A 143,269-nucleotide genomic window follows, 5' to 3' on the forward strand; every position below is an offset into this window, starting at 1 on the left:
ACCGGAAACATGACCGAATACAAACAGTGTAGCTATTCCCTCCGAAAGGCAATCAAACAAGCTAAGCATCAAGATAGAGACAAAGTAGAGTCACAATTCAACGGCTCAGACACGAGACGTAGGTGGCAGGGTCTACAGTCAATCACGGATTATAAAAAGAAAACCAGCCCCGTCGCGGACCAGGATGTCTTGCTCCCAAGCAGACTAAACACCTTCTTTGCTCGCTTTGAGGACAATACAGTGCCACTGACACGGCCCGCAACCACAACATGTGGACTCTCCTTCACTGTAGCTGACGTGAGTAATACATTTAAAGCAAGGCTGCCGGCCCAGACGGCATCCCTAACCATGTCCTCAGAACATGCGCAGACCAGCTGGCTGGTGTGTTTACGGACATATTCAATCAATCCCTATCCCAGTCTGCTGTTCCCACATGCTTCAAGAGGGCCACCATTGTTCCTGTTCCCAAGAAAGCTAAACGACTAACGCCCCGTAGCACTCACTTCCGTCATCATGAAGTGCTTTGAGAGACTAGTCAAGGACCATATCACCTCCACCCTACCTGACACCCTAGACCCACTCCAATTTGCTTACTGCCCCAATAGGTCCACAGACAACGCAATCGCAACCACACTGCACACTGCACTAACCCATCTGGACAAGAGGAATACCTAAGTGAGAATGCTGTTCATCGACTACAGCTCAGCATTTAACAACATAGTCCCCTCCAAACTCGTCATCAAGCTCGAGACCCTGGCTCTCGACCGCGCCCTATGCAACTGGGGCTTGGACTTTTTGACAGGCCTCCCCCAGGTGGTGAGGGTAGGTAACAACATCTCCACCCTGCTGATCCTCAACACTGGGGCCCCACAAGGGTGCATTCTCAGCCCTCTCCTGTACTCCCTATTCCCCCACGACTGCGTGGCCATGCACGCCTCCAACTCAATCATCAAGTTTGCAGACGACACAACAGTGGTAGGCTTGATTACCAACAACGACGAGATGGCCTACAGGGAGGAGGTGAGGGCCCTCGGAGTGTGTTGTCAGGAAAATAACCTCTCACTCCACGTCAACAAAACAAAGGACAAAGCACCCCCCTATCCACATCGACAGTAGTGGAGAAGGTGGAAAGTTTTAAGTTCCTCGGCGTACACATCACAGACAAACTGAATTGGTCCACTCACACAGACAGCATCGTGAAGAAGGCGCAGCAGCGCCTCTTCAACCTCAGGAGGCTGAAGAAATTTGACTTGTCACCAAAAACACTCACAAACTTTTACAGATGCACAATCGAGAGCATCCTGGCGGGCTGTATCACCGCCTGGTACGGCAACTGCACCGCCCTTAACCGGAAGGCTCTCCAGAGGGTAGTGAGGTGTGCACATCGCATCACTGGGGGCAAACTACCTGCCCTCCAGGACACCTACACCACCCGATGTCACAGGAAGGCCATAAAGATCATCAAGGACAACAACCACCCGAGCCACTGCCTGTTCACCCCGCTATCATCCAGAAGGCGAGGTCAGTACAGGTGCATCAAAGCTGGGACCGAGAGACTGAAAAACAGCTTCTATCTCAAGGCCATCAGACTGTTAAACAGCCACCACTAACATTGAGAGGCTGCTGCCAACATACTGACTCAACTCCAGCCACCTTAATAATGGAACAATCCCACTTAATATAATGATTACATACCCTACATTACTCATCTCATATGTATATACTGTACTCTATACCATCTACTGCATCTTGCCTATGCCGTTCGGCCATCGCTCATCCACATATTTATATGTACATATTCTTATTCATTCCTTTAACCTTGTGAGTATAAGGTAGTTGTTGGGGAAATGTTAGATTACTTGTTTGATATTACTGCATGGTCGGAACTAGAAGTACAAGCATTTCGCTACACTCACATTAACATCTGCTAACCATGTGACCAATAACATCTGCTAACCATGTGTATGTGACCAATACCATTTGATTTGATCTTGTCTTTATCCCTGTTTGTTCTTGTCCTCCTGGCCTCCTGTCCCCATCCATGTCCCAATCTCTTTCCCCTGTCTCTATCCCTCCTGTCCCTCTCTCTCTGCCCCCCTGTCCCCATCCCTCTCTCTCTATCCCTTTCCCTGTCCCAATCTCTTTCCCCTGTCTCTATCCCTCCTGTCCCTCTCTCTCTGTCCCTTTCCCTGTCCCCATCCATGTCCCAATCTCTTTCCCCTGTCTCTATCCCTCCTGTCCCTCCCTCTCTATCCCTTTCCCTGTCCCCTCCAGGCCTCCTGGCTTAGAGCACCAGATCCTACACCCCTAGATTGTGGTCGCCCTGGTGATATCCCTGTTAGTGGGCCTGGGCCTTCGTCTCAACACAACCAGACAGGGACTACACCGAGGGTGAGAGCTCAACTTCGTTATCATGTTAACTAATCACAACTAGGTATTGGCCTTTCTAGGGAGTTTTTCCTAGCCACCGTGCTTCTACACCTGCATTGCTTGCTGTTTGGGGTTTTAGGCTGGGTTTCTGTACAGCACTTTGAGATATCAGCTGATGTACGAAGGGCTATATAAATCAAATGTATTTAATTTGAACTAATCACTAATCACAACTGGTCCATTAAGCCAGACAAGCTCAATCAAGCACAGATTAAATCATTTGAAATGATTTCAAACAGATCTGATTATGTATTTGTATTTGTTGTGTTATGTATTTAGTGTTACCATTATAGAGATTTATATTCCATTATGTAATTCAAACATTAAAAAAAGGTGATGACTGCCGCAGTGAAAAAAAGGTGATGACTGCCGCAGTGAAGTACTGCGGCCCTCTAGTGGGATCATCTGATACTGCAGTGAAATACTGCTCCCCTCTAGTGGGATCATCTGATACTGCAGTGAAGTACTGCTGCCCTCTAGTGGGATCATCTGATACTGCAGTGAAGTACTGCTGCCCTCTAGTGGGATCATCTGATACTGCAGTGAAGTACTGCTGCCCTCTAGTGGGATCATCTGATACTGCAGTGAAGTACTGCTGCCCTCTAGTGGGATCATCTGATACTGCAGTGAAGTACTGCTGCCCTCTAGTGGGATCATCTGATACTGCAGTGAAGTACTGCTCCCCTCTAGTGGGATCATCTGATACTGCAGTGAAGTACTGCTGCCCTCTAGTGGGATCATCTGATACTGCAGTGAAGTACTGCTGCCCTCTAGTGGGATCATCTGATACTGCAGTGAAGTACTGCTGCCCTCTAGTGGGATTGCCTGATACTGCAGTGAAGTAATGTTTTGTGGGGTGTGTGTGTGTGCACGTGTGTATGTGTGTGTATCTCTCTCCCTGATGATGTGAAATTTCTGAGATTGTGAACATAACTTTCTATTGATCCAGAAGAAATAAACCGGTTTTGAGTCTGAACCAACTGTGCACAGACAGACTGAGACTCCAAATCAATAAATAGATATTTGAGCTGTTGATAAATCAATAAGAAGAGATCTTTGAGCTGTTCATCATACTACCAGCTGGGGCCCCTTAGGGATCCAAGGGTCACTGAAAGACATTTCATCAATGATTAAAAAGATAATTTGGGATGCTTGCACTTCTCCTTCTCACCTTTAAGTATAGGACAGCAATACAGAGCCTTCGAAAAGTATTCAGACCCCTTGATGTTTTCCATGTTACATGTTACATGTTATTTTATGTTACAGCCTTATTCTAAAATGGACTAAATATGTTTTTTTTCTCATCACTGCTGGCTTGCTTCTGAAGCTAAACAGGGTTGGTCCTGGTCGGTACCTGGATGGGAGACCAGATGCTGCTGGAAGTGGTGTTGGAGGGTCAGTAGGAGGCACTCTTTCCACTGGTCCCCAATAGTTTTTTTTATAACATCCCAATTTCCCCAGGGAAGTGATTGGGGACACTGCCCTGTGGGTGTCGTCTTTCGGATGGGAAGTTAAACGGGTATCCTGACTCTCTGTGGTCACTAAAGATCCCATGGCAATTATTGTAAGAGTAGGGGTGTTAACCCTGGTGTCCTGGCTAAATTCACAATCTGGTCCTCATACCATCACAGTTACCTAATAATCCCCAGTTTACAATTGGCTCATTCATCCGCCCTCCTCTCCCCTCTCTCCCCAGGTCGTAAAGGGTCAAATAAAAAATGTATAAATAAAAATCAATCTACACACAATACCCCATGATGACATCACAATGCCCCATAATGACATCACAATACCCCATAATGACATCACAATACCCCATAATGACAAAGAAAATTGGGTTTTAGAATTTTTTGCAAAATATCACATTTACGTAACTATTCAGACCCTTTACTCAGTACTTTGTTGAAGCACCTTTGGCAGTGATTACAGCCTCCAGTCTTCTTGGGTTTGATGCTACAAGCTTGGCACACCTGTATTTGGGGAGTTTCTCCCATTCTTCTCTGCAGACCCTCTCAAGCTCTGTCAGGTTGGATGGGGAGCGTCGGTGCACAGCTATTTTCAGGTCTCTCCAGAGATGTTCGATCGGGTTCAAGTCCAGGCTCTGGCTGGGCCAATCAAGGACATTCAGAGACTTGTCCCGAAGCCACTCCTGCGTTGTCTTGGCTGTGTGCTTAGTGTCGTTGTCCTGTTGGAAGGTGAACCTTCACTCCAGTCTGAGGTCCTGAGGCCTCTGGAGCGGTTTTCATCAAAGATCTCTCTGTAATTTGTTCTGTTCATCTTTCCCTCGATCCTGACTAGTCTCCCAGTCCCTGCTGCTGAAAAACATACCCACAGGATGATGCTGCTACCACCATGCTTCACCATCGGGATGATGCCAGGTTTCCTCCAGATGTGATGCTTGGCATTCAGGCCAAAGAGGTCGATCTTGGTTTCATCAGACCAGAGAATCTTGTTTCTCATGGTCTGAGTCCGTTAGGGTTGGGATTACCAGGTCCAGGTCCATTACCAGGTCCAATACAATGCAGCCTAGACCAGCTGAACCAGGACTAGAATAGAGTTGCAGCCTAGACCAGCTGAACCAGGACTAGAATACAATACAGCCTAGACCAGCTGAACCAGGACTAGAATACGATGCAGCTTAGACAAGCTGAACCAGGAATAGAATAGAGTGGCAGCCTAGACCAGCTGAACCAGGACTACAATATAGTGGCAGCCTAGACCAGCTGAACCAGGACTAGAATACGATGCAGCCTAGACCAGCTGAACCAGGACTAGAATAGAGTGGCAGCCTAAACCAGCTGGTCCAGGACTAGAATAGAGTGGCAGCCTAGACCAGCTGAACCAGGACTAGAATACGATGCAGCCTAGACCAGCTGAACCAGGACTAGAATACGATGCAGCCTAGACCAGCTGAACCAGGACTAGAATAGAGTGCAGCCTAGACCAGCTGAACCAGGACTAGAATAGAGTGGCAGCCTAGACCAGCTGAACCAGGACTAGAATACGATGCAGCCTAGACCAGCTGAACCAGGACTAGAATAGTGGCATCCTAGACCAGCTGAACCAGGACTAGAATAGAGTTGCAGCCTAGACAAGCTGAACCAGGACTAGAATACGATGCAGCCTAGACCAGCTGAACCAGGACTAGAATACGATGCAGCCTAGACCAGCTGAACCAGGACTAGAATAGAGTGCAGCCTAGACCAGCTGAACCAGGACTACAATATAGTGGCAGCCTAGACCAGCTGAACCAGGACTAGAATACGATGCAGCCTAGACCAGCTGAACCAGGACTAGAATAGAGTGGCAGCCTAGACCAGCTGAACCAGGACTAGAATATAGTGGCAGCCTAGACCAGCTGAACCAGGACTAGAATACGAAGCAGCCTAGACCAGCTGAACCAGGACTAGAATAGAGTGGCAGCTTAGACCAGCTGGTCCAGGACTAGAATAGAGTGGCAGCCTAGACCAGCTGAACCAGGACTAGAATAGAGTGGTAGCCTAAACCAGCTGAATCAGGACTAGAATAGAGTGGCAGCCTAGACCAGCTGGTCCAGGACTAGAATAGAGTGGCAGCCTAGACCAGCTGAACCAGGACTAGAATACGATGCAGCCTAGACCAGCTGGTCCAGGACTAGAATAGAGTGGCAGCCTAGACCAGCTGAAACAGGACTAGAATACGATGCAGCCTAGACCAGCTGAACCAGGACTAGAATACGATGCAGCCTAGACCAGCTGAACCAGGACTAGAATACGATGCAGCCTAGACCAGCTGAACCAGGACTAGAATAGAGTGCAGCCTAGACCAGCTGAACCAGGACTAGAATAGAGTGGCAGCCTAGACCAGCTGAACCAGGACTGGAATACGATGCAGCCTAGACCAGCTGAACCAGGACTAGAATACGATGCAGCCTAGACCAGCTGAACCAGGACTAGAATAGTGGCATCCTAGAACAGCTGAACCAGGACTAGAATAGAGTGGCAGCCTAGACCAGCTGAACCAGGACTAGAATACGATACAGCCTAGACCAGCTGAACCAGGACTAGAATAGTGGCATCCTAGACCAGCTGAACCAGGACTAGAATACGATGCAGCTTAGACCAGCTGAACCAGGACTAGAATAGAGTGGCAGCCTAGACCAGCTGAACCAGGACTAGAATAGTGGCACCTTAGACCAGCTGAACCAGGAGTAGAATACGATGCAGCCTAGACCAGCTGAACCAGGACTAGAATAGAGTGGCAGCCTAGACCAGCTGAACCAGGACTAGAATACGATACAGCCTAGACCAGCTGAACCAGGACTAGAATAGAGTGGCAGCCTAGACCAGCTGAACCAGGACTAGAATAGAGTGGCAGCCTAGACCAGCTGAACCAGGACTAGAATAGAGTGGCAGCCTAGACCAGCTGGTCCAGGACTAGAATACGATGCAGCCTAGACCAGCTGAACCAGGACTAGAATACGATGCAGCCTAGACCAGCTGAACCAGGACTAGAATTCGATGCAGCCTAGACCAGCTGAACCAGGACTAGAATACGATGCAGCCTAGACCAGCTGAACCAGGACTAGAATAGAGTTGCAGCCTAGACCAGCTGAACCAGGACTAGAATAGAGTGGCAGATAGACCAGCTGAACCAGGACTAGAATACGATCCAGCCTAGACCAGCTGGATCAAGACTCAGGAGGGCAAATGACAAACGAGTAAATTGTTTTGGTGTCTGTAGCTAGCTAGAAATATAACCTCTCTTTTTACACAAGGCAGTGTTGTTCAGTACAGTACAGTGATTAATTCAGCCATAACGGGACTTGCTAGTACCAATACAAGCCAAGCTAGCCTTTGCCCCTACCTACAGTATACTGCTGTTACTGTCTATTATCTATCCTTTTCCCCTACCTACAGTATACTGCTGTTACTGTCTATTATCTATCCTTTACCCCTACCTACAGTATACTGCTGCTACTGTCTATTATCTATCCTTTACCCCTACCTACAGTATACTGTTACTGTCTATTATCTATCCTTTTCCCCTACCTACAGTATACTGCTGCTACTGTCTATTATCTATCCTTTACCCCTACCTACAGTATACTGCTGCTACTGTCTATTATCTATCCTTTACCCCTACCTACAGTATACTGCTGTTACTGTCTATTATCTATCCTGTACCCCTACCTACAGTATACTGCTGTTACTGTCTATTATCTATCCTTTACCCCTACCTACAGTATACTGCTGTTACTGTCTATTATCTATCCTTTACCCCTACCTACAGTATACTGCTGTTACTGTCTATTATCTATCCTTTACCCCTACCTACAGTATACTGCTGTTACTGTCTATTATCTATCCTTTACCCCTACCTACAGTATACTGCTGTTACTGTCTATTATCTATCCTTTACCCCTACCCACAGTATACTGCTGTTACTATCTATTATCTATCCTTTACCCCTACCTACAGTATACGGCTGTTACTGTCTATTATCTATCCTTTACCCCTACCTACAGTATACTGCTGTTACTGTCTATTATCTATCCTTTACCCCTACCTACAGTATACTGCTGTTACTGTCTATTATCTATCCTTTACCCCTACCTACAGTATACTGCTGTTACTGTCTATTATCTATCCTTTACCCCTACCTACAGTATACTGCTGTTACTGTCTATTATCTATCCTTTACCCCTACCTACAGTATACTGCTGTTACTGTCTATTATCTATCCTTTACCCCTACCTACAGTATACTGCTGTTACTGTCTATTATCTATCCTTTACCCCTACCTACAGTATACTGCTGTTACTGTCTATTATCTATCCTTTACCCCTACCTACAGTATACTGCTGTTACTGTCTATTATCTATCCTTTACCCCTACCTACAGTATACTGCTGTTACTGTCTATTATCTATCCTTTACCCCTACCTACAGTATACTGCTGTTACTGTCTATTATCTATCCTTTACCCCTACCTACAGTATACTGCTGTTACTGTCTATTATCTATCCTTTACCCCTACCTACAGTATACTGCTGTTACTGTCTATTATCTATCCTTTACCCCTACCTACAGTATACTGCTGCTACTGTCTATTATCTATCCTTTACCCCTACCTACAGTATACTGCTGTTACTGTCTATTATCTATCCTTTACCCCTACCTACAGTATACTGCTGTTACTGTCTTTCTATCCTTTACCCCTACCTACAGTATACTGCTGTTACTGTCTATTATCTATCCTTTACCCCTACCTACAGTATACGGCTGTTACTGTCTATTATCTATCCTTTACCCCTACCTACAGTATACTGCTGTTACTGTCTATTATCTATCCTTTACCCCTACCTACAGTATACTGCTGTTACTGTCTATTATCTATCCTTTACCCCTACCTACAGTATACTGCTGTTACTGTCTATTATCTATCCTTTACCCCTACCTACAGTATACTGCTGTTACTGTCTATTATCTATCCTTTACCCCTACCTACAGTATACTGCTGTTACTGTCTATTATCTATCCTTTACCCCTACCTACAGTATACGGCTGTTACTGTCTATTATCTATCCTTTACCCCTACCTACAGTATACTGCTGTTACTGTCTATTATCTATCCTTTACCCCTACCTACAGTATACTGCTGTTACTGTCTATTATCTATCCTTTACCCCTACCTACAGTATACTGCTGTTACTGTCTATTATCTATCCTTTACCCCTACCTACAGTATACTGCTGTTACTGTCTATTGTCTATCCTTTACCCCTACCTACAGTATACTGCTGTTACTGTCTATTATCTATCCTTTACCCCTACCTACAGTATACTGCTGCTACTGTCTATTATCTATCCTTTACCCCTACCTACAGTATACTGCTGTTACTGTCTATTATCTATCCTTTATCCCTACCTACAGTATACTGCTGTTACTGTCTATGATCTATCCTTTACCCCTACCTACAGTATACGGCTGTTACTGTCTATTATCTATCCTTTACCCCTACCTACAGTATACTGCTGTTACTGTCTATTATCTATCCTTTACCCCTACCTACAGTATACTGCTGTTACTGTCTATTATCTATCCTTTACCCCTACCTACAGTATACTGCTGTTACTGTCTATTATCTATCCTTTACCCCTACCTACAGTATACTGCTGTTACTGTCTATTATCTATCCTTTACCCCTACCTACAGTATACTGCTGTTACTGTCTATTATCTATCCTTTACCCCTACCTACAGTATACTGCTGTTACTGTCTATTATCTATCCTTTACCCCTACCTACAGTATACTGCTGTTACTGTCTATTATCTATCCTTTACCCCTACCTACAGTATACTGCTGTTACTGTCTATTATCTATCCTTTACCCCTACCCACAGTATACTGCTGTTACTGTCTATTATCTATCCTTTACCCCTACCTACAGTATACTGTTACTGTCTATTATCTATCCTTTACCCCTACCCACAGTATACTGCTGTTACTATCTATTATCTATCCTTTATCCCTACCTACAGTATACTGCTGTTACTGTCTATTATCTATCCTTTACCCCTACCTACAGTATACTGCTGTTACTGTCTATTATCTATCCTTTACCCCTACCTACAGTATACTGCTGTTACTGTCTATTATCTATCCTTTACCCCTACCTACAGTATACTGCTGTTACTGTCTATTGTCTATCCTTTACCCCTACCTACAGTATACTGCTGTTACTGTCTATTATCTATCCTTTACCCCTACCTACAGTATACTGCTGTTACTGTCTATTATCTATCCTTTACCCCTACCTACAGTATACTGCTGTTACTGTCTATTATCTATCCTTTACCCCTACCTACAGTATACTGTTACTGTCTATTATCTATCCTTTACCCCTACCTACAGTATACTGCTGTTACTATCTATTATCTATCCTTTACCCCTACCTACAGTATACTGCTGTTACTGTCTATTATCTATCCTTTACCCCTACCTACAGTATACTGCTGTTACTGTCTATTATCTATCCTTTACCCCTACCTACAGTATACTGCTGTTACTGTCTATTATCTATCCTGTTGTCTAGTCACTTTACCCCTGACATGGTGCAGGAGCAGACAGGGTCAAGGTAGTGGAATGTGGTAGTGGGTTTTTTAATGAGTGTAGGGTTCGTTGGAAGGGTGTTTTATATATTTTTTAATCGTTTTTTTTGTTGTTGTAGTTTTCCATTCTTTTGTATCACAAATGTTTATATATTTATATTCTAGTCCAGCTGGAGGCGATAATGGCCCATATTGGATGCCAACCGCCGTTACACTCCAAAGAAGAAGAAGAAGAAGAAGAAGAAGAAGAAGAAGAAGAAGAAGAAGCGCAACTCAGGGTGCCCAAAACTTTTGGAGAAACGTCAGAATCTGAAGAGAACTCGGTCAAGTCGTGAGATCTTGTGTCCAGGACCGCATCAGTGTAGAATAATGATGTAAAGATGGCGGAGCTACAAATGCTTTTGGAAGAAGAAATCCCAGCCGGTCGGAGATCGTTACTGGATAGTTTTACGAATCTCGAAAGAGTTGCTGATTACTGCGAAAGCAACTATGTGCAGGTAAATATATGATTTATAATAATGATTTATATAACTATCGGTTATGTGCGCTGTTTAACTCAGAGAATGACAAGCTAAACGGGGTTTACTGTAGCGGACCTCTTTCCTCTTTACCGCAGACAGCCGCACTGTTTCGACCAGGCTCGTTTACCACACCAGTTTGCTTGTTTATTGTGTTACTGTAGTCGCTTTTTACCTAAGACTACTCTTGGCTAATAATTGCAGTATGTTAGTTATGTGTACTACCAATAACGTGTGTATTGTCAGCATTGCTTACACGTTGACGTGGGTAGCGAGTCCAATAGAAAGTATTTGTGAATGGACCGTATTGGAGGTTGGTGCCGGCAGAGACCACTCCACTCACAGATACAACAGTAACCAGATCATTTCCGACAGAGATTTAATCCTGTCTAGTTACTTTGATTATCTTGTCCGCCAATGCGAGATATTTGGCCGCAGAATAAACTGCATTCGGGTGATGTATGATCAAATCGGTCATATTGCACACAGTCTATGGACATTCCTCTCACATCACACCGTTGTATGGAAGCATTACACACACACACACACACACACACACACACACACACACACACACACACACACACACACACACACACACACACACACACACACACACACACACACACACACACACACAGAGGGAGGATCTCAATTGCAGACTCCTTGCGTCCTCTCTCCTCTTAATTCAATGCAAAGGGTTTTATTTGCTTGGGAAACGTGTTGCATTGCCAAAGCAAGTGAAATAAGCAAAAGTGAAATGACGAAACCTCAACAAAAAAAAACATTAGAATTTAACAGTAAATATTGTCCTCAAAAAGCAAAAAATATATATAGACATTTCAAGTGTTATTATGTACAGTGTTTTAGCAATGTGCAAATAGTCGTAGTATGAATAGTACGGAAGATAAATTAACAGATAAATATTTGTGGTATTTACAATGTTGTTTATGCTCCTCTGGTTGCCCTGTTTTCATGGCAACAGGCACCACATTTTGTATTCTGCCACTGTGTGCTCTCTGTTTAGGGCCAAATAGCATTCTAGTTGGCTGATTCTTTCCAACGTGTCAAGTAGTATTTACTTTTTCATAATGTGGTTGGGTCTAGTTGTGTTGCTGTCCTGGGGCTCTGTGGGGTCTAGTTGTGTTGCTGTCCTGGGGCTCTGTGGGGTCTAGTTGTGTTGCTGTCCTGGGGCTCTGTGGGGTCTAGTTGTGTTGCTGTCCTGGGGCTCTGTGGGGTCTAGTTGTGTTGCTGTCCTGGGGCTCTGTGGGGTCTAGTTGTGTTGCTGTCCTGGGGCTCTGTGGGGTCTAGTTGTGTTGCTGTCCTGGGGCTCTGTGGGGTCTAGTTGTGTTCCTGTCCTGGGGCTCTGTGGGGTCTAGTTGTGTTGCTGTCCTGGGGCTCTGTGGGGTCTAGTTGTGTTGCTGTCCTGGGGCTCTGTGGGGTCTAGTTGTGTTGCTGTCCTGGGGCTCTGTGGGGTCTAGTTGTGTTGCTGTCCTGGGGCTCTGTGGGTCTAGTTGTGTTGCTGTCCTGGGGCTCTGTGGGGTCTAGTTGTGTTGCTGTCCTGGGGCTCTGTGGGGTCTAGTTGTGTTGCTGTCCTGGGGCTCTGTGGGGTCTAGTTGTGTTGCTGTCCTGGGGCTCTGTGGGGTCTAGTTGTGTTGCTGTCCTGGGGCTCTGTGGGGTCTAGTTGTGTTGCTGTCCTGGGGCTCTGTGGGGTCTAGTTGTGTTGCTGTCCTGGGGCTCTGTGGGGTCTAGTTGTGTTGCTGTCCTGGGGCACTGTGGGGTCTAGTTGTGTTGCTGTCCTGGGGCTCTGTGGGGTCTAGTTGTGTTGCTGTCCTGGGGCTCTGTGGGGTCTAGTTGTGTTGCTGTCCTGGGGCTCTGTGGGGTCTAGTTGTGTTGCTGTCCTGGGGCTCTGTGGGGTCTAGTTGTGTTGCTGTCCTGGGGCACTGTGGGGTCTAGTTGTGTTGCTGTCCTGGGGCTCTGTGGGGTCTAGTTGTGTTGCTGTCCTGGGGCTCTGTGGGGTCTAGTTGTGTTGCTGTCCTGGGGCACTGTGGGGTCTAGTTGTGTTGCTGTCCTGGGGCTCTGTGGGGTCTAGTTGTGTTGCTGTCCTGGGGCACTGTGGGGTCTAGTTGTGTTGCTGTCCTGGGGCTCTGTGGGGTCTAGTTGTGTTGCTGTCCTGGGGGTCTGTGGGGTCTAGTTGTGTTGCTGTCCTGGGGCTCTGTGGGGTCTAGTTGTGTTGCTGTCCTGGGGCTCTGTGGGGTCTAGTTGTGTTGCTGTCCTGGGGCTCTGTGGGGTCTAGTTGTGTTGCTGTCCTGGGGGTCTGTGGGGTCTAGTTGTGTTCCTGTCCTGGGGCTCTGTGGGGTCTAGTTGTGTTCCTGTCCTGGGGCTCTGTGGGGTCTAGTTGTGTTGCTGTCCTGGGGCACTGTGGGGTCTAGTTGTGTTGCTGTCCTGGGGCTCTGTGGGGTCTAGTTGTGTTGCTGTCCTGGGGGTCTGTGGGGTCTAGTTGTGTTGCTGTCCTGGGGCTCTGTGGGGTCTAGTTGTGTTGCTGTCCTGGGGCTCTGTGGGGTCTAGTTGTGTTGCTGTCCTGGGGCTCTGTGGGGTCTAGTTGTGTTGCTGTCCTGGGGCTCTGTGGGGTCTAGTTGTGTTCCTGTCCTGGGGCTCTGTGGGGTCTAGTTGTGTTGCTGTCCTGGGGCTCTGTGGGGTCTAGTTGTGTTGCTGTCCTGGGGCTCTGTGGGGTCTAGTTGTGTTGCTGTCCTGGGGCTCTGTGGGGTCTGTTTGTGTTGCTGTCCTGGGGCTCTGTGGGGTCTAGTTGTGTTGCTGTCCTGGGGCTCTGTGGGGTCTAGTTGTGTTGCTGTCCTGGGGCTCTGTGGGGTCTAGTTGTGTTGCTGTCCTGGGGCTCTGTGGGGTCTAGTTGTGTTGCTGTCCTGGGGGTCTGTGGGGTCTAGTTGTGTTGCTGTCCTGGGGGTCTGTGGGGTCTAGTTGTGTTGCTGTCCTGGGGCTCTGTGGGGTCTAGTTGTGTTGCTGTCCTGGGGCTCTGTGGGGTCTAGTTGTGTTGCTGTCCTGGGGCTCTGTGGGGTCTAGTTGTGTTGCTGTCCTGGGGCTCTGTGGGGTCTAGTTGTGTTGCTGTCCTGGGGCTCTGTGGGGTCTAGTTGTGTTGCTGTCCTGGGGCTCTGTGGGGTCTAGTTGTGTTGCTGTCCTGGGGCTCTGTGGGGTCTAGTTGTGTTGCTGTCCTGGGGCTCTGTGGGGTCTAGTTGTGTTGCTGTCCTGGGGCTCTGTGGGGTCTAGTTGTGTTGCTGTCCTGGGGCTCTGTGGGGTCTAGTTGTGTTGCTGTCATGGGGCTCTGTGGGGTCTGTTTGTGAACAGAGCCCCAGGACCAGCTGGCTGAGGGGCATCTTCTTTAGGTTCATCTCCGAGTAGTTGAGGGGTTCAGTGGTGGAATATTGGAATCGAGGTGGTTGTAGAATTTAACAGCTCTTTTTTTGGATTTTGATAACTAGCGGGTAAAGTCCTAATTCTGCTCGGTATGGATTGTTTGGGGTTTTGTGTTGTATACAAAGCATTTATATATAGTTTTTATTTAACTAGGCAAGTCTGTTAAGAAGAAATTCTTATTTACAGTGACGGCCTACACCGGCCAAACCCGGACGTCGCCGGGCCAATTGTGCGCCGCCCTATGGGACCCCCAATCACAGTGGGTTGTGATACAGCCTGGAATCGAACCAGGGTGTCTCTAGTGATGCCTCTAGCACTGAGATGCAGTGCCTTAGACCATTGTGCCACTCAGGAGCCCAAGTATATTTTTTGCAGAATTCTGCATGCAATCTCAATTGGGTGTTTGTCCCATTTTATGAATTCTTGGTTGGTGAGTGGGCCCCAGACTAGAGGTCGACCGATTAATCGCAATGACTGATTAATTAGGGCCGATTTCAAGTTTTCATAACAATCGGTATTTTTGGACCGATTTGCCGATCATTTTTTAAAATAAACAATAATAATTTTTTATTAAAAAAAAAAATATATATATATTTTACACCTTTATTTAAGTAGGAAAGTTAGTTAAGAACACATTCTTATTTTCATTCAGGGGCAGAACGACAGAATTTGACCTTGTCAACTCGGGGATTCGTTTTTGCAACTGTCCAGTTACTAGTCCAACTCTCTAACCACCTGCCTTACATTGCACTCCACGAGGAGCATGCGTGGCAGGCTGACTACCTGTTTCGCGAGGGCAGCAAGAAGCCAAGGTAAGTTGCTAGCTAGCATTAAACTTATCTTATAAAAACAATCAATCTTAACATGATCACTAGTTAACTACACATGGTTGATGATATTACTAGTTTATCTAGCGTGTCCTGCTTTGCATATAATCGATGCGGTGCCTGTTAATTTCTCATCGAATCACAGCCTACTTCGCCAAACGGGTGATGATTTACACTGTCATTGCACCAATGTACCTAACCATAAACATCAACTCCTTTCTTTAAAATCAATACACAAGTATATATGTTTAAACCTGCATATTTAGTTAATATTGCCTGCTGCCATGAATTTCTTATAATTAGGGAAATTGTGTCACTTCTCTTGCGTTCCGTGCAAGCAGTCAGGGTATATGCAGCAGTTTGGGCCGCCTGGCTCGTTGCGAACTGTGTGAAGACCATTTATTCCTAACAAAGGCCGTAATTAATTTGCCAGAATTTTACATAATTATGACATAACATTGAAGGTTGTGAAATTAGACTGGGATGCCACCCGTTAGATAAAATACGGAACGGTTTTGTTTTCGAAATGATAGTTTCCGGATTCTACCATATTAATGACCAAAGGCTCGTATTTCTGTGTGTTATCATGTTATAATTAAGTCTATGATTTGATATTTGATAGAGCAGTCTGACTGAACGATGGTAGGCAGCAGCAGGCTCGTAAGCATGAATTCAAACAGCACTTTCGTGTGTTTGCCAGCAGCTCTTTGCAATTCTTCAAGCATTGCGCTGTTTATGACTTCAAGCCTATCAACTCCCGAGATTAGGCTGGTGTAACCGATGTGAAATGGCTAGCTAGCTAGTTAGCGTTTCAAACGTCACTCGCTCTATTGTTCCCCTTGCTCTGCATGTGTAACGCTGCTTTGAGGGTGGCTGTTGTCGTTGTGTTCCTGGTTCGAGCCCAGGTAGGAGCGAGGAGAGGGACGAAAGCTATACTGTTACACTGGCAATACTAATGTGCCTATAAGAACATCCAATAGTCAAAGGTATATGAAATACAAATCGTATAGAGAGAAATAATCCTATAATAACTACAACCTAAAACTTCTTACCTGAGAATATTGAAGACTCATGTTAAAAGGAACCACCAGCTTTCATATGTTCTAATTTTCTGAGCAAGGAACTGAAACGTTAGCTTTTTTATGGCACATATTACACATACTATACATACACTATACATATTATACATACTTCACGAACCCTGGCCAACAACTTGAATCAGTAATACAAAATTTGGTTTAATTATTTATTTACTAAATACCTAAATAATTACACATACACAGGATGGATCATACATTGATTACTAATTTTGTTATAAAAGAAAACGTCCCTGGCCGACGAAGCCGATATGACGGCTGGTTACACAAAGAAAGGGGGTTGGGTTTGAATAAAAACGCGGGAAGACTGAGGAACAAAAGGATTGGGTCTCTATCGGACCATATGAAGCTATCGTAAATACAGAATCTCATGCATTCTAAATAACCGCCCATTCGGAAAAGGAAAATGCAAGAAATATATTTACTCTGAGCTGCGCTTCGATAGATTGGGTTGCCCAGCAGAGCTCTCCCTTGTCCTTTAACTTCTTGACGCTACCCATCCCTTTAGCGGTTGTCATCAACAGCCGCTGAATTGCATAGAGCCACATTCTGATAATATTCCTACAAATATTTATAGTCATAAAATCACAAGTGCAATATAGCAAAACACAGTTTAGCCTTTTGTTAATCCACCTGTCGTGTCAGATTTTGAAAATATGCTTTACCGCGAAAGCAATCCAAGTTTTTGTGTAAATTTTAGCGATCGCTTGACAAAACATTCTGTATACCTAGCATCAAGTAGCTTGGTCACGAAAATCAGAAAAGCAATCAAATTAATCATTTAACTTTAATGATCTTCGGATGTTTTCACTCACGAGACTCCCAGTTACACAACAAATGTTCCTTTTGTTCCATAAAGATTATTTTTATATCCAAAATACCTCTGTTTGTTTGGCGCGTTATGTTCGGAAATCCACAGGTGCTTTCTTGAAATCAACAAAACTTGAAGACTTTGCTTTTGTTTGTTTGTCTATGTAACGGTATAGCTTCCGTCCCTCTCCTCACCCCTACCTAGGCTCGAACCAGGGACCCTCTCCTCACCCCTACCTGGGCTCGAACCAGGGACCCTCTCCTCACCCCTACCTGGGCTCGAACCAGGGACCCTCTGCACACATCAACAACTGACACCCACGAAGCATCCGTTACCCATCGCTCCACAAAACCCGGAGAACAACTACTTCAAGGTCTCACAGCGAGTGACGTCACCAATTGAAACACTATTAGCTCGCACCCCGCTAACTAGCTAGCCATTTCACATTGGTTGCATCTGTAAGGGTGTGCAGATTGTATACATGGTCTGTCGTACGTTATTTTCATAAGAATTAAATTTGACATTTGCTCAGGACATTGTTTTCACTGAGGAAATGTTGGAGTCTGCTGTTGATACTGCAGAGGATTTTTCTGAAATTGCTGTTGACTCAGATTCCACTGTAATTATTAGGGACAAATTTCTCAAAACCCATTGGCTGAAAAAGCCAAATGTCCCTCCCCTCTGAGGGGAGAGTACACGAGGATTGAGATTCTATTAGGAGCATCAATCACAACTGAGGTAACTTTAGTTTTGTATTGGATTTTCCTCCCTTGATCCAGTATATATAATTGTCATAGTCATGACACACTGCTAAGAGACTCCATGAGTAAGTAACCCTGTACTGATAGTGCAGTCTGGTAGACTTTAGCCTGGTTTGGGCTGATAACTGAAAAACACAGTCTGGTAGACTTTAGCCTGGTTTGGGCTGATAACTGATAAACACAGTCTGGTAGACTTTAGCCTGGTTTGAGCTGATAGCTGAAAAACACAGTCTGGTAGACTTTAGCCTGGTTTGAGCTGATATCTGAAAAACACAGTCTGGTAGACTTTAGCCTGGTTTGAGCTGATAGCTGAAAAACACAGTCTGGTAGACTTTAGCCTGGTTTGGGCTGATAACTGAAAAACACAGTTTGTTTGGTTTGTGATTGTCTGTCCTAACTCCCCAGTTCTCTAAGCTGACTGCTTCAACCTTGTCTGCGTCCCAAATGTCACCCTATTCCCATTAGTGCTGTTGTTAAAAGCAGTGCTGTATAACAGGAATAAGGAGTCATTTGGGACTAAAACCTCTCCAGATCCACCCCAACTCCCTCTTAAATGTTTAGGCTGCAGGCTTTTAACCTCAGACCTTCAACAGTTGGATGTATTTTTTGAATGTGGTTTAAGAATCTAGGATAGCGTTGTCTTAGTTTTTCCTGATAATGCTCTCCACTGCATTCAGAAAGTATTCAGACACCTTGACTTTTCCCAATGTTGTTACGTTACAGCCTTATTCTAACATTGATAATTGTTTTGTTTTAATCCATCTACACACAATACCCCATAATGACATCACAATACCCCATAATGACATCACAATACCCCATAATGACATCACAATACCCCATAATGACATCACAATACCCCATAATGACATCACAATACCCCATAATGACATCACAATACCCCATAATCACATCACAATACCCCATAATCACATCACAATACCCCATAATCACATCACAATACCCCATAATCACATCACAATACCCCATAATCACATCACAATACCCCATAATCACATCACAATACCCCATAATGACAAAGCACATTCTTATTTTTTATTTTATTTATTGAAATTTATAAAACAAAAAAACGGATCACATTTACATAATTATTCAGACTCAGTACTTTGTTGAAGCACCTTTGGCAGCGATTACAGCCTCCAGTCTTCTTGGGTATGACACTACAAGCTTGGTACACCTGTATTTGGGGAGTTTCTCCCATTCTTCTCTGCAGATCCGCTCAAGCCCTGTCAGGTTGGATGGGAAGGTTTGCTGCACAGCTAATTTCGACATCTCTGGAGAGACCTGATCGGGTTCAAGTCCGGGCTCTGGCTGGGCCACTCAAGGACATTCAGACTTGTTCCCATGCCACTCCTGTGTTGTCTACTGTAGTGTAGTGAGTCAATGGCCTAGTGTAGTGTAGTGAGTCGATGGTCTACTGTAGTGTAGTGAGTCGATGGTCTAGTGTAGTGTAGTGAGTCGATGGTCTAGTGTAGTGAGTCGATGGTCTACTGTAGTGTAGTGAGTCGATGGTCTACTGTAGTGTAGTGACTCGAGTCGATGGTCTACTGTAGTGTAGTGACTCGAGTCAATGGGTCTACTGTAGTGTAGTGAGTCAATGGTCTACTGTAGTGTAGTGAGTCAATGGTCTACTGTAGTGTAGTGAGCCAATGGTCTACTGTAGTGTAGTGGGTCGATGGTCTACTGTAGTGTAGTGAGCCAATGGTCTACTGTAGTGTAGTGGGTCGATGGTCTACTGTAGTGTAGTGGGTCGATGGTCTACTGTAGTGTAGTGAGTCGATGGTCTACTGTAGTGTAGTGGGTCGATGGTCTACTGTAGTGTAGTGGGTCGATGGTCTACTGTAGTGTAGTGGGTCGATGGTCTACTGTAGTGTAGTGGGTCGGTGGTCTACTGTAGTGTAGTGGGTCGGTGGTCTACTGTAGTGTAGTGGGTCGATGATCTACTGTAGTGTAGTGGGTCGATGGTCTACTGTAGTGTAGTGAGTCGATGGTCTACTGTAGTGTAGTGAGTCAATGGTCTACTGTAGTGTAGTGAGTCAATGGTCTACTGTAGTGTAGTGAGTCAATGGTCTACTGTAGTGTAGTGAGCCAATGGTCTACTGTAGTGTAGTGGGTCGATGGTCTACTGTAGTGTAGTGGGTCGATGGTCTACTGTAGTGTAGTGGGTCGATGGTCTACTGTAGTGTAGTGGGTCGATGGTCTACTGTAGTGTAGTGAGCCAATGGTCTACTGTAGTGTAGTGGGTCGATGGTCTACTGTAGTGTAGTGAGCCAATGGTCTACTGTAGTGTAGTGGGTCGATGGTCTACTGTAGTGTAGTGGGTCGATGGTCTACTGTAGTGTAGTGAGTCGATGGTCTACTGTAGTGTAGTGGGTCGATGGTCTACTGTAGTGTAGTGGGTCGATGGTCTACTGTAGTGTAGTGGGTCGGTGGTCTACTGTAGTGTAGTGGGTCGGTGGTCTACTGTAGTGTAGTGGGTCGATGATCTACTGTAGTGTAGTGGGTCGATGGTCTACTGTAGTGTAGTGAGTCGATGGTGTACTGTAGTGTAGTGAGTCAATGGTCTACTGTAGTGTAGTGAGTCAATGGTCTACTGTAGTGTAGTGAGTCAATGGTCTAGTGTAGTGAGTCGATGGTCTAGTGTAGTGAGTCGATGGTCTACTGTAGTGTAGTGACTCGAGTCGATGGTCTACTGTAGTGTAGTGACTCGAGTCAATGGGTCTACTGTAGTGTAGTGAGTCAATGGTCTACTGTAGTGTAGTGAGTCAATGGTCTACTGTAGTGTAGTGAGTCAATGGTCTACTGTAGTGTAGTGAGCCAATGGTCTACTGTAGTGTAGTGGGTCGATGGTCTACTGTAGTGTAGTGAGCCAATGGTCTACTGTAGTGTAGTGGGTCGATGGTCTACTGTAGTGTAGTGGGTCGATGGTCTACTGTAGTGTAGTGAGTCGATGGTCTACTGTAGTGTAGTGGGTCGATGGTCTACTGTAGTGTAGTGACTCGAGTCAATGGGTCTACTGTAGTGTAGTGAGTCAATGGTCTACTGTAGTGTAGTGAGTCAATGGTCTACTGTAGTGTAGTGAGCCAATGGTCTACTGTAGTGTAGTGGGTCGATGGTCTACTGTAGTGTAGTGAGCCAATGGTCTACTGTAGTGTAGTGGGTCGATGGTCTACTGTAGTGTAGTGGGTGGATGGTCTACTGTAGTGTAGTGAGTCGATGGTCTACTGTAGTGTAGTGGGTCGATGGTCTACTGTAGTGTAGTGGGTCGATGGTCTACTGTAGTGTAGTGGGTCGATGGTCTACTGTAGTGTAGTGGGTCGGTGGTCTACTGTAGTGTAGTGGGTCGGTGGTCTACTGTAGTGTAGTGGGTCGATGATCTACTGTAGTGTAGTGAGTCAATGGTCTACTGTAGTGTAGTGAGTCAATGGTCTAGTGTAGTGTAGTGAGTCAATGGTCTACTGTAGTGTAGTGAGTCAATGGTCTACTGTAGTGTAGTGAGTCAATGGTCTACTGTAGTGTAGTGAGTCAATGGTCTACTGTAGTGTAGTGGGTCGATGATCTACTGTAGTGTAGTGAGTCAATGGTCTACTGTACTGTAGTGAGTCAATGGTCTACTGTAGTGTAGTGAGTCAATGGTCTACTGTAGTGTAGTGAGTCAATGGTCTACTGTACTGTAGTGAGTCAATGGTCTAGTGTAGTCATACCGTGTACCGGGGTATTTGGAAATAGCCACATGATGATTTTTCAATACATTTTAATATGTAGTAAATACCTGCAGCCGACTTGTGCAATACATTTGGAGATAAAACAGATCACATTCTTTATTTCACCTGTCACTTTATTTTACAGGTATCCTAGTGGTTAGAGTGTAGAGGAGGCAGGTAGCCTAGTGGTTAGAGTGTAGAGGCAGGTAGCCTAGTGGTTAGAGTGTAGAGGCAGGTAACCTAGTGGTTAGAGTGTAGAGGTGGCTGGTAGCCTAGTGGTTAGAGTGTAGAGGTGGCAGGTAGCCTAGTGGTTAGAGTGTAGGGGAGGCAGGTAGTCTAGTGGTTAGAGTGTAGAGGAGGCAGGTAGCCTAGTGGTTAGAGTGTAGAGGCAGGTAACCTAGTGGTTAGAGTGTAGAGGTGGCTGGTAGCCTAGTGGTTAGAGTGTAGAGGCAGGTAACCTAGTGGTTAGAGTGTAGAGGTGGCTGGTAGCCTAGTGGTTAGAGTGTAGAGGAGGCAGGTAGCCTAGTGGTTAGAGTGTAGAGGCAGGTAACCTAGTGGTTAGAGTGTAGAGGTGGCAGGTAGCCTAGTGGTTAGAGTGTAGAGGCGGCAGGGTAACCTAGTGGTTAGAGTGTAGAGGTGGCAGGTAGCCTAGTGGTTAGAGTGTAGAGGTGGCAGGTAGCCTCATGGTTAGAGTGTAGAGGTGGCAGGTAGCCTAGTGGTTAGAGTGTAGAGGTGGCAGGTAGCCTAGTGGTTAGAGTGTAGAGGAGGCAGGTAGCCTAGTGGTTAGAGTGTAGAGGAGGCAGGTAGCCTAGTGGTTAGAGTGTAGAGGAGGCAGGTAGCCTAGTGGTTAGAGTGTAGAGGTGGCTGGTAGCCTAGTGGTTAGAGTGTAGAGGCGGAAGGTAACCTAGTGGTTAGAGTGTAGAGGTGGCAGGTAGCCTAGTGGTTAGAGTGTAGAGGCGGAAGGTAACCTAGTGGTTAGAGTGTAGAGGTGGCAGGTAGCCTAGTGGTTAGAGTGTAGAGGTGGCAGGTAGCCTAGTGGTTAGAGTGTAGAGGAGGCAGGTAGCCTAGTGGTTAGAGTGTAGAGGCGGAAGGTAGCCTAGTGGTTAGAGTGTAGAGGTGGCTGGTAGCCTAGTGGTTAGAGTGTAGAGGTGGCAGGTAGCCTAGTGGTTAGAGTGTAGAGGCGGAAGGTAGCCTAGTGGTTAGAGTGTAGAGGTGGCAGGTAGCCTAAAATCAAATCAAATCAAATCAAATTTATTTGTCACATACACATGGTTAGCAGATGTTAATGCGAGTGTAGCGAAATGCTTGTGCTTCTAGTTCCGACAATGCAGTAATAACGAACAAGTAATCTAACTAACAATTCCAAAAAAACTACTGTCTTATACACAGTGTAAGGGGATAAAGAATATGTACATAAGGATATATGAATGAGTGATGGTACAGAGCAGCATAGGCAAGATACAGTAGATGATATCGAGTACAGTATATACATATGAGATGAGTATGTAAACCAAGTGGCATAGTTAAAGTGGCTAGTGATACATGTATTACATAAGGATGCAGTCGATGATATAGAGTACAGTATCTACGTATGCATATGAGATGAATAATGTAGGGTAAGTAACATTATATAAGGTAGCATTGTTTAAAGTGGCTAGTGATATATTTACATCATTTCCCATCAATTCCCATGATTAAAGTGGCTGGAGTAGAGTCAGTGGCATTGACAGTGTGTTGGCAGTAGCCACTCAATGTTAGTGGTGGCTGTTTAACAGTCTGATGGCCTTGAGATAGAAGCTGTTTTTCAGTCTCTCGGTCCCAGCTTTGATGCACCTGTACTGACCTCGCCTTCTGGATGACAGCGGGGTGAACAGGCAGTGGCTCGGGTAGTTGATGTCCTTGATGATCTTTATGGCCTTCCTGTAGCATCGGGTGGTGTAGGTGTCCTGGAGGGCAGGTAGTTTGCCCCCGGTGATGCGTTGTGCAGACCTCACTACCCTCTGGAGAGCCTTACGGTTGAGGGCGGTGCAGTTGCCATACCAGGCGGTGATACAGCCCGCCAGGATGCTCTCGATTGTGCATCTGTAGAAGTTTGTGAGTGCTTTTGGTGACAAGCCGAATTTCTTCAGCCTCCTGAGGTTGAAGAGGCGCTGCTGCGCCTTCTTCACGATGCTGTCTGTGTGAGTGGACCAATTCAGTTTGTCTGTGATGTGTATGCCGAGGAACTTAACTTGCTACCCTCTCCACTACTGTTCCATCGATGTGGATGGGGGGTGTTCCCTCTGCTGTTTCCTGAAGTCCACAATCATCTCCTTAGTTTTGTTGACGTTGAGTGTGAGGTTATTTTCCTGACACCACACTCCGAGGGCCCTCACCTCCTCCCTGTAGGCCGTCTCGTCGTTGTTGGTAATCAAGCCTACCACTGTTGTGTCGTCCGCAAACTTGATGATTGAGTTGGAGGCGTGCGTGGCCACGCAGTCGTGGGTGAACAGGGAGTACAGGAGAGGGCTCAGAACGCACCCTTGTGGGGCCCCAGTGTTGAGGATCAGCGGGGAGGAGATGTTGTTGCCTACCCTCACCACCTGGGGGCGGCCCGTCAGGAAGTCCAGTACCCAGTTGCACAGGGCGGGGTCGAGACCCAGGGTCTCGAGCTTGATGACGAGCTTGGAGGGTACAATGGTGTTTAATGCCGAGCTGTAGTCGATGAACAGCATTCTCACATAGGTATTCCTCTTGTCCAGATGGGTTAGGGCAGTGTGCAGTGTGGTTGAGATTGCATCGTCTGTGGACCTATTTGGGCGGTAAGCAAATTGGAGTGGGTCAAGGGTGTCAGGTAGGGTGGAGGTGATATGGTCCTTGACTAGTCTCTCAAAGCACTTCATGATGACGGATGTGAGTGCTACGGGGCGGTAGTCGTTTAGCTCAGTTACCTTAGCTTTCTTGGGAACAGGAACAATGGTGGCCCTCTTGAAGCATGTGGGAACAGCAGACTGGTATAGGGATTGGTTGAATATGTCTGTAAACACACCGGCCAGCTGGTCTGCGCATGCTCTGAGGGCGCGGCTGGGGATGCCGTCTGGGCCTGCAGCCTTGCGAGGGTTAACACGTTTAAATGTCTTACTCACTTCGGCTGCAGTGAAGGAGAGACCGCATTTTTTCGTTGCAGGCCGTGTCAGTGGCACTGTATTGTCCTCAAAGCGGGCAAAAAAGTTGTTTAGTCTGCCTGGGAGCAAGACATCCTGGTCCGTGACTGGGCTGGGTTTCTTCCTGTAGTCCGTGATTGACTGTAGACCCTGCCACATGCCTCTTGTGTCTGAGCCGTTGAATTGAGATTCTACTTTGTCTCTGTACTGGCGCTTAGCTTGTTTGATAGCCTTGCGGAGGGAATAGCTGCACTGTTTGTATTCAGTCATGTTACCAGACACCTTGCCCTGATTAAAAGCAGTGGTTCGCGCCTTCAGTTCCACACGAATGCTGCCATCAATCCACGGTTTCTGGTTGGGGAATGTTTTAATCGTTGCTATGGGAACGACATCTTCAACGCACGTTCTAATGAACTCGCACACCGAATCAGCGTATTCGTCAATGTTGTTGGCTGACGCAATACGAAACATCTCCCAGTCCACGTGATGGAAGCAGTCTTGGAGTGTGGAGTCAGCTTGGTCGGACCAGCGTTGGACAGACCTCAGCGTGGGAGCTTCTTGTTTTAGTTTCTGTCTGTAGGCAGGGATCAACAAAATGGAGTCGTGGTCAGCTTTTCCGAAAGGGGGGCGGGGCAGGGCCTTATATGCGTCGCGGAAGTTAGAGTAACAATGATCCAGGGTCTTTCCACCCCTGGTTGCGCAATCGATATGCTGATAAAATTTAGGGAGTCTTGTTTTCAGATTAGCCTTGTTAAAATCCCCAGCTACAATGAATGCAGCCTCCGGATAAATCGTTTCCAGTTTGCAGAGAGTTAAATAAAGTTCGTTCAGAGCCATCGATGTGTCTGCTTGGGGGGGGATATATACGGCTGTGATTATAATCGAAGAGAATTCTCTTGGTAGATAATGCGGTCTACATTTGATTGTGAGGAATTCTAAATCAGGTGAACAGAAGGATTTGAGTTCCTGTATGTTTCTTTCATCACACCATGTCACGTTGGCCATAAGGCATACGCCCCCGCCCCTCTTCTTACCAGAAAGATGTTCGTTTCTGTCCGCGCGATGCGTGGAGAAACCCGCTGGCTGCACCGCTTTGGATTGCGTCCCTCCAGTGAGCCACGTTTCCGTGAAACAGAGAACGTTATAGTCTCTGATGTCCCTCTGGAATGCTACCCTTGCTCGGATTTCATCAACCTTGTTGTCAAGAGACTGGACATTGGCAAGAAGAATGCTAGGGAGTGGTGCACGATGTGCCCGTCTCCGGAGTCTGACCAGAAGACCGCTTCGTTTCCCTCTTTTTCTGAGTCGTTTTTTGGGGTCGCTGCATGGGAACCATCCCGTGGCGCTGGTTGTAAGGCAGAACACAGGATCCGCATCGCGAAAAACATATTCTTGGTCGTACTGGTGGTGAGTTGACGCTGATCTTATATTCAGTAGTTCTTCTCGGCTGTATGTGATGAAACCTAAGATGACCTGGGGTACTAGTGTAAGAAATAACCCGTAAAAAAACAAAACTGCATAGTTTCCTAGGAACGCGAAGCGAGGCGGCCATCTCTGTCGGCGCCGGAAGTTACCACCTCTACACTCTACACTCTACACGCCTAGTGGTTAGAGTGGAGAGGAGGCAGGTAGCCTAGTGGTTAGAGTGTAGAGGTGGCAGGTAGCCTAGTGGTTAGAGTGGAGAGGAGGCAGGTAGCCTAGTGGTTAGAGTGTAGAGGCGGAAGGTAGCCTAGTGGTTAGAGAGGAGGCAGGTAGCCTAGTGGTTAGAGAGGAGGCAGGTAGCCTAGTGGTTAGAGAGGAGGCAGGTAGCCTAGTGGTTAGAGAGGAGGCAGGTAGCCTAGTGGTTAGAGAGGAGGCAGGTAGCCTAGTGGTTAGAGAGGAGGCAGGTAGCCTAGTGGTTAGAGAGGAGGCAGGTAGCCTAGTGGTTAGAGTGTAGAGGTGGCAGGTAGCCTAGTGGTTAGAGTGGAGAGGAGGCAGGTAGCCTAGTGGTTAGAGGCGGCTGGTAGCCTAGTGGTTAGAGTGTAGAGGTGGCAGGTAGCCTAGTGGTTAGAGTGTAGAGGTGGCAGGTAGCCTAGTGGTTAGAGTGTAGAGGTGGCAGGTAGCCTAGTGGTTAGAGTGTAGAGGTGGCAGGTAGCCTAGTGGTTAGAGTGTAGAGGTGGCAGGTAGCCTAGTGGTTAGAGTGTAGAGGTGGCAGGTAGCCTAGTGGTTAGAGTGTAGAGGTGGCAGGTAGCCTAGTGGTTAGAGGCGGCAGGTAGCCTCGTGGTTAGAGTGTAGAGGTGGCAGGTAGCCTCGTGGTTAGAGTGTAGAGGTGGCAGGTAGCCTCGTGGTTAGAGTGTAGAGGCGGCAGGTAGCCTCGTGGTTAGAGTGTAGAGGCGGCAGGTAGCCTCGTGGTTAGAGGCGGCTGGTAGCCTCGTGGTTAGAGGCGGCTGGTAGCCTAGTGGTTAGAGGCGGCTGGTAGCCTAGTGGTTAGAGGCGGCTGGTAGCCTAGTGGTTAGAGGCGGCTGGTAGCCTAGTGGTTAGAGGCGGCTGGTAGCCTAGTGGTTAGAGGCGGCTGGTAGCCTAGTGGTTAGAGGCGGCTGGTAGCCTAGTGGTTAGAGGCGGCTGGTAGCCTAGTGGTTAGAGTGTAGAGGTGGCAGGTAGCCTCGTGGTTAGAGTGTAGAGGCGGCAGGTAGCCTCGTGGTTAGAGTGTAGAGGCGGCAGGTAGCCTCGTGGTTAGAGTGTAGAGGCGGCAGGTAGCCTCGTGGTTAGAGTGTAGAGGCGGCAGGTAGCCTCGTGGTTAGAGTGTAGAGGTGGCAGGTAGCCTCGTGGTTAGAGTGTAGGTGCGGCAGGTAGCCTCGTGGTTAGAGGCGGCTGGTAGCCTCGTGGTTAGAGGCGGCTGGTAGCCTCGTGGTTAGAGGCGGCTGGTAGCCTCGTGGTTAGAGGCGGCTGGTAGCCTAGTGGTTAGAGGCGGCTGGTAGCCTAGTGGTTAGAGGCGGCTGGTAGCCTAGTGGTTAGAGGCGGCTGGTAGCCTAGTGGTTAGAGGCGGCTGGTAGCCTAGTGGTTAGAGGCGGCTGGTAGCCTAGTGGTTAGAGGCGGCTGGTAGCCTAGTGGTTAGAGGCGGCTGGTAGCCTAGTGGTTAGAGGCGGCTGGTAGCCTAGTGGTTAGAGGCGGCTGGTAGCCTAGTGGTTAGAGGCGGCTGGTAGCCTAGTGGTTAGAGGCGGCTGGTAGCCTAGTGGTTAGAGGCGGCTGGTAGCCTAGTGGTTAGAGGCGGCTGGTAGCCTAGTGGTTAGAGGCGGCTGGTAGCCTAGTGGTTAGAGGCGGCTGGTAGCCTAGTGGTTAGAGGCGGCTGGTAGCCTAGTGGTTAGAGGCGGCTGGTAGCCTAGTGGTTAGAGGCGGCTGGTAGCCTAGTGGTTAGAGGCGGCTGGTAGCCTAGTGGTTAGAGGCGGCTGGTAGCCTAGTGGTTAGAGGCGGCTGGTAGCCTAGTGGTTAGAGGCGGCTGGTAGCCTAGTGGTTAGAGGCGGCTGGTAGCCTAGTGGTTAGAGGCGGCTGGTAGCCTAGTGGTTAGAGGCGGCTGGTAGCCTAGTGGTTAGAGGCGGCTGGTAGCCTAGTGGTTAGAGGCGGCTGGTAGCCTAGTGGTTAGAGGCGGCTGGTAGCCTAGTGGTTAGAGGCGGCTGGTAGCCTAGTGGTTAGAGTGTAGAGGTGGCAGGTAGCCTAGTGGTTAGAGTGTAGAGGCGGAAGGTAGCCTAGTGGTTAGAGTGTAGAGGCGGCAGGTAGCCTCATGGTTAGAGTGTAGAGGCGGCAGGTAGCCTCATGGTTAGAGTGTAGGTGCGGCAGGTAGCCTAGTGGTTAGAGGCGGCAGGTAGCCTAGTGGTTAGAGTGTAGGGGTGGCAGGTAGCCTAGTGGTTAGAGTGTTGGGCCAGTAACTGAAAGGTTGCTGGATCGAATCCCTGAGCTGACAAGGTAAAAATCTGTCGTTCTGCCCCGGTAGGCCGTCAATGTTAAATAAAGATAACCATTATAGAGCTTCTGTAGTTCCCCAGAACAGTTGATCCAGTCACGTGTTTGTAAACACAGGAGTGGGGATCAGAGATGCACTACTATAGACCAGAGCCCTATTCCAGTGTCACATGAAATACATCAGTGCACATTGGCAGAAAATAAATATGTTTTCATCAGACGACAACAGAAATGTCACTTGGCTGCCAGCCACACAATTAAATAAACTTACAATTAAAAAGCAAGGTATTTTTTTCAGCTACATTTCCTAATGTTTAGCTTAAAGTTAATCTTGCATTTTACCAGAGAATAGTAGGTTGGCTACACCAGAGAACAGTAGGCTGGCTACACCAGAGAACAGTAGGCTGGCTACACCAGAGAACAGTAGGCTGGCTACACCAGAGAACAGTAGGCTGGCTACACCAGAGAACAGTAGGCTGGCTACACCAGAGAACAGTAGGCTGGCTACACCAGAGAACAGTAGGCTGGCTACACCAGAGAACAGTAGGCTGGCTACACCAGAGAACAGTAGGCTGGCTACACCAGAGAACAGTAGGCTGGCTACACCAGAGAACAGTAGGCTGGCTACACCAGAGAACAGTAGGCTGGCTACACCAGAGAACAGTAGGCTGGCTACACCAGAGAACAGTAGGCTGGCTACACCAGAGAACAGGAGGCTGGCTACACCAGAGAACAGGAGGCTGGCTACACCAGAGAACAGGAGGCTGGCTACACCAGAGAACAGGAGGCTGGCTACACCAGAGAACAGGAGGCTGGCTACACCAGAGAACAGTAGGCTGGCTACACCAGAGAACAGTAGGCTGGCTACACCAGAGAACAGTAGGCTGGCTACACCAGAGAACAGTAGGCTGGCTACACCAGAGAACAGTAGGCTGGCTACACCAGAGAACAGTAGGCTGGCTACACCAGAGAACAGTAGGCTGGCTACACCAGAGAACAGTAGGCTGGCTACACCAGAGAACAGTAGGCTGGCTACACCAGAGAACAGTTGGCTGGCTACACCAGAGAACAGTTGGCTGGCTACACCAGAGAACAGTTGGCTGGCTACACCAGAGAACAGTAGGCTGGCTACACCAGAGAACAGTAGGCTGGCTACACCAGAGAACAGTAGGCTGGCTACACCAGAGAACAGTAGGCTGGCTACACCAGAGAACAGTAGGCTGGCTACACCAGAGAACAGTAGGCTGGCTACACCAGAGAACAGTAGGCTGGCTACACCAGAGAACAGTAGGCTGGCTACACCAGAGAACAGTAGGCTGGCTACACCAGAGAACAGTAGGCTGGCTACACCAGAGAACAGGAGGCTGGCTACACCAGAGAACAGGAGGCTGGCTACACCAGAGAACAGGAGGCTGGCTACACCAGAGAACAGGAGGCTGGCTACACCAGAGAACAGGAGGCTGGCTACACCAGAGAACAGTAGGCTGGCTACACCAGAGAACAGTAGGCTGGCTACACCAGAGAACAGTAGGCTGGCTACACCAGAGAACAGTAAGCTGGCTACACCAGAGAACAGTAGGCTGGCTACACCAGAGAACAGTAGGCTGGCTACACCAGAGAACAGTAGGCTGGCTACACCAGAGAACAGTAGGCTGGCTACACCAGAGAACAGTAGGCTGGCTACACCAGAGAACAGTTGGCTGGCTACACCAGAGAACAGTTGGCTGGCTACACCAGAGAACAGTTGGCTGGCTACACCAGAGAACAGTTGGCTGGCTACACCAGAGAACAGTTGGCTGGCTACACCAGAGAACAGTTGGCTGGCTACACCAGAGAACAGTTGGCTGGCTACACCAGAGAACAGTTGGCTGGCTACACCAGAGAACAGTTGGCTGGCTACACCAGAGAACAGTTGGCTGGCTACACCAGAGAACAGTTGGCTGGCTACACCAGAGAACAGTTGGCTGGCTACACCAGAGAACAGTTGGCTGGCTACACCAGAGAACAGTTGGCTGGCTACACCAGAGAACAGTTGGCTGGCTACACCAGAGAACAGTTGGCTGGCTACGCTACACCAGAGAACAGTAGGCTGGCTACACCAGAGAACAGTTGGCTGGCTACACCAGAGAACAGTTGGCTGGCTACACCAGAGAACAGTTGGCTGGCTACACCAGAGAATAGTTGGCTGGCTACACCGGAGAAAAGTAGCTCCACATCATTCTGAACCTCCTCATGAATTGTCATTTCAGTGGAGAAGTGCAACTGAAGCACAAAATTAGTCTGATGCTGAGCAGTAATTACAATAAGAAACATTAGTCTGATGCTGAGCAGTAATTACAATAAGAAACATTAGTCTGATGCTGAGCAGTAATTACAATAAGAAACATTAGTCTGATGCTGAGCAGTAATTACAATAAGAAACATTAGTCTGATGCTGAGCAGTAATTACAATAAGAAACATTAGTCTGATGCTGAGCAGTAATTACAATAAGAAACATTAGTCTGATGCTGAGCAGTAATTACAATAAGAAACATTAGTCTGATGCTGAGCAGTAATTACAATAAGAAACATTAGTCTGATGCTGAGCAGTAATTACAATAAGAAACATTAGTCTGATGCTGAGCAGTAATTACAATAAGAAACATTAGTCTGATGCTGAGCAGTAATTACAATAAGAAACATTAGTCTGATGCTGAGCAGTAATTACAATAAGAAACATTAGTCTGATGCTGAGCAGTAATTACAATAAGAAACATTAGTCTGATGCTGAGCAGTAATTACAATAAGAAACATTAGTCTGATGCTGAGCAGTAATTACAATAAGAAACATTAGTCTGATGCTGAGCAGTAATTACAATAAGAAACATTAGTCTGATGCTGAGCAGTAATTACAATAAGAAACATTAGTCTGATGCTGAGCAGTAATTACAATAAGAAACATTAGTCTGATGCTGAGCAGTAATTACAATAAGAAACATTAGTCTGATGCTGAGCAGTAATTACAATAAGAAACATTAGTCTGATGCTGAGCAGTAGTTACAATAAGAAACATTAGTCTGATGCTGAGCAGTAATTACAATAAGAAACATTAGTCTGATGCTGAGCAGTAATTACAATTAGAAACATTAGTCTGATGCTGAGCAGTAATTACAATAAGAAACAGTCTGATGCTGAGCAGTAATTACAATAAGAAACAGTCTGATGCTGAGCAGTAATTACAATAAGAAACATTAGTCTGATGCTGAGCAGTAATTACAATAAGAAACATTAGTCTGATGCTGAGCAGTAATTACAATAAGAAACATTAGTCTGATGCTGAGCAGTAATTACAATAAGAAACATTAGTCTGATGCTGAGCAGTAATTGCATATTTGTTATGCGTTTCATAATTATTATTTTTTGCTGTGTGAAAAACGCAGAATTCTTCATTTTAGGCAACCCCAAAGGTTAACTTTCTAGTTACCTTAGTAAGTGGCCGAATGAAGAAGGTGACAGGGGGAATCATCATGTTGGCTTCCTGCCATGTTTGAGAAGTCAAAGCCCATTGGATGAGTTATCTGTACAGCTGCCACTGCTATCTTGATTTTCAGTTTTTCTTTTTGTTAGTTCTCGGCATGTCTGCTCCTCCCCCCTCTTCTCCGAGCAGGAAGGCCCGTTGCCCTAGCGACTCTAGACTCCACACAGACACTGTTCTTCCTTCAGACAAGCATGAGTCAACTCTGTTTGTTTGCACAATGTCTCTTGTTTATATTCTTGTTGTAAATGTGTACGCACCAAAAATGACATTAGGTAGCTCCTAACTATATATGTTTAACTTTAGGCTGGATTGCCTGTCTGTCGGGACACCGAGTGGCCCAGCGGTCTAAGGCCCCGGTTCTAAGGCCCGGGTTCCACTCCAGGCTGCATCACAGTGGTCTAAGGCCCCGGTTCCATTCCAGGCTGTATCCCAGCGGTCTAAGGCCCCGGTTCTAAAACCCGGGTTCCACTCCAGGCTGCATCACAGCGGTCTAAGGCCCCAGGTCCATTCTTAGGATGTATCCCAGCGGTCTAAGGCCCCGGTTCCACTCCAGGCTGTATCCCAGCGGTCTAAGGCCCCGGTTCTAAGGCCCGGGTTCCACTCCAGGCTGCATCACAGCGGTCTAAGGCCCCGGTTCCATTCCTAGGATGTATCACAGCGGTCTAAGACCCTGGTTCTAAGGCCACGGTTCCATTCCAGGCTGTATCACAGCGGTCTAAGGCGAGGGGAGGCAGGGACAATTCCAGGGGGGCTCTGAAGGGCAGAAGAGGACTGAGACAGGACTAGGTTCTATCATGGTGCTCTAGAGGACAGGAAGTGGGAGCAGAGGAGAGAGAGAGGCAGGCAGCCCTGTTGGTCCATAAAGACACACTTCCAGGAAGTTGTTGTTTCCTGTCTTCCTGGTCTTATCCTGGCCATATATCACTGTCACCAGAGTAGTCTGGTGGGGTCCTGTCTTCCTGGTCTTATCCTGTCCATATCACTGTCACCCGAGTAGTCTGGTGGGGTCCTGTCTTCCTGGTCTTATCCTGTCCATATCACCAGAGTAGTCTGGTGGGGTCCTGTCTTCCTGGTCATATCACCAGAGTAGTCTGGTGGGGTCCTGTCTTCCTGGTCATATCACCAGAGTAGTCTGGTGGGGGTCCTGTCTTCCTGGTCATATCACCAGAGTAGTCTGGTGGGGGTCCTGTCTTCCTGGTCATATCACCAGAGTAGTCTGGTGGGGTCCTGTCTTCCTGGTCTTATCCTGTCCATATCACCAGAGTAGTCTGGTGGGGTCCTGTCTTCCTGGTCTTATCACCAGAGTAGTCTGGTGGGGTCCTGTCTTCCTGGTCTTATCCTGTCCATATCACCAGAGTAGTCTGGTGGGGTCCTGTCTTCCAGGTCTTATCCTGCCCATATCACCAGAGTAGTCTGGTGGGGTCCTGTCTTCCTGGTCTTATCAATGCATTCCTCACTCTTATCTGCAGAACTGACTGTTGATTACTGCACCAGTCTTGGATAGGAGAACCTCTGATCCTGACTAGGTGTCTTGAAACTTTCCCCAATTTCTCGCCCACATAGGCCTAAATGCTCCACATTTCCAGTAAACCCCCTCTCTCCATAGCCCTGGCGTCTGGTCAGGGAGGGAGGTGGGAAGGCTTTGCTTCCCCTCCAGCTTGGGGGGCAAAGGGGGGGGTCTCCACGTTTCTTCTTTACGCCTACTCTCCATTGCCATGGCGTCTGGTTTGGGGGTTTCCTCTCCAGCTCACTTAGAACGGGGGCTCCTCTCAACCTCTACATCTGTTTTAGGTTACCTCCCACTGGAGACTCCCACAGGTAATTGAAACCGGGCTGACTTGTTGTTGGGATGCTGGGAAAGAGGGACGGGGGTGTGGGGTTGAGATTGGAGAGGAGCTGTGTAGGTGTGGTACTCAGTGTTTGTGTGGTTGGTAACCAGGGAAACCACAGTGCAACAGAACACTTGATAGTTAGGCAGGGCTCTGGTCTATAGTAGTGCACTATATAGGGAATATGGCTCTGGTCTAAAGTAGTGTATGATATAGGGAATAGGGTGCCATAGGGCCCTGATCTATAGTAGTGCACTATATAGGGTTCTGGTCTATAGTAGTGCACTATATAGGGAATAGGGCTCTGGTCTATAGTAGTGCACTGTATAGGGAATAGGGCTCTGGTCTAAAGTAGTGCACTATATAGGGAATAGGGTTCTGGTCTAAAGTAGGGCACTATATAGGGCTCTGGTCTATAGTAGTGCACTATATAGGGAATAGGGCTCTGGTCTATAGTAGTGCACCATATAGGGAATAGGGCTCTGGTCTATAGTAGTGCACTATATAGGGAATAGGGTTCTGGTCTATAGTAGTGCACTATATAGGGAATAGGGCTCTGGTCTATAGTAGCGCACTACATAGGGAATAGGGCTCTGGTCTATAGTAGTGCACTATATAGGTCTCTGGTCTAAAGTAGTGCACTATATAGTGAATAGGGTTCTGGTATATAGTAGTGCATTATATAGGGAATAGTGCTCTGGTCTATAGTAGTGTACGATATAGGGAATAGGGTGCCATTTGGGATGCTGTGTTTGATGTGTATCTGAAACACTAGTGGGGATCTAAATGACAGAAATATACAGCACACTAAAGGTGTCACTAACTTTAGTCACTTCCTCCTGTCTAACCTTAATCACTTCCTCCTGTCTAACCTTAATCACTTCCTCCTGTCTAACCTTAATCACTTCCTCCTGTCTAACCTTAATCACTTCCTCCTGTCTAACCTTAATCACTTCCTCCTGTCTACCCTGAATCACTTCCTCCTGTCTACCCTGAGTCACTTCCTCCTGTCTACCCTGAATCACTTCCTCCTGTCTACCCTGAGTCACTTCCTCCTGTCTACCCTGAGTCACTTCCTCCTGTCTACCCTGAATCACTTCCTCCTGTCTACCCTGAATCACTTCCTCCTGTCTAACCTTAGTCACTTCCTCCTGTCTAACCTTAGTCACTTCCTCCTGTCTAACCTTAGTCACTTCCTCCTGTCTAACCTTAGTCACTTCTTCCTGTCTAACCTTAGTCACTTCTTCCTGTCTAACCTTAGTCACTTCCTCCTGTCTACCCTTAGTCACTTCCTCCTGTCTAACCTTAGTCACTTCCTCCTGTCTAACCTTAGTCACTTCCTCCTGTCTACCCTTAGTCACTTCCTCCTTGTATTTTAAGTAGGCTCTGAGACATGTTTTGTCTTGTAAACCAAGTCCTCAGTAAAGCCCCTTTTTCCCCACAAAAGGGCTTTATTGCAGACAGAAATACTCCGTTTGATCAGCTGTCTGGGTGGCTGGTCTCAGACGATCCTGCAGGTGAAGAAGCCGGATGTGGACATACGTCCTGGCTTGGCGTGGTTACACGTGGTCTTTTGAGGCCGGTTGGACTTACTGCCAAATTATGTTGGAGGCGGCTTATGGTAGAGAAATAAACATTAAATTATCTGGTAACAGTTCTGGTGGACTTTCCTGCAGCCGGCATGCCAGTCGTACGCCCCCTCAAAACCTGAGACATCTGTGGCATTGTGTTGTGACAAAACTGCACATTTTACTGGCATTTTTATTGTCCCCAGCACAAGGTACACCTGTGTAATGATCATGCTGTTTAATCAGCTTTTTGATATACCACACCTGTCAGGTGGATGAATTATCTTGGCAAAGGAGAAATGACTAACAGGAAGCACATTTTTTTTAGCACAATATTTTTATGGGAATTGAACATTTCTGGGACTTATTTATTTTATTTCATGAAAAAAACGGGATCAACACTTTTTACATGTTGCGTTTGAATATTTTTGTTGATTTATATTGAACTATTTAGTAGTCGTATGACTTGGTATGAATGTGCCGCTCCCTCTCTCCCTCCAGACAAGTATTCTTGGTTAAAAAAATAACTTATGAGTAGCATAATACTGTATATTGATTGAACTGTAAATAACATTTGCCCTGGTGTCTTCAGTGTTGATACCTTATCAGGTGTAAAGGGTTGAGGTTGTTATACTTACCCAGCACATTGTCCAGCTCATTACTCAACCATGCTGATTCATTGGTCTGTGTGTTGACTTAATGAGGGGGGGTAGGGGAGATGGCGAAAGAGGGAGAGCTGGAGAGGAGAGAGCCTTGCAGGTCACTCTAAAACTGGATTCTTTGGTCCCAAAAGGTGAATTTAGGGCTCTGATAAACAATGTGGCCGATGAAAAGTGCACTTGTAAAAGTGCACAAATCTTGTAGATTTGTTTCTAAATGCAAAGTCATTTATTTAAAGTGTTGTAACTGAAATTATTGCTCACATGGCTTGAACTGTTCTCAGGACACCATTTGGAAATGGCATCAATGGGTTTCCCTTATTAAAGAGAAGATAACAAAAATAATGAACAGAAGCTTAACGTGTTTCTTTATAGGAAGTTAAGATTTTAATGATCACGTGTTAAAGAATGGAGGGTTTATTGTAAAGCTTTTGCTGCTTGGTACAATTGTCACAATGGATCTAATATGGAGTTGATTAATGAGAGGTTTGTACTGTTTAGATTACAGCTGTGGAGTGTTAGAGACAGAGAAGAGGACCAGGAAACTGTCTCCATTTACCTCTTTTCACTGACTGACACTGTTCTCCCTCTCTCTCAATTCAATGGGCTTTATTGGCATGCCAAACATACATGTTTATCCAAAACAAGTTAAATAGATCATTTGTTGTTTGTTTACACTCACGAGTTCCAAAGGAATAGAGACATTTTAAATGGTGTGTGTGTATTAATACAGTGTTGAAATGCTGTGCAATGATGGGCCGACTCTCTTCTCTGAAATACATCAATGATGTTGATCTCGCTGCTGGTGATTCTCTGATCCACCTCTACGCAGACGACACCATTCTGTATACATCTGGCCCTTCTTTGGACACTGTTAGCTAACTTCCAAACGAGCTTCAATGCCATACAGTACTCCTTCCGTGGCCTCCAACTGCTCTTAAATGCAAGTAAAACGAAATGCATGGTATTCAACCAATCGCTGCCCACACCTGCCCGCCCGTCTAGCATCACTACTCTGGACGGTTCTGACTTAGAATATGTGGACAACTACAAACACCTAGGTGTCTGGTTAGACTGTAAACTCTCCTTCCAGACTCACATCAAACATCTCCAATCCAAAATTAAATCTATAATCGGCTTCCTATTTCGCAACAAAGCCTCCTTCACTCATGCTGCCAAACATACCCTCGAAAAACTGACCATCCTACCGATCCTCGACTTCGGTGATGTCATTTACAAAATAACCTCCAACACTCTACTCAACAAACTGGATGTAGTCTTCACAGTGCCATCCGTTTTGTCACCAAAGCCCCATACACTACCCACCACTGCGACCTGTATGCTCTCGTTGGCTGGCCCTCGCTACATATTCATCGCCAAACCCACTGGCTCCAGGTCATCTACAAGTCTCTGCTAGGTAAAGCCCCACTTTATCTCAGCTCACTTGTTACCATAGCAACACCCACCCGTAGCACGCGCTCCAGCAGGTATATTTCACTGGTCATCCCCAAAGACAACTCATACTTTGGCCGCCTTTCCTTCCAGTTCTCTGCTGCCAATGACTGGAACGAACTGCAAAAATCACTGAAGCTGGAGACTCATATCTCCCTCACTAACTTTAAGCAGCTTACCGATCACTGCACCTGTACACAGCCTCTCTGTAAATAGCACACCCAACTACCTCATCCCCATATTATTACTTGCCCTCTTGCTCTTTTGCACCCCAGTATCTCTACTTGCACATCATCATCTGCACATCCATCACTCCAGTATTAATGCTACATTGTAATTAAATAGGCCTCTCTCTCTCACAATGTACATACATTTTTTTCTATTGTGTTATTGACTGTACGTCTCTCGGTTTTTGGTTGGACAGGTTTCTCAATTTCTTTCTTAGGGTTTTACATTCTTCTTCAAACCATTTGTCATTGTTGTTCATTTTCTTAGGTTGTCTGCTTGACATTTTTAGATTTGATAGGGAAGCTGAGAGGTCAAATATACTGTTTAGATTTTCTACTGCCAAGTTTACACCTTCACTATTACAGTGGAATGTTTTGTCCAGGAAGTTGTCTAAAAGGGATTGAATTTGTTGTTGCCATTTCTTAATATTACTCAGTTCTTTTGGCTTTGATGCCTCGTGATATTATTGCTCTGTTCAAGTAGACTGTTCAAGTAGTTTGCTGTGGTCTGATAGGGGTGTCAGTGGGCTGACTGTGAACGCTCTGAGACACTCTGGGTTGAGGTCAGTGATAAAGTAGTCTACAGTACTACTGCCAAGAGATGAGATGTGTACCTACCATAGTAGTCCCCCCAAAGCCTACCATTGACTATGTACATACCCAGCGTGCGACAGAGCTGCAGGAGTTGTGACCCATTTTTGTTGATTATGTTGTCGTAGTTATGCCTAGGGGGGCATATGTGGGAGGGAATGCGGCATATGTGGGAGGGAATGCTGTCACCTCCAGGCAGGTGTTTGTCCCCCTGTGTGCTGAGGGTGTCAGGTTCTTGTCCGGTTCTGGCATTTAGGTCACCACTGACTAGTACATGTCTCTGGACCTGGAAATGATTGATTTCCCCCTCCAGGATGGAGAAGCTGTCTTCATTAAAGTATGGGGATTCTAGTGGGGGGATATAGGTAGCACACAGGAAGACATTTTTCTCTGAGACAATTTCCTTATGAATTTCTAGTCAGATGTAAAATGTTCCTGTTTTGACTAATTTAACAGAGTGAGTTAGGTCTGATATATACCAAATTAGCAAACCCCCTGAGTCTCTTCCCTGTCTCACACCTGGTAGTGTGGTGGATGGGACTACCAGCTCTCTGTAACATAGAGGGTAACCAGTGGGTCCATCTCCTCTATACCACCCACCTGGTAGTGTGGTGGATGGGACTACCAGCTCTCTGTAATCTAGAGGGCAACCAGTGGTCCATCTCCTCTATACCACCCACCTGGTAGTGTGGTGGATGGGACTACCAGCTCTCTGTAACCTAGAGGGCAACCAGTGGGTCCATCTCCTCTATACCACCCACCTGGTAGTGTGGTGGATGGGACTACCAGCTCTCTGTAACCTAGAGGGCAACCAGTGGGTCCGTCTCCTCTATACCATGTTTCACACCTGGTAGTGTGGTGGATGGGACTACCAGCTCTCTGTAACCTAGAGGGCAACCAGTGGGTCCATCTCCTCTATACCACCCACCTGGTAGTGTGGTGGATGGGACTACCAGCTCTCTGTAACCTAGAGGGCAACCAGTGGGTCCATCTCCTCTATACCACCCACCTGGTAGTGTGGTGGATGGGACTACCAGCTCTCTGTAACCTAGAGGGCAACCAGTGGGTCCATCTCCTCTATACCACCCACCTGGTAGTGTGGTGGATGGGACTACCAGCTCTCTGTAACCTAGAAGACAACCAGTGGGCCCGTCTCCTCTATACCATGTGTATTATAGGATGACAATGTCTATATTTCCAATTTCTTTGAAGTCTGGGTTCTTGCTCTTTAGACCAAAGGCAGATGACCTCTGACCTTGTATATTCCAGGATGAGACAGTAAAAGCTTTGTGTTCCATAGTGTCTAGTGTTGTTTTTGTGTGGTTTAGGGCCTGACCATTACAGTAGGTATGAGCAGAGCATGTTGAGCATCTGATACGCCCTCTTCCCCCTGCTCCCCCCCGCTAACATAACCTCTCTGTCTCTCTCTCTCTCTGTCTGTCTTAGTCCCCAGATAAGCACCGAGCCCTGGAGGAGACGAAGGACTATACGTCCCAGTCCCTGGCCAGTGTAGCCTATCTGATCAACACCTTGGCTAATAATGTCCTCCAAATGCTTGATATCCAGGCGTCGCAGCTCCAACGCATGGAGTCTTCCATCAACCATATCTCTCAGGTAAGATCTTCAATCATCTAACAAATCAGTCAAATGGATTTATAAATCTGTTTTCTACACTATCAGTGGTCTTAGTGTGTTTTACAGTAATATGGCTTAGACCCGAAACAAGCAAGCAGAAACACAGTGATGAGGATAACATTTATTTGACTAAAACAGTTGGAGCGACCAAAGCGATTTTGACACTCTTGCATGTCGAACACATCCACAACTCTGACGTCATAGGTAGATGTCCTGATCTTTCCATTCCTCTGTTATGTGTTCTAGTCAGGGACGGATGAAAGAGACAAGTCGGGCAGTGTTTCAGATGAACTTTGATCTATTCTCCTGTTGTCAATCCGCCTCCCCTTTCTCCCTCACTCTGAGAACGACACCCCATGGCCACACATCTGAGCACACAGGCTACTGCTCCTCCTCTGAGCTGTGACACAGGCTATACAGTAGTCTGGGGATATCCCACTCTCACAGAGCAGCTGGACCAGGGTTATAAAGTGACTAGCTACTCTACAGTAGCCTGGGGATATCCCACTCTCACAGAGCAGCTGGACAGGGTTATAAAGTGACTAGCTACTCTACAGTAGTCTGGGGATATCCCACTCTCACAGAGCAGCTGGACAGGGTTATAAAGTGACTAGCTACTCTACAGTAGCCTGGGGATATCCCACTCTCACAGAGCAGCTGGCCAGGGTTATAAAGTGACTAGCTACTCTACAGTAGTCTGGGGATATCCCACTCTCACAGAGCAGCTGGACAGGGTTATAAAGTGACTAGCTACTCTACAGTAGCCTGGGGATATCCCACTCTCACAGGGCAGCTGGACCACTGTGACATCATTACCGTCTCCCTAGCCTGGTTAAACCACACTGACATCATTACCATCTCCCTAGCCTGGTTAAACCACACTGACATCATGACCATCTCCCTAGCCTGGTTAAACCACACTGTGACATCATCACCATCTCTCCTCCCTAGCCTGGTTAAACCACACTGACATCATTACCGTCTCCCTAGCCTGGTTAAACCACACTGACATCATTACTGTCTCCCTAGCCTGGTTAAACCACACTGACATCCTTACCGTCTCCCTAGCCTGGTTAAACCACACTGTGACATCATTACCATCTCCCTAGCCTGGTTAAACCACACTGTGACATCATGACCATCTCTCTAGCCTGGTTAAACCACACTGTGTCATCATGACCATCTCCCTAGCCTGGTTAAACCACACTGACATCATTACCATCTCCCTAGCCTGGTTAAACCACACTGACATCATTACCATCTCCCTAGCCTGGTTAAACCACACTGACATCATTACCATCTCCCTAGCCTGGTTAAACCACACTGACATCATTACCATCTCCCTAGCCTGGTTAAACCACACTGACATCATTACCATCTCCCTAGCCTGGTTAAACCACACTGACATCATTACCATCTCCCTAGCCTGGTTAAACCACACTGACATCATTACCATCTCCCTAGCCTGGTTAAACCACACTGACATCATTACCATCTCCCTAGCCTGGTTAAACCACACTGACATCATTACCATCTCCCTAGCCTGGTTAAACCACACTGACATCATTACCATCTCCCTAGCCTGGTTAAACCACACTGACATCATTACCATCTCCCTAGCCTGGTTAAACCACACTGTGACATCATTACCATCTCCCTAGCCTGGTTAAACCACACTGACATCATTACCGTCTCCCTAGCCTGGTTAAACCACACTGTGACATCATTACCATCTCCCTAGCCTGGTTAAACCACACTGTGACATCATTACCATCTCCCTAGCCTGGTTAAACCACACTGACATCATTACCATCTCCCTAGCCTGGTTAAACCACACTGACATCATTACCATCTCCCTAGCCTGGTTAAACCACACTGACATCATTACCATCTCCCTAGCCTGGTTAAACCACACTGACATCATTACCATCTCCCTAGCCTGGTTAAACCACACTGTGACATCATTACCATCTCCCTAGCCTGGTTAAACCACACTGACATCATTACCATCTCCCTAGCCTGGTTAAACCACACTGACATCATTACCATCTCCCTAATTGTTAGTTAGTCATCCTATTTCCTGTGAATAAAAAAATAAAATAATAATTGGTGTGAAATTAAAGTGAGCTGCTTATCCTGTCGGGTTGACACCGCTCGGTGGGCCCAGTTATTACACCGCTCGATGGGCCCAGTTATTACACCGCTCGGTGGGCCCAGTTATTACACCGCTCGGTGGGCCCAGTTATTTCACCGCTCGGTGGGCCCAGTTATTGCACAGCTCGGTGGGCCAAGTTATTGCACAGCTCGGTGGGCCCAGTTGCTACACCGCTCGGTGGGCCCAGTTTTTACACAGGGTGTTAATGACGCCGCTCGGTGGGCCCAGTTATTACACAGCACGGTGGTCCCAGTTATTATACTGCTCGGTGGGCCCAGTTATTACACAGCTCGGTGGGCCCAGTTATTATACTGCTCGGTGGGCCCAGTTATTACACAGGATGTTGATGACCATTTAACTCATTCACCTTTTTCTCTCTCTACCTCTTTCTCTCTGCCTCTTTCTCTCTCGATCTCTCTACCTTTCTCTCTCTCTCTCGTTCTCTCCCTCTCTACCTCTCTTTCACTCTCTCTACCTCTCGTTCTCTCTCTCCACCGCTCTCTGTCTGTCTCTCTCCATACAGACGGTGGACATCCACAAGGAGAAGGTGGCAAGGAGAGAGATTGGAATCCTGACTACCAATAAGAACACATCTCGCACCCACAAAATCGTTGCTCCAGCCAATCCGGAGAGGCCAGTACGCTACATCCGTAAACCTATAGAGTACAATGTGCTGGATGACATCGGCCATGGAGTCAAGGTAGGTTGAAAGAACACAATATAATTGATTATTACTCATGTAATGCTTTGGGTGTGAATATGATGCCGTGGTATATTTCTCAATAGTTGCATGCTTAGAGCTCTTCTTAGAGATGGACAATAAGTCATCATTTTCACTGCTTATCTAACTGCTAATGTTGCATACTCTCATAACTAGATATTGTTATTTCTTTATAATGGCTTCCTTCTCCTCGCTAACCTCCTCACTGCTCTCCCTTTTCTCGCTCTTCTCTTGTTTTCATTCCCGCTTTAAGTGGTTGCTAAGGTTCAAGGTAAGGATGTGTCTGTTGCTAAGGTTCAAGGTAAGGATGTTCTGACAGCAATGTGTCTGTTGCTAAGGTTCAAGGTAAGGATGTTCTGACAGCAATGTGTCTGTTGCTATGGTTCAAGGTAAGGATGTGTCTGTTGCTAAGGTTCAAGGAAAGGATATTCTGATAGCGATGTGTCTGTGGTAGCAAGGTTTCTGATGTCATAACTGACTCCTGTGTGGGCGCTGAATGATTCCTATATGACTCTCCTCACAGGTCAACAGCCAGAATATGAAGATGGGTGGAGGTCTCCCTCGAACCAACCCCCCGACCCAGAAACCGCCCAGCCCCCCCATGCCAGGGATGGGAACCATTGGGTATGTGATGTCCCTATCCATGATGGTGGCATAACCATAGCAATAACAATAATCCTATTTCTATTGGAAATTGTGGAAGGGCCAACTGTCCTGTTGTTTTCTCTACTGTGTTTCCTCATCTGTGACTTAATGTTGGGCGGGAAGAGGAACATCTCAACATGTACAACCTGAAGTGATATTCTGTGTTGTGATCTGATTGGCTAAAGGGATGACGGAACATCTCAACATGTACATCCTGAAGGTATATTCTGTGTTGTGATCTCTGATTGGCTAAAGGGATGACGGAACATCTCAACATGTACATCCTGAAGTGATATTCTGTGTTGTGATCTCTGATTGGCTAAAGGGATGACGGAGCGTCTCAAAAGGCTGTGCTATTACAGCTATACTCTAGGAGGAATAACATCACAGTCTGACGGCTTATTACATGACCTTTCTCAGCCCTCTAATCAAATGTAGGTCGTTGATGTGAGGTACTGTAGATTACATTTAAAGGTTGTTGTGAGGTACTGTAGATTACATTTAGGTTGTTGTGAGGTACTGTAGATTACATTTAGATCGTTGATGTGAGGTACTGTAGAATACATTTAGGTTGTTGTGAGGTACTGTAGATTACATTTAAAGGTTGTTGATGTGAGGTACTGGAGATTACATTTAAAGGTTGTTGATGTGAGGTGTGAGACAGCTCCAGTCAGCTACACTGGAGCTGCTTTCTAGCAGTCAGCTACACTGGAGCTGCTTTCTAGCAGTCAGCTACACTGGAGCTGCTTTCTAGCAGTCAGCTACACTGGAGCTGCTTTCTAGCAGTCAGCTACACTGGAGCTGCTATCTAGCAGTCAGCTACACTGGAGCTGCTTTCTAGCAGTCAGCTACACTGGAGCTGCTTTCTAGCAGTCAGATACACTGGAGCTGCTATCTAGCAGTCAGCTACACTGGAGCTGCTATCTAGCAGTCAGCTACACTGGAGCTGCTATCTAGCAGTCAGCTACACTGGAGCTGCTATCTAGCAGTCAGATACACTGGAGCTGCTATCTAGCAGTCAGATACACTGGAGCTGCTATCTAGCAGTCAGATACACTGGAGCTGCTATCTAGCAGTCAGATACACTGGAGCTGCTATCTAGCAGTCAGATACACTGGAGCTGCTATCTAGCAGTCAGATACACTGGAGCTGCTATCTAGCAGTCAGATACACTGGAGCTGTTTAGCTTTAGGACTTAAAAGTAGTATCAAATTTTTTTGGTCCCATAAACATATTTAGCAGATGTTATTGCGGTTGTAGTGAAATGCTTGTGTTTCTAGTTCCAGCAGTGCAGTCATATCTAACAATGCCACAACAATACACACATCTAAAGGAATGGAATTAAGAATATATCAATATTTGGATGAGCAATGTCAGAGCGGCATAGACTAAGATACAGTCAAATAAGCCAGAATACAGTATATAGATATGATGCGTTTGGCAGACCACGCCACCCTCTGGAGAGCCCTGCAGTTGTCGTACCAGGCGGTGATATAGCCCGACAGGATGCTCTCACTTGTGCATCTGTAAAAGTTTGTGAGGGTTTTAGGTGAGAAGCCAAATTACTTCAGCCTCCAGAGGTTGAAGAGGCGCTGTTGCACCTTCACCACACTGTGTGGATGGACAGTTTGTCAGTGACGTGTACACTGAGGAACTTGAAGCTTTCCACATTTTCCATTGCGGTCGATGTGGATAGGGGGGTGCCCACTCCGCTGTTTCCTGAAGTCCACGATCAAATCAAAGTTTTTGTCACGTGCGCCAAATACAACAGGTGTGGAGCTTAGTGAAATGCTTACTTACAAGCCCTAACGAACAGTGCAATTATTAGGTAAAAAATAGGTAGCAGAGATTAGCCTATTATAAGTAAAGGGAGAAAAAATGTAAAGTAAAATGACAGTGAAAATAATAATAGCGAGGCTGTATACAGGGTATTACGGTACAGAGTCAATGTGGAGGCTATATACAGGGTATTACGGTACAGAGTCAATGTGGAGGCTATATACAGGGTATTACGGTACAGAGTCAATGTGGAGGCTATATACAGGGTATTACGGTACAGAGTCAATGTGGAGGCTATATACAGGGTCAATGTGGAGGCTATATACAGGGTATTACGGTACAGAGTCAATGTGGAGGCTATATACAGGGTATTACGGTACAGAGTCAATGTGGAGGCTATATACAGGGTATTACGGTACAGAGTCAATGTGGAGGCTATATACAGGGTGTTACGGTACAGAGTCAATGTGGAGGCTATATACAGGGTATTACGGTACAGAGTCAATGTGGAGGCTATATACAGGGTGTTACGGTACAGAGTCAATGTGGAGGCTATATACAGGGTATTACGGTACAGAGTCAATGTGGAGGCTATATACAGGGTGTTACGGTACAGAGTCAATGTGGAGGCTATATACAGGGTGTTACGGTACAGAGTCAATGTGGAGGCTATATACAGGGTGTTACGGTACAGAGTCAATGTGGAGGCTATATACAGGGTGTTACGGTACAGAGTCAATGTGGAGGCTATATACAGGGTATTACGGTACAGAGTCAATGTGGAGGCTATATACAGGGTGTTACGGTACAGAGTCAATGTGGAGGCTATATACAGGGTGTTACGGTACAGAGTCAATGTGGAGGCTATATACAGGGTGTTACGGTACAGAGTCAATGTGGAGGCTATATACAGGGTATTACGGTACAGAGTCAATGTGGAGGCTATATACAGGGTATTACGGTACAGAGTCAATGTTGAGGCTATATACAGGGTGTTACGGTACAGAGTCAATGTGGAGGCTATATACAGGGTATTACGGTACAGAGTCAATGTGGAGGCTATATACAGGGTGTTACGGTACAGAGTCAATGTGGAGGCTATATACAGGGTGTTACGGTACAGAGTCAATGTGGAGGCTATATACAGGGTATTACGGTACAGAGTCAATGTGGAGGCTATATACAGGGTGTTACGGTACAGAGTCAATGTGGAGGCTATATACAGGGTATTACGGTACAGAGTCAATGTGGAGGCTATACAGGGTGTTACGGTACAGAGTCAATGTGGAGGCTATATACAGGGTGTTACGGTACAGAGTCAATGTTGAGGCTATATACAGGGTGTTACGGTACAGAGTCAATGTGGAGGCTATATACAGGGTATTACGGTACAGAGTCAATGTGGAGGCTATATACAGGGTGTTACGGTACAGAGTCAATGTGGAGGCTATATACAGGGTGTTACGGTACAGAGTCAATGTGGAGGCTATATACAGGGTATTACGGTACAGAGTCAATGTGGAGGCTATATACAGGGTGTTACGGTACAGAGTCAATGTGGAGGCTATATACAGGGTATTACGGTACAGAGTCAATGTGGAGGCTATACAGGGTGTTACGGTACAGAGTCAATGTGGAGGCTATATACAGGGTGTTACGGTACAGAGTCAATGTGGAGGCTATATACAGGGTATTACGGTACAGAGTCAATGTGGAGGCTATATACAGGGTGTTACGGTACAGAGTCAATGTGGAGGCTATATACAGGGGGTACCGGTACAGAGTCAATGTGGAGGCTATATACATGGGGTACCGGTACAGAGTCAATGTGGAGGCTATATACATGGGGTACCGGTACAGAGTCAATGTGGAGGCTATATACAGGGGGTACCGGTACAGAGTCAATGTGGAGGCTATATACAGGGGGTACCGGTACAGAGTCAATGTGTGGGGCACCGGTTAGTCGGGCTAATTGAGGTAATATGTACATATAGGATTAGTTAAAGTGACTATGCATAGATAATAAACAGAGCGTAGCAGCAGCATAAAGAAGAGGGGTTGGTGGGACACAATGCATAGTCCGGGTAGCCATTTGATTACCTGTTCAGGAGTCTTATGGCTTGGGGGTAAAAGCTGTTGAGAAGCCTTTTGGTCCTAGACTTGGCGCTCCGGTACCGCTTGCCATGCGGTAGCAGAGATTACAGTCTATGACTGGGGTGGCTGGGGTCTTTGACCATTTTTAGGGCCTTCCTCTGACACTGCCTGGTGTAAAGGTCCTGGATGGCTTGGCCCTAGCGATGTACTGGCCCGATAATAACAGAGAGTAGCAGCAGTGTATGGGGGGGATAGTCTACCCTCTAGTGCCTTGTGGCCAGAGGCTGAGCAGTTGCCGTACCAGGCAGTGATGTAACCAGTCAGGATGCTCTCGATGTTGCAGCTGTAGAACCTTTTGAGGATCTGAGGACCCATGCCAAATCTTTTCAGTCTCCTGAGGGGTAATAGGCTTTGTCGTGCCCTCTTCTCGACTGTCTTGCTGTGCTTGGACCATTCTAGTTTGTTGGTAATGTGGACGCCAAGGAACTTGAAGCTCTCAACCTGCTCCACTACAGCCCCGTCGATGAGAATGGGGGCGTGCTCGGTCCTCCTTTTCCTGTAGTCCACAATCATCTCCTTTGTCATGATCACGTTGAAGGAGAGGTTGTTGTCCTGGCACCACACGTTCAGGACTCTGACCTCCTCCCTGTAGGCTGTCTCGTCGTTGTCGGTGATCAGGCCTACCACAGTTGTGGCATCGGCAAACTTAATGATGGTGTTGGAGTCGTACCTGGCCGTGCAGTCATGAGTGAACAGGGAGTACAGGAGGGGACTGAGCACGCACCCGAGGGGCCCCCTGTTGAAGATCAGCATGGCGGATGTGTTACCTACTCTTACAAACTGCGGGGGTGGCCCATCAGAAAGTCCAGGATCCAGTTGCAGAGGGAGGTGTGAGTTCCAGGATCCTTACCTTAGTGATGAGCTTTGAGGACACCATGGTGTTGAACACTGAGCTGTAGTCAATGAATAGCATTCTCACATAGGTGTTCCTTTTGTCCAGGTGGGAAAGGGCAGTGTGGAGTGCAATAGAGATTGCATCATCTGTGGATCTGTTGGTGCGGTATGCAAATTGTAGTGGGTCTAGGATTGTTGGGATAATGATGTTGATGTGAGCCATGACCAGCCTTTCAAAGCATTTCATGGCTACAGATGTGAGTGCTATGGGTCGGGAGTCATTTTGGCAGGTACCTTAGTGTTCTTGAGCACAGGGACTATGGTGGTCTGCTTGAAACATGTTGGAATTACCGACTCATACAGGGAGAGGATGAAAATGTCAGTGAAGACACTTGCCAGTTGGTCAGCGCATGCTCAGTGTACACGTCGTGGTAATCCGTCCGGCCCTGCGGCCTTTTTTAAAGGTCTTACACACATCGGCAGCTGAGAGCGTGATCACACAGTCGTCTGGAACAGCTGATGCTCTCATGCATGTTTCAGTGTTACTTGCCTTGAAGCGAGCATAGAAGTTATTTAGCTCGTCTGGTAGGCTCATGTCACTGGGTAGCTCTCAGCTGTGCTTCCCTCTGTAGTCTGTAATCGTTGGAAAGCCATGCCACAACCGACGAGCGTCAGAGCCGGTGTAGTACGAATCGAGTTTAGTCCTGTATTTGCCTGTTTGATGGATCGTCAGAGGGCTTAGCAGGATTCATATAAGCTTCCTGGTTAGAGTCCCGCTCCTTGAAAGCGGCAGCTCAACCATTTAGGTCAGTACATATGTTGCCTGTAATCCACGGCTTCTGGTTGGGGTATGTACATACAGTCTGATGGGGTGTACTCCTCAATGCCATCGTCAGAATCTCGGAACATATTCCAGTCTGTGCTGCAAAACAGTCCTGTAGTTTAGCATCTGCTTCATCTGACCACCTGTTTATAGACCGAGTCACTGGTGCTTCCTGCTTTAATTTTTGGTTGTAAGCAGGAATCAGGAGGATAGAATTATGGTCAGATTTGCCAAATGGAGGACGAGGGAGAGCTTTGGGAGAGGGAGAGCTTTGTACATGTCGCTGTGTTTGGAGTAAAGGTGGTCTAGAGTTTTTCACTCTGGTTGCACATTTAACATAGAAATTAGGTAAAACTGATTTAAGTTTTCCTGCATTAAAGTCCCTGGCCACTAGGAGCGCCGCCTCTGGATGAGCATTTTCCTGTTTGCTTATGGTGGAATACAGCTCATTAAGTGCTGTTGTTGCATCAGTCTGTGGTGGTATGTAGATGACAGCAGCGAAAAGCACAGAAACTCTAACTAGTGTGGTCAACAGCTTATCATGAGATACTCTCCCTCAGGCAAGCAAAGCCTTGAGACTTCCTTAGATATCACCAGCTGTTGGTTACATATTTGCATAGGCCCCCGCCCCGTGTCTTACCAGAGGCTGCTGTCCTGCTGATAGAGTGTATAACCCACCAGCTGTATGTTCTTAATGTTGTCGTTCAGCCACGACTCGGTGAAACATAAGATTATTCGGTTTTTTTCCCGTTTGGTAAATTTCAGTTCGTACCATTTGTTTTCCAGCGACATTAGCAGGACGTCAGTTAAAGGCAGATTAGCCACTCGTCGCACCCTGATCTTTTTCAGTGAAATCTCTGTTTCATTTCCACCAAACCTGGGCCTGGTCGGGTGTCTGTAGTATATCCCTCACGTCCGACTCATTGAATAATATTATTTTTTTCTAATCTGAGGTGAGTTATCGCAGTTCTGATGTCCAGAAGCTCTTTTTTTCGGTCATTAGAGACAGTAGCAGCAACATTATGTACAAAACAAGTTACAAACAACCCGAAAAAACAAACAAAATGGCGTGGTTGGTTAAGAGTCTATAAGACGGCAGCCATCCCCTCCGGCTGGCGCTGCTTGTTGACACAATGGCCGCTTAACCCAGAAGCCACACCAATGTGTTGGAGGAAACACCGTACACCTGGCGACAGTGTCAGCATGCATGCGCTCGGTCCGTCACAGGAGTCGCTAAAGCGCGATGGGACAAGGACATCCCTGCCGGCCAAACCCTCCCCTAACCCAGACAACGCTTGGCCAAATTTGGGCCTTCTGGTCTGATGAAACCAAGATTGAACTCTTTGGCCTGAATGCCAAGTGTCACGTCTGGAGGAAACCTGGCACCATCTCTGCGGTGAAGCATGGTGGGGGCAGCATCATGCTGTGGGAATGTTTTTCAGCGGCAGGGACTGGGAGACTAGTCAGGATTTAGGGAAAGATGAACGGAGCGAAGTAGAGATCCTTGATGATAACCTGCTCCAGAGCGCTCAGGACCTCAGACTGGAGTAAAGGTTCACCTTCCAACAGGACAACGACACTAAGCACACAGCCAAGACAACACAGGAGTGGCTTCGGGACAAGTCTCTGAATGTCCTTGAGAGGCCCAGCCAGAGCCCGGAATTAAACCCGATCGAACATCTCTGAAGAGACCTGAAAATCGCTGTGCAACCCTACAGAGCTTGAGCGGATCTGCAGAGAAGAATGGGAGAAACTCTCCAAATACAGGTTTGCCAAGCTTGTAGCGTCATACCCAAGAAGACTGGAGACTGTAATCACTGCCAAAGAAGCTTGAACAAAGTACTGAGTAAAGGGTCTGAATACTTATGTGATGTTTCCATTTTTTTGATTTTAAATACATTTCCAAAAAATCTATTACCTGTTTTTCCTTTGTCATTATGGGGTATTGTGACGTCAATATGGGGTATTGTGACGTCATTATGGGGTATTGTGACGTCATTATGGGGTATTGTGATGTCATTATGGGGTATTGTGACGTCATTATGGGGTATTGTGACGTCATTATGGGGTATTGTGACGTCATTATGGGGTATTGTGACGTCATTATGGGGTATTGTGACGTCATTATGGGGTATTGTGTGTTGTTTGGCGAGGAACAAAAGGTTGTAACAAAATGTGGAAAAAGTCCAGAGGTCTGAATACTTTCCGACTGCACTGTATTAACATGGTGTCGGTTCACATATCAGCATAAATCCTTCTCAACAACTTGTGTGCATTGTTTCTCTCTGTAACCTTGGGAAAATCCTCTGCATTATCATTAACAGCAGACTCGTACATTTCCTCAATGAAAACAATGTACTGAGCAAATGTCAAATGGGCTTTTTACCAAATTACCATACAACAGACCATTTATTCACCCTGCACTCCCTAATTGACAACCAAACAAACCAAAACAAAGGCAAAGTCTTCTCATGCTTTGTTGATTTCAAAAAAGCCTTCGACTCAATTTGGCATGAGGGTCTGCTATACAAATTGATGGAAAGTGGTGTTGAGGGTAAAACATACGACATTATAAAATCCATGTACACAAACAACAAGTGTGTGGTTAAAATTTGCAAAAAACACACACATTTCTTCACACAGGGTTGTGGGGTGAGACAGGGATGCAGCTTAAGCCCCACCCTCTTCAACATATATATCAACGAATTGGTGCGGGCACTAGAAAAGTCTGCAGCACCCGGCCTCACCCTACTAGAATCAGAAGCCAAATGTCTACTGATGATCTGGTGCTTCTGTCCCCAACCAAGGAGGGCCAACAGCAGCACCTAGATCTTCTGTACAGATTCTGTCAGACCTGGGCCCTGACAGTAAATCTCAGTAAGACCAAAATAATGGTGTTCCAAAAAAGGTCCAGTCGCCAGGACCACAAATACAAATTCCATCTAGACACTGTTGCCCTAGAGCACACAAAAAACTATACATAACTTGGCCTAAACATCAGCGCCACAGGTAACTTCCACAAAGCTGTGAACGATCTAAGAGACAAGGCAAAAAGGGCATTCTATGACATCAAAAGGAACATAAATTTCAACATACCCAATTAGGATCTGGCTAAAAATACTTGAATCAGTCATAGAGCCCATTGCCCTTTATGGTTGTGAGGTCTGGGGTCCGCTCACCAACCAATACTTCACAAAATGGGACAAACACCAAATTGAGACTCTGCATGCAGAATTCTGCAAAAATATCCTCCGTGTACAACGTAGAACACCAAATAATGCATGCAGAGCAGAATTAGGCCGATACCCACTAATTATCAAAATCCAGAAAAGAGCTGTTAAAATCTACAACCACCTAAAAGGAAGCGATTCCCAAACCTTCCATAACAAAGCCATCACCTACAGAGAGATGAACCTGGATAAGAGTCCCCTAAGCAAGCTGGTCCTGGGGCTCTGTTCACAAACACACCCTACAGAGCCCCAGGACAACAGCACAATTAGACCCAACCAAATCATGAGAAAACAAAAAGATAATTACTTGACACATTGAAAAGAATTAACAAAAAAACTGAGCAAACTAGAATGCTATTTGGCCCTAAACAGAGAGTACACAGCGGCAGAATACCTGACCACTGTGACTGACCCAAACTTAAGGAACTATGTACAGACTCAGTGAGCATAGCCTTGCTATTGAGAAAGGCCACCGTAGGCAGACATGGCTCTCAAGAGAAGACAGGCTATGTGCTCACTGCCCACAAAATGAGATGGAAACTGAGCTCCACTTCCTAACCTCCTGCCCAATGTATGCCCATATTAGAGAGACATATTTCCCTCAGATTACACAGATCCACAAAGAATTCGAAAACAAATCCAATTTTGATAAACTCCCATATCTACTGGGTGAAATTCCACAGTGTGCCATCACAGCAGCAAGTTTCCCATGCCAATAAAGCCCCTTGAATTGAATTGAATTGAGAGAGAGAGGTGTTCATTCATTCACACAGGATGCTAACAGTTTCTCAGGTGATCCAGAGGAGTGGATTCTCCAGTCTATATGATCTGTTTTTATGATCCTCCACACTACCATAGCTATATTCATGTTGCCAGTTCTCCAGTCTATAGCATCTGTTTTTATGATCCTCCACACTACCATAGCTATATTCATGTTGCCAGTTCTCCTCATTGTCATGATCCACTGTGATCTCAACATTACACAACTGTAAAATGTCTCTCATTTGCAATAACACCAAAACCTTTCAATCTCTCCTTTTACAGTTGTGTAATGTTGAGATGTTAAACTGCCCCCTCACCCCTCTCGTCCAGGCGCCACTCCCCCTATCGGACGCTGGAGCCCGTTCGTCCTCCTGTGGTCCCTAACGACTATGTCCCCAGCCCCACACGCAGCATGGCCCAGCAGGAGAGTCCTGTACTCACCACTACAGTTAACCAGCGGACACACACCTACAGGTACCCCTCCTCTCTCTGTCTCTCTCTCTGTAGGGTGTGTTTGTGTTTGTGGACAGAGCCCCAGGACCAGCTTGCTTAGGGGACTCTTCTCCAGGTTCATCTCTCTGTAGGTGATGGCTTTGTTATGGAAGGTTTGGGAATCGCTTCCTTTTTAGGTGGTTGTAGAATTGAACAGCTCTTTTCTGGATTTTGATAATTAGTGGGTATCGGCCTAATTCTGCTCTGCATGCATTATTTGGTGTTCTACGTTGTACATGGAGGATATTTTTGCAGAATTCTGCGTGCAGAGTCTCTATTTGGTGTTTGTCCCATTTTGTGAAGTCTTGGTTGGTGAGTGGACCCCAGACCTCACAACCATAAAGGGCAATGGGCTCTATGACTGATTCAAGTATTTTTAGCCAAATCCTAATTGGTATGTTGAAATTTCTCTCTCTCTCTCTCTCTCTCTCTCTCTGTCTCTCTCTCTCTCTCTCTCTCTCTCTCTCTCTCTCTCTGTGTTCTACAGGTACCCCTCCTCTCTCTCTGTGTGTCTCTCTCTCTGTGTGTCTCTCTCTCTCTCTCTCTCTCTCTCTCTCTCTCTGTGTTCTACAGTTACCCCTCCTCTCTCTCTCTGTGTCTCTGTGTGTGTGTGTGTTCTACAGGTACCCCTCCTCTCTCTCTTTGTGTGTCTCTCTCTCTCTGTCTCTGTCTGTCTCTCTGTGTGTGTTCTACAGTTACCCCTCCTCTCTCTCTCTGCGTTCTCTAGACTGAGACATGGTTTCGATGTGATCATAGACCACTAAAAGTGTATTTAACCATTAGTTACTACTCTCATTGTTTTATTGAACCTTTATTTAACATGTCAGTTGAGAACAAATTCTTATTTACAATGACGGCGCTGGGCCAATTGTGTGCTACCTGGTGGGACTCCCAATCACGGCCGGATGTGATACTGCCTGGATTCGAACCAGGGACTGTAGTGATGCCTCTTGCACTGAGATGCTGTGCCTTAGACCGCTGTGTTTTATGGTGCTACCTAATAAATATATTTATAGGCCTCTCTGATACAGAGATTTATGGTCTTTATAGCCCTCGGGAGCCCATTCTGCATTCTTCTCATCTTGCTGAGAAGAATGCAGGACCCCATCTCAAAAACAGGGTCCTTGGAGCAGGATTGCAACACCCGATGTATTGTTCAAAGGCAACTGTTGAATCGCACCACCCAGGAAGATCATGTGGAATATGCATGACCTGTCCTGCTGAATGACGGATGACTAATGAGCCATGAAGAAGTGCTGACTGGCTGCCAGAATCACTTTTTCCAGCCTTTCAACAGAAACCTGAACACTGAGGGCTCTGAGACCAGAAAGACTCCTGCCTCATCTATTCCTCAAACTTTTTTTCTCCTTCATTTTTCTTTTGAAGTGACTTCACTGCTGAGTTTATATGAGGTGGCTCTGTGAACCCCCCCCCCCCCCCCCTGTCTTGGCCTGTGTATTAAATGGCACCCTCTTCTCTATTTAGTGCACTACGTTTTACCTGGGCCCATAGAGACCTATAGGGCTCTGGTCAAAGGTAGTGCACTATTTAGGGAATAGGGTGCCATTTTGGGACTCAAGTCTCTGTCTCCTGCTGTATGCTGTGTCAGCCTTTTCAGTACTCTCCAGAGGGCCAACCTGCTCAGAGAGCTTTAGGAGCTCAGAGAATTCACTGGAAAGAAATGGAGATTTAGATTTTTCTCAGTATAGTCCAAGTCCACCCACACAGTCATTCTTGATATCTGGCTGTTGTAACTATGCCTTGGACCGGAGGAGAGCGTGCTGTGCCATATTACCTCCTATTCCCATCTGCCTCAGAGAGAATTGTGTCACTGAACATCTTGAACAGATGACGAATGCAGTGGCGTTAGAAGCTTAGTGAATCCTACCCTACCCTGAAGAGAAGCTGAGAAGACCTCCTGACTGTAGATAAAGCTGTTGAGGATAGAGCTGTTGAGGCCTATCCTCCTGACTGTAGAGGCCTATCCTCCTGACTGTAGATAAAGCTGTTGAGGCCTATCCTCCTGACTATAGATAAAGCTGTTGAGGCCTATCCTCCTGACTGTAGATAAAGCTGTTGAGGCCTATCCTCCTGACTGTAGAGGCCTATCCTCCTGACTGTAGAGGCCTATCCTCCTGACTGTAGATAGAGCTGTTGAGGCCTATCCTCCTGACTGTAGATAGAGCTGTTGAGGCCTATCCTCCTGACTGTAGATAAAGCTGTTGAGGCCTATCCTCCTGACTGTAGATAAAGCTGTTGAGGCCTATTCTCCTGACTGAGGATAGAGCTGTTGAGGCCTATCCTCCTGACTGTAGATAAAGCTGTTGAGGCCTATCCTCCTGACTGTAGATAAAGCTGTTGAGGATAAAGCTGTTGAGGCCTATCCTCCTGACTGAGGATAAAGCTGTTGAGGCCTATCCTCCTGACTGTAGATAAAGCTGTTGAGGCCTATCCTCCTGACTGTAGATAAAGCTGTTAAGGCCTATCCTCCTGACTGTAGATAAAGCTGTTGAGGCCTATCCTCCTGACTGTAGATAAAGCTGTTGAGGCCTATCCTCCTGACTGTAGATAAAGCTGTTGAGGCCTATCCTCCTGACTGTAGAGGCCTATCCTCCTGACTGTAGATAAAGCTGTTGAGGCCTATCCTCCTGACTGTAGAGGCCTATCCTCCTGACTGAGGATAAAGCTGTTGAGGCCTATCCTCCTGACTGTAGATAAAGCTGTTGAGGCCTATCCTCCTGACTGTAGATAAAGCTGTTGAGGCCTATCCTCCTGACTGTTGAGGCCTATCCTCTTGACTGAGGATAAAGCTGTTGAGGCCTATCCTCCTGACTGTAGATAAAGCTGTTGAGGCCTATCCTCCTGACTGTAGATAAAGCTGTTGAGGCCTATCCTCCTGACTGTAGATAAAGCTGTTGAGGCCTATCCTCCTGACTGAGGATAAAGCTGTTGAGGCCTATCCTCCTGACTGTTGAGGCCTATCCTCTTGACTGAGGATAAAGCTGTTGAGGCCTATCCTCCTGACTGTTGAGGCCTATCCTCCTGACTGTTGAGGCCTATCCTCCTGACTGAAAAGATGTCTCTCAGATATTGTGGAGATTCTCTCTCCCTTCAGTCACCTAGCTACCTGCCGTCTCGCCCATTAACTCTCTGTGAGGTGTCTATCTTTCATGATGTCATTATAACATCACAAACAGGGAATGCTGGTTCTTTAGAGCAGAGGTGTAGAGGGGCCTACAATGCTTGTAGTCACAGTGGTGCAGTCGAGTCACAAAAGGTCCCAGGTCTCTATTACTAAGTCCGAGTCACCAATGGTCGATTCACGAGTCCCTATGTTGACATAATGTTGACTTTGCAGTCGGTTGCAGCCTTTTTCTTTTTCTGGTAAAACATTTGACGTTGCGCAACACTCTTTGCACCATCTGCTGAAAAACGTCAGAAAGCAAAACTGATTTGGGGTTCTGGTCACTGCTGTTTTGCTGGCTCGTACTGTCGGCTGGCTCGTACTGTCGGCTCGCTGGCTCGTACTGTCGGCTCGCTGGCTCGTACTGTCGGCTCGCCGGCTCGTACTGTCGGCTCGCCGGCTCGTACTGTCGGCTCGCCGGCTCGTACTGTCGGCTCGCCGGCTCGTACTGTCGGCTCGCCGGCTCGTACTGTCGGCTCGCCGGCTCGTACTGTCGGCTCGCCGGCTCGTATTGTCGGCTCGCCGGCTCGTACTGTCGGCTCGCCGGCTCGTACTGCCGGCTCGCCGGCTCGTACTGCCGGCTCGCCGGCTCGTACTGCCGGCTCGCCGGCTCGTACTGCCGGCTCGCCGGCTCGTACTGCCGGGTCGCCGGCTCGTACTGTCGGCTCGCCGGCTCGTACTGTCGGCTCGCCGGCTCGTACTGTCGGCTCGCCGGCTCGTACTGTCGGCTCGCTGGCTCCTACTGTCGGGGCGCTGGCTCGATGCTCGTCTGTTGCTCTATTGATTTGGCTCAGGTTTGGTAGAAGAAATCTGCCCATCAACATCTAGGTGTGGGCTGGCTTTTATGGGAGCATTGAAGTAACGCAAAGATTTTCCGGGAATCGGGATACCCGATGAGACTACGTCGGCGAGATGATGAACCGCCTCTACCCTCCGTTCTATTGGCGAACGTGCAATCACTGGAGAATAAACTGGACAAGCTCTGTTCGAGACTGTCCTATCAACGTGATCTGAAGAACTGTAGTATCCCGTTATGTTTCACTGAGTCGTGGCTGAACAAGGACACAGTTGCTGTAAATGAGAATGTGTTCTCAGTCAACTTACCTGGTCAGAATGAGGGTTAAACAAAAGGTCAAATCTGGTTTATTTGTTTATACATCGGCAGGACAGAAGGGTAAAAGCTCAGGGGACAGGGCGGAGTCTCAGGGGACAGGGCGGAGTCTCAGGGGACAGGGCGGAGTCTCAGGGGACAGGGCGGAGTCTCAGGGGACAGGGCGGAGTCTCAGGGGACAGGGCAGAGTCTCAGGGGACAGGGCGGAGTCTCAGGGGGACAGGGCGGAGTCTCAGGGGACAGGGCGGAGTCTCAGGAGACAGGGCGGAGTCTCTAAACAACAGCTGGTGCATGATCTCTAATCTTAAGGAAGTTTCGAGGTTCTGCTCGCCTGAGTTACAATACCTTATGATATGCTGTCGACCAAACTGAAATCCGCCTCATTTTCACCAGCATGTCACCTGTGCAACTAGAGGTGTGAACTAGATCACCTTTACTCCACACAGACACATAAAACTCTAGATCACCTTTACTCCACACACAGAAATGCATACAACGCCTACAAAACAGGAAGTACCAGCGACGTGCTCAATAAAGAAGTGGTCCGACGAAGCGGATGCTAAGCTACAGGACTGTTTCCCTATCACAGACTGGAATATGATCAGACTAGCACAGAATGGAATATGATCAGACTATCACAGACTGGAATCAAATCAAAATCAAATCAAATGTATTTATATAGCCCTTCGTACATCAGCTGATATCTCAAAGTGCTGTACAGAAACCCAACCTAAAACCCCAAACAGCAAGCAATGCAGGTGTAGAAGCACGGTGGCTAGGAAAAACTCCCTAGAAAGGCCAAAACCTAGGAAGAAACCTAGAGAGGAACCAGGCTATGTGGGGTGGCCAGTCCTATTCTGGCTGTGCCGTGTGGAGATTATAACAGAACATGGCCAAGATGTTAAAATGTTCATAAATGACCAGCATGGTCGTATAATAATAAGGCAGAACAGTTGAAACTGGAGCAGCAGCACAGTCAGATGGACTGGGGACAGCAAGGAGTCATCATGTCAGGTAGTCCTGGGGCATGGTCCTAGGGCTCAGGTCCTCCGAGAGAGAGAGAAAAAAAGAGAGAATTAGAGAGAGCATATGTGGGGTGGCCAGTCCTCTTCTGGCTGTGCCGGGTGGAGATTAAAACAGAACATGGCCAAGATGTTCAAATGTTCATAAATGATCAGCATGTTCGAATAATAAGAAGGCAGAACAGTTGAAACTGGAGCAGCAGCACGGCAGGTGGACCGGGGACAGCACATTATGCCCTGAATATATTCTACCATGCCCAGAAACCTGCTCCTCTTATTCTCTGTCCCCAACGCTCTAGGCGACCAGTTTTGATAGCCTTTAGCCGCACCCTCATACTACTCCTTCTCTGTTCCGCGGGTGATGTGGAGGTAAACCCAGGCCCTGCATGTCCCCAGGCACCCTCATTTGTTGACTTCTGTGATCGAAAAAGCCTTGGTTTCATGCATGTCAACATCAGAAGCCTCCTCCCTAAGTTTGTCTTACTCACTGCTTTAGCACACTCTGCTAACCCTGATGTCCTTGCTGTGTCTGAATCCTGGCTCAGGAAGGCCACCAAAAATTCTGAGATCTCCATACCCAACTATAACATCTTCCGTCAAGATAGAACTGCCAAAGGGGGAGGAGTTGCAGTTTACTGCAGAGATAGCCTGTAAAGTAATGTCATACTTTCCAGGTCCATACCCAAACAGTTCGAACTACTAATTTTGAAAATTACTCTCTCCAGAAATAAGTCTCTCACGGTTGCCGCCTGCTACCGACCCCCCTCAGCTCCCAGCTGTGCCCTGGACACCATTTGTGAATTGATCGCCCCCCATCTAGCTTCAGAGTTTGTTCTGTTGGGTGACCTAAACTGGGATATGCTTAACACCCCGCCAGTCCTACAATCTAAGCTAGATGCCCTCAATCTCACACAAATCATCAAGGAACCCACCAGGTACAACCCTAACTCTGTAAACAAGGGCACCCTCAGACGTCATCCTGACCAACTGGCCCTCCAAATACACCTCCGCTGTCTTCAACCAGGATCTCAGCGATCACTGCCTCATTGCCTGTATCCGCTACGGAGCCGCAGTCAAACGACCACCCCTCATCACTGTCAAACGCTCCCTAAAACACTTCTGTGAGCAGGCCTTTCTAATCAACCTGGCCCGGGTATCCTGGTAGGACATTGACCTCATCCCGTCAGTTGAGGATGCCTGGTCATTCTTTAAAAGTAACTTCTTCACCATTTTAGATAAGCATGCTCCGTTCAAAAAATGCAGAACTAAGAACAGATACAGCCCTTGGTTCACCCCAGACCTGACTGCCCTCGACCAGCACAAAAACATCCTGTGGCGGACTGCAATAGCATCGAATAGTCCCCGTGATATGCAACTGTTCAGGGAAGTCCGGAACCAATACACGCAGTCAGTCAGGAAAGCTAAGGCCAGCTTCTTCAGGCAGAAGTTTGCATCCTGTAGCTCCAACTCCAAAAAGTTCTGGGACACTGTGAAGTCCATGGAGAACAAGAGCACCTCCTCCCAGCTGCCCACTGCACTGAGGCTAGGTAACACGGTCACCACTGATAAATCCATGATTATCGAAAACTTCAATAAGCATTTCTCAACGGCTGGCCATGCCTTCCGCCTGGCTACTTCAACCTCGGCCAACAGCTCCGCCCCCCCCGCAGCTCCTCGCCCAAGCCTCTCCAGGTTCTCCTTTACCCAAATCCAGATAGCAGATGTTCTGAAAGAGCTGCAAAACCTGGACCCGTACAAATCAGCTGGGCTTGACAATCTGGACCCTCTATTTCTGAAACTATCTGCCACCATTGTCGCAACCCCTATTACCAGCCTGTTCAACCTCTCTTTCATCTCATCTGAGATCCCCAAGGATTGGAAAGCTGCCGCAGTCATCCCCCTCTTCAAAGGGGGAGACACCCTGGACCCAAACTGTTACAGACCTATATCCATCCTGCCCTGCCTATCTAAGGTCTTCGAAAGCCAAGTCAACAAACAGGTCACTGACCATCTCGAATCCCACCGTACCTTCCCACCGCTGTGCAATCTGGTTTCCGAGCCGGTCATGGGTGCACCTCAGCCACACTCAAGGTACTAAACGATATCATAACCGCCATCGATAAAAGACAGTACTGTGCAGCCGTCTTCATCGACCTTGCCAAGGCTTTCGACTCTGTCAATCACCATATTCTTATCGGCAGACTCAGTAGCCTTGGTTTTTCGGATGACTGCCTTGCCTGGTTCACCAATTACTTTGCAGACAGAGTTCAGTGTGTCAAATCGGAGGGCATGCTGTCCGGTCCTCTGGCAGTCTCTATGGGGGTGCCACAGGGCTCAATTCTCGGGCCGACTCTTTTCTCTGTGTATATCAATGATGTTGCTCTTGTTGCGGGCTATTCCCTGATCCACCTCTACGCAGACGACACCATTCTATATACTTTCGGCCCGTCTTTGGACACTGTGCTATCTAACCTCCAAACAAGCTTCAATGCCATACAACACTCCTTCCGTGGCCTCCAACTGCTCTTAAACGCTAGTAAAACCAAATGCATGCTTTTCAACCGGTCGCTGCCTGCACCCGCATGCCCGACTAGCATCACCACCCTGGATGGTTCCGACCTAGAATATGTGGACGTCTATAAGTACCTAGGTGTCTGGCTAGACTGCAAACTCTCCTTCCAGACTCATATCAAACATCTCCAATCGAAAATCAAATCAAGAGTCGGCTTTCTATTCCGCAACAAAGCCTCCTTCACTCACGCCGCCAAGCTTACCCTAGTAAAACTGACTATCCTACCGATCCTCGACTTCGGCGATGTCATCTACAAAATGGCTTCCAACACTCTACTCAGCAAACTGGATGCAGTCTATCACAGTGCCATCCGTTTTGTCACTAAAGCACCTTATACCACCCACCACTGCGACTTGAATGCTCTAGTCGGCTGGCCCTCGCTACATATTCGTCGCCAGACCCACTGGCTCCAGGTCATCTACAAGTCCATGCTAGGTAAAGCTCCGCCTTATCTCAGCTCACTGGTCACGATGGCAACACCCATCCGTAGCACGCGCTCCAGCAGGTGTATCTCACTGATCATCCCTAAAGCCAACACCTCATTTGGCCGCCTTTCGTTCCAGTACTCTGCTGCCTGTGACTGGAACGAATTGCAAAAATCGCTGAAGTTGGAGACTTATCTCCCTCACCAACTTCAAACATCAGCTATCTGAGCAGCTAACCGATCGCTGCAGCTGTACATAGTCTATTGGTAAATAGCCCACCCTTTTCACCTACCTCATCCCCATACTGTTTTTATTTATTTACTTTTCTGCTCACCAATATCTCTACCTGTACATGACCATCTGATCATTTATCACTCCAGTGTTAATCTGCAAAATTGTAATTATTTGCCTACCTCCTCATGCCTTTTGCACACATTGTATATAGACCCCCCCCCTTTGTTTTCTACTGTGTTATTGACTTGTTAATTGTTTACTCCATGTGTAACTCTTTGTTGTATGCTCACACTGCTATGCTTTATCTTGGCCAGGTCGCAGTTGCAAATGAGAACTTGTTCTCAACTAGCCTACCTGGTTAAATAAAGGTGAAATAAAAAATACATTAAAAAATCATGTCAGGTAATCCTGGGGCATGGTCCTAGGGCTCAGGTCCTCCGAGAGAGAGAAGGAGAGAATTAGAGAACGCACACTTAGATTCACATAGGACACCGAATAGGACAGGAGAAGTACTCCAGATATAACAAACTGACCCTAGCCCCCTGACACATAAACTACTGCAGCATAAATACTGGAGGCTGAGACAGGAGGGGTCAGGAGACACTGTGGACCCATCCGAGGACACCCCCGGACAGGGCCAAACAGGAAGGATATAACCCCACCCACTTTGCCAAAGCACAGCCCCCACACCACTAGAGGGATATCTTCAACCACCAACTTACCATCCTGAGACAGGAATATGATCAGACTAGCACAGAATGGAATATGATCAGACTAGCACAGACTGGAATATGATCAGACTATCACAGAATGGAATATGATCAGACTGGAATATGATCAGACTAGCACAGACTGGAATATGATCAGACTAGCACAGAATGGAATATGATCAGACTGGAATATGATCAGACTAGCACAGACTGGAATATGATCAGACTAGCACAGACTGGAATATGATCAGATTATCACAGACTGGAATATGATCAGACTAGCAGAGACTGGAATATGATCAGACTAGCACAGAATGGAATTTGATCAGACTAGCACAGAATGGAATATGATCAGACTGGAATATGATCAGACTATCACAGACTGGAATATGATCAGACTAGCACAGAATGGAATATGATCAGACTATCACAGACTGGAATATGATCAGACTGGAATATGATCAGACTATCACAGACTGGAATATGATCAGACTATCACAGACTGGAATATGATCAGACTATCACAGACTGGAATATGATCAGACTAGCACAGAATGGAATATGATCAGACTAGCACAGACTGGAATATGATCAGACTAGCACAGACTGGAATATGATCAGACTAGCACAGACTGGAATATGATCAGACTAGCACAGACTGGAATATGATCAGACTAGCACAGACTGGAATATGATCAGACTAGCACAGAATGGAATATGATCAGACTGGAATATGATCAGACTAGCACAGACTGGAATATGATCAGACTATCACAGAATGGAATATGATCAGACTGGAATATGATCAGACTACCACAGAATGGAATATGATCAGACTAGCACAGAATGGAATATGATCTGGGATGTTACTGATGGTATGCTACATTGTCCCTAGCACAGACTGGAATATGTTCTGGGATGTTACCGATGGTATTGAGGAGTATGCCACAGTCACCGGCTTCATTAATAAGTGCATCGACGACGTTGTCGCCACAGTGATCGTACGTACATATCCCAAACCGAAGCAATGGATTATAGGCAACATCCGCACTGAGCTAAAGAGCTGCCGCTTTCAAGGAGCGGGACACTAATCCGGATGCTTACAAGAAATCCTGCTACTCCCTCAGACGAATCATAAAACAGGCAAAGCATCAATACGGGACTAAGATTGAATCCTACTACACCTGCTCTGGCGTTTTTCGGATGTGGCAGGGCTTTCAAACTACTACGGATTACAAAGGGAAACCCAGCCGTGAGCAGCCCAGTAACCCGAGCCTAACAGAGCTAAATGCCTTTTATGCTGGCTTCGAGGTTAGCAACACCGAATCATGCATGAGAGCACCAGCTGTTCCGGACGACTGTGTGATCACACACACGGTAGCCAATGTGAGTAAGACCTTTACACAGGACGAGTACTGACCAGCTGGCAAGTGTCTTTACTGACTTTTTCAATCTCCCTGACCCAGTCTGTAATACCAACATGTTTGAAGCAGACCATCATAGTCCCTGTGTCCAAGAACACCAAGGTAACCTGTCTAAATGACTATTGCCCCGTAGCACTCACATCTGTAGCCATACAATTCTTTGAAAGGCTGGATGGCTCACATCAACATCATTATCCCAGAAACCCTAGACCGCACCAACAGATCCACAGATGATGCAATCTCTATTGCACTCCACACTGCCCTCACCCATCTAGACAAGAGGAATAACTTTGTGAGAATGCAATTCATTGACTACAGCTCAGCGGTCAACACCTAGAGCCCTCAAAGCTCATCACTAAGCTAAGGATCCTGGGCTGCCTCAACAATGCAGTTCATTAGTCAATAACAATCAGGTCTAGTCAGACTAACACTAGAAGTAATAAGAGGTAGTATGCATAGTACTACGTAGTACTAAATCAAATCAAAGTTTATTTGTCACATGCACCGAATACAACAGGTATGAAATGCTTACTTACAGGCTCTAACCAACAGTACAAAAAAGGTATTAGGTGAACAATAGGTAGGTAAAGAAATAAAACAACAGTAAAAAGACAGGCTATATACAGTAGAGGCTATATACAGTAGAGAGGCTATATACAGTAGAGAGGCTATATACAGTAGAGGCTATATACAGTAGAGGCTATATACAGTAGAGGCTATATACAGTAGAGGCTATATACAGTAGAGGCTATATACAGTAGTGAGGCTATATACAGTAGTGAGGCTATATACAGTAGAGGCTCTATACAGTAGAGGCTCTATACAGTAGAGGCTATATACAGTAGTGAGGCTATATACAGTAGAGGCTATATACAGTAGAAGCTATATACAGTAGTGAGGCTATATACAGTAGAGGCTATATACAGTAGAGAGGCTATATACAGTAGAGAGGCTATATACAGTAGAGAGGCTATATACAGTAGAGGCTATATACAGTAGAGGCTATATACAGTAGAGGCTATATACAGTAGAGGCTATATACAGTAGTGAGGCTATATACAGTAGTGAGGCTATATACAGTAGAGGCTCTATACAGTAGAGGCTCTATACAGTAGAGGCTATATACAGTAGTGAGGCTATATACAGTAGAGGCTATATACAGTAGAAGCTATATACAGTAGTGAGGCTATATACAGTAGAGGCTATATACAGTAGTGAGGCTATATACAGTAGTGAGGCTATATACAGTAGTGAGGCTATATACAGTAGTGAGGCTATATACAGTAGAGGCTATATACAGTAGTGAGGCTATATACAGTAGAGGCTATATACAGTAGTGAGGCTATATACAGTAGAGGCTATATACAGTAGAGGCTATATACAGTAGAGGCTATATACAGTAGTGAGGCTATATACAGTAGAGGCTATATACAGTAGAAGCTATATACAGTAGAGGCTATATACAGTAGAGGCTATATACAGTAGTGAGGCTATATACAGTAGTGAGGCTATATACAGTAGTGAGGCTATATACAGTAGAGGCTATATACAGTAGAGGCTATATACAGTAGTGAGGCTATATACAGTAGAGGCTATATACAGTAGTGAGGCTATATACAGTAGAGGCTATATACAGTAGAGGCTATATACAGTAGTGAGGCTATATACAGTAGAGGCTATATACAGTAGTGAGGCTATATACAGTAGAGGCTATATACAGTAGAGGCTATATACAGTAGAGGCTATATACAGTAGTGAGGCTATATACAGTAGAGGCTATATACAGTAGAAGCTATATACAGTAGAGGCTATATACAGTAGAGGCTATATACAGTAGAGGCTATATACAGTAGTGAGGCTATATACAGTAGTGAGGCTATATACAGTAGAGGCTATATACAGTAGAGGCTATATACAGTAGTGAGGCTATATACAGTAGAGGCTATATACAGTAGTGAGGCTATATACAGTAGTGAGGCTATATACAGTAGAGGCTATATACAGTAGAGGCTATATACAGTAGTGAGGCTATATACAGTAGAGGCTATATACAGTAGAGGCTATATACAGTAGAGGCTATATACAGTAGTGAGGCTATATACAGTAGTGAGGCTATATACAGTAGAGGCTATATACAGTAGAGAGGCTATATACAGTAGAGAGGCTATATACAGTAGAGAGGCTATATACAGTAGTGAGGCTATATACAGTAGTGAGGCTATATACAGTAGAGGCTATATACAGTAGAGGCTATATACAGTAGAGGCTATATACAGTAGTGAGGCTATATACAGTAGTGAGGCTATATACAGTAGAGGCTATATACAGTAGTGAGGCTATATACAGTAGTGAGGCTATATACAGTAGAGGCTATATACAGTAGAGGCTATATACAGTAGTGAGGCTATATACAGTAGAGGCTATATACAGTAGAGAGGCTATATACAGTAGAGAGGCTATATACAGTAGTGAGGCTATATACAGTAGAGAGGCTATATACAGTAGAGGTTATATACAGTAGAGAGGCTATATACAGTAGAGAGGCTATATACAGTAGAGGGGCTATATACAGTAGAGAGGCTACATACAGTAGAGGCTATATACAGTAGAGGCTATATACAGTAGAGGGGCTATATACAGTAGAGGGGCTATATACAGTAGAGGGGCTATATACAGTAGAGGGGCTATATACAGTAGAGGGGCTATATACAGTAGAGGCTATATACAGTAGAGGCTATACAGTAGAGAGGCTATATACAGTAGAGGGGCTATATACAGTAGAGGCTATATACAGTAGAGGCTATATACAGTAGAGGCTATATACAGTAGAGGCTATATACAGTAGAGGCTATATACAGTAGTGAGGCTATATACAGTAGTGAGGCTATATACAGTAGTGAGGCTCTATACAGTAGAGGCTCTATACAGTAGAGGCTCTACAGTAGTGAGGCTATATACAGTAGAGGCTATATACAGTAGAGGCTATATACAGTAGAGGCTATATACAGTAGTGAGGCTATATACAGTAGAGAGGCTATATACAGTAGAGGCTATATACAGTAGTGAGGCTATATACAGTAGTGAGGCTATATACAGTAGTGAGGCTATATACAGTAGAGCCTATATACAGTAGAGGCTATATACAGTAGTGAGGCTATATACAGTAGAGAGGCTATATACAGTAGTGAGGCTATATACAGTAGAGAAGCTATATACAGTAGAGAAGCTATATACAGTAGAGAAGCTATATACAGTAGAGGCTATATACAGTAGAGGCTATATACAGTAGAGGCTATATACAGTAGAGGCTATATACAGTAGAGGCTATATACAGTAGTGAGGCTATATACAGTAGAGAGGCTATATACAGTAGAGAGGCTATATACAGTAGAGGCTATATACAGTAGAGGCTATATACAGTAGAGGCTATATACAGTAGTGAGGCTATATACAGTAGTGAGGCTATATACAGTAGAGGCTCTATACAGTAGAGGCTATATACAGTAGTGAGGCTATATACAGTAGAGAGGCTATATACAGTAGAGGCTATATACAGTAGAAGCTATATACAGTAGTGAGGCTATATACAGTAGAGGCTATATACAGTAGTGAGGCTATATACAGTAGTGAGGCTATATACAGTAGTGAGGCTATATACAGTAGAGGCTATATACAGTAGAGGCTATATACAGTAGAGAGGCTATATACAGTAGAGGCTATATACAGTAGAGGCTATATACAGTAGAGGCTATATACAGTAGTGAGGCTATATACAGTAGTGAGGCTATATATAGTAGAGGCTATATACAGTAGTGAGGCTATATACAGTAGTGAGGCTATATACAGTAGAGGCTATATACAGTAGAGGCTATATACAGTAGTGAGGCTATATACAGTAGTGAGGCTATATACAGTAGTGAGGCTATATACAGTAGAGGCTATATACAGTAGTGAGGCTATATACAGTAGTGAGGCTATATACAGTAGTGAGGCTATATACAGTAGAGGCTATATACAGTAGTGAGGCTATATACAGTAGTGAGGCTATATACAGTAGTGAGGCTATATACAGTAGAGGCTATATACAGTAGTGAGGCTATATACAGTAGAGGCTATATACAGTAGTGAGGCTATATACAGTAGTGAGGCTATATACAGTAGTGAGGCTATTTACAGTAGAGGCTATATACAGTAGAGGCTATATACAGTAGTGAGGCTATATACAGTAGAGGCTATATACAGTAGAGAGGCTATATACAGTAGAGGCTATATACAGTAGTGAGGCTATATACAGTAGAGAGGCTATATACAGTAGAGGTTATATACAGTAGAGAGGCTATATACAGTAGAGGCTATATACAGTAGTGAGGCTATATACAGTAGAGGCTATATACAGGAGAGGCTATATACAGTAGAGGCTATATACAGTAGTGAGGCTATATACAGTAGTGAGGCTATATACAGTAGAGGCTATATACAGTAGAGGCTATATACAGTAGTGAGACTATATACAGTAGTGAGGCTATATACAGTAGAGGCTATATACAGTAGTGAGGCTATATACAGTAGTGAGGCTATATACGGTAGAGGCTATATACAGTAGAGGCTATATACAGTAGAGGCTATATACAGTAGTGAGGCTATATACAGTAGAGGCTATATACAGTAGAGAGGCTATATACAGTAGAGGCTATATACAGTAGTGAGGCTATATACAGTAGAGAGGCTATATACAGTAGAGGTTATATACAGTAGAGGTTATATACAGTAGAGAGGCTATATACAGTAGAGAGGCTATATACAGTAGAGGGGCTATATACAGTAGAGAGGCTACATACAGTAGAGGCTATATACAGTAGAGGCTATATGCAGTAGAGGCTATATACAGTAGAGGCTATATACAGTAGAGGCTATATACAGTAGAGGCTATATACAGTAGAGGCTATATACAGTAGTGAGGCTATATACAGTAGAGGCTATATACAGTAGTGAGGCTATATACAGTAGTGAGGCTATATAGTAGTGAGGCTATATACAGTAGAGGCTATATACAGTAGAGGCTATATACAGTAGAGGCTATATACAGTAGTGAGGCTATATACAGTAGAGGCTATATGCAGTAGTGAGGCTATATACAGTAGTGAGGCTATATACAGTAGTGAGGCTATATACAGTAGAGGCTATATACAGTAGTGAGGCTATATACAGTAGTGAGGCTATATACAGTAGTGAGGCTATATACAGTAGAGGCTATATACAGTAGAGGCTATATACAGTAGTGAGGCTATATACAGTAGAGGCTATATGCAGTAGAGGCTATATACAGTAGAGGCTATATACAGTAGAGGCTATATACAGTAGAGGCTATATACAGTAGTGAGGCTATATACAGTAGAGAGGCTATATACAGTAGAGGCTATATACAGTAGAGGCTATATACAGTAGAGGCTATATACAGTAGAGGCTATATACAGTAGTGAGGCTATATACAGTAGTGAGGCTATATACAGTAGAGGCTCTATACAGTAGAGGCTATATACAGTAGTGAGGCTATATACAGTAGAGAGGCTATATACAGTAGAGGCTATATACAGTAGAAGCTATATACAGTAGTGAGGCTATATACAGTAGTGAGAATATATACAGTAGTGAGGCTATATACAGTAGAGGCTATATACAGTAGAGGCTATATACAGTAGTGAGGCTATATACAGTAGAGAGGCTATATACAGTAGAGGCTATATACAGTAGAGGCTATATACAGTAGAGGCTATATACAGTAGTGAGGATATATACAGTAGTGAGGCTATATACAGTAGAGGCTATATACAGTAGAGAGGCTATATACAGTAGTGAGGCTATATACAGTAGTGAGGCTATATACAGTAGTGAGGCTATATACAGTAGAGGCTATATACAGTAGTGAGGCTATATACAGTAGTGAGGCTATATACAGTAGTGAGGCTATATACAGTAGTGAGGCTATATACAGTAGTGAGGCTATATACAGTAGAGGCTATATACAGTAGAGGCTATATACAGTAGTGAGGCTATATACAGTAGTGAGGCTATATACAGTAGAGGCTATATACAGTAGTGAGGCTATATACAGTAGTGAGGCTATATACAGTAGTGAGGCTATATACAGTAGTGAGGCTATATACAGTAGTGAGGCTATATACAGTAGAGGCTATATACAGTAGTGAGGCTATATACAGTAGAGGCTATATACAGTAGAGGCTATATACAGTAGAGGCTATATACAGTAGTGAGGCTATATACAGTAGAGAGGCTATATACAGTAGAGGTTATATACAGTAGAGAGGCTATATACAGTAGAGAGGCTATATACAGTAGAGGGGCTATATACAGTAGAGAGGCTACATACAGTAGAGGCTATATACAGTAGAGGCTATATACAGTAGAGGCTATATACAGTAGAGGCTATATACAGTAGAGGGGCTATACAGTAGAGGGCTATATACAGTAGAGGGGCTATATACAGTAGAGGGGCTATATACAGTAGAGGGGCTATACAGTAGAGGGGCTATATACAGTAGAGGGGCTATATACAGTAGAGGCTATATACAGTAGAAGCTATATACAGTAGAGGCTATATACAGTAGAGAGGCTATATACAGTAGAGGGGCTATATACAGTAGAGGCTATATACAGTAGAGACTATATACAGTAGAGACTATATACAGTAGAGGCTATATACAGTAGAGAGGCTATATACAGTAGAGAGGCTATATACAGTAGAGGCTATATACAGTAGAGAGGCTATATACAGTAGAGAGACTATATACAGTAGAGGGGCTATATACAGTAGAGAGGCTGTACAACCCTGCTAGCTTCAGAAGCAAGCCAACAGTGGTATGCAGGGTGGTTTGCTGCTGACCAGGACCAACCCTACTTAGCTTCAGAAGCAAGCCAACAGTGGTATGCAGGGTGGTATGCTGCTGACCAGGACCAACCCTGCTTAGCTTCAGAAGCAAGCCAACAGTGGTATGCAGGGTGGTATGCTGCTGACCAGGACCAACCCTGCTTAGCTTCAGAAGCAAGCCAGCAGTGGTATGCAGGGTGGTATGCTGCTGACCAGGACCAACCCTGCTTAGCTTCAGAAGCAAGCCAGCAGTAGTATGCAGAGTGGTATGTTGCTGACCAGGACCAACCCTGCTTAGCTTCAGAAGCAAGCCAGCAGTGGTATGCAGGGTGGTATGCAAGGTGGTATGCTGCTGACCAGGACCAACCCTGCTTAGCTTCAGAAGCAAGCCAGCAGTGGTATGCAGGGTGGTATGCTGCTGACCAGGACCAACCCTGCTTAGCTTCAGAAGCAAGCCAGCAGTGGTATGCAGGGTGGTATTCTGCTGACCAGGACCAACGCTGCTTGGTGACCAACCCTGTCTGGTGACTAGCTTGTGTCAGTTGTGTTATGCGAGCCCTGTCCTGTCCTCTCATCCCTGAACAGTAGTGTGTGTGTGTGTGTGTTTTAATCAGCAGTGTGTCTATAATGTGTGTGTTACGCAGCAGTGTTCTGTAACGTGTGTGTGTGTGTGTGTGTGTGTGTGTGTGTGTTTTAATCAGCAGTGGAGGCAGTCACCCCAACAGTCACCCCAACAGTCACCCCAGCAGCAGTGGAGGCAGTCACCCCAGCAGCAGTGGAGGCAGTCACCCCAGCAGCAGTGGAGGCAGTCACCCCAGCAGCAGTGGAGGCAGTCACCCCAGCAGCAGTGGAGGCAGTCACCCCAGCAGCAGTGGAGGCAGTCACCCCAGCAGCAGTGGAGGCAGTCACCCCAGCAGCAGTGGAGGCAGTCACCCCAGCAGCAGTGGAGAGAACAGTGGGAGTGGCTCTGTAGGAGTACCCATCGCTATGCCAACAGCCTCTCCAACAGGTAACACACAGGAAAGGTACTTCTCTATGGCCACCCAGCTACTGCACGGTCACACACACCACACCTGAGTTTTGGAGGTTGAGGCTAAAGAAACAAAGCTCTGTTAGAGCAGGTAGAAAGGTAAGAAGGGATCCCTCCCAGCGCCCACAGCAGTAGTGTTGGTCTGTATGTCCAACACCCTGTTAACCCAAATACAATCTGCTTTATCTTTCAGTTCTCGCTGTCTCTCTCCCCTCCCTGTCCTTTATTTGTCTCTTTTACTCTCTCCTCCTCCTCTGCTGGTGGGGCTACAGGGACCTCTCCTCCTGCTACCCAATCCTCACCGTCCACACCTGACCGCGCCCCTAACACTGAGGCCCAATCGGCTGAGGCTGTAGCCGAGGCCCCTCTTCCCGCCCAATATCCTCTCTCTGCTGCAGCAATCTCGGCGGAAGGTGAGTGACCCACCCCTCTCCTCACCCCTTTGTCCCACATCAACTTCTCTCCCCTCATCACTCCCTCCTCACCCCATTGTCCCACATCACCCTCTCACCCCATTGTCCCACATCACCCTCTCTCCCCTCGTCCCCCCTCACCCTCTCTCCCCTCATCACTCCCTCCTCAACCCTCGTCCCCCCCACATCACCCTTTCTCCCCTCGTCCCCCCATCACTCCCTCCTCACCCCATTGTCCCACATCACCCTCTCGTCCCCCCATCACTCCCTCCTCACCCCTCGTCCCCCCCACATCACCCTCTCTCCCCTCGTCCTCCCATCACTCCCTCCTCACCCCTCGTCCCCCCCACATCACCCTCTCTCCCCTCGTCCTCCCATCACTCCCTCCTCACCCCTCGTCCCCCCCACATCACCCTCTCTCCCCTCGTCCTCCCATCACTCCCTCCTCACCCCCTTCAGGAGCATCCTTTCTCCTTTGTCCCTGTTGCTCAAACCATCCTTTTCCATTAAGTTGTTTTTTAAAATCTCAATATGCCACAGAGATGGGACCGTTGGGTATTAAACAATGTCTCTTAATAGAGCTGTCATTTAGTTTCTTCCTTCAGAAACAGCAGGTTTATAAATGCTCTCCTGCTGACTGTGGTGTTGTACCAGTGTGGGCCCAGCATGAGGTCCCAAGTGACAGTAATTAGTAGCACTAGACTGTGTTACTCTAGAGTTCCCCCTGCTGGGTCCAGCTAGCTGGTGAATGGGGGTCTGGATCATCAGTCTGGGCCTGTCCATCGCTTGTCTCACATAGTATAGTACCGTTGAGAATACTGATTCACTCTCTGCGGAGGGTAGGGAGTGAACTACGACCCGACTATCTGTGGAGACCGGGCGGGTATCTGTGGAGACCGGGCGGGTATCTGTGGAGACCGAGTATACAGTAGGTTTGCACACTTCAGTGTTCTAGAATGGAGCACCTGTTTGATTCCTTTTCCCACTGTGTGGTTTTACAACACTACATGATGTGTCTGAGAGAAAAAAGTGTAGAGCTGTGTTGGAAAATCCATACTAACATACTGTATACTATATACTTAAACCTGTTTGTGCTAGGGGGCAGCATTTCCACTTTTGGATGAAAAGCGTGCCTAGAGTAAACTGCCTGCTACTCAGTCCCAGATACTAATATATGCATATTATTAGTAGTATTGGATAGAAAACACTCTGATGTTTCCAAAATTGTTTGAATGATGTCTGTGAGTATAACAGAACTCATATGGCAGGGGAAACCTGAGAAAAATCCACCAGGGAGTGGGAAATCTGAGGTTTGTAGTTTTTCAACTCATTGCCATTCCAATATACAGTGTCTGTGGGGTCATATTGCACTTCCTAAGGCTTCCACTAGATGTCAACAGTCTTTAGAACCTTGTTTGATGCTTCTACTGTGAAGGTGGGCCGAAATGAGTCCGGTGTCTGGCAGAGTGCCTTGGGCTCGTGACGCGCGTTCATGTGAGAGTTACCTCGCGTTCCATTGCTTTTCTACAGACAAAGGAATTCTCTGGTTGGAACATTATTGAAGATTTATGTTAACAACATCCTAAAGATTGACATGTTTCTATGACCTGTAATATAACTTTTTGGACCTTTCGTCTGTCCTTTCCGCTGGACTTGCACGCGCGTTTGGATTTGTTTACCAAACGCCCTAACGAAAGGAGGTATATGGACATAAATTATGAACTTTATTGAACAAATCAAACATTTATTGTGGAACTGGGATTCCTGGGAGTGCATTCTGATGAAGATCATCAATGGTAAGTGAATATTTATAAAGCTATTTCTGACTAATGTTGACTCCACAACATGGCGGATATCTGTCATGTTGAAATCTGACACAGCGGTTGCATTAAGGAGAAGTTTATCTAAAGTTCCATGTATAATAGTTGTATCTTTTATCAATGTTTATTATGAGTATTTCTGTAAATTGATGTGGCTCTCTGCAAAATCACTGCATGTTTTGGAACTACTGAACATAACACGCCAATGTCAAATGAGATTTTTGGATATAAATATGAACTTTACCGAACAAAACATACATGTATTGTGTAACATGAAGTCCTATGAGTGTCATCTGAAGATCATCAAAGGTTAGTGATTAATTTTCTCTATTTCTGAATTTTGTGACTCCTCTCTTTGGCTGGAAAAATGGCTGTGTTTTTGTGTGACTTGGTAGTGACGTAACATAATCGTTTGGTGTGCTTTCGCAGTAAAGCCTTTTTGAAAAGTGTATCTTTAAAATGGTGCCTAATACTTGTATGTTTGAGAAATTTGAATTATGAGATTTCTGTTGTTGGAATTTGGCACCCTGCAATTCCACTGGCTGTTGGCGAGGGGTTCCGCTAGCGGAACGGGGTTCCCAGACAGGTTAATGAGTGTATATACTATTAGTTAATTTTAGTATACTGGATATCCTTTCAGTTGTGCTAACTAGCGCTTTGCCTGTCTACCGGAAGTTGATGCTGTTGCTATGCAACCTCTTGATATCTTGTTAGCATAACAAATGACTAGCTAGACATTTTACAGTATCGGGTGTGTTTGTAAATTCAATCTGGGGTACCAGAGTGCGCTCTGGGCGTTCGTAAATCCAGAGCGTTGCCGCTGGCAACTATTTAATTACGCATTTTTTTGCAGAGTCTGTCATTCCTGCTTGCTCGCTTCTGACAGCGTTTTGTCTGCAGCTCACTAAAGTAACGAACCTCTTGTCTTGTTCTGTGTGTCTCTCTGTCCATTCATCATCTTGTCTTTTTCACTTCCCTTCACCCTGTTGCCCCCCCTCCCCGTAGCGCTATGATACTCTGTCTGTCCACCTGCCTCTGTCCACGCTGAGGGCTCTATTTAAGATCTCAATGTCCTCTTGGTGTTCTACTACCGTTGTGTCCAGTGAGGCTTCTGTCTCTTTCCTATATTGAGAGCTGTATTGGCGATGTCCATGTTGTGAGCTCTGTGATGCTGAGAGCTGTAGTGGAGATGTTCATGTTGTGAGCTCTGTGATGCTGAGAGCTGTATTGGCGATGTCCATGTTGTGAGCTCTGTGATGCTGAGAGCTGTAGTGGAGATGTCCATGTTGTGAGCTCTGTGATGCTGAGAGCTGTAGTGGCGATGTTCATGTTGTGAGCTCTGTGATGCTGAGAGCTGTATTGGAGATGTCCATGTTGTGAGCTCTGTGATGCTGAGAGCTGTATTGGAGATGTCCATGTTGTGAGCTCTGTGATGCTGAGAGCTGTATTGGAGATGTCCACGTTGTCCCCTTGTTGCTCCTCCATCCCATTCCTTCAGCATTGAGCCCTATGTTACGACCTCCCCATGCCTCAGACGCCGACAGACAGAGCATGGTGCAGTCAGAGTTGTCAGGTACTGATTTCCTGTCTGTCTCCTCTCCTCCAGTCTCAGATGCACCTCCTCCTGCAGAGGAGGAGGAGTCGGCCGTGATTGAGTACAGTGACCCCTACGCCGAGGAGGACCCTCCCTGGGCGCCACACACCTACCTGGAGAAAGGTATGCTCTAGCTCCACCCCCTAGCCCTAGCTCCACCCCCAACCCTAGCTCCACCCCTAACCCTAGCTCCACCCCCTAACCCAAGCTCCACCCCTAGCCCTACTCCTAGCTCCACCCCTAACCCTAGCTCCACCCCCTAGCTCCACCCCTTGTCCTATGACATCAATAGGTTAGTTCTCATATCATACTGATTTGATAAATGGTTCATCTGTGCTTCAGACCTAATCCTGTTGAATCCTCTCTATGACAACGCAGCAGACGAGGCGCTGTCGTAACTGATAATACTGACTGATCTGTGCCTCGTCTCTCCTCTTCAGTTGTCGCCATCTACGACTACGCAGCAGACAAGGAGGACGAGCTGTCGTTCAACGAGGGCTGTATCATCTATGTGATCAAGAAGAACGACGATGGCTGGTACGAGGGTACTAAGACTGGTACCTCCGGGCTCTTCCCTGGTAACTACGTAGGATCCATCATGCATAACGCAGACTGAGGCCACCTTCCCTCCAAGCCCCAACCCCAGAGACACACTCTGAACCACATCCCAGAAGAGAACAGGGAGGAGATAGCTGTGTACCCAATGCATGGATAACATGTATCTATATACGGGTTGTACAGACTACCATGCAGACTAATTAGTGCATTGGGGTGTAAAAAGGAGACATTGAAGATAATTGGTGGAGGAGACTTGGATTACTGACTCAGGAAAAGAGGAAGAGGAGAATCAAGACTGGGCTTCTGCTCACTGTGGAGTGAGAGAAGAGGAGTGGAGAATCAAGACTGGGCTTCTGCTCGCTGTGGAGTGAGAGAAGAGGAAGAGGAGAATCAAGACTGGGCTTCTGCTCACTGTGGAGTGAGAGAAGAGGAGTGGAGAATCAAGACTGGGCTTCTGCTCGCTGTGGAGTGAGAGAAGAGGAAGAGGAGAATCAAGACTGGGCTTCTGCTCACTGTGGAGTGAGAGACACACTACCATACACCATCGAAACTCAACAAGTAATAACTACAAATAACAATCATTTATAAGACATATGAAGGATAAACTGTTTTAATAAAAAAAACTATATTTTATTCCCTGTGTTTGGAAGGAAAGACAAGTGTTGGGGTTATGCTAACTCCTCTATCCTGAGGAAAAGAAACGAGTGGTCACCATGGTTATCTTCATGGCTTTTTGCCATGTTCACGTTGCCTGTGTAGGGGTTGGCTGATATGTCTCGGATCTGTGATTCTGGTCTGCAGGTGCAGAGCACCACATTCCCTATGTAGTGCACTATTTAGGGAATAGGGTGCACTATTTAGGGAATAGGGTGCACTATTTAGGGAATAGGGTGCCATTTGAGACGCATTCATAGAATATTGGTACTTTCCCCCTTGTGGTGCTGAATATAATGGACTTCCTGTCTCTGATAGTAGTGGAAGGCATCGGTCAACCCTCTTCCTGTCTCTGACAGTAGTGGAAGGCATCGGTCAACCCTCTTCCTGTCTCTGACAGTAGTGGAAGGCATCGGTCAGCCCTCTTCCTGTCTCTGACAGTAGTGGAAGGCATCGGTCAACCCTCTTCCCGTCTCTGACAGTAGTGGAAGGCATCGGTCAACCCTCTTCCTGTCTCTGACAGTAGTGGAAGGCATCGGTCAACCCTCTTCCTGTCTCTGACAGTAGTGGAAGGCATCGGTCAACCCTCTTCCTGTCTCTGACAGTAGTGGAAGGCATCGGTCAACCCTCTTCCTGTCTCTGACAGTAGTGGAAGGCATCGGTCAACCCTCTTCCTGTCTCTGACAGTAGTGGAAGGCATCGGTCAACCCTCTTCCTGTCTCTGACAGTAGTGGAAGGCATCGGTCAACCCTCTTCCTGTCTCTGACAGTAGTGGAAGGCATCGGTCAACCCTCTTCCTGTCTCTGACAGTAGTGGAAGGCATCGGTCAACCCTCTTCCTGTCTCTGACAGTAGTGGAAGGTATCGGTCAACCCTCTTCCTGTCTCTGACAGTAGTGGAAGGCATCGGTCAACCCTCTTCCTGTCTCTGACAGTAGTGGAAGGCATCGGTCAACCCTCTTCCGGTCTCTGACAGTAGTGGAAGGCATCGGTCAACCCTCTTCCTGTCTCTGACAGTAGTGGAAGGCATCGGTCAACCCTCTTCCTGTCTCTGACAGTAGTGGAAGGCATCGGTCAACCCTCTTCCTGTCTCTGACAGTAGTGGAAGGCATCGGTCAACCCTCTTCCTGTCTCTGACAGTAGTGGAAGGCATCGGTCAACCCTCTTCCTGTCTCTGACAGTAGTGGAAGGCATCGGTCAACCCTCTTCCTGTCTCTGACAGTAATGGAAGGCATCGGTCAACCCTCTTCCTGTCTCTGACAGTAGTGGAAGGCATCGGTCAACCCTCTTCCTGTCTCTGACAGTAGTGGAAGGCATCGGTCAACCCTCTTCCTGTCTCTGACAGTAGTGGAAGGCATCGGTCAACCCTCTTCCTGTCTCTGACAGTAGTGGAAGGCATCGGTCAGCCCTCTTCCTGTCTCTGACAGTAGTGGAAGGGATCGGTCAACCCTCTTCCTGTCTCTGACAGTAGTGGAAGGCATCGGTCAACCCTCTTCCGGTCTCTGACAGTAGTGGAAGGCATCGGTCAACCCTCTTCCTGTCTCTGACAGTAGTGGAAGGCATCGGTCAACCCTCTTCCTGTCTCTGACAGTAGTGGAAGGTATCGGTCAACCCTCTTCCTGTCTCTGACAGTAGTGGAAGGCATCGGTCAACCCTCTTCCTGTCTCTGACAGTAGTGGAAGGCATCGGTCAACCCTCTTCCGGTCTCTGACAGTAGTGGAAGGCATCGGTCAACCCTCTTCCTGTCTCTGACAGTAGTGGAAGGCATCGGTCAACCCTCTTCCTGTCTCTGACAGTAGTGGAAGGCATCGGTCAACCCTCTTCCTGTCTCTGACAGTAGTGGAAGGCATCGGTCAACCCTCTTCCTGTCTCTGACAGTAGTGGAAGGGATCGGTCAACCCTCTTCCTGTCTCTGACAGTAGTGGAAGGCATCGGTCAACCCTCTTCCGGTCTCTGACAGTAGTGGAAGGCATCGGTCAACCCTCTTCCTGTCTCTGACAGTAGTGGAAGGCATCGGTCAACCCTCTTCCTGTCTCTGACAGTAGTGGAAGGCATCGGTCAACCCTCTTCCTGTCTCTGACAGTAGTGGAAGGCATCGGTCAACCCTCTTCCTGTCTCTGACAGTAGTGGAAGGCATCGGTCAACCCTCTTCCTGTCTCTGACAGTAGTGGAAGGCATCGGTCAACCCTCTTCCTGTCTCTGACAGTAGTGGAAGGCATCGGTCAACCCTCTTCCTGTCTCTGACAGTAGTGGAAGGCATCGGTCAACCCTCTTCCTGTCTCTGACAGTAGTGGAAGGCATCGGTCAACCCTCTTCCTGTCTCTGACAGTAGTGGAAGGCATCGGTCAACCCTCTTCCTGTCTCTGACAGTAGTGGAAGGCATCGGTCAACCCTCTTCCGGTCTCTGACAGTAGTGGAAGGCATCGGTCAACCCTCTTCCTGTCTCTGACAGTAGTGGAAGGCATCGGTCAACCCTCTTCCTGTCTCTGACAGTAGTGGAAGGCATCGGTCAACCCTCTTCCTGTCTCTGACAGTAGTGGAAGGCATCGGTCAACCCTCTTCCTGTCTCTGACAGTAGTGGAAGGGATCGGTCAACCCTCTTCCTGTCTCTGACAGTAGTGGAAGGCATCGGTCAACCCTCTTCCGGTCTCTGACAGTAGTGGAAGGCATCGGTCAACCCTCTTCCTGTCTCTGACAGTAGTGGAAGGCATCGGTCAACCCTCTTCCTGTCTCTGACAGTAGTGGAAGGCATCGGTCAACCCTCTTCCTGTCTCTGACAGTAGTGGAAGGCATCGGTCAACCCTCTTCCTGTCTCTGACAGTAGTGGAAGGCATCGGTCAACCCTCTTCCTGTCTCTGACAGTAGTGGAAGGCATCGGTCAACCCTCTTCCTGTCTCTGACAGTAGTGGAAGGCATCGGTCAACCCTCTTCCTGTCTCTGACAGTAGTGGAAGGCATCGGTCAACCCTCTTCCTGTCTCTGACAGTAGTGGAAGGCATCGGTCAACCCTCTTCCTGTCTCTGACAGTAGTGGAAGGCATCGGTCAACCCTCTTCCTGTCTCTGACAGTAGTGGAAGGCATCGGTCAACCCTCTTCCTGTCTCTGACAGTAGTGGAAGGCATCGGTCAACCCTCTTCCTGTCTCTGACAGTAGTGGAAGGCATCGGCACATCTTTTCTTTATTTTCTGGTTCAGAATATTATGGTATGGAGAGCTCCGTGGACTAGACTGGTATGGAGAGCTCCGTGGACTAGACTGGTATGGAGAGCTCCGTGGACTAGACTGGTATGGAGCGCTCCGTGGACTAGACTGGTATGGAGAGCTCCGTGGACTAGACTGGTATGGAGCGCTCCGTGGACTAGACTGGTATGGAGAGCTCCGTGGACTAGACTGGTATGGAGCGCTCCGTGAACTAGACTGGTATGGAGAGCTCCGTGGACTAGACTGGTATGGAGAGCTCCGTGGACTAGACTGGTATGGAGAGCTCCGTGGACTAGACTGGTATGGAGCGCTCCGTGAACTAGACTGCTATGGAGAGCTCCGTGAACTAGACTGGTATGGAGCGCTCTGTGGACAAGACTGGTATGGAGTGCTCTGTGGACTAGACTAGACTGCTATGCTATTGGCCTTTCTAGGGAGTTTTTCCTAGCCACCGTGCTTCTACACCTGCATTGCTTGCTGTTTGGGGTTTTAGGCTGGGTTTCTGTACAGCACTTTGAGATATCAGCTGATGTACGAAGGGCTATATAAATCAATTTGATTTGATTTGATATGGAGAGCTCCGTAGACTAGACTGGTATGGTATGCTACGTGGACTAGACTGGTATGAAGCGCTCCGTGGACTAGACTAGACTGGTATGGACCGCTCTGTGGACTAGACTAGACTGGTATGGAGCGCTACGTGGACTAGACTGGTATGAAGCGCTACGTGGACTAGACTGTTATGAAGCGCTCCGTGGACTAGACTGGTATGAAGCGCTCCGTGGACTAGACTGGTATGGAGCGCTCCGTGGACTAGACTGGTATGGAGCGCTCCGTGGACTGGACTGGTATGGAGCGCTTCGTGGACTGGACTGGTATGGAGCGCTCCGTGGACTGGACTGGTATGGAGTGCTCAGTGGACTAGACTGGTATGGAGCGCTTCGTGGACTAGACTGGTATGAAGCTCTCCGTGGACTAGACTGGTATGGAGCGATCTGTGGACTAGACTGGTATGGAGCGCTCCGTGGACTGGTATGGAGAGCTCCGTGGAATAGACTGGTATGTTGTGTATAGGGTATGCCATAGACTGGCATGGAGAGCTCCGTGGACTAGACTGGTATGTTGTGTATAGGGTACGCCATAGACTGGTATGGAGAGCTCCGTGGACTAGACTGGTATGTTGTGTATAGGGTATGCCATAGACTGGTATGGAGAGCTCCGTGGACTGGTATGGAGCGCTCCGTGGACTAGACTGGTATGTTGTGTATAGGGTACGCCATAGACTGGTATGGAGAGCTCCGTGGACTGGTATGGAGCGCTCCGTGGACTAGACTGGTATGTTGTGTATAGGGTACGCCATAGACTGGTATGGAGAGCTCCGTGGACTGGTATGGAGAGCTCCGTGGACTAGACTGGTATGTTGTGTATAGGGTACGCCATAGACTGGTATGGAGAGCTCCGTGGACTGGTATGGAGCGCTCCGTGGACTAGACTGGTATGTTGTGTATAGGGTACGCCATAGACTGGTATGGAGAGCTCCGTGGACTGGCATGGAGCGCTCCGTGGACTAGACTGGTATGTTGTGTATAGGGTACGCCATAGACTGCATGCTTCAATAGTTCCGATTTTTCAGTTTAACATTTCACCCGTTTTACTTTTGAGCTTTGCCTTCCATCAGATTTGGTTGTTTTATCATATTTAGGGACATCCTTAAATTGTTGTTTTTCCTGTGTTTTATATTGTACAACAGACAATGACACTAACACTGTGTAAATGTGATCAGTGGTGATAGTTGCTGGTTGAAAATACAAGGACCTTCTAATCAGTACATTTGCATGAGCGGAGTTTTTGGTTTTCCGTGGTGACATCACCATGCTGTAAATTGGTTAATAGACCAATAACAAAGAGTTCCAATCCTCTGCTAATAACAGCTAGTTCAAACATTCTTGCTTGAGTTTTTTGCTAAAAAGATATTTGTGCCCATTTGAATGGAAATCTATTACAGTAAGGTACTTAATTGTTACTCAGAAAGGATTTGATATTGATGTAAAAACGTCTGCATTCAGCCTTTAACATGAACCTCCACTCTGCAGGTGTTGAATATTTTGTTGTGTGTGGACAGGGCCGGCCTAGCCTTTTTAGGGCCCTAAACCTAAAACATATTATTTTTGGGGGGGGGGGGGACACCGAAGAGAAACAGTTTTACACTTAATTTCCTGAAATTCTACACATTTTGCCATGATATGCAATGTTAAAATGACGTTGAGTGACTAAGAAAATCAATTGGGGCCCACTGGAGGTCTGTGCTCCTGGGTGCGTGCCCAGTCGGTGATTCATCCATGATCACTAATTTACTAATCTAAAACAATGTTAGCTGACATGGGCTAATAGAGTGACTGCCACACAACCACATTTAGAAGTTGCACCTGGTGTATTCTAAATCTCAACAGTAAGTTTTGACTGAGTTCCAATTTTTTGGGTGGGGGGGCCCGGGCCCCAAGCAGTCCCTTCTGTTGCTTTATACCTAGGGCCGGCCCTGTGTGGATGTCATTCTAAACCAGAGGTTTCACTGTTTAATTTATTAACTGAAGTGATTAAAAATGTTTTTACCTAACAAGTGTTTGACGGTATTGTGGTGGAAATTAAACCGAGAAATATTGTTACTTATTGCAAGGTAGTGTTTTTATATTTGGGTCACTAGTGCAAAAACAATAGGGTCAATCTCCACATGTTCGCAGTAATGCCTAGTAGAATGTAATGAAGTACTTCATTTTGTATTTGTTCGGTACTGATGAGAGCAATAACAAAAATTGATACACAAATATAGTTTTAGTTTGTCTTTGAAGGACAAACTGACCGTGGTATATATTTCTTTTAAGGAGTCAAATCAGACAAAATGCAGAGCACTAACTTTAAACCTTCTGTACTTGATCTAATTCTGTCTGTGGCCTCGGCAAGTGTTATTTTATGCACAAAGACTATATTCAACTGTATGTAATGTGAAGGGCATGCCCCAAATGGCATCCTTTTCCTTATATAGTGCACTACTATGGCTCAAAAGAAGTGCACTAATTAGGGAGCCATTTTGGACACAAATGATTTTAAATAGTGGGGGACTGATGATGTGTGACTGCTGCATGTGACCGAGGCCGGGATTCAAATCCGACCGGGTTAAAGGCCCCTCAAAGGGCAGGAGACCACGTTCACATGTTGGCCCAATCAGAAATCACCTTTTAAATGTCACGTTGCCAACTAAAGAGCCATGGATTGAATCCCAGCCCACCTCGTTGTTCTACTGTCTTCAGAACCAACCAAGCAGGGAGAGACAACTTGGACAATAAACTCTTTCGGTTTCTATTGGGAAATTGTTTTAAAACATTTCCCCTTGTGTGCCCTAATGAACACTACCCAGGCTGGTGCATGTATCCTAAATGGCAGCCTATTCCCTAGAAAGTGCACTACCCCTATGGCCCCTGGTCTAAAGTAGTGCACTACCCCTATGGGCCCTGGTCTAAAGTAGTGCACTACCCCTATGGGCCCTGGTCTAAAGTAGTGCACTACCCCTATGGGCCCTGGTCTAAAGTAGTTCACTACCCCTATGGGCCCTGGTCTAAAGTAGTGCACTACCCCTATGGGCCCTGGTCTAAAGTAGTTCACTACCCCTATGGGCCCTGGTCTAAAGTAGTGCTCTACCCCTATGGGCCCTGGTCTAAAGTAGTGCTCTACCCCTATGGGCCCTGGTCTAAAGTAGTTCACTACCCCTATGGGTCCTGGTCTAAAGTAGTGCACTACCCCTATGGGCCCTGGTCTAAAGTAGTGCACTACCCCTATGGGTCCTGGTCTAAAGTAGTGCACTAGAAAAGGAATTGATCTCATTTAGAGTGCAGACTGTAGCCATTTTAACATGATTCCCTGTGACCCCCAGTCAATCAGACACAAACAGATCAAATATTACAATAAAATGAGAGTATTGAAACTGAACACCCTTGGCTGCACAGTTCCTACAGCTGTGTGTTTTCACTGTCTGTTATATACGTTGGCCGAGCCTTGCAGCTCCAGGACGGGCATGACGATAAGAGCTAGGATGTGTAGAACTTCAGATGGTTGTAGTGCTAGGATGTGTAGAGCTAGGATGTGTAGAACTTCAGATGGTTGTAGTGCTAGGATGTGTAGAGCTAGGATGTGTAGAACTTCAGATGGTTGTAGAGCTAGGATGTGTAGAGCTTCTTGGAGAGCTACGATATGTAGAACTTCAGATGGTTTTAGAGGTAGGATATGTAGAAGGTCAGTTGGTTGTAGAGCTAGGATATGTAGATCTTCAGATGGTTGTAGAGCTAGGATGTGTAGAACTTCAGATGGTTGTAGAGCTAGGATGTGTAGAACTTCAGGTGGTTGTAGAGCTAGGATGTGTAGAACTTCAGCTGGTTGTAGAGCTAGGATGTGTAGAGCTAGGATGTGTAGAACTTCAGCTGGTTGTAGAGCTAGGATGTGTAGAACTTCAGATGGTTGTGGAGCTAGGATGTGTAGATCTTCAGATGGTTGTAGAGCTACGATGTGTAGATCTTCAGATGGTTGTAGAGCTAGGATGTGTAGAACACAGGTCTGACTTTACACCCTGTTATGTCTCCTCTTGTCTCCTAAACCTAGAAACCACAGATCATTAAAAATAACTTCCTAATGTCATCTGGCAGCAGTCCATTATGAACGTGCCAGAACCGTGGTTAACCATGTGAATAGTGCATTTAAACACTTGTGAAAGGTTGTTACTAAACCTAAGATGGTTGAATGTATAGAAAAACAAAATGGCTGTCCTGAGATGACATCCTCCTGTTAAGAACACCCCAGACTAACTAGTGGTTAACCAGGTATGTTTATAGTACTGTTATGAACACCCCAGACTAACTAGTGGTTAACCAGGTATGTTTATAGTACTGTTATGAACACCCCAGACTAACTAGTGGTTAACCATGTATGTGTGTAGTACTGTTATGAACACCCCAGACTAACTAGTGGTTAACCATGAACACCCAAGACTAACTAGTGGTTAACCATGAACACCCCAGACTAACTAGTGGTTAACCATGAACACCCCAGACTAACTAGTGGTTAACCATGAACACCCCAGACTAACTAGTGGTTAACCATGAACACCCCAGACTAACTAGTGGTTAACCATGAACACCCCAGACTAACTAGTGGTTAACCATGTACACCCCAGACTAACTAGTGGTTAACCATGAACACCCCAGACTAACTAGTGGTTAACCATGAACACCCCAGACTAACTAGTGGTTAACCATGAACACCCCAGACTAACTAGTGGTTAACCATGAACACCCCAGACTAACTAGTGGTTAACCATGAACACCCCAGACTAACTAGTGGTTAACCATGAACACCCCAGACTAACTAGTGGTTAACCATGAACACCCCAGACTAACTAGTGGTTAACCAGGTATGTGTGTAGTACTGTTATGAACACCCCAGACTAACTAGTGGTTAACCATGAACACCCCAGACTAACTAGTGGTTAACCATGAACACCCCAGACTAACTAGTGGTTAACCATGAACACCCCAGACTAACTAGTGGTTAACCAGGAACACCCCAGACTAACTAGTGGTTAACCATGAACACCCCAGACTAACTAGTGGTTAACCATGAACACCCCAGACTAACTAGTGGTTAACCATGAACACCCCAGACTAACTAGTGGTTAACCATGAACACCCCAGACTAACTAGTGGTTAACCATGTACACCCCAGACTAACTAGTGGTTAACCATGAACACCCCAGACTAACTAGTGGTTAACCATGAACACCCCAGACTAACTAGTGGTTAACTATGAACACCCCAGACTAACTAGTGGTTAACCATGAACACCCCAGACTAACTAGTGGTTAACCATGAACACCCCAGACTAACTAGTGGTTAACCATGAACACCCCAGACTAACTAGTGGTTAACCATGAACACCCCAGACTAACTAGTGGTTAACCATGAACACCCCAGACTAACTAGTGGTTAACCATGAACACCCCAGACTAACTAGTGGTTATCCATGAACACCCCAGACTAACTAGTGGTTAACCAGGTATGTGTGTAGTACTGTTATGAACACCCCAGACTAACTAGTGGTTAACCATGAACACCCCAGACTAACTAGTGGTTAACCATGAACACCCCAGACTAACTAGTGGTTAACCAGGAACACCCCAGACTAACTAGTGGTTAACCAGGTATGTGTGTAGTACTGTTATGAACACCCCAGACTAACTAGTGGTTAACCAGGAACACCCCAGACTAACTAGTGGTTAACCAGGTATGTGTGTAGTACTGTTATGAACACCCCAGACTAACTAGTGGTTAACCAGGTATGTGTGTAGTACTGTTATGAACACCCCAGACTAACTAGTGGTTAACCAGGAACACCCCAGACTAACTAGTGGTTAACCAGGTATGTGTGTAGTACTGTTATGAACACCCCAGACTAACTAGTGGTTAACCAGGTATGTGTGTAGTACTGTTATGAACACCCCAGACTAACTAGTGGTTAACCAGGAACACCCCAGACTAACTAGTGGTTAACCAGGTATGTGTGTAGTACTGTTATGAACACCCCAGACTAACTAGTGGTTAACCAGGTATGTGTGTAGTACTGTTGGATATCATTCTATTATACTTATTATACAATCCAGACATTATGAGCTGGTGTGCTGGTGCATGATTGGTTAAGCTGTGTGTGTGTGTACAGGGCATGTTGCAGGGTCTGTCTGATATCAATACTGTTTACCTGGCGACACATCTTATCATCAGAACTGAGAAATACACGAGAGACCAGCTATCATCATCAGAACTGAGAAATACACAAGAGACCAGCTATCATCATCAGAACTGAGAAATACACGAGAGACCAGCTATCATCATCAGAACTGAGAAATACACAAGAGACCAGCTATCATCATCAGAACTGAGAAATACACAAGAGACCAGCTATCATCATCAGAACTGAGAAATACACAAGAGACCAGCTATCATCATCAGAACTGAGAAATACACAAGAGACCAGCTATCATCATCAGAACTGAGAAATACACAAGAGACCAGCTATCATCATCAGAACTGAGAAATACACAAGAGACCAGCTATCATCATCAGAACTGAGAAATACACAAGAGACCAGCTATCATCATCAGAACTGAGAAATACACAAGAGACCAGCTATCATCATCAGAACTGAGAAATACACAAGAGACCAGCTATCATCATCAGAACTGAGAAACAACTGTTCAAATACTACCTGTGTTCACCCATTACAGAATTGAAGGGGTCGATCAAGAGGTAGAGCAGAGATTGTATCATGGGGACTGATCATTGTGCTACTGCCGTCTCTGCCCTGTCAGGTGAGTGTCTGAATGGCTGAAACAGAATTACATATAGAAACTATAGGGGCTCTATGAGCTGGGTTCTTAAGTTTACCTGTGCTGGTGCAGAGTATAACATACAGTTATGAATATAACTACTGTTCCCTGAAGGAGGGAACGAGGTTTAACAGAGGATGTGTAGAGCTAGGATATGGGGAGTCAACGACCAATGTAGAGGTGTTGAACATGCTGCCACAGCAGCCCAAGTCTCTAGAACCCACGGTTCCAAGAACCCACGGTTCCAAGAACCCACAGTTCCAAGAACCCACGGTTCCAAGAACCCACGGTTCCTAGAACCCACGGTTCCAAGAACCCACGGTTCCTAGAACCCACGGTTCCTAGAACCCACGGTTCCTAGAACAACACTTCCTCTGTGAAGTGTCACTATACGTAACAGGGAACCGCCAGTTCAAAACAACAGAACACCAATGGTGACTTGGTCAAAACGAGCACTGCATAACATCGACCAGAGTCGATGAACCACGTCAGCCCACGGCTCAAACCCAATGAGCATTAGCCCACGTCTCAAACCCACAGGAGAACTGTGGTAATCTTGATACTGTAAATGTGCAGTCTGCTCATTAGCCCACGTCTCAAACCCGCAGGGGAACTGTGGTAACCCAAACAAAACATCAAGCACGGTGGCCCACGTCTCAAATCCACAGGGGAACTGTGGTAACCCAAACAAAACATCAACCACGGTGGCCCACGTCCATAGACTCCACCGGTTGACAATACATTATTGGCCATTCATTTCTATTGGCCACAACATCATCTGAAACAACCAAAACAAACAGAAAATGCATCCAGTCTTGAGGTAGCCATTACCAGGAACATGAGACCAAATACTAACCTTTTTACTACTTTAATACACAAGTGAATTTGTCCTGTTATTTTTTTATCCCCTAAAATGGGGGATACTATGTCCATAAAGTGATGTAATCTCTATGCTGTTCACCCAATATGGATGAAAATACACACAAAGCTGCACTTTAACCTCCTAGTCATTGTTTGATTTTCAAATCCCAAAAGTTTTTGAAGCATAGTGACAAAATAAGAAAACAATTCTTCACTGTCCCAAATATTACAGAGGGCTGTATTTGTCTTGAAAATGAGCTGGTTAAAGACCCGAGGACTATGTTTCACCAGTAAAAGCTGAGAAATAACATAGTTGCCCATGTTATGTGTCCGCATTACTGCCTGTGTGTCTTTAAGTAGTGGTGAGCTGGTGTGGTTGAAATGCCAGGGCTGAATTTTTGTCCCAGTCCGCCCCTGTCCTAGGGCCCTAGGGCAGAGTAGGAGGTTCAAACTCGGCTGATTTAGCCCTATTAAACTTACCACTGGCCATCTTACTCACGCAATAAAGCACTGGCTACAGAAGCAGAACAGAAAGTAGTGGGTTTTTAAGCAAACAAAAAGACCAAAAACATGTTGGGGGTGTGTGTGGGGGGGGGGGGGTATGCTCTCCCCACTAACAGACACCTACCACGCCTACAGAAAGTATTCATACAACCATCTTCACTTATTCCAAATACATTTTGAAGTTTTTAGACATTTTTGCAAATGTATTGAATGAAATCTCATATTTACAAAAGTATTCACACCCCTTTTGAGATGTCACTACACCTTGACTCCACCTGTGGCCAATTCTATTGTTTGGACATGATTTAATAAAACACACCTGCCTACATAAGGTCCCATAGTTGACAGGTACTTGCCGGAGCAGAAACTATATCACGAAGTACAAGGAGCTGTCTGTCTGTAGATCACAGAGATGTGATGAAGCATATATCTGGGGAAGGGTATGAAACCATTCCTAGAGTGTTGAAAGTTTCCAAGAGCACAGTGGTCTCCATCATTGGGAAATGGGGAAAAAATATGGAACTACCCAGACTATGCCTAGAGATGGCCGTCCGACCAAACTGAGCCACCGGGCAAAAAGGACTTTGGTCAGGGAGGTGACCAAGAACTCAATGACCACTCTGACAGAACTACAGAGTTCCTTGGCTGAGATGGGAGAACCTTCCAGAAGGACAACAGTCTCTACAGCACTTCATCAATCTGGGCTTTATCGGAGAGTGGCCAGACGAAAGCCACTCCTGAGAAAAAGGCACATGACAACACACCTGGAGTTTGCAAAAAGGCACAAAGACTCGATCATTCTGTTGTCTGAAAACTCTTTGGCCTGAATGCAAAGCTCTATGTCTGGAGAAAACCAGGCACAGCTCATCACCTGTCTAACACCATTCCTATCATGAAGCATCCCTATCATGCTTTGGGGATGCTTTTCAGCAGCAGGGACTGAGAGACTGGTAAGGATAGAGGGAACAATGAATGGAGCCAATTACAGTCACATCTTTGATGAGAACCTGCTTCAGAGAGCAAACAAGATTTACGTTCCAACAGGACAATGACCCCAAGCATACAGCCAAAGCAACACTGGAATGGCTTCAGAACAAGAATGTGAAAGTCCTTGAGTGGCCCAGCCAAAGCCTAGACTGGAATGGCTTCAGAACAAGAATGTGAAAGTCCTTGAGTGGCCCAGCCAAAGCCTAGACTGGAATGGCTTCAGAACCAGAATGTGAAAGTCCGTCAGTGGCCCAGCCAAAGCCTAGACTGGAATGGCTTCAGAACAAGAATGTGAAAGTCCTTGAGTGGCCCAGCCAAAGCCTAGACTGGAATGGCTTCAGAACCAGAATGTGAAAGTCCTTGAGTGGCCCAGCCAAAGCCTAGACTGGAATGGCTTCAGAACAAGAATGTGAAAGTCCTTGAGTGGCCCAGCCAAAGCCTAGACTGGAATGGCTTCAGAACAAGAATGTGAAAGTCCTTGAGTGGCCCAGCCAAAGCCTAGACTGGAATGGCTTCAGAACAAGAATGTGAAAGTCCTTGAGTGGCCCAGCCAAAGCCTAGACTGGAATGGCTTCAGAACAAGAATGTGAAAGTCCTTGAGTGGCCCAGCCAAAGCCTAGACTGGAATGGCTTCAGAACAAGAATGTGAAAGTCCTTGAGTGGCCCAGCCAAAGCCTAGACTGGAATGGCTTCAGAACCAGAATGTGAAAGTCCTTGAGTGGCCCAGCCAAAGACCAGACTTGAATCCCATTGAAAACCTGTGGAAAGACTTAGATTGCTGTTCTCTACCACCAACTAACTTGACAGAGCTGAAGAAAATCTGCCAGGAATAATAGAAAATCCCCAAATCCAGATGTGAAAAGCTGATCCAGACATACCGAAGACGACTCAAAGCTGATCCAGACATACCGAAGACGACTCAAAGCTGATCCAGACATACCGAAGACGACTCAAAGCTGATCCAGACATACCGAAGACAAAGGTGCTTCTACAAAGTATTGACTCAGGTGTTAATACACACAATGGGGCAAAAAAGTATTTAGTCAGCCACCAATTGTGCAAGTTCTTCCACTTTAAAAGATGAGAGAGGCCTGTAATTTTCATCATAGGTGCACTTCAACTATGACAGACAAAATGAGAAGAAAAAAAATCCAGAAAATCACATTTATTTGCAAATGATGGTGGAAAATAAAAATAAGAGACTTGATTACACACAGGTGGGTTGTATTTATCATCATTAGTCATTTAGGTCAACATTGGATCATTCAGAGATCCTCACTGAACTTCTGGAGAGAGTTTGCTGCACTGAAAGTAAAGGGGCTGAATAATTTTGCACGCCCAATAAATGTCGTTCCACTTCATGATTGTGTCCCACTTGTTGTTGATTCTTCACAAAAAAATACAGTTTTATATCTTTGTTTGAAGCCTGAAATGTGGCAAAAGGTCACAAAGTTCAAGGGGGCCGAATACTTTCGCAAGGCACTGTATATAGGTATGTGTATGTATATATGGGTACATATGTATATATGGGTACATATGTATATATGGGTATGGGTATGTGTATGTATATATGGGTACATGTATGTATATATGGGTACATGTATGTATATATGGGTATGTAAATATTTACCCCCAAAAATATGGGGGATTGGAAATGATGCAGACAATTACATTGATGGAACCAATATTCTTTCATCAATATTAAGCTGACCCACCCCTGAAAATAAAATATAATATAATCCATCCACCTGACAGGTGTGGTATATCAACAAGTTGATTTAAACAGCATGGTCATTACACAGGTGCACCTTGTGCTGGTGACAATAAAAGGCCACTTTAAAATGTGCAGTTTTGTCACACAACACAATGCCACAGATGTCTCAAGTGGAGGGAGAGTGCAATTGCCATGCTGACTGCAGGAATGTCCACCAGAGCTGTTGCCAGAGAATTGAATGTTAATTTCTCTACCATAAGCTGCCTCCAACAATGTTTAAGAGAATTTGGCAGTACGTCTAACCGGCTTCACAACCGAAGCCCACGTGTAACCACGTCAAACTCATTCTGACTGGCTGGGCCTGGCTGCCAAGTGGGTGGCCCAGTCATGTGAAATCCATAGATTAAGGCCTAACAATGTCTTTATGAACTGTACCACGATAACATCTTTTAAAATGTTGTATGTATATAATATATATATAATATATTTAATATATTCACCCAAGTTTGTTCAGTATAATTCAACTACTGAAAACCCTCCCACTTGCTGGCCACCGGCAAAATCCTTTTCATTCAATAGGGGTTTGAGTACATTTATCTAAAGCTAAATCCCTTTTAAATTAGGTTTAACTTGAATTTATAATTTTCTCTAGAATATATGGAGAGAAGTGTTCAGAATATTAGAGATCAAAACAGAAAGTAAATAATGTATTAATATGTCATGTAAATACACACATATTCATCTCCTGTTCAGCACCAATTGAAATACTCTGATCTTGTATATTATTCAGGAAATCTGAATAATGAAAAGACAGGATTGGAAAGCCTTTAATATTATTAAATATATAATATTATATCATATTTAATATATTCACCAAATATATTGGTGAATCCAAAATAGTGGTTCGATTGATCCTGAAAGCTGATATATTAAATTGTTCAATCCATGAAATATTGGAAGGTGAGAAAAGTGTGTAGTTGGAACAGTAGTCCTGTAAATCAACACTAATAATCCTCATGTGACTGTGACGACAACGGTCCAGTTGTTGTTAAACCAGGTTTAAACTGCTATGTAGGGTCAGAGTTCCCATAATGAATCCAATAGGCTACGAATGATTGGCCAACGTGTAATACGCCTAATAAGATCCACTAATGCAACTACACAGATTAGACAGGAGAAAGAAAGGTCAACTAATAATATAATGGATGATAAATGTAAGGAAACTAACACTAAAGTGATAACTGATGGTGGCTACCGGCAGTGGCTAATATTTAACACGATAGAAACTTTTAAAAAATACAGTGAAAAGACTGGGCATAAATTAAAACATTCTAGAAACCATGAATCAACTTGTTTGGCTATCATGGCTACAGAAGCCTATAGCTTGGGTCTGATCACCCCAATCCACAAAAGTGGAGATAAATTTGATCCCAATAATTACTGCAGAATCTGTGTCAACAGTATCCTCTGGAAAATCCTTTGCAGTATCATCAACAGCAGACTCCAACATTTCCAACATTGAAAACAATGTCCTGAGCAAATTTCAAATTTCAAATTTGAACCGAACGGTTCCGTATTTCACTGAAATAATAAACGTTTTGTTTTCGAAATGATAGTTTCCGGATTAGACCATATCAATGACCAAAGGCTCGTATTTCTGTGTGTTATTATGTTATAACTAAGTCTATGATTTGATAGAGCAGTCTGACTGAGCGATGGTAGGCAGCAGCAGGCTTGTAAGCATTCATTCAAACAGCACTTTCGTGCGTTTTGCCAGCAGATCTTCGCAAGCACAGCATCGGTGTAACCGATGTGAAATGGCTAGCTAGTTAGCGGGGTGCGCGCTAATAGCGTTTCAAACGTCACTCGCTCTGAGGCTTGGAGTAGTTATTCCCCTTGCTCTGCAAGGAGCGATGGGTAACGCTGCTTCGAGGGTGGCTGTTGTCGATGTGTTTCTGGTTCGAGCCCAGGTAGGGATGGAAGCTATACTGTTACACTGGCAATACTATAGTGCCTATAAGAACATCCAATAGTCAAACGTATATGAAATACAAATGGTATAGAGGGAAATAGTCCTATAAATACTATATTAACTACAACCTAAAACCTCTTACCTTGGGATATTGAAGTCTCATGTTAAAAGGAACCACCAACTTTCATATGTTCTCATGTTCTGAGCAAGGAACTCAAATGTTAGCTTTTTTACATGGCACATATTGCACTTTTACTTCTCCAACACTTTGTTTTTGCATTATTTAAACCAAATTGAACATGTTTCATTATTTATTTGAGGCTAAATGGATTTTTATTGATGTATTATAGTAAGTTAAAATAAGTGTTACATTTTTATTTATTTTTTAAATTGGCCGATTAATCGGTATCGGCTTTTTGGTCCTCCAATAATCGGTATCGGCGTTGAGAAATCATAATCGGTCGACCTCTAGTAGACACACCTTCATTTGTATTTATTTACACCCCAAACAAATAGCGCGAATAGTATGCTGAAGTTCAAGGTAAGAATACGCGTAGGGGGAAAAGTGCATAAAAAGGGAATTGCATTCCATTTACTCGGGAATACCTTTCATATGGAACATACTCGGGTGGGAATACCTTTCATATGGAACGTACTCGGGTGGGAATACCTTTCATATGGAACGTACTCGGGTGGGAATACCTTTCATATGGAACGTACTCGGGTGGGAATTCCCCCCTGTGGGAATACCTTTCATATGGAACATACTCGGGTGGGAATTCCCCCCTGTGGGAATACCTTTCATATGGAACGTACCTGCCAAAGGCCATGTTTTTGCACAACAAAGACTACATACTTTAACATTATTTTTCTAAATTGAATTTGATTTGTAAACTATTTATTATTGGCCTAAATTAATCAAATAGTTTGCTAATAGAACAGACAACACTTTAAAAACATGCTCTAGTATGATGCAGTACACTTGGCAGACAGCTATGTTGTCAGTTTATTCATAGACCCCACAGAGTGAAAAGACATGTCATTTTGTGGTGAAAGGTTCTGATGATCTAGATGTTCTGCTTCCACAGATCAACAAAAGATGGAGGAATTATGAGAAAGGAATGAGAGAAGAGGGAGAAAGAGAGAGAGAGGAGGGAGAAAGAGAGAGAGAGGAGGGAGAAAGAGAGAGAGAGGAGGGAGAAAGAGAGGAGGGAGAAAGAGAGAGAGGAGGGAGAAAGAGAGAGAGAGGAGGGAGAAAGAGAGAGAGAGGAGGGAGAAAGAGAGAGAGAGGAGGGAGAAAGAGAGAGAGAGGAGGGAGAAAGAGAGAGAGAGAGGAGGGAGAAAGAGAGAGAGAGAGGAGGGAGAAAGAGAGAGAGGAGGGAGAGATGGAGAGGGAGAAAGAGAGGGAGAAAGAGAGAGGAGGGAGAAAGAGAGAGAGAAAGAGAGAGAGGAGAAAGAGAGAGAGGAGGGAGAGATGGAGAGGGAGAGATGGAGAGGGAGGGAGAAAGAGAGAGAGGGAGAAAGAGAGAGAGGGAGAAAGAGAGAGAGGGAGAAAGAGAGAGAGGGAGAAAGAGATGGAGAGGGAGAAAGAGAGAGAGGAGGGAGAAAGAGAGAGAGGAGGGAGAAGAGGGAGAAGAGAGAGAGGAGGTAGAAAGAGAGAGAGGAGGGAGAAAGAGCTTATCCTATCGATTATTAAGTACACAGAGAGTTGAGGACCCTCAGGCTTTAAACACTTCCTGTCTGCCTGTCTTCCCATCTGAATGCAAATAAAGTAACAATGAAGGCTCTCTCTCTCTGTGTCTCTTTGCAGAATGCCGATGAGCCCTGTATCTCTATTTACAGCGCATTTGGAAAGTGTTCAGACCCCTTCACTTTTTCCACATTTTGTTACGTTGCAGCCTTATTCTAAAATGGATTAAATAGTTTTTTCCCCCTTCATGAATCTACACACAATACCCCATAATGACATCACAATACCCCATAATGACATCACAATACCCCATAATGACATCACAATACCCCATAATGACATCACAATACCCCGTAATGACATCACAATACCCCATAATGACATAGAAATGTTTGCAAATGTATAATAAAAAATATTACATTTACATAAGTATTCAGACCCTTTACTCGGTACTGTGTTGAAGCACCTTTGGCAGTGATTACAGCCTCGAGTCTTCTTGGATATGACACTACAAGCTTGGCACAACTGTATTTGGGGAGTTTGTCCCATTCTTCTCTGCAGACCCTCTAAAGCTCTGTCAGGTTGGATGGGGAGCGTCGACACACAGCTATTTTCAGGTCTCTCCAGAGATGTTTGATCAGGTTCAAGTCCGCGCTCTGACTGGGCCACTGAAGGACATTCAGAGACTCGTTTAAGAAGCCAGTCCTGCATTGTCTTGGCTGTGTGTTTAAGGTCAATGTCCTGTTGGAAGGTGAACCTTCGCCCCAGTCTGAGGTCCTGAGCGCTCTGGAGCAGGTTTTCATCAAGGTTCTCTCTGCACTTTGCTCTGTTCATCTTTCTCTCGATCCTGACTAGGGTTGCAAAGAGTCGGAAAGGTTATGGAAATTTTCCTTGGGAAGTTAAGCTCGGACATTTTGCTGAAATTCATCAAAAAAGGTTAGCTTATAACAGTGAACCTTTTTGTGGGATACACATAAGGCAATTCTAGGTCTTGTGGCATATTCTGGTTAAACTATCCCCAATTCAATGGAATTGCAACCCTCTGCATGCACAGTGCATTATTCCATCACATGCACAGCTGATTCACAAGATCTTGCACACTAATGAGATGCTATTGAGCCCACACTAGTACACTGTCTGAGCCAAGGACTACATGCTTTCTGGTAAGTTTTGATTTTAGTACTGGGTGGGGTGAATATATTTTATATGACATACATGATTTTTTGTTAACTAGTAAATAGTAGCCTAAAGCAAAGTTTAAATCATTTCTAACTTGTTAACAATTTCTGCTAGTTAGTTTTTGCTACCATGTGGGTTTTAGCTTGCTTGAGCCTGCTGACTGAGGAGTGTTATTTCACCTGTTTCCATACATGTTTCATTGTAAAAATTGTATCTTACAAAGGAGTTGTTTAATCTAACCGCTTAACTATTTATCTGGACATGGAATTGTATTTGTTTTTTTACTCATTTTTTTGGTAAATTTCCCTAGATCTGTGCCTCGACACAATCCTGTCTTAGAGCTCTATGGACAATTCCTTCAACCTCATGGCTTGGTTTTTGCTCAGACATGCGCTGTCAACTGTGGGACCTTATATAGACAGGTGTATGTCATTTCAAATCATGTCCAATCAATTGAATTTACCACAGGTGGACTCCAATCAAGTTGTAGAAACATCTCAAGGATGATCAATGGAAACAGGATGCACCTGAGATCAACTTAGAGTCTCATAGTAAAGGGTCTTAATACTTATGTAAATAAGGTATCTGTTTTTTTTGCAAACATTTCTAAAAACCTGTTAACACTTCGTCATTACAGACTTGCCTAGTTATATAAAGGCTACATTTAAAAAATATATATATCTATTTATACAGGGTATTGTGTGTAGATTGAGATGTTTAAATTTTTTAAATCCATTTTAGAATAAGGCTGTAACTTAACAACATGTGGAAAAAGTCCAGGGGTCTGAATACTTTCTGAATGACCTGTAAATCCAGGCTCAGTGAGGAGCCAATCACAACTCCAATAAGGGGTCAGGTGACACACAGGAGCCAATGTCAGATGGGGAGCCGGATCCTCTGTCAGCACAGTGGAATGTAGTGTAGGTCACCCTGACTCCCACTAATTGATCTACACACACACTTCACAATACACACAGCTCTCCCCATCATAGCCTCATCGGAACAAATACAATGCAAGTTTAAACTGTGACTATATATATATAAACAGAAACACTCGGTCAGACACAAAAATGCACTGAGATATGCAGAGGTATGATTTGCAAATTTTTATTCAGTTTAAATGCATTTTAGGTTTTTATTTTCCCCCATTACAGCAATGTATCTAAGAATATTGTTGACTTTATAGAGCTCCTTTGACCTTCAGTTAATAATGTTTAGGTTGTTTTTCACCATTTATCTTGTTGTTCTTGACCTGAAATTAAGGACAGAACTGTTTAAATGCTGCTGATGTCACTTCCTGTTGACAGACGTAAAAGGCAGAGGTATGATTATGTAGTACACATGTTTACCTTCCACTCTACACAACGTTGTGTATGATGTAGTACACATGTTTACCTTCCACTCTACACAACGTTGTGTATGATGTAGTACACATGTTTACCTTCCACTCTACACAACGTTGTGTATGATGTAGTACACACGTTCACCTTCCAGTCTACACATCATTTCAGTTTGGCTGATCTCTAATGACCTCAACGTGGATTGTAGATTTCTAGGTACTGACTTACTAGATGAACCAATGGGCATGCCTGGTTTTAACCAAACAACACAGACAGACAGACAGATCACCACAGCCAGATGTGGTCTTAGTTCATGCTACAGCCTCTTCTTACTACTAAGAATATAAAAACTAGTCCGTTCCCAACCACAACCACGGAAAAACACTGGTTGGAAGGAAAATGGCTCCTGCTGAAAAGAGAAGACTATACTCTGTCTGCATTAATCAACCAACATATTAGATCAACTTCCAAATATTGTTTTAAAACGAGAGATAGAGGCTTTTGGCACGAGCCCATAAGCCATCAGCAGTGAGTGAGCTGTGCATCATGGGGGGTGAGTCAGTAAAATTGGAAAGCATTTTTAGGACTATACTTTCTTCCTCATATTGTAGCCTAACACTGTGTCTCCACACACCTAGGCCGGGCTATTGATGGATTCAAGACAACACTGTGGTTTCAGAACAACTGGGAACTCTGGGGGAAAAAACTAGGATTGAATCATGACGTCAGTCATTTTCAGGTCGGAAAGTCAGAGCTCTAGAAAGAGGCCAGAGTTCCTAGTTGGATGCCCGTTCAAAACTCATTTTCCCCCCAGTTGTTTTGATCACGCTGAAGTTGGAAGTCGGAGATTTGCTCCAAGTTCTCAGTTCTTTTGACAGCAGCATCAAAAACAAATTATGCCAAAGTCTCCTGTCCGGTACAATGTCAGGAATGGCATGAAATGCGGTTATGAGGCAGTTCCTGCACCCAAGGCTACTAAACATGTTTTTCCATGTGTGTCTCCTGTAAGTTCCTCTACTGCTCTATGCCACAAATGTGATCTGCATGCAATGCTTTTTGTTAATAACTTTTTGTTCTTGGTACCTCAGAACTCCCCAGGTCACCCCCCTCTCCAGCTCACTTTTTGTTCCGGCACCTCTCGATCTATAAATGAAACACTGGGCACAATAGTCCTTTCCCTTACTAAATAAGCAAACCTGGTCAGAGCCAGAAAGGACCATAGGAGCCAATCTCCTGTTTCTGTATCGAGGCAGCTTGATGTACAATAACAACCCGCTGGAACAGGACATATGGGCCGGCATATGGAATAGGGTGCAATTTGGGACCTAATGACATTTGAAAGAGAAGGCATTAGTGTGAAACAACAATGTGCGTGTCAAATGGAATGCCGTTTGGGTCACTACGTGTCAAATGGAATGCCGTTTGGGTCACTGCGTGTCAAAAAAAAGACGTCTAATAACACTACTTGTTGACCAATCAGGACCTGAATATGACTGCAAGTCACATTATAATTGAACGTTCATCACTTTAAAAAAGTAGTTACTAAACATTTACTTCACTAGGGTAGGGGGCAGCATTCGGAATTTTGGATGAAAAGCGTGCCCAAATTAAACTGCCTGCTACTCAGGCCAAGAAGATAGGATATGCATAGAACTAGTAGATTTGGATAGAAAACACTAAAGTTTCCAAAACTGTTAAAATGATGTCTGTGAGTATAACAGAACTGATATGGCAGGCCAACACCCGAGGAAAATCCAACCAGGAAGTACTATTATTTTGAAAGGCTGTTTTTCCATTGAAAGCCTATCCACCATACAAAGACTTAAGACCTAGTTCACAATCGCTATGGCTTCCTCAACATGTGACCAGTCTTTAGGCATTGTTTCAAGCTTTTACTCTGAAAATGAGGGAGATACACCACTTTCAATCAGTGGCCAGTGGAAATCTCCATTCATCAGCCTTGCGCCCTGATTGTGAAAGCACCCTTCTTGTTTCTCCTTTCCCTATTGATGAAGCTTTTGTCCGGTTGAAATATGATTTATTATTTATGACAAAAACAACCGGAGGATTCATTTTAAACATCGGCATGTTTCTACTAACTTTTACTGTACTTTAAAAAATATATATTGTCTGGAGTGTACACGCCTTCTATTAATGGATTACTGGATAAAACTGAGGTTTTTGGTCATAAAAAGGGACATTATGGAGACCTGGGAGTGCCACCAGATGAAGATCATCAAAGGTAAGTGATTCATTTTAATGCTATTTCTGACTTTTGTGACACTCTCCTTGGCTGACATTTTTTTTGAAAATCTGACAGCGGTTGCATTAAGGAGAAGTTTATCTATATTTCCATGAATAACACTTGTATCGTTTACCAACATTTATTATGAGTATTTCTGTAATTTGATGTGGCTCTCTGCACTTTCACCAGATGTCTGTTGGAGATGATGCATTTCTAATCAGAACGCACCAATGTAAACTGAGATTTTTGGATATAAATATGAACTTCATCGAACAAAACATACATGTATTGTGTAGCATGAAGTCCTATGAGTGCCATCTGATGAAGATCATCAAAGGTTAGTGATTCATTTTTATTCATTTTATCTCTATTTCTGCTTTTTGTGACTCCTCTCTTTGGCTGGAAAAATGGCTGTATGGTTTCCTGTGACTAGGCGCTGACCTAACATAATCGCATGGTGTGCTTTCACAGTAAAGCCTTTTTGAAATCCGACACTGTGGTTGGATTTCGAAGAAGTTTATCTTTAAAACGGTGGATAATACTTGTATGTTTGAGGAATTTTAATTATGGGATTTCTGTTGTTTTGAATTTGACGTCCTGCAATTTCACTGTCTGTTGTCGAGGTGGGACGCTACCGTCCCACTGGTGCAGGAGAGGTTCATTACACTACCACTCGTATTGCATATGTCACAGCGATATATTCACCGATACATATGTTATGATGCTGGTAAAGTGTTGTCTCGCACACCTGCCACGTGAAGCATACTCTCATACTCATCGCTCTGGAAAAGTACAGGTCAGAAACAAAGCTAGCTGATGGATGTCCCCCTCCTTGATTATTCAGTATTTTGACTAGCTAGGATGAATCCGGTATAACTGCTTGGGATATGGCTAGCTGGCTGGCGGCAGCATCACCATCCTTTCTCCCTTGCCTATGGAATGGTTACATGGGAGAATATTGTACTATACAGCTAACATGTTTGATCCCGATCTTAATTCAAATGCTCATGCAGATGTTTTCCCATTTGGTCAAACAAATAATGCCTTATTACCAATGCTGTGTTTTAAAGAAAAAATAAGAAACCTGCACACTGCTCTTTAATAAGCTTTACGTATCGGCCTGCGTCGGAGCTTTACGTATCGGCCTTCGTCGGAGCTTTTGTGAGTTTTTTAAATTAGCACCGTTATGTAGACCTAGCCCCGCCCACATCCGTTCCATCGAATGGGATTGAAGTCGAGGGGAAAACAAATAAGTGCTACCAAATATAACAATATGCATTTCATAAATATTTGAATAAAGTGTACGTATTAAACACGTCTGTTAAACCACAATGAGGACATCGACCGACCGAGCAAGTTTTCATAAATCATTGGGTACAGCGCAAGAAAAACGTCAAGAGTAGTGAGCTTGTCTTGCGCATGTAAATTCAGAGCACACAACATTCTATAATATAATTGTGTCATTTAAAGTGTCAAATTAAAAGTGTATCTTTTTTGACCCAAACGGCGTTCCGTACGTCCACCCTCAGGAGCTACATGGCTATCTGGTCTGGTCTAAAGATGCTTCTAGAACATTCACTTCATTCTAGAATATTTTCTGTCACGTGACCTGGCTGTCCTAGCACTTCTTGACACACATCTTGAATAGAATTAACACAATGTATCTGTGAACTCTACAGACAGATGGATGGACAGAAACAGGCTGCGTCTGAAACGGCAAGCTATTCCCTATATAGTGCACTACTATAGACCAGAGCCCTATTCCCTATATAGTGCACTACTATAGACCAGAGCCCTATTCCCTATATAGTGCACTACTTTAGACCAGAGCCCTATTCCCTATATAGTGCACTACTATAGACCAAAGCCCTATTCCCTATATAGTGCACTACTTTAGACCAGAGCCCTATTCCCTATATAGTGCACTACTATAGACCAGAGCCCTATTCCCTATATAGTGCACTACTTTAGACCAGAGCCCTATTCCCTATATAGTGCACTACTATAGACCAGAGCCCTATGGGCCCTCTGCACTACGTAGGGAATAGGCGGCCATTTCAAACAACCAAATGGGGGGTGTTAGCCTGGTGTCTGTCTGTCTATCCCATATCCAACTACACCAGTGTCTGTCCCATATCCAACTACACCAGTGTCTGTCTGTCTGTCAAATATCCAACTACACCAGTGTCTGTCTGTTGGTCCCATATCCAACTATACCAGTGTCTGTCTGTCCCCAATCCAACTACACTAGTGTCTGTATGTCCCATATCCAACTACAGTAGTGTCTGTCTGTCCCATATCCAACTACACCAGGGATCCTCCCTGTATACTGCTCCTATACACACACACACGTCTGTCTCTACACTAGCTCTGGTCCAGGGTGTTACGTGTGGCATGCTGAAGCTGAACCTGCCACACGTAACACCCTGGACCAGAGCCATCTCCACATCAACCCTGGTCTCTACTACGTACAGTTCATATTCACTCACTACGTTTAAAAACGTAACTTTAAAATAATAATATCTTTCAGGTATTAAATAATCTGATATAAAAACACAAAATTTACCCTCCTACCCCCTCCCCACATGACATCCCTCCCAAACGGTACCTGTTTATATTGTGTTAGATTTCAATGCAAAGCGGCACAAACACGTGGAAAAGCTTGATAGGTGGTTTGGCTCGCTCTCTTTTCATAGAGTTATTATAATGTAGACAGAGTAAAGGAATAACAATCAGGGATTACAAGGGACAAGATTCTTCTTCTCAGTCCTGTCTGTGTGGCATGAGAGAAGAGGAGTGAAGAGGAGACGGGCTGAGTTCAGGGTCCTATTCATTAGTGTTCATCGTAATGAAACCTTTTTGCAACAAAAAATAGTTTCTTATTGGACAAGTTCAGGTAGTCCCTCAGTCCCAGTTTCAGTCCTGTTTCTTCTGTTTGGTGTCTAGTGAATACGACCGTGGCCTGGGGGAGAGCGGCCTGTGGGCTCCATATAGTCTGTAGCCTGATTGGGTCTTTAGGCTGTAGTCAGTCTGTAGCCTGATTGAGTCTTTAGGCTGTAGTCAGTCTGTAGCCTGATTGGGTCTTTAGGCTGTAGTCAGTCTGTAGCCTGATTGGGTCTTTAGGCTGTAGTCAGTCTGTAGCCTGATTGGGTCTTTAGGATGTAGTCAGTCTGTAGCCTGACTGGGTCTTTAGACTGTAGTCAGTCTGTAGCCTGATTGGGTCTTTAGACTGTAGTCAGTCTGTAGCCTGATTGGGTCTTTAGGCTGTAGTCAGTCTGTAGCCTGATTGGGTCTTTAGGCTGTAGTCAGTCTGTAGCCTGATTGGGTCTTTAGGCTGTAGTCAGTCTGTAGCCTGATTGGGTCTTTAGGCTGTAGTCAGTCTGTAGCCTGATTGGGTCTATAGCCTGTAGTCAGTCTGTAGCCTGATTGGGTCTATAGCCTGTAGTCAGTCTGTAGCCTGATTGGGTCTATAGCCTGTAGTCAGTCTGTAGCCTGATTGGGTCTATAGCCTGTAGTCAGTCTGTACTCTGTAGCCTGATTGGGTCTATAGCCTGTAGTCAGTCTGTAGCATGTAGCCTTGATGGGTCTATAGCCTGTAGTCAGTCTGTAGCCTGATTGGGTCTATAGCCTGTAGTCAGTCTGTAGCCTGATTGGGTCTATAGCCTGTAGTCAGTCTGTACTCTGTAGCCTGATTGGGTCTATAGCCTGTAGTCAGTCTGTAGCATGTAGCCTTGATGGGTCTATAGCCTGTAGTCAGTCTGTAGCCTGATTGGGTCTATAGCCTGTAGTCAGTCTGTACTCTGTAGCCTGATTGGGTCTATAGCCTGTAGTCAGTCTGTAGCATGTAGCCTTGATGGGTCTTTAGGCTGTAGTCAGTCTGTAGCCTGATTGGGTTTATAGCCTGTAGTCAGTCTGTAGCCTGATTGGGTCTATAGGCTGTAGTCTGATTGGGTCTGTAGTCAATCTGTAGCCTGATTGGGTCTATAGGCTGTAGTCAGTCTGTTGCCTGTAGCCTGATAGGGCCTGTAGTCAGTCTGTAGTCTGTAGCCTTGATGGGTCTATAGCCTGTAGTCGGTCTGTAGCCTGATTGGGTCTATAGGCTGTAGTCAGTCTGTAGTCTGTAGTCTGATTGGGTCTATAGGCTGTAGTCAGTCTGTAGCCTGATTGGGTCTATAGCCTGGGTAGCTCAGCCCTAGTCCTCATCTTTCCCCTGCTACCTCCTAGCTACCACTCTCCCGTCAGTTTGGTGTTTTGGTCCCGTTTGGGCGGGGCAGGGCGCGGCCCCCGCCGTAACGTTGCATAGCCTGAGGACATGTACCCGTGGCCCCCGCCCTGTCCACCCCTCTGCTGGTCCAGCAGCAGCTCTGGGGGAGGAGGGGGGAGGGCCATGTCGTCCATGGAGACGGGCTCCAGCCGGGAGGAGCCGTGCCGCGTGAGGGAGCCGTGACGCGTGATGGACTTCCTCTTCAAGGTCCGGTTCAGGTCCTCCAGGAAGTTGGGTTGGACCGAGGAGAGGGTACCGCCCCCCTTAGGTACCCCGGGGGAGGTGGGGGGCAGGGGACAGGCAAAAGGCGGGGGGGACAGGGGTAAGGGGTCTTGGACCGTGTTGCTCCGGGACAGCCTGTGCAGTGTCGGAGGCGGAGTCTTCTTGAGTGACTGGGTCTTCCATGATGATTGGCTGACGGGGTGGGAGATGGGCGTGGCCTGCGGTTGGGGGTTGACGACTGCGACCCTGGGGGCCCCCGGGTGGAGCTCAGAGAGGAGGGGGGGCGGTGGGAGCAGCTCAGAGTCGGGAGGAGGTGGGGGGAAGTAATCGAGCTCTGAAGGAGGAGAGGGGAAGTCTCCACTGGGCTGGCAGTGCTGCCCTGTCTGTAGACCCTGGAGGACTAGAGGGAGAGCTGACAGGTTCAGCTTGCCTGGTTTAGGAGGAGCAGGAGGCCCCAAGTCCTTAGCAGGAGATCCAGAGGAGGAGGCAGCAGAGGAGTTGCAGGAGCCGAGGCCAGGCTGGGCAAACTTACTGACCAGAGACTCCACCTTCTTAGGCTGCCTCTGGACCTGGGCCTCTTCCTGGTACTCCCCTGAGGAGTTAGACTTGATGGAGGAGGCGCGCTGGGGGGTGGGAGGAGGGCCCCTCTTCCCGAAGGAGCTGGTTGAGGTGGAGGAGGGAGACTTCTTAATAGGAGAGCCCATCTTGGCAGGGGAGAGAGGGGGAGGAGCGGGGGTGGGGATGGAGTGGGGAGGAGGGGGGAAGTCCAGGCTGTCCTCAGGGGGAGGAGGGGGGAACTCTGGGGACTGGGGGGGGATCTGACCCCCTGGCTGCCATCTTGGTTTGGTCTTGACGGCCGGGGGGGACTGGGGGGGCAGGGGTGCTCCGGGGAACTGGTTGACTATCTGTTTGACCAGGGAGGGGGTCGGAGAGATTGGGGCGGACAGGGGGAGGGTCTTAGAGGAGAAGCTGTGCTGTTTGGGCATGGTGGGAGGCGGCTGATTGGGTGAATGACCTGTCGAGAAGCTCTGCTGCTTTTTCATTGGACCAGAAGGAGGGGAGGGTGAGACTGGGGACAGGGGGATCCCTGGACCAAAGGTCTTAGGAGCAGTCTGGGGCGGGAAAACACCAGAGAAGGTTCTGGGAGGTGCAGGGGGTGACATGGGGGGGGAGAGGGCAGGAGGAGGAGGGGACACAGGTTGGCCATCCAGGTCGGAGAAGTCGTAGTTCATATTGGGGAACTTTTGGGCCAGGAACTGCTGCAGCCCGGTATTACTGAGAGGGGGGCACTGGTGGTCCTCTTCTGGGGGAGGAGGGGGGGGCAGGGTTTGGGCCTGGGGGGGAGGAGGGGGGATGAACTGAGGAACAGGGCTGGGGGGGCCAAGTCTCAGAGAGGCCATGGCAGAGCCTGGAGAATGCATGGAGCAGGGGGGAGGAGGAGGGGGAGGGTTGTGGTGAGAGGGAGCCATTGGCATGGTGTTGTAGTTGGGTTTGACAGACTGGAGGGGGGGGGCTGGAGGGCCTTGCTGCTGCCCCATTGGTTGGACATTGTAATGATTGGCAGTCTGGTTGGCGCCACCCTGCAGGCGGGCAATGGTGCTGTACTTAACGAACAGGGTGGGGGCGGCCTGGTGAGGGGGGTTGGGGAGAGGGGGAGGTGGAGGAGGAGGAGGGGGAGGGTCGGGGGCAGAGGGCGAGGATTCAGGGGAGACACTGGTGTAGCTGGTTCGGGATGGGGGGACTGACTGGTGCATGGGGGGCAGCGTCAGAGGGTAAGGTCTGCTCACTGACTCCATCCTCAACTATAAAGAGAGAGAACAAGAGAGAGCCAGAACGAGAGAGAGAGAGAACAAGAGAGAGGGAGAGAGAAGGAGAGAGGGAGGGAGGGAAAGAGAGAGAACGAGAAAGAGGGAGAGAGGTAAAGAGAAAGAGGGAGAGAGGGAAAGAGATAACGAGAGAGGGAGAACGGCAGAGAGGGAACGAGAGGAAGATTGAGAGAAGGAGCGAGAGAAAACAAGAGAACGAGAGAGAGAAATCTGAGTTAGAATATGATATAGAAGTGGTTACATTACTACTATTAAGACGGTAGAAAGCAAACGCTGTTATTTTAAACTGCCAGACTGGGTAAAACACTGGAAGACATTAGTGTCCTATTTTGGTAGCACTGCATTGATGCATAATTCAACAGACCACCTGTACATTCAGCAGACCACAACAGACCACCTGTACATTCAACAGACCACCTGTACATTCAGCAGACCACAACAGACCACCTGTACATTCATCAGACCACAACAGACCACCTGTACATTCAGCAGACCACCTGTACATTCAGCAGACCACCTGTACATTCAACAGACCACCTGTACATTCAGCAGACCACCTGTACATTCAGCAGACCACCTGTACATTCAACAGACCACAACAGACCACCTGTACATTCAACAGACCACCTGTACATTCAAAAGACCACCTGTACATTCAACAGACCACAACAGACCACCTGTACACTCAACACAGTAACACACCAGTGCTGTATAGTAACACAGTAACACACCAGTGCTGTATAGTAACAGTAACACAGTAACATACCAGTGCTGTATAGTAACACAGTAACACACCAGTGCTGTGTAGTAACACAGTAACATACCAGTGCTGTGTAGTAACACAGTAACACACCAGTGCTGTATAGTAACACAGTAACACACCAGTGCTGTATAGTAACACAGTAACACACCAGTGCTGTATAGTAACACAGTAACACACCAGTGCTGTATAGTAACACAGTAACACACCCGTGCTGTATAGTAACACAGTAACACACCCGTGCTGTATAGTAACACAGTAACACACCAGTGCTGTATAGTAACACAGTAACACACCCGTGCTGTATAGTAACACAGTAACACACCAGTGCTGTATAGTAACACAGTAACACACCAGTGCTGTATAGTAACACAGTAACACACCAGTGCTGTATAGTAACACAGTAACACACCAGTGTTGTATAGTAACACAGTAACACACCAGTGCTGTATAGTAACACAGTAACACAGTAACACACCAGTGCTGTATAGTAACACAGTAGCACACCAGTGCTGTAGAGTAACACAGTAACACACCAGTGCTGTATAGTAACACAGTAACACACCAGTGCTGTATAGTAACACAGTAACACACCAGTGCTGTATAGTAACACAGTAACACACCAGTGCTGTAGAGTAACACAGTAACACACCAGTGCTGTATAGTAACACAGTAACACAGTAACATACCAGTGCTGTATAGTAACACAGTAACATACCAGTGCTGTATAGTAACAGTAACACAGTAACACACCAGTGCTGTATAGTAACACAGTAACACAGTAACATACCAGTGCTGTATAGTAACACAGTAACACAGTAACATACCAGTGCTGTATAGTAACACTAACACACCAGGGCTGTATAGTAACACAGTAACACACCAGTGCTGTATAGTAACACAGTAACACACCAGTGCTGTATAGTAACACAGTAACACACCAGTGCTGTATAGTAACACAGTAACACACCAGTGCTGTATAGTAACACAGTAACACACCAGTGCTGTATAGTAACACTAACACACCAGGGCTGTATAGTAACACAGTAACACACCAGTGCTGTAGAGTAACACAGTAACACACCAGTGCTGTATAGTAACAGTAACACAGTAACACACCAGTGCTGTATAGTAACAGTAACACAGTAACACACCAGTGCTGTATAGTAGCACAGTAACACACCAGTGCTGTATAGTAACACAGTAACACACCAGTGCTGTATAGTAACACAGTAACACACCAGTGCTGTATAGTAACACAGTAACACACCAGTGTTGTATAGTAACACAGTAACACACCAGTGCTGTATAGTAACACAGTAACACACCAGTGCTGTATAGTAACACAGTAACACACCAGTGCTGTATAGTAACACAGTAACACACCAGTGCTGTATAGTAACACAGTAACACACCAGTGCTGTATAGTAACAGTAACACAGTAACACACCAGTGCTGTATAGTAACACAGTAACACATCAGTGCTGTATAGTAACACAGTAACACACCAGTGCTGTATAGTAACACAGTAACACACCAGTGCTGTATAGTAGCACAGTAACACACCAGTGCTGTATAGTAACACAGTAACACACCAGTGCTGTATAGTAACACAGTAACACAGTAACACACCAGTGCTGTATAGTAACATAGTAACATACCAGTGTTGTATAGTAACACAGTAACACACCAGTGCTGTATAGTAACACAGTAACACAGTAACACACCAGTGCTGTGCGGTCAGAAACAGACCGCCACGAGTCTCACAGCCTCAGTTAGCAAACATCATTAACCACACATTAAACCACTTGTTACCAAGGGTGACCCAGTTCTGTTAGTGTTCTGAAGAAACGTGCGGATTACAGAAGTCTAATGTTAAAACGAGAGTAACCCCCCCAACCTCAAACCTCCGTCCCTCCAGTGCACAGGGGCACCGTATGAAACTTGACCTTCCTCTCCTGGGGAGAACAGCAGATGGGAGAGACAACAGACAATCAGTCACCCCTGGAACGGACCATGAAATGACAGCGTCCACGTTGGACACCGCAACACTGATGTCCCGACTACATTCTAGGGTCAACCCGGACTTCACTGTGCTGGCTATGATATTGTCCTTCCCTGTATGGTTCCAGACACTATGGTGGATGTGTAACCAGGCCAGTACAGCTCGGCCTGGCTCGGTTTGACCCTAGAGTGGGAATCGGGCATGACAGAATGTCAGTCACACTCCTCCTAGGGGTAAAACTGAGGCAGGTCAATAGAGACAGGTGAGGAATACTGAGGCAGGTCAATAGAGACAGGTGACAGGTGAGGAATACTGAGGCAGGTCAATAGAGACAGGTGACTGGTGGGGAATACTGAGGCAGGTCAATAGAGACAGGTGAGGAATACTGAGGCAGGTCAATAGAGACAGGTGAGGAATACTGAGGCAGGTCAATAGAGACAGGTGAGAGGTGAGGTCAATAGAGACAGGTGACAGGTGAGGAATACTGAGGCAGGTCAATAGAGACAGGTGAGGAATACTGAGGCAGGTCAATAGAGACAGGTGACAGGTGAGGAATACTGAGGCAGGTCAATAGAGACAGGTGACTGGTGGGGAATACTGAGGCAGGTCAATAGAGACAGGTGAGGAATACTGAGGCAGGTCAATAGAGACAGGTGAGGTCAATAGAGACAGGTGACAGGTGAGGAATACTGAGGCAGGTCAACAGAGACAGGTGAGGAATACTGAGGCAGGTCAATAGAGACAGGTGAGGAATACTGAGGCAGGTCAATAGAGACAGGTGACGAATACTGAGGCAGGTCAATAGAGACAGGTGACAGGTGAGGAATACTGAGGCAGGTCAATAGAGACAGGTGAATGGTGGGGAATACTGAGGAGGGTCAATAGAGACAGGTGAGGAATACTGAGGCAGGTCAATAGAGACAGGTGAGGAATACTGAGGCAGGTCAATAGAGACAGGTGACTGGTGGGGAATACTGAGGCAGGTCAATAGAGACAGGTGAGGAATACTGAGGCAGGTCAATAGAGACAGGTGACAGGTGAGGAATACTGAGGCAGGTCAATAGAGACAGGTGACTGGTGGGGAATACTGAGGCAGGTCAATAGAGACAGGTGACTGGTGGGGAATACTGAGGCAGGTCAATAGAGACAGGTGACAGGTGAGGAATACTGAGGCAGGTCAATAGAGACAGGTGACTGGTGGGGAATACTGAGGCAGGTCAATAGAGACAGGTGAGGAATACTGAGGCAGGTCAATAGAGACAGGTGAGGTCAATAGAGACAGGTGACAGGTGAGGAATACTGAGGCAGGTCAACAGAGACAGGTGAGGAATACTGAGGCAGGTCAATAGAGACAGGTGAGGAATACTGAGGCAGGTCAATAGAGACAGGTGACGAATACTGAGGCAGGTCAATAGAGACAGGTGAATGGTGGGGAATACTGAGGAGGGTCAATAGAGACAGGTGAGGAATACTGAGGCAGGTCAATAGAGACAGGTGAGGAATACTGAGGCAGGTCAATAGAGACAGGTGACTGGTGGGGAATACTGAGGCAGGTCAATAGAGACAGGTGAGGAATACTGAGGCAGGTCAATAGAGACAGGTGACAGGTGAGGAATACTGAGGCAGGTCAATAGAGACAGGTGACTGGTGGGGAATACTGAGGCAGGTCAATAGAGACAGGTGACTGGTGGGGAATACTGAGGCAGGTCAATAGAGACAGGTGAGGAATACTGAGGCAGCTCAATAGAGACAGGTGAGGAATACGGAGGCAGGTCAATAGAGACAGGTGACAGGTGAGGAATACTGAGGCAGGTCAATAGAGACAGGTGACAGGTGAGGAATACTGAGGCAGGTCAATAGAGACAGGTGACAGGTGAGGAATACTGAGGCAGGTCAATAGAGACAGGTGAGGAATACTGAGGCAGGTCAATAGAGACAGGTGAGGAATACTGAGGCAGGTCAATAGAGACAGGTGACTGGTGGGGAATACTGAGGCAGGTCAATAGAGACAGGTGAGGAATACTGAGGCAGGTCAATAGAGACAGGAGACAGGTGAGGAATACTGAGGCAGGTCAATAGAGACAGGTGACTGGTGGGGAATACTGAGGCAGGTCAATAGAGACAGGTGACTGGTGGGGAATACTGAGGCAGGTCAATAGAGACAGGTGACAGGTGAGGAATACTGAGGCAGGTCAATAGAGACAGGTGAATGGTGGGGAATACTGAGGCAGGTCAATAGAGACAGGTGACAGGTGAGGAATACTGAGGCAGGTCAATAGAGACAAGTGACAGGTGAGGAATACTGAGGCAGGTCAATAGAGACAGGTGAGGAATACTGAGGCAGGTCAATAGAGACAGGTGAGGAATACTGAGGCAGGTCAATAGAGACAGGTGACTGGTGGGGAATACTGAGGCAGGTCAATAGAGACAGGTGACTGGTGGGGAATACTGAGGCAGGTCAATAGAGACAGGTGAGGAATACTGAGGCAGGTCAATAGAGACAGGTGACAGGTGAGGAATACTGAGGCAGGTCAATAGAGACAGGTGACTGGTGGGGAATACTGAGGCAGGTCAATAGAGACAGGTGACTGGTGGGGAATACGGAGGCAGGTCAATAGAGACAGGTGACAGGTGAGGAATACTGAGGCAGGTCAATAGAGACAGGTGAGGAATACTGAGGCAGGTCAATAGAGACAGGTGAGGAATACGGAGGCAGGTCAATAGAGACAGGTGAGGAATACGGAGGCAGGTCAATAGAGACAGGTGAGGAATACTGAGGCAGGTCAATAGAGACAGGTGACAGGTGAGGAAAACTGAGGCAGGTCAATAGAGACAGGTGACTGGTGGGGAATACTGAGGCAGGTCAATAGAGACAGGTGACTGGTGGGGAATACTGAGGCAGGTCAATAGAGACAGGTGAGGAATACTGAGGCAGGTCAATAGAGACAGGTGAGGAATACTGAGGCAGGTCAATAGAGACAGGTGAGGAATACTGAGGCAGGTCAATAGAGACAGGTGAGGAATACTGAGGCAGGTCAATAGAGACAGGTGAGGAATACTGAGGCAGGTCAATAGAGACAGGTGAGGAATACTGAGGCAGGTCAATAGAGACAGGTGAGGAATACTGAGGCAGGTCAATAGAGACAGGTGAGGAATACTGAGGCAGGTCAATAGAGACAGGTGAGGAATACTGAGGCAGGTCAATAGAGACAGGTGAGGAATACTGAGGCAGGTCAATAGAGACAGGTGAGAAATACTGAGGCAGGTCAATAGAGACAGGTGAGAAATACTGAGGCAGCGCAATAGAGACAGGTGACAGGTGAGGAATACTGAGGCAGGTCAATAGAGACAGGTGACAGGTGAGGAATACTGAGGCAGGTCAATAGACAGGTGACAGGTGAGGAATACTGAGGCAGGTCAATAGAGACAGGTGAGGAATACTGAGGCAGGTCAATAGAGACAGGTGACTGGTGGGGAATACTGAGGCAGGTCAATAGAGACAGGTGACTGGTGGGGAATACTGAGGCAGGTCAATAGAGACAGGTGAGGAATACTGAGGCAGGTCAATAGAGACAGGTGACAGGTGAGGAATACTGAGGCAGGTCAATAGAGACAGGTGAGGAATACTGAGGCAGGTCAATAGAGACAGGTGACAGGTGAGGAATACTGAGGCAGGTCAATAGAGACAGGTGAGGAATACTGAGGCAGGTCAATAGAGACAGGTGAGGAATACTGAGGCAGGTCAATAGAGACAGGTGAGAAATACTGAGGCAGGTCAATAGAGACAGGTGACAGGTGAGGAATACTGAGGCAGGTCAATAGAGACAGGTGACTGGTGGGGAATACTGAGGCAGGTCAATAGAGACAGGTGACAGGTGAGGAATACTGAGGCAGGTCAATAGAGACAGGTGACTGGTGGGGAATACTGAGGCAGGTCAATAGAGACAGGTGAGGAATACTGAGGCAGGTCAATAGAGACAGGTGAGGAATACTGAGGCAGGTCAATAGAGACAGGTGAGGAATACTGAGGCAGGTCAATAGAGACAGGTGACTGGTGAGGAATACTGAGGCAGGTCAATAGAGACAGGTGACTGGTGAGGAATACTGAGGCAGGTCAATAGAGACAGGTGACTGGTGGGGAATACTGAGGCAGGTCAATAGAGACAGGTGACAGGTGAGGAATACTGAGGCAGGTCAATAGAGACAGGTGAGGAATACTGAGGCAGGTCAATAGAGACAGGTGAGGAATACTGAGGCAGGTCAATAGAGACAGGTGACAGGTGAGGAATACTGACGCAGGTCAATAGAGACAGGTGACTGGTGAGGAATACTGAGGCAGGTCAATAGAGACAGGTGAGGAATACTGAGGCAGGTCAATAGAGACAGGTGAGGAATACTGAGGCAGGTCAATAGAGACAGGTGAGGAATACTGAGGCAGGTCAATAGAGACAGGTGACAGGTGAGGAATACTGAGGCAGGTCAATAGAGACAGGTGAGGAATACTGAGGCAGGTCAATAGGGACAGGTGAGGAATACTGAGGCAGGTCAATAGAGACAGGTGACAGGTGAGGAATACTGAGGTAGGTCAATAGAGACAGGTGACAGGTGAGGAATACTGAGGCAGGTCAATAGAGACAGGTGAGGAATACTGAGGCAGGTCAATAGAGACAGGTGAGGAATACTGAGGCACGTCAATAGAGACAGGTGACAGGTGAGGAATACTGAGGTAGGTCAATAGAGACAGGTGACAGGTGAGGAATACTGAGGCAGGTCAATAGAGACAGGTGACAGGTGAGGAATACTGAGGCAGGTCAATAGAGACAGGTGAGGAATACTGAGGCAGGTCAATAGAGACAGGTGACAGGTGAGGAATACTGAGGTAGGTCAATAGAGACAGGTGACAGGTGAGGAATACTGAGGTAGGTCAATAGAGACAGGTGACTGGTGAGGAATACTGAGGCAGGTCAATAGAGACAGGTGACTGGTGAGGAATACTGAGGCAGGTCAATAGAGACAGGTGACTGGTGGGGAATACTGAGGCAGGTCAATAGAGACAGGTGACTGGTGGGGAATACTGAGGCAGGTCAATAGAGACAGGTGACTGGTGGGGAATACTGAGGCAGGTCAATAGAGACAGGTGAGGAATACTGAGGCAGGTCAATAGAGACAGGTGAGGAATACTGAGGCAGGTCAATAGAGACAGGTGAGGAATACTGAGGCAGGTCAATAGAGACAGGTGAGGAATACTGAGGCAGGTCAATAGAGACAGGTGACTGGTGAGGAATACTGAGGCAGGTCAATAGAGACAGGTGACTGGTGGGGAATACTGAGGCAGGTCAATAGAGACAGGTGACAGGTGAGGAATACTGAGGCAGGTCAATAGAGACAGGTGAGGAATACTGAGGCAGGTCAATAGAGACAGGTGACAGGTGAGGAATACTGCCGCAGGTCAATAGAGACAGGTGACTGGTGAAGAATACTGAGGCAGGTCAATAGAGACAGGTGAGGAATACTGAGGCAGGTCAATAGAGACAGGTGAGGAATACTGAGGCAGGTCAATAGAGACAGGTGAGGAATACTGAGGCAGGTCAATAGAGACAGGTGACAGGTGAGGAATACTGAGGCAGGTCAATAGAGACAGGTGAGGAATACTGAGGCAGGTCAATAGGGACAGGTGAGGAATACTGAGACAGGTCAATAGAGACAGGTGACAGGTGAGGAATACTGAGGTAGGTCAATAGAGACAGGTGACAGGTGAGGAATACTGAGGCAGGTCAATAGAGACAGGTGACAGGTGAGGAATACTGAGGCAGGTCAATAGAGACAGGTGAGGAATACTGAGGCAGGTCAATAGAGACAGGTGACAGGTGAGGAATACTGAGGTAGGTCAATAGAGACAGGTGACAGGTGAGGAATACTGAGGTAGGTCAATAGAGACAGGTGACTGGTGAGGAATACTGAGGCAGGTCAATAGAGACAGGTGACTGGTGAGGAATACTGAGGCAGGTCAATAGAGACAGGTGAGGAATACTGAGGCAGGTCAATAGAGACAGGTGAGGAATACTGAGGCAGGTCAATAGAGACAGGTGAGGAATACTGAGGCAGGTCAATAGAGACAGGTGACAGGTGAGGAATACTGAGGCAGGTCAATAGAGACAGGTGAGGAATACTGAGGCAGGTCAATAGAGACAGGTGACAGGTGAGGTCAATAGAGACAGGTGACAGGTGAGGAATACTGAGGCAGGTCAATAGAGACAGGTGAGGAATACTGAGGCAGGTCAATAGAGACAGGTGAGGAATACTGAGGCAGGTCAATAGAGACAGGTGAATGGTGGGGAATACTGAGGCAGGTGAGGAATACTGAGGCAGGTCAATAGAGACAGGTGAGGAATACTGAGGCAGGTCAATAGAGACAGGTGAGGAATACTGAGGCAGGTCAATAGAGACAGGTGAGGAATACTGAGGCAGGTCAATAGAGACAGGTGACTGGTGGGGAATACTGAGGCAGGTCAATAGAGACAGGTGAGGAATACTGAGGCAGGTCAATAGAGACAGGTGACAGGTGAGGAATACTGAGGCAGGTCAATAGAGACAGGTGACTGGTGGGGAATACTGAGGCAGGTCAATAGAGACAGGTGACTGGTGGGGAATACTGAGGCAGGTCAATAGAGACAGGTGAGGAATACTGAGGCAGGTCAATAGAGACAGGTGAGGAATATGGAGGCAGGTCAATAGAGACAGGTGACAGGTGAGGAATACTGAGGCAGGTCAATAGAGACAGGTGACAGGTGAGGAATACTGAGGCAGGTCAATAGAGACAGGTGAGGAATACTGAGGCAGGTCAATAGAGACAGGTGAGGAATACTGAGGCAGGTCAATAGAGACAGGTGACTGGTGGGGAATACTGAGGCAGGTCAATAGAGACAGGTGAGGAATACTGAGGCAGGTCAATAGAGACAGGAGACAGGTGAGGAATACTGAGGCAGGTCAATTGAGACAGGTGACTGGTGGGGAATACTGAGGCAGGTCAATAGAGACAGGTGACTGGTGGGGAATACTGAGGCAGGTCAATAGAGACAGGTGACAGGTGAGGAATACTGAGGCAGGTCAATAGAGACAGGTGAATGGTGGGGAATACTGAGGCAGGTCAAGAGACAGGTGACAGGTGAGGAATACTGAGGCAGGTCAATAGAGACAGGTGACAGGTGAGGAATACTGAGGCAGGTCAATAGAGACAGGTGAGGAATACTGAGGCAGGTCAATAGAGACAGGTGAGGAATACTGAGGCAGGTCAATAGAGACAGGTGAGGAATACGGAGGCAGGTCAATAGAGACAGGTGACTGGTGGGGAATACTGAGGCAGGTCAATAGAGACAGGTGACTGGTGGGGAATACTGAGGCAGGTCAATAGAGACAGGTGAGGAATACGGAGGCAGGTCAATAGAGACAGGTGACAGGTGAGGAATACTGAGGCAGGTCAATAGAGACAGGTGAGGAATACTGAGGCAGGTCAATAGAGACAGGTGAGGAATACGGAGGCAGGTCAATAGAGACAGGTGAGGAATACTGAGGCAGGTCAATAGAGACAGGTGACAGGTGAGGAATACTGAGGCAGGTCAATAGAGACAGGTGACTGGTGGGGAATACTGAGGCAGGTCAATAGAGACAGGTGAGGAATACTGAGGCAGGTCAATAGAGACAGGTGAGGAATACTGAGGCAGGTCAATAGAGACAGGTGAGGAATACTGAGGCAGGTCAATAGAGACAGGTGAGGAATACTGAGGCAGGTCAATAGAGACAGGTGACTGGTGGGGAATACTGAGGCAGGTCAATAGAGACAGGTGAGAAATACTGAGGCAGGTCAATAGAGACAGGTGAGGAATACTGAGGCAGGTCAATAGAGACAGGTGAGGAATACTGAGGCAGGTCAATAGAGACAGGTGACAGGTGAGGAATACTGAGGCAGGTCAATAGAGACAGGTGAGGAATACTGAGGCAGGTCAATAGAGACAGGTGAGGAATACTGAGGCAGGTCAATAGAGACAGGTGACTGGTGGGGAATACTGAGGCAGGTCAATAGAGACAGGTGACTGGTGGGGAATACTGAGGCAGGTCAATAGAGACAGGTGACAGGTGAGGAATACTGAGGCAGGTCAATAGAGACAGGTGACAGGTGAGGAATACTGAGGCAGGTCAATAGAGACATGTGACAGGTGAGGAAAACTGAGGCAGGTCAATAGACAGGTGACAGGTGAGGAATACTGAGGCAGGTCAATAGAGACAGGTGAGGAATACTGAGGCAGGTCAATAGAGACAGGTGACTGGTGGGGAATACTGAGGCAGGTCAATAGAGACAGGTGACTGGTGGGGAATACTGAGGCAGGTCAATAGAGACAGGTGAGGAATACTGAGGCAGTTCGATAGAGACAGGTGAGGAATACTGAGGCAGGTCAATAGAGACAGGTGAGGAATACTGAGGCAGGTCAATAGAGACAGGTGACAGGTGAGGAATACTGAGGCAGGTCAATAGAGACAGGTGAGGAATACTGAGGCAGGTCAATAGAGACAGGTGACTGGTGGGGAATACTGAGGCAGGTCAATAGAGACAGGTGACAGGTGAGGAATACTGAGGCAGGTCAATAGAGACAGGTGAATGGTGGGGAATACTGAGGCAGGTCAAGAGACAGGTGACAGGTGAGGAATACTGAGGCAGGTCAATAGAGACAGGTGAATGGTGGGGAATACTGAGGCAGGTCAATAGAGACAGGTGACAGGTGAGGAATACAGAGGCAGGTCAATAGAGACAGGTGAGGAATACTGAGGCAGGTCAATAGAGACAGGTGACTGGTGGGGAATACTGAGACAGGTCAATAGAGACAGGTGAGGAATACTGAGGCAGGTCAATAGAGACAGGTGACTGGTGGGGAATACTGAGGCAGGTCAATAGAGACAGGTGACTGGTGGGGAATACTGAGGCAGGTCAATAGAGACAGGTGACTGGTGGGGAATACTGAGGCAGGTCAATAGAGACAGGTGAGGAATACTGAGGCAGGTCAATAGAGACAGGTGACTGGTGGGGAATACTGAGGCAGGTCAATAGAGACAGGTGAGGAATACTGAGGCAGGTCAATAGAGACAGGTGACAGGTGAGGAATACTGAGGCAGGTCAATAGAGACAGGTGACTGGTGGGGAATACTGAGGCAGGTCAATAGAGACAGGTGACTGGTGGGGAATACTGAGGCAGGTCAATAGAGACAGGTGACAGGTGAGGAATACTGAGGCAGGTCAATAGAGACAGGTGAATGGTGGGGAATACTGAGGCAGGTCAATAGAGACAGGTGACAGGTGAGGAATACAGAGGCAGGTCAATAGAGACAGGTGAGGAATACTGAGGCAGGTCAATAGAGACAGGTGACTGGTGGGGAATACTGAGACAGGTCAATAGAGACAGGTGAGGAATACTGAGGCAGGTCAATAGAGACAGGTGACTGGTGGGGAATACTGAGGCAGGTCAATAGAGACAGGTGACTGGTGGGGAATACTGAGGCAGGTCAATAGAGACAGGTGACTGGTGGGGAATACTGAGGCAGGTCAATAGAGACAGGTGAGGAATACTGAGGCAGGTCAATAGAGACAGGTGACAGGTGAGGAATACTGAGGCAGGTCAATAGAGACAGGTGAGGAATACTGAGGCAGGTCAATAGAGACAGGTGAGGAATACTGAGGCAGGTCAATAGAGACAGGTGAGAAATACTGAGGCAGGTCAATAGAGACAGGTGACAGGTGAGGAATACTGAGGCAGGTCAATAGAGACAGGTGAGGAATACTGAGACAGGTGAGGAATACTGAGGCAGGTCAATAGAGACAGGTGAGGAATACTGAGGCAGGTCAATAGAGACAGGTGAGGAATACTGAGGCAGGTCAATAGAGACAGGTGAGGAATACTGAGGCAGGTCAATAGAGACAGGTGACTGGTGAGGAATACTGAGGCAGGTCAATAGAGACAGGTGACTGGTGGGGAATACTGAGGCAGGTCAATAGAGACAGGTGACAGGTGAGGAATACTGAGGCAGGTCAATAGAGACAGGTGACAGGTGAGGAATACTGAGGCAGGTCAATAGAGACAGGTGAGGAATACTGAGGCAGGTCAATAGAGACAGGTGAGGAATACTGAGGCAGGTCAATAGAGACAGGTGAGGAATACTGAGGCAGGTCAATAGAGACAGGTGAGGAATACTGAGGCAGGTCAATAGAGACAGGTGACAGGTGAGGAATACTGAGGCAGGTCAATAGAGACAGGTGGGGAATACTGAGGCAGGTCAATAGAGACAGGTGAGGAATACTGAGGCAGGTCAATAGAGACAGGTGACAGGTGAGGAATACTGAGGCAGGTCAATAGAGACAGGTGACAGGTGAGGAATACTGAGGCAGGTCAATAGAGACAGGTGAGGAATACTGAGGCAGGTCAATAGAGACAGGTGACAGGTGAGGAATACTGAGGTAGGTCAATAGAGACAGGTGACTGGTGAGGAATACTGAGGCAGGTCAATAGAGACAGGTGACTGGTGAGGAATACTGAGGCAGGTCAATAGAGACAGGTGAGGAATACTGAGGCAGGTCAATAGAGACAGGTGAGGAATACTGAGGCAGGTCAATAGAGACAGGTGAGGAATACTGAGGCAGGTCAATAGAGACAGGTGAAAGGTGAGGAATACTGAGGCAGGTCAATAGAGACAGGTGACAGGTGAGGAATACTGAGGCAGGTCAATAGAGACAGGTGACTGGTGAGGAATACTGAGGCAGGTCAATAGAGACAGGTGACAGGGTAAGGTGAGGGTGTCAGTACAGGCGGTACCTCATCCTGGGTGCCTCTCTTCCAGGCCTCGGAGAAGATGGAGCTGACCTGGCTCTGAGAGCGGCTGTGGCCTGACAGGTTGTTCTCTGACACAGCAACACCACTATCACTACTGCAGTGGGTCGACTGGGACTCTGTAGGGAGAGAGAGGAGGGAGAGAGGGAGAGAGAGGAGGGAGGGAGAGGAGGGAGGGAGGGAGAGAGAGGAGGGAGGGAGGGAGAAAGAGAGAGAAAGAGATTGAAGAGGGGGGAGGGAGCGAGATGAGAGCGAGTAGAAAGATGAGAGCGAGTAGAAAGCAAGGGTGGAGAGAGGAGTGTTATGGCAAGAACCAATATTATTATTTATTCTTTAAATATTTTTTCCCCCAATTTCATGATTACAATCTAGTCTCATCGCTGCAACTCCCCAACGGGCTGGGGAGAGGCGAAGGTCTCATCGCTGCAACTCCCCAACGGGCTGGGGAGAGGCGAAGGTCTCATCGCTGCAACTCCCCAACGGGCCGGGGAGAGGCGAAGGTCTCATCGCTGCAACTCCCCAACGGCCTGGGGAGAGGCGAAGGTCTCATCGCTGCAACTCCCCAACGGGCTGGGGAGAGGCGAAGGTCTCATCGCTGCAACTCCAACGGGCTGGGGAGAGGCTTAGGTATCATCGCTGCAACTCCAACGGGCTGGGGAGAGGCTTAGGTATCATCGCTGCAACAACCCAACGGGCTGGGGAGAGGCTTAGGTATCATCGCTGCAACTCCCCAACGGGCTGGGGAGAGGCTTAGGTATCATCGCTGCAACTCCAACGGGCTGGGGAGAGGCTTAGGTATCATCGCTGCAACAACCCAACGGGCTGGGGAGAGGTGAAGGTCTCATCGCTGCAACTCCCCAACGGGCTGGGGAGAGGCTTAGGTATCATCGCTGCAACTCCCCAACGGGCTGGGGAGAGGCTTAGGTATCATCGCTGCAACAACCCAACGGGCTGGGGAGAGGCTTAGGTATCATCGCTGCAACAACCCAACGGGCTGGGGAGATGCTTAGGTATCATCGCTGCAACTCCCCAACGGGCTGGGGAGAGGCTTAGGTATCATCGCTGCAACTCCCCAACGGGCTGGGGAGAGGCTTAGGTATCATCGCTGCAACTCCCCAACGGGCTGGGGAGAGGCGAAGGTCTCATCGCTGCAACTCCCCAACGGGCTGGGGAGAGGTGAAGGTCTCATCGCTGCAACTCCCCAACGGGCTGGGGAGAGGCTTAGGTATCATCGCTGCAACAACCCAACGGGCTGGGGAGAGGCTTAGGTATCATCGCTGCAACAACCCAACGGGCTGGGGAGAGGCTTAGGTATCATCGCTGCAACTCCCCAACGGGCTGGGGAGAGGCTTAGGTATCATCGCTGCAACTCCCCAACGGGCTGGGGAGAGGCGAAGGTCTCATCGCTGCAACTCCCCAACGGGCTGGGGAGAGGCGATGGTCTCATCGCTGCAACAACCCAACGGGCTGGGGAGAGGTGAAGGTCGAGTCATGAGTCCTCTGAAACATGACCTGCTAAAGCCGCACCAATGTGTCAGAGGAAACACCGTTCAACTGACCGACAAGGTCAGCCTGCAGGCGCCTGGGACCGCCACAAGGAGTCGCTAGACCACCCCGCGGTCGGTAATGACACAGCCTGGGATTGAACCTCAGGCTGTAGTGACGCTGCAACACTGCAATGCAGTGCCTTAGGCCGCTGCGCCACTCGGGAGGCCCCGCAACTACAAATCTTATAAATACTATACTGTGGCTAAGAACGTGGGTAACTGCTGCAGCGTTGGGGACTAATCCATTTCAAATCTGTCATTACAGGAAGTAAACTGAAATTCCTGGAATTGTACTTCCTGAAATGACTGAATTGAAATAAAAATAGACCCTGCTATGCTGTAGCTGAGTGTGTGTTGTGTTGTAGGTGTGTGTCTGTCCACCACCACTCACCAGGCAGACTGGAGGAGCTGGATCCAGACTTGATAGAGGAGCTAGAGAGAGAAGACCAGTCGTAGGCTGCCTCAGTCCTCTTCATAGCCTCCTGGTAGTTCACATACAGGGTCTTCCCATACTGGAGACACAGAGATCAACAGACATCAGGGTGTATTCATTAGTCAGTCAACAGACATCAGGGTGTATTCATTAGTCAGTCAACAGACAGGGGTGCATTCATTTGTCGGTTTGCAACGTAGCAAAATGGTTTGCATCGGAAACTGTTTACACCAAGCGCAAAACGTTCTGCAACGAAAACTAGAGTATCTATTTAACAAATTCAGATGGGTCCCTCCCTGGTTTGTTCCGTTTGGTTGATCGTGAATACAGCCCAGCTTTCTCAAATGTTCCCACAGCTTTCAGTCACAGCCAAATACATCAAGTTTGGCCATTGAGGTATTCTGTCCAAGATGTTCTGTGAGTACCCAGACTATGGCTCTGCTTTCCTCGACTCTCTCTCTCTCTCGTTACGTTGTTGCTGAGGAAACATAACGTTACCTTGGCGATGCGTATCCCATTGATCCACTGGTGTAGGGTTCTGACATCATCACAACACAGGTACTTGATGTACTGGGATTTCTTCTGGATCTGAGGATGCTGAACAGACAGACAGTAGGACATGTTAATGACAGCATAGATACAGAACATGTAACGACGACGCGCCACAACGATAACATGTTGGATTTGTGTCTTTAATCTCTCATGGGACAGATTCTGCTAACCAAATTAAGGTTTTAGTTCTGGGTTAACTGAGATCTGGTTTCTCGATAGCGATGGACCTTAGGCTTACGAGTTTTTTTTTAACGATGGCACATTTCCTACAACGGATAAAAGATGTAACATGCGTTTCCCCAAACAACACGCAGAGGGAATGGTCGCTAAGTGCGTTGTTGGAGCATGTGGCGATGCAGATCCCACCGAAAGAAAGGGAGCTCTGCTCTTGGACCAGAGCTCCATTAAAATATTTTGTTAACATTATAATTATTTCACAACACTGACGACGGATCGGCTCCTAGAGAGATATTACCACCGACTGCTGCAAATGTTGAGGCGGCTTATTCTAACGCTTACTCAATAAACAATTCACAGATTTGGAACATCATGAAATATGTTGAGACAAATTACAGACAGTAGTCTACAAGCCAGCAGCATACCACCCTGCATACCACTGCTGTCTTGCTTCTGAAGCTAAGCAGGGTTGGTCCTGGTCAGCAACATACCACTGCTGGCTTGCTTCTGAAGCTAAGCAGGGTTGGTCCTGGTCAGCAACATACCACTGCTGGCTTGCTTCTGAAGCTAAGCAGGGTTGGTCCTGGTCAGCAACATACCACCCTGCATACCACTGCTGGCTTGCTTCTGAAACTAAGCAGGGTTGGTCCTGGTCAGCAGCATACCACTGCTGGCTTGCTTCTGAAACTAAGCAGGGTTGGTCCTGGTCAGCAGCATACCACTGCTGGCTTGCTTCTGAAGCTAAGGAGGGTTGGTCCTGGCCAGTTCCTGGATGGGAGACCAGATGCTGCTGGAAGTGGTGTTGGAGGGCCAGTAGGAGGCACTCTTTCCTCTGGTCTAAAAAATATATATATCCCAGTGCAGTGATTGGGGACACTGCCCTGTGTAGGGTGCTGTGTTTCAGATGGGATAATCTAAACACGTGTCTTGACTCTCTGAGGTCTTTAAAAGATCCCATGGCACTTATCGTAAGAGTAGGGGGTTAACCCCGGTGTCCTGACTCTCTGTGGTTGCTGAAAGAACCCATGGCACTTATCGTAAGAGTAGGGGTGTTAACCCCGGTGTCCTGACTCTCTGTGGTCACTAAAGAACCCATGGCTCTTATCGTAAGAGAAGGGGTGTTAACCCCGGTGTCCTGGCTCTCTGTGGTCATTAAAGGTCCCATGGCACTTATTGTAAGAGTAGGGGTGTTAACCCCGGTGTCCTGACTCTCTGTGGTTGCTGAAAGAACCCATGGCTCTTATCATAAGAGTAGGGGTGTTAACCCCGGTGTCCTGGCTCTCTGTGGTCATTAAAAGTCCCATGGCACTTATTGTAAGAGAAGGGGTGTTAACCCCGATGTCCTGGCTAAATTCTCAAACCATCACGGTCACCTAATCATCCCCAGCTTGGCTTATTTCTCTCCCAAATAACTATTCCCAGGTCGTTGCTGTGAATGTCAACTAACCTGGTAACATAAAAGTAATATAACTGAATTATATTTTTTATGAAGTCATCCCGGTTTCCTTTTGATGTTTTTACACCCCACTTGTTTGTATCAACTGAAAAGACGTTGGCAAGTTTAGTCAACATTGTTCTGAGGTTATTGCGGTCACAGAGTCTGATAAATCATTTGATTCTACGTTTAGTCAACATTGTTCTGAGGTTATTGTGGTCACAGAGTCTGATAAATCATCTGATTCTACATTTAGTCAACATTGTTCTGAGGTTATTGCGGTCACAGAGTCTGATAAATCATCTGATTCTACGTTTAGTCAACATTGTTCTGAGGTTATTGTGGTCACAGAGTCTGATAAATCATCTGATTCTACGTTTAGTCAACATTGTTCTGAGGTTATTGTGGTCACAGAGTCTGATAAATCATCTGATTCTACGTTTAGTCAACATTGTTCTGAGGTTATTGTGGTCACAGAGTCTGATAAATCATCTGATTCTACGTTTAGTCAACATTGTTCTGAGGTTATTGTGGTCACAGAGTCTGATAAATCATCTGATTCTACGTTTAGTCAACATTGTTCTGAGGTTATTGTGGTCACAGAGTCTGAAATCATCTGATTCTACGTTTAGTCAACATTGTTCTGAGGTTATTGTGGTCACAGAGTCTGATAAATCATCTGATTCTACGTTTAGTCAACATTGTTCTGAGGTTATTGCGATCACAGAGTCTGATAAATCATCTGATTCTATGTTTAGTCAACATTGTTCTGAGGTTATTGCGGTCACAGAGTCTGATAAATCATCTGATTCTACGTTTAGTCAACATTGTTCTGAGGTTATTGTGGTCACAGAGTCTGATAAATCATCTGATTCTACGTTTAGTCAACATTGTTCTGAGGTTATTGTGGTCACAGAGTCTGATAAATCATCTGATTCTACGTTTAGTCAACATTGTTCTGAGGTTATTGTGGTCACAGAGTCTGATAAATCATCTGATTCTACATTTAGTCAACATTGTTCTGAGGTTATTGCGGTCACAGAGTCTGATAAATCATCTGATTCTACGTTTAGCTGAGATCTTCTGTGTATAAATTGACACTGGAGGGCAAAAAAAAACATCTAACGACGCACTTCTACAAGTGGTCTGAGGCAGGTGTTAGATTAGGAGCGTTTTCAAGAGCAACGTTAATGACGGTGGTTTTAGGAAACAGCTCGGAGACTTAACGATGCTCTATCGAAGGGTCGAGGGTGGGTCGAAGGTCATTTACTCATTTCATTTACAATGCTATTAGGAGAAAAGCAAAAAATGACCTCAGCCAACATGACCTTGGCTGCTGAAGGTTCATTCACCTCAGTCAATATTCATATTAACAGTCACCTCAATATTTTGGTAACAGAAATAGCTATACAGGAATGACAGAGTCCATCCATCTTGGCTCCTGGACCCAGTCCATGCATGTTAAGGCTGCATTCCTACCATTGAGACAATGATTTATCAATGACCCAAGCCCTGCTCAGATAATCCCTACCATTGAGACAATGATTTATCAATGACCCAAGCCCTGTTCAGATAATCCCTACCATTGAGACAATGACTTATCAATGGCCCAAGCCCTGCTCAGATAATCCCTACCATTGAGACAATGACTTATCAATGACCCAAGCCCTGCTCAGATAATCCCTACCATTGAGACAATGACTTATCAATGACCCAAGCCCTGCTCAGATAATCCCTACCATTGAGACAATGACTTATCAATGACCCAAGCCCTGCTCAGATAATCCCTACCATTGAGACAATGACTTATCAATGACCCAAGCCCTGCTCAGATAATTCCTACCATTGAGACAATGACTTATCAATGACCCAAGCCCTGCTCAGATAATCCCTACCATTGAGACAATGACTTATCAATGACCCAAGCCCTGCTCAGATAATCCCTACCATTGAGACAATGACTTATCAATGACCCAAGCCCTGCTCAGATAATCCCTACCATTGAGACAATGACTTATCAATGACCCAAGCCCTGCTCAGATAATCCCTACCATTGAGACAATGACTTATCAATGACCCAAGCCCTGCTCAGATAATCCCTACCATTGAGACAATGACTTATCAATGGCCCAAGCCCTGCTCAGATAATCCCTACCATTGAGACAATGACTTATCAATGACCCAAGCCCTGCTCAGATAATCCCTACCATTGAGACAATGACTTATCAATGACCCAAGCCCTGCTCAGATAATCCCTACCATTGAGACAATGACTTATCAATGACCCAAGCCCTGCTCAGATAATCCCTACCATTGAGACAATGATTTATCAATGACCCAAGCCCTGCTCAGATAATCCCTACCATTGAGACAATGACTTATCAATGACCCAAGCCCTGTTCAGATAATCCCTACCATTGAGACAATGACTTATCAATGACCCAAGCCCTGCTCAGATAATCCCTACCATTGAGACAATGACTTATCAAGCCCTGCTCAGATAATCCCTACCATTGAGACAATGACTTATCAAGCCCTGCTCAGATAATCCCTACCATTGAGACAATGACTTATCAAGCCCTGCTCAGATAATCCCTACCATTGAGACAATGACTTATCAAGCCCTGCTCAGATAATCCCTACCATTGAGACAATGACTTATCAAGCCCTGCTCAGATAATCCCTACCATTGAGACAATGACTTATCAAGCCCTGCTCAGATAATCCCTACCATTGAGACAATGACTTATCAATGACCCAAGCCCTGCTCAGATAATCCCTACCATTGAGACAATGACTTATCAATGACCCAAGCCCTGCTCAGATAATCCCTACCATTGAGACAATGACTTATCAATGACCCAAGCCCTGCTCAGATAATCCCTACCATTGAGACAATGACTTATCAAGCCCTGCTCAGATAATCCCTACCATTGAGACAATGACTTATCAAGCCCTGCTCAGATAATCCCTACCATTGAGACAATGACTTATCAAGCCCTGCTCAGATAATCCCTACCATTGAGACAATGACTTATCAAGCCCTGCTCAGATAATCCCTACCATTGAGACAATGACTTATCAAGCCCTGCTCAGATAATCCCTACCATTGAGACAATGACTTATCAAGCCCTGCTCAGATAATCCCTACCATTGAGACAATGACTTATCAATGACCCAAGCCCTGCTCAGATAATCCCTACCATTGAGACAATGACTTATCAATGACCCAAGCCCTGCTCAGATAATCCCTACCATTGAGACAATGACTTATCAATGACCCAAGCCCTGCTCAGATAATCCCTACCATTGAGACAATGACTTATCAAGCCCTGCTCAGATAATCCCTACCATTGAGACAATGACTTATCAAGCCCTGCTCAGATAATCCCTACCATTGAGACAATGACTTATCAAGCCCTGCTCAGATAATCCCTACCATTGAGACAATGACTTATCAAGCCCTGCTCAGATAATCCCTACCATTGAAGCCCTGACCTTCAGATTTTGACAAAAGTACACATCCAGATAAAGAAATCTCTCTTAATAGGAGTTAAATATCTTATTTAAATTGGCCCTATATATATAAATATATATATATATATATATTCTTTTTTAATTAGAAAAGATTACCTAGGTTTGGACCTTCGTGCCCTGATGGATAAATTGGGCTAAAAGCCCAGAGATGACCCAAGCCCTGCTCAATGCAGAGATGATTCAGTAGGTTTATACACTGTGCCACTAGATGGCAGTGTGACGCTGTATAAGCTCCTCTGAAAGGCAGACTAGGTAGAGATCCAACCAGTTGACGATCTGTCATTCAGGGCAGGTGGGGCTCTGCCTGTTTTGCATGTTATTTTGGCATTAAAACGTGTCACATATCAGTTTGTAAATAATGTAAATCATTGAGTCAATAATAAAGCCGCATACAAACATCTTATTGGTCTCTTTTTTTGTTTTCTTGAGTAAGGCAGCTCCAAAACTCAGGTGTTTCAGTCTAGCTCAGTGCTTTCTGTGGTGGTGGGGCAGCTCCAAAACTCAGGTGTTTCAGTCTAGCTCAGTGCTTTCTGTGGTGGTGGGGCAGCTCCAAAACTCAGGTGTTTCAGTCTAGCTCAGTGCTTTCTGTGGTGGTGGGGCAGCTCCAAAACTCAGGTGTTTCAGTCTAGCTCAGTGCTTTCTGTGGTGGTGGGGCAGCTCCAAAACTCAGGTGTTTCAGTCTAGCTCAGTGCTTTCTGTGGTGGTGGGGCAGCTCCAAAACTCAGGTGTTTCAGTCTAGCTCAGTGCTTTCTGTGGTGGTGGGGCAGCTCCAAAACTCAGGTGTTTCAGTCTAGCTCAGTGCTTTCTGTGGTGGTGGGGCAGCTCCAAAACTCAGGTGTTTCAGTCTAGCTCAGTGCTTTCTGTGGTGGTGGGGCAGCTCCAAAACTCAGGTGTTTCAGTCTAGCTCAGTGCTTTCTGTGGTGGTGGGGCAGCTCCAAAACTCAGGCGTTTCAGTCTAGCTCAGTGCTTTCTGTGGTGGTGGGGAAAGCCAGCAGAAAATACAGTGTGTTGCGCCGTGATTGGCTCAGTGTTCTGTCACTCATGGGGACTTTATGTCACTGCCAAGTATAAGAGGAGAGCCCATCGGGTGCTGCCATAGATTTACATTAGAAGTGCCCATCCAAGAAGACTCAAGGTCATTGGCCACAGATAAAATGTCAAATCACGTTATATGTACAGTAGCTTTGATTGGACTGATCATGTCAACATCATATGTTCACAATCTTAGTTAGCAGTCATCATCATCAATCAAGTCGACAATCTAGTTGCAAATCCTTTTTAATCGTTGTCATATGAAGAGAAATAATGAAGAGAAATTATAGATAAAACGTATCGGTGCTCATCGGCCATTGGACATAAACATTACACAACAAATTGGAAATCGCAAATTCAACGATGAGGGGTTTGGAAGGAATCAGTGCCAGCGGCTGTGTGGTCCGAAATCTGGGATTAAGTGTCTCTTTTCCAAGTTTAAAATGATAAACATTCAACATTGGCTGTCAATGAAGCATGATTTGTGCTGCACTCAAAACAACTGTTAACTCTGACCTATGAAAACTTGACTTCAGTGAGTTCAAGACAACTGGGAACTCTGGGAACTTTCTAAGACTATGAAAATACGTTGTGAACGGTCGTTCAACTCGGCAGATGGCGCCGATGCAGATGGCGCCGATGCAGATGGCAGCATCACAACTAGCTCTTAGAAAACTTTGCAGTATTTTTTATTTTTTTTTACATTATTAGCTCAGGAAATGCTTTATGTCATTAGCCGGGAAGAACTATTGGATATTAGAGCGTCGGAAACTCACCAGAACTACCAGCATTACGACCAGGAATACGACTTCCCCGGAGCAGATCCTGTGTTCACTCTCACCAGAGCAATTTAACTTATTACAGAGGCCGACCCAAAACATCACCGGCGGAGGAGAGGCACTCGAGGCGGCCTGCTGGTTCGACTTAGGAGGAGCACCACCCACCACTTCCGAGTATATTACATGCTAATGTTCAATCTTTGGATAATAAAGTTGATGAGCTTAGAGCAAGAATTTCTTTCCAGAGATACATCAGGTCCTGTAACATAGTTTGTTTCACGGAAACATGGCTCTCTCGGGATACTCTGTCAGAGTCGGTAAAGCCAGCAGGATTCTGCAGACAGGAATAAATATCTCTCTGGGAAGCAGAAGGGCTGAGGGGTGTGTTTCATGATTAACGATTCATGGTGTAATTCTAGGAACATACAGGAACTCAAGTCCTTTTGTTCACCCGACCTAGAATACCTCACAATTAAATGCCGACCATATTATCTCCCAAGAGAATTCTCCTCCGTCATCGCCACGGCCGTTTACATCCCACCGTTTATGAAAACCTCGTCGGCCCTCAAAGAACTTCACTGGACTTTGTGCAAACTGGAAACCATATATCCTGATGCTGCATTTATTGTAGCTGGGGATTTTAACAAAGCAAATATGAGAACAAGGCTACCTAAATTCTATCAGCATATCGACTGTAGCACTTACTCAGGAAAACCACCAGACCACTGCTACTCTAACTTCCGTAATGCCTACGAGGCCCTCCCTCACCAGCCTTTCGGTAAAATCTGACAACTACTCCATTTTGCTCCTCCCTTCCTATAGGCAGATCCTCAAACAGGAAATACCCGTGCTAAGACTATTCAACGCTGGTCTGACCAATCGGAATCCACGCTTCAAGATTGTTTTGATCACGTGGCCTGGATAAGTTCCGAGAATAATATCGACGTATACACTGATTCGGTGAGTGAGTTTATTAGGAAGTGTTTAGGAGATGTTGTACCCACTGTGACAATTAAATCCTACTCTAACCAGAAACTGTGGACAGATGGCGGCATTTGTGCAAAACTGAAAGCGTGAACCACTTCATTTAACCATGGAAAGAGGTCTGGGAATATGGCTGAATATAAACAGTGTAGTTATTCCCTTCGCAAGGCAATCAAACAAGCAAAATGTCCGTATAGAGTCAAAGTGGATTCGCAATTCAACCGCTCAGACACGAGATGTATGTGGCAGGGTCTACAGACAATCACGAACTACAAAGGGAAAACCAGTCATGTCGCGGACACTGACGTCTTGCTTCCGGACAAACTAAACACTTTCTTCACCATTTTGAGGATAACACAGTGCCACTGACATGGCCCGCTGCCAAGGACTGTGGGCTCCCTTTCTCCGTGACGCGAGTAGGACAGTTACGCGTGTTAACCCTCGCAAGGCTGCCGGCTCAGACGGCATCCTCAGACCAGCTGGCTGGTGTCTTTACAGGCATATTCCATCTCTCCCTATCCCAGTCTACTGTCCCCACATGCTTCAAAATGGCCACCATTGTTTCTGTACCCAAGAAAGCAAAGGTAACTGAACTTAATGACTATCGCCCCGCAGCACTCACCTCTGTCATCATGAAGTGCTTTGAGAGACTAGTCAAGGATCATATCACCTCCACCTTACCTGCCACCCATAGACCCACTTGCTAGTCACATGTATGTGACCAATAAAATATGATTTGAATTGTAAATCCTGCGTCCAGTTGTTTTTGAAAGCACTGTAAATCCAGAGAGTGGCAGAGTTCCATGACAAAATTTGCCCACGAAAGACCGCCGCGCACCTTCCTGTTCAAGTGAGAACAGCACAACAAGGTGAGTCCAAAAATGTCTTGTTTGCTGCTGCATAATGATGTAATATGCCAGGGAGATATTTATACTGTAGCTAAGAAAGTAATACTAAGCGTATGTTGTGTAGTAAGATGTTAGTAGCCCATGTGCCTCACCATAATAATTTGGTTTTTTAAAAGGCAGTAAATGAGGCTGAATGAACTGCTTCGCTGCCAGACAAAGCTTCGCTCATAGCCAGGTGTAGCAGTGGTAAGGTGTTGGTACTCTGCTGATAGCCAGGTGTAGCAGTGGTAAGGTGTTGGTACTCTGCTGATAGCCAGGTGTAGCAGTGGTAAGGTGTTGGTACTCTGCTGATAGCCAGGTGTAGCAGTGGTAAGGTGTTGGTACTCCGCTGATAGCCAGGTGTAGCAGTGGTAAGGTGTTGGTACTCTGCTGATAGCCAGGTGTAGCAGTGGTAAGGTGTTGGTACTCCGCTGATAGCCAGGTGTAGCAGTGGTAAGGTGTTGGTACTCTGCTGATAGCCAGGTGTAGCAGTGGTAAGGTGTTGGTACTCTGCTGATAGCCAGGTGTAGCAGTGGTAAGGTGTTGGTACTCTGCTGATAGCCAGGTGTAGCAGTGGTAAGGTGTTGGTACTCTGCTGATAACCAGGTGTAGCAGTGGTAAGGTGTTGGTACTCTGCTGATAGCCAGGTGTAGCAGTGGTAAGGTGTTGGGACTCTGCTGATAACCAGGTGTAGCAGTGGTAAGGTGTTGGGACTGCTGTTGGGACTCCGCTGATAGCCAGGTGTAGCAGTGGTAAGGTGTTGGTACTCTGCTGATAGCCAGGTGTAGCAGTGGTAAGGTGTTGGTACTCTGCTGATAGCCAGGTGTAGCAGTGGTAAGGTGTTGGGACTCTGCTGATAACCAGGTGTAGCAGTGGTAAGATGTTGGGACTGCTGTTGGGACTCCGCTGATAGCCAGGTGTAGCAGTGGTAAGGTGTTGGGACTCCGCTGATAACCAGGTGTAGCAGTGGTAAGGTGTTGGTACTGCTGTTGGGACTCCGCTGATAACCAGGTGTAGCAGTGGTAAGGTGTTGGTACTGCTGTTGGGACTCCGCTGATAACCAGGTGTAGCAGTGGTAAGGTGTTGGGACTCTGCTGATAACCAGGTGTAGCAGTGGTAAGATGTTGGGACTGCTGTTGGGACTCCGCTGATAGCCAGGTGTAGCAGTGGTAAGGTGTTGGGACTCCGCTGATAACCAGGTGTAGCAGTGGTAAGGTGTTGGTACTGCTGTTGGGACTCCGCTGATAACCAGGTGTAGCAGTGGTAAGATGTTGGGACTGCTGTTGGGACTCCGCTGATAGCCAGGTGTAGCAGTGGTAAGATGTTGGGACTGCTGTTGGGACTCCGCTGATAGCCAGGTGTAGCAGTGGTAAGATGTTGGGACTGCTGTTGGGACTCCGCTGATAGCCAGGTGTAGCAGTGGTAAGGTGTTGGTACTGCTGTTGGGACTCCGCTGATAGCCAGGTGTAGCAGTGGTAAGGTGTTGGGACTGCTGTTGGGACTCTGCTGATAGCCAGGTGTAGCAGTGGTAAGGTGTTGGTACTGCTGTTGGGACTCCGCTGATAACCAGGTGTAGCAGTGGTAAGGTGTTGGGACTGCTGTTGGGACTCCGCTGATAACCAGGTGTAGCAGTGGTAAGGTGTTGGGACTCTGCTGATAGCCAGGTGTAGCAGTGGTAAGGTGTTGGGACTCTGCTGATAGCCAGGTGTATTAGTGGTAAGGTGTTGGGACTCTGCTGATAGCCAGGTGTAGCAGTGGTAAGGTGTTGGGACTCTACTGATAGCCAGGTGTATTAGTGGTCAGGTGTTGGGACTCTGCTGATAGCCAGGTGTATTAGTGGTCAGGTGTTGGGACTCTGCTGATAGCCAGGTGTAGTAGTGGTCAGGTGTTGGGACTCTACTGATAGCCAGGTGTATTAGTGGTCAGGTGTTGGGACTCTGCTGATAGCCAGGTGTATTAGTGGTCAGGTGTTGGTACTCTACTGATAGCCAGGTGTATTAGTGGTCAGGTGTTGGTACTCTACTGATAGCCAGGTGTAGTAGTGGTCAGGTGTTGGGGACAGCTTTATGTCGGCCCTAACAGTTTGTGGGCACTGCTTGTCACCGTTATAGTGCTATTAATGTATTGTGTTGTGTTGTGTTGTGTTGTGGCTTTGCTGGCATGCATCCCACTTGGTTTTTTGTTGTTGTTCTTGTTGTTGGCTCACCAAGAATTAAATGCTAAAATCGTCACTGGATCCAACATCCTCAATCCCTCTGCTCTACCCAGTTACTCCCATCAGGGATTACATGGAAACATTACCATCAAACCAGAACAGATCAACTTCTCTGTTTACTAGGTTACTTTCCTGAGGAAAAGGAAGTTAAATATTATGTTCATAATTGACATGGCTGTGGAGTCAGCCTCTAATACTGCCAATATAAAGAACGTCCCTGCGTTCTCCTTTCCCCCACTCTGTCCCAAACACCATCGCTGCAGGGAATCAGTGTCCCAAACACCATCACTGCAGGGAATCAGTGTCCCAAACACCATCACTGCAGGGAATCAGTGTCCCAAACACCATCGCTGCAGGGAATCAGTGTCCCAAACACCATCGCTGCAGGGAATCAGTGTCCCAAACACCATCACTGCAGGGAATCAGTGTCCCAAACACCATCACTGCAGGGAATCAGTGTCCCAAACACCATCACTGCAGGGAATCAGTGTCCCAAACACCATCGCTGCAGGGAATCAGTGTCCCAAACACCATCACTGCAGGGAATCAGTGTCCCAAACACCATCACTGCAGGGAATCAGTGTCCCAAACACCATCACTGCAGGGAATCAGTGTCCCAAACACCATCACTGCAGGGAATCAGTGTCCCAAACACCATCACTGCAGGGAATCAGTGTCCCAAACACCATCGCTGCAGGGAATCAGTGTCCCAAACACCATCACTGCAGGGAATCAGTGTCCCAAACACCATCACTGCAGGGAATCAGTGTCCCAAACACCATCGCTGCAGGGAATCAGTGTCCCAAACACCATCACTGCAGGGAATCAGTGTCCCAAACACCATCACTGCAGGGAATCAGTGTCCCAAACACCATCACTGCAGGGAATCAGTGTCCCAAACACCATCACTGCAGGGAATCAGTGTCCCAAACACCATCGCTGCAGGGAATCAGTGTCCCAAACACCATCACTGCAGGGAATCAGTGTCCCAAACACCATCACTGCAGGGAATCAGTGTCCCAAACACCATCACTGCAGGGAATCAGTGTCCCAAACACCATCACTGCAGGGAATCAGTGTCCCAAACACCATCACTGCAGGGAATCAGTGTCCCAAAACAACTAGGCAAACGGAAGCCCCCATCTCCCCAGTCTCCCTCCACCTCTCCCCTCTTTAAAGCTCCTAGTCTGTTTTTTAAAATCTGGGACTGTGAAGTTTTGAAAGATGAGTCACAAAAGGATACAAAGAAATCTATTTTCCTCCCTTTCAGGAAGTGAAGTATATGAGAAGGTATTTTGGAGCGAGCAGTGTCCCTACTATTCTCTTCAACAACAAAAACCAAACCTGGCTAACATAACATGAAGACATTTGGAATACAGTATTTTCAAAGCACCAGCAATGCCTTGGGCAGTAGGCATGATTCCAGCTGGAGCTACTGTGAGTGTTCAGGTGGTACTAAATAGCTACAGTGAGTTTACAGGTGCTGCTAACTAGCTACAGTGAGTTTACAGGTGGTACTAACTAGCTACAGTGAGTTTACAGGTGGTACTAACTAGCTACAGTGAGTTTACAGGTGGTACTAACTAGCTACAGTGAGTTTACAGGTGGTACTAACTAGCTACAGTGAGTTTACAGTGGCTGCCAACTAGCTACAGTGAGTTTACAGGTGCTACTAGGTTCAACATGTTACTAGCGGCTGGGTCTTTGGCCTCACTGAGTGCTTTGCTAACATAACATGAAGAGACTCAAAACTACCCTATATTCAAAATATATTAATCTCCTGGTCATCATTACAGCTAGAGTCAGACATATGCAGTGTTGGTTACTAGCAGTGACAAGTAGTACACAGTGTTGGTGTTACTAGCAGCAACAAGTAGTACACAGTGTTGGTTACTAGCAGTGACAAGTAGTACACAGTGTTGGTTACTAGCAGTGACAAGTAGTACACAGTGTTGGTGTTACTAGCAGCAACAAGTAGTACACAGTGTTGGTTACTAGCAGTGACAAGTAGTACACAATGTTGGTTACTAGCAGTGACAAGTAGTACACAGTGTTGGTGTTACTAGCAGCAACAAGTAGTACACAGTGTTGGTTACTAGCAGTGACAAGTAGTACACAGTGTTGGTTACTAGCAGTGACAAGTAGTACACAGTGTTGGTTACTAGCAGTGACAAGTAGTACACAGTGTTGGTTACTAGCAGTGACAAGTAGTACACAGTGTTGGTGTTACTAGCAGCAACAAGTAGTACACAGTGTTGGTTACTAGCAGTGACAAGTAGTACACAGTGTTGGTTACTAGCAGTGACAAGTAGTACACAGTGTTGGTTACTAGCAGTGACAAGTAGTACACAGTGTTGGTGTTACTAGCAGCAACAAGTAGTACACAGTGTTGGTTACTAGCAGTGACAAGTAGTACACAGTGTTGGTTACTAGCAGTGACAAGTAGTACACAGTGTTGGTGTTACTAGCAGCAACAAGTAGTACACAGTGTTGGTTACTAGCAGTGACAAGTAGTACACAATGTTGGTTACTAGCAGTGACAAGTAGTACACAATGTTGGTTACTAGCAACATTGTTGGTTACTAGCAGTGACAAGTAGTACTCACTAAACAGAGAACATCCCTGGTCATCCCTACTGCCTCTGATCTGGAGGACTCACTAAACAGAGAACATCCCTGGTCATCCCTACTGCCTCTGATCTGGTGGACTCACTAAACAGAGAACATCCCTGGTCATCCCAACTGCCTCTGATCTGGAGGACTCACTAAACACAAATACTGTGTGTGTAAATTATGTTAGTGTTGGAGTGTGCCCGTGTGGTTTGCTAAATATTAGGAAATCCTGTAGGTTTTCACTCCAACCCTGATCCTGGAAAGATAGAATCCTGTAGGTTTTCACTCCAACCCTGTTCCTGGAGAGAGACCCTCCTGTAGTAGGTTTTCACTCCAACTCTGTTCCTGGAAAGATACAATCCTGTAGGTTTTAACTCCAACCCTGTTCCTGGAAAGATACAATCCTGTAGGTTTTAACTCCAACCCTGTTCCTGGAAAGATACAATCCTGTAGGTTTTAACTCCAACCCTGTTCCTGGAAAGATACAATCCTGTAGGTTTTAACTCCAACCCTGTTCCTGGAGAGATACAATCCTGTAGGTTTTAACTCCAACCCTGTTCCTGGAGAGAGACCCTCCTGTAGGTTTTCACTACAACCCTGTTCCTGGGGAGATACCTTCCTGTAGGTTTTAACTCCAACCCTAATCTAGCTCACCTGAGTCTAATAATTAGCTGGTTGATAAACTGAATCAGGTTAGTTACAACTGGGGTTGGAGTTCAAACCTACAGGAGGGTATCTCTCCAGGAACAGGGTTGGAGTTAAAGCGAAGGTAGCTCTATAAAGCGAAGGTAACTCTACAAAGCGAAGGTAACCCTATAAAGTGAAGGCAGCTCTATAAAGTGAAGGCAGCTCTATAAAGTGAAGGTAGCTCTATAAAGCGAAGGTAGCTCTATAAAGCGAAGGTAGCTCTATAAAGCGAAGGTAGCTCTATAAAGCGAAGATAACCCTATAAAGCGAAGGTAACTCTATAAAGCGAAGGTAACCCTATAAAGCGAAGGCAGCTCTATAAAGCGAAGGTAGCTCTATAAAGCGAAGGCAGCTCTATAAAGCGAAGGTAGCTCTATAAAGCGAAGGCAGCTCTATAAAGCGAAGGTAACTCTAAAGCGAAGGCAGCTCTATAAAGCAAAGGTAGCTCTATAAAGCGAAGGCAGCTCTATAAAGCGAAGGTAGCTCTATAAAGCAAAGTTAACTCTATAAAGCGAAGGTAACTCTATAAAGCGAAGGTAACTCTATAAAGCAAAGGTAGCTCTATATTGTCCGTATCGTCGTTCAGCCACGAAACATAAGATGTTCGTTTTTAATGTCCCATTGGTAGGGTGATCTTAAATTGTAGATCATCAATTTTATTTTCCAATGATTGCACGTTAGTTAGAAGAACCGATGGCAGTGGGAGTTTACTCGCTCGCCTGTGGATTCTCAGAAGGAGCCCCGATCCGCGGCCCCTTTTCCTGCGTCTTGTGTTCACGCAAAAGGCAGGGATCTGGGCCTGTTTCAGTGAAAGCAGGATATCCTTCTCGTCGGACTCGTTGAAAGGAAAAGGTTTCTTCCAGTCCGCGGTGAGTAATCTCTGTTCTGATATCCAGAAGCTCTTTTCGGTCATAAAAGACGGTAGCAGCAACATTATGTACAAAATTAGTTTTTAAAATATGTTACACAAAACACACAAAAACGAACAAAATTATCAGTCATGTTCTTCGGCGGCTTCTTAGAGCCCTGATATTGGGAATATGGTGACATTTGGGATCCTATAGTGTTCAGGTGTTAGTAAAGGCAACAGAGGTCAGATGGTAATGGTGTGGAGGCCTTTGCTCTCACCTTGAGGACTAGGCATTTCTCTGTGGGGTTAGGGCCTGGACTCTGTGGGGTTAGGGCCTGGACTCTGTGGGGTTAGGGCCTGGACTCTGTGGGGTTAGGGCCTGGACTCTGTGGGGTTAGGGCCTGGACTCTGTGGGGTTAGGGCCTGGACTCTGTGGGGTTAGGGCCTGGACTCTGTGGGGTTAGGGCCTGGACTCTGTGGGGTTAGGGCCTGGACTCTGTGGGGTTAGGGCCTGGACTCTGTGGGGTTAGGTGGAAGTTAATGTGGTACAAGCTGGGCTGTTGTTCTCACCTTGAGGGCCAGGCAGTAGTCTGTGGGGGCCTTGTACTTGCTGCGGTAGTCCTGTCCGTAGTACACATTAACATGATCCAGCTGCAGGAAACACACCAGATCTCTGGAAGCCTGCCAGCCAGAGAGGAGGAAGGAGAGGAGGAGGGAAGAAATTAAGGATTTAGAGTTGACCGTCATGTGTTTCACTTCACTGCACCATCCACTGAGTGGCACTAGGGCTGTTGTGGTGACCATACTGCCACACTGGCAGTCATGACCGCAGTAACAATTCCACGTGACCTTGAGTCACAGTAATCTCCTAATGGCCTGGTACTCAGGGCTCTATTGTCGCTTATGGCCTGGTACTCAGGGCTCTATTGTCCCTAATGGCCTGGTACTCAGGGCTCTATTGTCCCTAATGGCCTGGTACTCAGGGCTCTGTTGTCCCTAATGGCCTGGTACTCAGGGCTCTATTGCCCCTAATGGCCTGGTACTCAGGGCTCTATTGCCCCTAATGGCCTGGTACTCTGGGCTCTATCGTCCCTAATGGCCTGGTACTCAGGGCTCTATTGCCCCTCCATCAGGTCCTAATGGCCTGGTACTCAGGGCTCTATTGCCCCTCCATCAGGTCCTAACGGCCTGGTACTCAGGGCTCTATTGTCCCTCCATCAGGTCCTAATGGCCTGGTACTCAGGGCTCTATTGCCCCTCCATCAGGTCCTAATGGCCTGGTACTCAGGGCTCTATTGCCCCTCCATCAGGTCCTAATGGCCTGGTACTCAGGGCTCTGTTGTCCCTCCATCAGGTCCTAATGGTCTGGTACTCAGGGCTCTGTTGTCCCTCCATCAGGTCCTAATGGTCTGGTACTCAGGGCTCTATTGTCCCACCATCAGGTCCTAATGGCCTGGTACTCAGGGCTCTATTGTCCCACCATCAGGTCCTAATGGCCTGGTACTCAGGGCTCTATTGTCCCTCCATCAGGTCCTAATGGCCTGGTACTCAGGGCTCTATTGTCCCTAATGGCCTGGTACTCAGGGCTCTATTGTCCCTCCATCAGGTCCTAATGGCCTGGTACTCAGGGCTCCATTGTCCCACCATCAGGTCCTAATGGCCTGGTACTCAGGGCTCTGTTGTCCCTCCATCAGGTCCTAATGGTCTGGTACTCAGGGCTCTATTGTCCCTCCATCAGGTCCTAATGGCCTGGTACTCAGGGCTCTATTGTCCCTCTATCAGGTCCTAATGGCCTGGTACTCAGGGCTCTATTGTCCCTAATGGCCTGGTACTCAGGGCTCTATTGTCACTCCATCAAGTCCTAATGGTCTGGTACTCAGGGCTCTATTGTCCCACCATCAGGTCCTAATGGCCTGGTACTCAGGGCTCTCTTGTCCCTAATGGCCTGGTACTCAGGGCTCTGTTGTCCCTCCATCAAGTCCTAATGGTCTGGTACTCAGGGCTCTGTTGTCCCTCCATCAGGTCCTAATGGCCTGGTACTCAGGGCTCTGTTGTCCCTCCATCAGGTCCTAATGGCCTGGTACTCAGGGCTCTATTGTCCCTCCATCAGGTCCTAATGGTCTGGTACTCAGGGCTCTATTGTCCCTCCATCAGGTCCTAATGGTCTGGTACTCAGGGCTCTATTGTCCCTCCATCAGGTCCTAATGGTCTGGTACTCAGGGCTCTATTGTCACACCATCAGGTCCTAATGGTCTGGTACTCAGGGCTCTATTGTCCCTCCATCAGGTCCTAATGGCCTGGTACTCAGGGCTCTCTTGTCCCTCCATCAGGTCCTAATGGTCTGGTACTCAGGGCTCTATTGTCCCTCCATCAGGTCCTAATGGCCTGGTACTCAGGGCTCTCTTGTCCCTCCATCAGGTCCTAATGGTCTGGTACTCAGGGCTCTATTGTCCCTCCATCAGGTCCTAATGACCTGGTACTCAGGGCTCTATTGCCCCTCCATCAGGTCCTAATGGCCTGGTACTCAGGGCTCTGTTGTCCCTCCATCAGGTCCTAATGGCCTGGTACTCAGGGCTCTGTTGTCCCTCCATCAGGTCCTAATGGCCTGGTACTCAGGGCTCTCTTGTCCCTCCATCAGGTCCTAATGGCCTGGTACTCAGGGCTCTCTTGTCCCTCCATCAGGTCCTAATGGCCTGGTACTCAGGGCTCTCTTGTCCCTCCATCAGGTCCTAATGGCCTGGTACTCAGGGCTCTCTTGTCCCTCCATCAGGTCCTAATGGCCTGGTACTCAGGGCTCTATTGTCACACCATCAGGTCCTAATGGCCTGGTACTCAGGGCTCTATTGTCACACCATCAGGTCCTAATGGCCTGGTACTCAGGGCTCTATTGTCACACCATCAGGTCCTAATGGCCTGGTACTCAGGGCTCTATTGTCACACCATCAGGTCCTAATGGCCTGGTACTCAGGGCTCTATTGTCACACCATCAGGTCCTAATGGCCTGGTACTCAGGGCTCTATTGTCCCTCCATCAGGTCCTAATGGCCTGGTACTCAGGGCTCTATTGTCCCACCATCAGGTCCTAATGGCCTGGTACTCAGGGCTCTGTTGTCCCTCCATCAGGTCCTAATGGCCTGGTACTCAGGGCTCTGTTGTCCCTCCATCAGGTCCTAATGGCCTGGTACTCAGGGCTCTCTTGTCCCTCCATCAGGTCCTAATGGCCTGGTACTCAGGGCTCTCTTGTCCCTCCATCAGGTCCTAATGGCCTGGTACTCAGGGCTCTCTTGTCCCTCCATCAGGTCCTAATGGCCTGGTACTCAGGGCTCTCTTGTCCCTCCATCAGGTCCTAATGGCCTGGTACTCAGGGCTCTATTGTCACACCATCAGGTCCTAATGGCCTGGTACTCAGGGCTCTATTGTCACACCATCAGGTCCTAATGGCCTGGTACTCAGGGCTCTATTGTCACACCATCAGGTCCTAATGGCCTGGTACTCAGGGCTCTATTGTCACACCATCAGGTCCTAATGGCCTGGTACTCAGGGCTCTATTGTCACACCATCAGGTCCTAATGGCCTGGTACTCAGGGCTCTATTGTCCCTCCATCAGGTCCTAATGGCCTGGTACTCAGGGCTCTATTGTCCCACCATCAGGTCCTAATGGCCTGGTACTCAGGGCTCTCTTGTCCCTCCATCAGGTCCTAATGGCCTGGTACTCAGGGCTCTATTGCCCCTCCATCAGGTCCTAATGGCCTGGTACTCAGGGCTCTCTTGTCCCTCCATCAGGTCCTAATGGTCTGGTACTCAGGGCTCTCTTGTCCCTCCATCAGGTCCTAATGGCCTGGTACTCAGGGCTCTATTGTCCCTCTATTAGGTCCTAATGGTCTGGTACTCAGGGCTCTCTTGTCCCTCCATCAGGTCCTAATGGCCTGGTACTCAGGGCTCTCTTGTCCCTCCATCAGGTCCTAATGGCCTGGTACTCAGGGCTCTCTTGTCACACCATCAGGTCCTAATGGTCTGGTACTCAGGGCTCTCTTGTCCCTCCATCAGGTCCTAATGGCCTGGTACTCAGGGCTCTATTGTCCCTCCATCAGGTCCTAATGGCCTGGTACTCAGGGCTCTATTGCCCCTCCATCAGGTCCTAATGGCCTGGTACTCAGGGCTCTATTGTCCCTCCATCAGGTCCTAATGGACAGGTACTCAGGGCTCTGTTGTCCCTCCATCAGGTCCTAATGGCCAGGTACTCAGGGCTCTCTTGTCCCTCCATCAGGTCCTAATGGACAGGTACTCAGGGCTCTCTTGTCCCTCTATCAGGTCCTAATGGCCTGGTACTCAGGGCTCTATTGTCCCTCCATCAGGTCCTAATGGCCTGGTACTCAGGGCTCTCTTGTCCCTCCATCAGGTCCTAATGGCCTGGTACTCAGGGCTCTCTTGTCCCTCCATCAGGTCCTAATGGACAGGTACTCAGGGCTCTCTTGTCCCTCTAACCACTCTAACTCACCTCCCTGTAATGATCAAATTGAAGAAAGCAGTTCAACAGCAGGTTTTAACAGTGTCAAACATGTTTGTTGTGGATGTTGTTTCAAAGCCTAACAACAAACTGGACAGCCCTTTCTAAAGGTGATGATTCATTCAAAACACCCATAAGCATATTAGAGCTGATGCATAAGCTTAAAATGATTACAATTAAAATTATGATTGTTCTGTCATACAATACGTAGCCTAAGCATAACAGAAAAACATCAAATAAAAACTCATTTAAGATGTCTTTGGTACATATTTGGTATAGCATATACAATAAAATTTAACTGATTCTCGTAATGGCCTTTGAGTTTGGACATTATTAGTATTCATGCTGGATGGACTGGGTTACCTTACGCTCCATGAGTCTGGGAGAGAACGTACAGGCCTAGGAGATGCTGTTGGTTCGTTGACTGAGCAGGGCGGCTTACAATTAGCCTAGAATTAGTGAATTTGTATGTGATTTTGAATCGGGGGAAAATATTTC

The 143,269-nt window shown here is 46.6% G+C and overlaps 2 protein-coding genes across 4 annotated transcripts in view; one reads left to right on the plus strand and one right to left on the minus strand.

Moving 5' to 3' along the window:
* Positions 1 to 10,745: 10,745 nt before the first annotated feature.
* On the plus strand, positions 10,746 to 77,915 carry LOC109886164 (abl interactor 2). Of its 2 annotated transcripts, none has more exons than XM_031801751.1 (9): positions 10,746 to 11,018; positions 40,059 to 40,226; positions 42,926 to 43,102; positions 43,647 to 43,747; positions 53,681 to 53,824; positions 72,115 to 72,419; positions 72,713 to 72,853; positions 76,280 to 76,390; positions 76,708 to 77,915. In XM_031801751.1, exons 1-9 carry the CDS (start codon positions 10,902 to 10,904, stop codon positions 76,881 to 76,883), a joined length of 1,440 nt encoding a protein of 479 aa, XP_031657611.1. In that variant the 5' UTR covers positions 10,746 to 10,901; the 3' UTR covers positions 76,884 to 77,915. The 2 variants fall into 2 exon arrangements, with proteins under 2 accessions (XP_031657611.1, XP_031657606.1); XM_031801746.1 differs by having other exon boundaries at positions 10,747 to 11,018; positions 72,112 to 72,419.
* A 20,182-nt stretch (positions 77,916 to 98,097) lies between these two features.
* The window catches only part of LOC109877725 (ras-associated and pleckstrin homology domains-containing protein 1-like), a 173,586-nt gene continuing 128,414 nt past the window's right edge, over positions 98,098 to 143,269 (minus strand). The window contains exons 13-18 of one of the 2 annotated variants that reach the window (XM_031801764.1): positions 138,837 to 138,947; positions 123,018 to 123,116; positions 122,478 to 122,598; positions 120,525 to 120,658; positions 109,564 to 109,621; positions 106,768 to 106,879 (exon numbers count right to left, since the gene is read on the minus strand). In XM_031801764.1, the coding sequence (XP_031657624.1) occupies positions 109,565 to 109,621; positions 120,525 to 120,658; positions 122,478 to 122,598; positions 123,018 to 123,116; positions 138,837 to 138,947 (522 nt within the window). In that variant the 3' untranslated portion in view covers positions 106,768 to 106,879; position 109,564. Of the gene's footprint in view, positions 106,880 to 109,563; positions 109,622 to 120,524; positions 120,659 to 122,477; positions 122,599 to 123,017; positions 123,117 to 138,836; positions 138,948 to 143,269 lie in introns of both variants that reach the window. The other variant, XM_031801757.1, reaches the window with a different exon arrangement.

The sequence above is a fragment of the Oncorhynchus kisutch genome, linkage group LG2 (assembly GCF_002021735.2).
Source record: "Oncorhynchus kisutch isolate 150728-3 linkage group LG2, Okis_V2, whole genome shotgun sequence".
Classification (NCBI taxonomy): domain Eukaryota; kingdom Metazoa; phylum Chordata; class Actinopteri; order Salmoniformes; family Salmonidae; genus Oncorhynchus; species Oncorhynchus kisutch.

Excerpts from the sequence above, each read along its gene's own strand:
- LOC109886164 (XM_031801746.1), top strand. The coding sequence starts at position 10,902 with ATGGCGGAGCTACAAATGCTTTTGGAAGAAGAAATCCCAGCCGGTCGG. Across the intron at positions 43,103-43,646 it reads ACATCGGCCATGGAGTCAAG|GTCAACAGCCAGAATATGAA; the intron begins GTAGGTTGAAAG and ends CTCTCCTCACAG. Across the intron at positions 76,391-76,707 it reads ACACACCTACCTGGAGAAAG|TTGTCGCCATCTACGACTAC; the intron begins GTATGCTCTAGC and ends TCTCCTCTTCAG.